The following is a 144,179-nucleotide window of genomic DNA, read 5'->3' as shown; positions in this document are numbered from 1 at the left end:
GAAGAGACAGACTCAAGAAATGGACAAGAAGGGGAAATAAAGAAGCTGAGGGAAGAGAAAAGCCAGAGGGAAACAAAATATGAGGTGCTGAGGGATTTCCCCTAGAGGAGCCTGCTCAGATCTGTTCAGTTGGAAAGGCTTGAGGACCTAAAAATAAATGGGAACTCATTCTACTTTTGCCTAGTAGAGTTTTTCTGGGATCATCATTTTATTGTTAAAATTTAATTAGGAAAACAGAAACAACTCAGTACTCAGCACTGAGGAAATTTAATTTTAACAGAATTGGTTATATAGAAGGAAGAGAAACTGAAAAGCCAAGTGAGCTAATGGCACAGTCTAGAGGTTAACAGTACTAAGAAGCCACTATCATCCCTAAGCAAGAAGGAAAATGGGAAGAGGTGGTGTTATTAAAACCAGAGGCTAAGATCTCCAAGGAAAGCTAAAACTACAACAAGTCTCTTCAAAGAGAGTAGATACAGAGGACATTTGGGGAATGGTGATGATGTAAAGAAATAGGGAAGAACACCCTGGCCCCTCCTTTCTGTAGATTCCAACCACTCACAACGGTGTCATAAGGCACCAACCTCAGCTGGAAATCTTGCTGACATGAGTCAGCCACTGGGCAGCAGAGTCAGGAGAAACTGAGGTCGGAGTCAGGGCCAACACAGATGTGGGAGCAGAATGTTTGCAAGGGTGATCTGAGACAATGGACCTAAGATTGCCTCACAGGGTCACCACACTCTAGCATGACCTGAGAGGTCCTAAGTTACACCGACAGGACAAGGGAGCCTAAAGATTTGAAAGGACCCTGGAGTTGGGATGAAGAAGACAGATCAGGGATCGACCTAGGCCAGACACTAAAGACCATGCATGGGCCCTCTGATATTTCAGTGAATTCCAGCCTTAGGCAGAAAACAGAATTGAGGAGAGCAGACATGAACCCCCACATGATAGTCTGTTCTATGTAAGTGTTCCATATTATGCTTGGATAGCCTATCTCCAATTTCCTACCTGAGATCCAGAAGTGTCACTGTGGCTCAAAGTGGAAGACTTCTGACTTTGAGCAAAATTGCGCTTAGACAGAGCCCCAGCTCTAGGTCACACTCATGACCTACCAAAAAATAAAAACCCAAGGAATGCCAGAAAGTGATGTAGCTCAATAGATTCAGCCTTACACACTAATTACCAAACCCCAAATCTTGTCAACAGGAGAATGTCCAGCATATGGATCCTTCAGAGATGAATAATGACAATGCCTTCAGACCAAAGGCGGGGGAATTTATTTTTACCTGTTGATCTGCCCTGAAAATGTTTGTTTTTCCTGGTGAATTTCAACTTGCTTAGAGCTTTTACTATTAAAAAAATGTCTGAAGAATGATGAACTCTGGCAACGATATATTTATGCTTCTGCAAAATGCGCCTCTTTCCTTGCTACATAAAAAATGAGGGCATGGCATAGTATGTGTATGACCATATTAAATAATGCTCATTGAAATGAATTCCAAGAAATGGAAATACAGAGTTTTTGTGTTTGTTTTTTTTTTTGGGGGGGGGGGGCCAGTCCTGGGCCTTGGACTCAGGGCCTGAGCACCATCCCTGGCTTCTTCCCGCTCAAGGCACCTGAGCACTCTGCTACCTGAGCCACAGCGCCCCTTCTGGCCGTTTTCCATATATGTGGTGCTGGGGAATCGAACCGAGAGCTTCATGTGTAGGAGGCAAACGCTCTTGCCACTAGGCCATATTCCCAGCCCCAATACAGAGTTTTTTAGCACAATATTTGTAGTTATTTTTCCCCTCTAGTTTATTCCTTGTTGCCACTGTTTTTGATATCAGTACCCTTTGTCTTGTATGTAAGTTTACCTGATTTAGGGAGGGAAGGGGAAATCACAGAAATAGAGTGACATAGGGTAAACCAATGCACCAGTGACACTGACTAGACACTCCATGGAAATGAGCTTTATAACTTGGGAGAAAGGGAAGTCGAGATGGGGTGGGGTGGAGAAGTAGGTGAAAAGGAGGAGAGAGTAACAGTTCAAAAGAAATCTCATTATCTTACTTATGTTAGTGTAGCCCCTCTGTACATGACCTTCACAATAAAATGTTTAAAAAATGATAAAATGCAGAAAGTAAAATTTTTTTTAAAAGAGCAAAGAAAACCAACCCATGCAACCAAACCTCCAAATAGTAGTTTATTAAGCCATCCATTGTATCAGGTGTCAACTCAGGACTTCAGACATAAGGATGAAACTCAGAGCCTGAAACAGGAGACAGACCCTGCCCAGCACTTGCCCAGACCTCACCAAAAGATGCTTCTTTCACCTAGATTCCACATTTCCTAGGAGAAAGGCAGACCAGGAAGCTAAAATTGACATAGAGATGAGCACTTGAAGCCAGGTCTAGTGTCTCAGGCTTACACACCTAGCTACCCAGAAGACTGACATCTGAGGATCACGATTAGAAGCCAGCCCAGGAAGAAAAGTCCCAATGAGGCTCTTATCTCCAATTAACCACTCAAAAACCAGAAGTGGGGCTGTAACTCAAAATGGTAGAGTGCTAGCCTTGAGCTGAAGAGCTCAGAGATAGCACTCAGACCCTGAGTTCAAGCCCCACATCCAACAACAATAATAAAGATGAGCACATTGAATGCAAACACATGAGTGCAGCCCTCTCTGCTCCTTCCCTATCTCTCCAAGTCCCACACAACCAAGGGAGTTCAGAATGTCATTTCACTGAAAAGAACCCCTCCTGCAGCTCACATCAGGTACAGCTGAGGCTACCTGAAAAACTGCTTTCCTGTTGAGATCATCTCCACTGCAATTATGCTGCAGTATCTGGACTGAGAGAAGAGAGCACAGGGAAAAGAAAGGCTGTGGTGAGAGGATGAGGTATAGACTTTGTGGGTGCTGGTAGTTTTTAGCTCTCCTATGTGGAGCAGGATCCTTAGGTGCAGATAACAGACTGCAGGAATGGGGCTTGGCTAGGAGGGAGAGGCTTGGTCCTGGGTGGGTTCTGACTGGCTGTAGCTCACAAATCCTCAGTAGAGGCCTTACTAAAATTAAATGCTAGAGTCTAGTTTGGGGAGTGTGGCTTTGTCCTTGCAGAGCCTAAGGGAATACATTTCCACATTTCAGATAGGATCCTCACTTACAATATACCTTAGGGGCAGTTGAGGTGGGGTCCTTGAGCTTTTTAACTTCACGGGTGCCCACGAGCCACCGGCTCTGGCTGTCTTTGCCTGTCATGGTGCTTCTGTCCCTTAGCTGCACATTTCACCTGCTCAGCTGTGCACACCTCTGATCCTGGCAGGTTAATGCTTGCAGCATTTTTCTTGGAAAACCACCCTACCATCTCAGACCTGTGCCCTGGACCTTTGCCTCTTGACATCCCTTTGCTATCTACCCTAGCACTTCCTTGCTTACATTGTTCTCATGCACCCTGACCTTGTTTAGCCCCAAAGGGTCACTTGGAGAAGGCTAGTCTGCCTGGACCTGAATAGCATAGGAAACAGAATCCTCTCAGTTGTCTCTCCAGCCTTTCCCATGGAGAGGTTTTGGCTGGGACACAGAGCCTCTGCCCAACACCCACAACCCTTGCAACCCCAGTTTCCACTTCTCATTAACATAGTGCCTAAGAGCCTTCCTGCCCTAAAATGGGCTTCAGTCTCTGCCCACAAATCCCTTGTCCTCCTCATGGCGTTCATGCCTCAGCAGATCTGCCTGAATAGTGAAGGCCTTCTGGCTGATGGAGGTGAAAGGGGACATGAATGGGGCTCAGTTGGTTTGGCCTGCCTGCCTCCCTGCCTGGGAGACTCTTTTCCCTGCCCACAATGGATGAGGTGGTACCAACTTGGTACTTACAGCCTAAAAAATAATTAGTGAAGACTCTCCCTTGACAATAAATATACATTTACAATTTGGCAGCATGTTGGTATTAACTTTCTCTGAAAACTGGAAACAGTGTAATTTTTTTTTAAATTTTATTTTCTGGAAGCAGATTTACAATAGAGTTGTCACTCAAGAGAGCAGTTTATGAATACAGTGCCTCTTGACCAATGGCAACCCTTCTAACATTCTCACCCCCTCACAACCAACCCCATTCCCTTGCTTTTCTTAGTTTTTAGGGTATGTATTGAACTTTTTTGTCATTTAACAAAGCAATTTACACCTAAAATGCAGGAACAGGATGAGAACTTGAATTACACAATAGAAAAATAAACTTGTAATCTGAATGTGAAGATGATGCTGGCATCAAAGTCAAGGCCTTACAAATGCAAGTCCTCTCCCACAACCTGCAGACCATGCTAAAACTCATTTTTGCCCATCCCTGACTCAAATTGCTCTATGATACATGGTATTGCTTTGGAATATATTGTTTGTAAGACCTGAGGCCAGGGACTTGAAGGCAGAAAGAAACATTCAAACTAATTTAAATTACAAAGAAACCGAGGGTACAGAATTCCTAGGCAAGGTTGCTGTGGCTTGATACTTCAAGGCACTTTTGGAAAGCTCTTTAGACTGTTAGGTAACACCTGACACCCAGGTCTGTTCTGTTGCATTTCTTTTGTTTTCCTCTCTCTCTTTAACTACTGTGAAACAGTACCAAGTTGCATGTTTATGAATGAACAAATAAATTAAGTTATGAATTAACAAATTCACTCAATCTCTGAGTGAATTCACCAACTCTGAAGGCTTTCCGAGTATAGGCACCTTGCTGAGAAGTGAGGAAGGGGGCGGGGGCATCTTCTAGTTAAAACAACATGGATTGATTTGTAAGGTGTAGTTAGAGGTTGGCACTACCTATTTGACTGAAAAACAGAATCAGTTGTTTTCATCTCCTTTTTAACGCCTTGTGTATCCCTGGTACCGTCAGCATTTTGTAGTTCTTCTCTAAGCCTGCTCTATGTCCCTCTAATCCCACTTCTGACCAGCTTTCTCTGACTAGCTGCCTTTTGACCAGGCAATCCCACTCCTGGGCCTTTACCCCAAAGACCACAAGCCAGCTCACACTAATGCCACCAGCACCACCATGGAGAGACAGCTTGTACGGATGACAATGTATCTTACGTGGCCAATCATGCTTTTTTTCCCCCTAAAGGTTAACCTGTATCTTGTGTGGGTTTTTTTTTTTCTCATAGAAAGGGATCTCATTGCCCTCAGAATATGCAATTCCATTGGATCTCTCTTGCAGAACTTTTCAATTGCTTGCTCCTTGTCTCAAAGCCTGCTTGAGGAAGGAACCTGAGGGAAGATTCAAGTACATATACTATATGCCTCTTTGACCCAGTGCTTTGAGTAGTGATTAAATGTAAATCACCTGATTCCATTCTGAACTCAAACCAAAATGCTCTGCCCACAGATCTATGCTCTAGTCCGCATGCTTGAAGTGAATCACAAGGAATTGAACAGATAGGGACTGCTCGCTGTTAATGGAGGTGGAATCACCTTGCTTTTCCTTAAATTATTGTTTAGAACTCAGGATCTTGTACTTGAGGTGCTTGATATGTCAACCATCTGCTGCTTGAGCTCCTCCTCCCTCCCTGCTGTATGCTGATGATATTGGAGAAAGGACTTGTGCACTGGTTCTCTTGGAATATCAGTACTCCAAGGACTCAGTCCTCAGATTAGCTGGAACTATAGACAAGATTAGTGGCTCCATTACACTCCTGAACTAAAAAGGTCAGTAGTCATGGCAAAAGCGAAGGACACAAACTCAGAATATGTATAATCATCTCCCAGTAATAATTAGTTATTAAATTTGGTGAGAAACCATAGAATGACATTAGAAACAATGTCCAATGTGGGAAAGAAATAAAGTGCAAGAATATTTTCAATAATTCAAGTACCAGAGGGACACTTGTCCCCAGGCACATTCAGGCTGTATAGCACGTTTTCAAGGCACATACCATGGTGATGGATTTTCTGCCTCTCTACTTGAGCTATAGGAAGAAAGGAAAGTGAGAGACTGAATCACATAGGGCAACCCCTGACAGGTCAACTTCCCTTCCTTCTGTAACAATATCTATTTAGACACCTCTCTGTCAGCTGTTGATTCCTCCTGTCAATTAACTTCCCACCCTGCTCCCAGATAGGCAACTACAGATCAGGGGTGATGAGCTAAAAGGATTTCCTTCAAGTATGGATAAAACACAGGGCACATCTCAGTGCTGGCATACTTGTGGCCAGGTTATGAATGCTGTTCTCCACTCACAGAAGGAAGCACTTTCTTTGGGGTTCTCTTAATGAGGCAGACAGAAGCAGCACAGTTTTCTAAGGCAATTTCGAATATTCTTCCGAGTCACTTCTAAGCCCTGCTTCAGTCTTTTGTTGGATTGTATGCTTCTGCAGCTGCAGGACCCAGGGGAGGAGGGGTGTTGCTCTCCTTCTCTGCCTCTGTGCCCTTGGTGGATGTGTCTGCTGTTGTAGGCCCTGAGATCAGCTTGCTGCTCTCCTCTGTCTCTCCTGGGCCTTTCCACTTCTGGTCAGAAGCTTCATGACCTGGGCCAGCTGAGTTGATGTCCCTCTCCCTCCTCTGTGCCTCATGTCCACTTTTTATACATGATGTATGCAATAGAATCAGCGCCTCTTGCCCACCTGCCTCTCCTGCTCAGGGGCTGGGCAAGTCAGTTCACTGGGTTGGCCCATGGGAAGTGGCATTGCTGCTGATGCAGCAGCTGCTGGAACAGGTAGAGGCCGGCTGCCCTCAGTCTCCCCCTCTGTGACAGTTATGCTGGGGCTCCAGAGGAAGCAAGGGAGACTCATGGACCTAGTGCCCTTCCTGCCACCCTCCTCCCCATTCTGCTCAGCAGGCAGGCCAGCAGCAGGGTTGTGCACAAGAGTACTGGCTCGCTTGAAGGGCACATTTCAGAAGGATGGGTGCTTAGGTGAGGAGCAAGGCAGAGGCCCAGGAAGGGGACGCCTCACCATGCACATCAGGTCTTAGCCATAATCTTGCTGCACTTGCAGAGCCTGGGATGTTGCCGTGGCACTGTTAAAATTTCTTCGAGACAGGGCTGCCCACACCTCCCCTGTGTCGAGTGCTAGGTAAAAGCACATGTTCTGAATGATATTGGGGCCTATATCCTCCTTGACTGTCTGGCTGGGCCTTTGTGTGGCTGCTTCAGTTGCCTGAACCAGGAATGGCACAGCATTTGCCCCATTCAGGGTCTTCACTCAAGATCCATGGTCATAATTCAACCAAAAGGTCTCATAGCTCTGGAGAAAAACCTTTCCTTGTCTTAACCCTGCCCCCTTAGCACCAGTCTTTTCAGAATGTACCAAGACCTGCTTTAAAGCTTACATTGCCCATCAGTACCTCCTTGTTTCCAGGCTTTCTATGCTCTTTCCCACTCACAAAGAAAAACCATTTTGAGGGGACCTTCTCTGATGGAGGCATGCAACAGCCTTGCTCATCTGAAACAGTTGCCAATCCTCCTCTTCAGCCGCTTCCAGCCCCTGCCTTGCCGGTGTATTGGGGTGGTAACCAAACCAGTGCGTTGACCAGAAGGGAAAGAGGTTTCCACAGCTGCTAGAGCCCAGAGTCGAAGCATGCTTTTTCATCTCCACCTCTCTGTCAATGGTGGACCTTAGTGGTGTCAGGACTGGAGGCAGCTTGCCATTCTCTTTCTTCTCCTTTGTGCAACTCTAGTTGGATTTGAAACTTATGGAGAAGGGATAGAGCAGGAACTCTCTTCTTCCTCCTCTATGCCCCTGGAGAGGTGATTTCCTCTATTGCTATGTCTGGGGCATCTTGCTGCTCCTGGTATTATGGAGGATTCATGGAATATAGTCAGCCCTGCTGTCCTCCTGTCTCTCTTGTTCAGTGCTCTGGCAGGTCTGGTCACTGGTTAGGCCCAAGGGGAGTGAGATTGGTGCAGTAGCTGCTGGAGCAGGTGTAAGCATGTTGTGCTCAATCTCTCCTCTGTGCCCCTTAGGCACAGGCTGTAGATGAGGCAGTGAAAATACAGAGGTGGGGTGCATTTCCTGCCACTCCCCTTCTTTTGCTGCTTTGCAGGCAGGCAAGCAGAGACATGACAAGCAGGAGCACTATCTTTTGGGGAACATGGCAGGGACATGATGTTAAGCCACTGGCAAGGTAGAGGCCCAGGGGATATGCTCCTCACAAGTCAACTGAGGTCGCACACTTAGTCCTGTTGTTTTGGGAGCATCAAATGAGTTCCCATGCTGGCATTAAAAGTCTCGCAAGACAGGGCTTCCAGCAACTCCCCTGGGTCAAGTACCAAATTACAGCACGTTATGTGAAGGATGGAGGGGTCTGGCTGCTCCAAGACAGTCTGGCTGGGACTTTGTGATGCTGCTCTACTTTGCCTGAGCCAGGGCTGGTGCATCACTTGCCCCAGCAAGGATCTCTGCTCAGGATTGGCAGCCATTAAGGAGGCCAAAGGGCCTCATAGCCCCATGGAAATACATTTCCTTATGTTGGACCTGCCACAGAACCTGCCTGGCCTTTGTGAATATACAAGCTGCTCTTCTGTCTTAAAAGCACATTGGCCATTACCACATACTTATCTCCAGGCTGTCAATGCTCTTACTCACTCACAGGGAGGAACCATTTGCCTGGGTTTTCTTCTCTTGTCGAGGCATGCAACAGCGTTCTGAAACCGTTCTGTCTTCTGAAACGGTTGCCAATCCTCATCTTAAGGTGCTTCCAGTCCTTGCCCTGGTCATTTGTTGGGACTGTAGTCAACTACTTCCTGATGGGATGAGAGTTGTGTAGTTTTTAGACCAGAAGGAAGAGGAATGTTGCCTTCCATCTCCCCCTCTGTGCACATAGAGGACGTTTTTGCTGTTGCTGGGTCTGGAGGCAGCTTGCTGCTTTTTCTTCTCTGCGATCATCCAGTTGGGTTGGAAGGTCCTGGAATGGGGGCAGGTCAGGTATTCTCTTCTTCTTCCTCTGTGCCCATAGAGGGGTTTTCTTCTATCCCTGTGCCTAGGAACATCTAGATGCTCTAGATGCTCTCCTCTTCCTCCTCCTCCTCTGTGTCCATTGAGTTGGGTAATAAAGTTCTGGAGTTGGGACACACAAGCTGCTCTCCCTCTCCAGCTCAGTCCAACACATCCTGGTGTTATAGAGGATGCATGGGAGAAAATCAGCCCTACTGTCCTCCTGCCTCTCCTGCTCATTGCTCTGGCAGGTCTGATTACTGATTTGACCAAGGGGAGTGAGGCTGCATCTGCTGCTGCTGCTTGAGTAGGGGAAGGCTGGTTGCCCTCAATCTCTCCCCTGTCTTCATTATGCGTGGCTTCACAGGTGGCAAACAGGTGGAAAACACCCAGATGTGATGCATGTCCTGCTACCCTCTTCCTGCATCTCTTTAGCTGCAGATAAGCAGTGCTGTGATATGCAAGAGCACTGATTCTCTTTAGGGGGGAACATTGCAGGAGGAAGGGTGTGTACCTAAGGGGCAAGGTGGAGGCCCAGGAAGTAGGCATCTCACAAGGTTGCAGTCCTGTCCCTGGGGCTGCTGCCGCAAGAGCATCAGATAAGTTGCCTTGGTGAACTCAGACGTCCTCCCTGAAGGCTGCTGACTGCTTCCCAGGGTCTAATCCCAGGTAGAGCCCATTATGGCCAGGATGCCAGGGTCTAGATGTTCAGAACAATCTGCCTGGGCTTTGTGAGGCAACCTTGATTTGTCTGTACCGTGAGTGCCTTATTGCTTGCCCCAGCCAGGGCATCCGCTCATGATTAGCAGTTAGTAAATAAGCAAAATCCCCTCACAGCTCTGGGGAGAAGCACTTGCAAATCTTGAACCTGCTGCTACACATTTGCCTTTTCAAATTTTCTCCACAGGCCTCAGACTTCTCCACAGGCCTCAGGCTTCAGACTTCAGATTTCTCCACAGCTCAGCTCTGCTTCACTCCTCCTGCTGGCAGTGCCCACTTTCCCCTCTCTTCCCTCTCCTCTCCTTTTCCTCTGCACAGGCAGCCTATAAATACATGCTCTGGCTAGAGACGCTCCGCCCACCTCCAGCAATCGGGCCCACTTGTAAGTGCCACAGTGGCAATGACACCAGCATGGGGCCAGACATCTTAGGCTGCCCCTCCCCTACTCCTGACACCCGGCCCCTTCCAGCAGCCCAGACCACTGTCCAACCACCTATGGCCATTCCTTAATGCCACGCCCCCTCCTGCTGGTCCAATCCACATGGCAGTGACAATAGCCTGGGTGGGGACTTCCTGCTGGCTGGTTATTACACATTTCCCCTCTCTTCATTTATCTATCTCCTTACTCTAGACCTCCTACCCCCAATACCTCTTAATACGTTTGCTGGTCTTTGTTTTGTTGGACTCTGAGTTTGTTTTTCTAAGGAATTACACCATTTGAATTCTCCCCTGCAAGCACTATATTTCAATGGATACATTTATGTACACTTACATACAACCATCTATGTGTTTACTTGAACATTTATAAATTAGTTTTTGTAAGAGTTATTAAAATAGGTGATGATAGAGAATACCATGTGGTATACAGGCAGGAAAGAGAAGTTTATTCCTGAACTGCTGGCCTGTTGTCGAGGTAGTACACTGCCAGAGAGGTCTGAACCACTTCAGGCCATGCCTTATCTAGGGCAGGAGCTAAGAGGTGTGGCCAGGTGGATTCAATGTGACCTCAGAGAAGGGGGACTTAACTGCCTCCAGTTAACTAGGTAATGCAGGTACTGGGCAGAGAATTAAACAGAGTTGTGGGGGGAGGCATCTGCATGGAGCCCTCCCAGGGGGGGAACCTTACAGTTCTCACTTCCAAATCTGAGAGAAAACAGGTATCCTTTGTCTCTCTGGGCCTGGCACTTAGGGCCTGGGCACTGTCCCTTAGCTTTTACACACATAACTCTACCATAACTGGTGCTCTACCAGTGAAGACATGGCCCAAAGTCTATCTTCTTAGTGATTCATGAGAGATTATAGGCTCAAGGATTTCCAGTGCAGGTTGCCTGTGTATTGGCATTATCATGTCAGCCTCCTGTTTAGCTAGGATGGCAGGCCATAGCATTGGGCTTTCAAGACACTTTGAGGTAAACATAAGTGCAGTACAAGTTTTCTTCAATGGGTATGTAGAATGAGATTGAATATTTCTATCAATTGCAATCTAGTCAGAATGGGGATGCTCACTTCTATAATCCTCACTGTGGGATTAGAATTTGGAAGATAGTTTGAAGCCAGCCTGGGCAAAGTAGTTCATGAGAGTTCATGTTAATGGAAGAAACGTATCACGGTGCATGCCTCTCACCCAGCTAAGCTGACAAGTGAAAAATAAGATGGAATTCAGGGTCTTGCCTACAACAAAAGAAAGTCCCTTTCTTAAAAATCACCAGCACATATTTAAGTGGTTGGAGGCTACTCTCAGAGTCAGAAGATCACCCTAGGTCAAACACTTCACCAAACCCCACACCTGTCCTATTCTGCAATATGCATGTTGTTTCTTTCACATTGCCATTGTCATTAGAATGACCACAGAAGAGCTATTTTGAACACACTACCCTTTTCATTCACTTCAAATTGAGGTCAAACACATTTGATATGACATTTAGAACACACATTCATGCTCATTATGAAAATTTACCTATCTAGCTGACCCAAAGATGTCCTTCAGTACTTATTTCCTCATAAAAAATGGGAGGGGCTGGGCATTCGTGGCTCAAGCCAGTAATCCTAGATATTCAGCCAGGCTGACTGGAATGATCATCTCTGTTCCAAGGCAGCCCAAGCTAGAAAGGCCAAGAAACTCATCGCCAATTTCCCATCTGAGATCCAGACATGTCACTAAGGCTCAGAGTGGAAGGCTGCTGGCCTTGAGCAAAATTGCTTTAAGACAGAGCCCTGGTTCTGAGGTCAAGACCCATGATCTAACAACAACAAAAAACAAATAATAATAATAAAGGAAAGTTCAAGGAAGGCCAGATATATGTAGCTCAATAGATTCAGCCTTAAACATACTAAATCCCAAATCTTGTCAACAGTAAAGTGTCCAGAATATGGGTCTTGAAATGAGTGAATATTGTATGATGAATAAAAGCAAAGAAAAACAACAATGCATTCAGAAACAAAACCAGAGAAATTTATTTTTACCTATGGATGCAACCAGAAAAGGTGGGTTTTTCATGGTGAATTTCAGTTTGCTTAGAGCTTTTCCTGAGACAGGAAGAAAGAACAACTCTAGCAGAGGTATGACAATTAATGTTTCTGCAAACTGGGCCATTTTCTTGGCTAAAGAGGAAAAGCAACTCAGGCAACCATGACCATAAATAGTAGTGTATTATGACACACACTGCACAGGGTTGGCAACTTGTGTCTTCAGTTATAAGGATGAAACCCACGGCTTGAAATATGTGAGAGAGGCCCTGATCAACTGCTGATCAGACCTCACACTAAAATACTTTTTTATCCTGGATGCCACATTCCCTGTGAGGAAGGCAGGGCAAGAAGCTAGCACTAAGTTAAAGATGAGCACATTGAGTGCAGAGATACATGACTGCAGCCCTCTGTGCTCCTTCCCTGTCTCTCCAAGTTCCACACAACCAAGGGATCTCAGAATGTCAGTTAACTGAAAAGGACCCCTCCTGCAGCTCACATAAGGTGCAGCTGAGGCTACCTGAAAAACTGCTTTCCTGTTGAGATAGTCTCCACTGCTATTATGGTGCAGTATCTGGACTGAGAAAGAAGAGAGCACAGGGAAAGGGCTCTGGTGAGAAGATGAGGTTTAGATTTTGTGGGTGCTGGTAGTCTTTAGATCTCGTGTGTGGAGCAGGGTCCTTAGTTAGAATAGACTGCATGAATGGGGCTTCACTGGGAGGGAAAGGCTTGGTCCTGTATTTTTGACTGACCATAGCTCACAAATCCTCAGTAGAGACCTTACTAAAAATACATACTAGAACCTAGTATGGGGAGTGTGGTTTTCTTCTTGTAGAGCCTAAGATAATAGAATTTCTCTATTCCATACAGGATCCTTGCTTAGAATAGTCCTTAAGGACTGTTGGGGTGATTGAGCCCTGCAACTTAATGGGTACCCACAAGCCACCGGCTCTGGCTCTCTTCACCTGTCCTTGCGAGTCTTTCCTTTAGCTGTACATTTTCCTGTTCAGCTGTGCATACCACTGATCCCGGCGGGTTAATGCATGAAGCATTTTTCTTTGTAAACCTCCCATTAGCTGCTGCTTTAATCTCCTACCATCCCAGACCTAAGCCTGGGAACATTACATCTTCACATCACTTGGCTACTTACCCCAATCCTTTGCTGCTAACAATTTTTTCATATTTGTTCTCATGCAAGCTGAGCTTTTTTGCAAACTAGTCCCAAAGGGTCCCTTGGAGGCCTTCTACCCTGCCTGGATCCAAATCAGATAGGAAAGAGAATCCTCTCAGGTATCTCTCCTGCCTCTATCTGGAGGCATCTGGTGAAATTAAATTAAGAAACTCTTACCTCCAGTTAGTTAGCCAACATAAGAGGACTCTAGTGTTAGAGTGCCAGCCTTGAATGAAAAAGATCAAGGGTAGTGCTCAGGGCCCCCTATGTGTCCCACAATTTTACACCCAATATGACCAAGTAGTAGAAACAAAGAATCAAAGACAAAATGAAAAAAACAAAGATAAAATAAATATCTTCCAAACCTGTGGTTCGGTTTAACTGTCCTGTCTCCTTGTTCACCCAGGGGATGGTGCTGTGCTTTCTTTTCTGTAGCTCTCAGCCCCACTGCTCAAATTGCACTGAACTGCCCTGAGTGCCCACCTGGGAGTCTCGTCCCCTGCCTCTTCTTGTACTCAGTGGATCTGGGTAAGTAAAGGCCCTCCTGGAAATAGAAAAATGCAAAAGTGGCCCATAGTTGGTGATGGATTTTAGTGAGATGAAAGAAATTGTTCAACTTCCTGAACGCCTGAGGCACACAGCATGACTTTAAAGGAAATTATGAGTGGAGGTCAGAACCAGCATTCCTTATTCTCACCTTTTAACTTTGAACAGGGCCACCCTAAATGCGCCCTTGAGATTAACCAGTGTTCATTTCTCCCATGCTCCAGTGGCAACTTGGAAGTTGGTTGTCAAGTCTGGAATATCCTTCATAAATGTTTATTGCACAGGAAAATGCATGGAGATCATGGTTGTCCACAAGGGATAAGCACAATCACCTTGATCATGCCTGAAGTAGGAGCTTCCCTGTCCAAACCTGGATAAAAAGTGATGCTCACACCTCCCGCATAGTTAGTGAATATTGAGTTACCACCACTGCAGAAGAAAAGAGCACATTTCTTCCTTATTCTTTTCTTGGGACCTAATTCTGTAGTCATGACACTGGGAATTCTGTACATGAGACACTTGAAAAATTCTTAAATTTCAGGTCATAATTTATGAAAGCATAACTATGGTCCTTATTTTGTTTATTCTACCCTGTTCTCCCACACCCTTTACATCAACAAAACCTAGAAAATAATAATCAGTTCTCTGTTACCATCTAATCATACAACAGATAGACAGGAGTTGACAAAGTATACAATACATTAATGAGAAACCAGATCTAGTGAAAGAGGCACTTGACCAGTGCGATACTAAGTCTACATCCTTTCTTTTCCTTCTGTGGTAGTCTCATGTCTGATGTCCATTTGTTCTTAGGCTTTCTATAATGCTCCCTTCACTTGCTCTGTGCTGGTGCAGGTGGGCTGGTGGCCAGTAGTTCCAGTGTGCTCTCTGCTGTTTGCCATGCAGCAGTGGTGTCTGCATGGGCAGCAGCTGAACATACTCTCTCTAATCCAGTTTGACTGATCCCAGGCCCTGACTTGGTTCTAAGTAACATCTGCGCTTTGAGAATGGTTTTTTTTTTGTTTTGTTTTGTTTGAGTGAGAAGCTCCTGGCAGCAGTGGGGTTTTTTTTTTGTTTGTTTGTTTTGTTTTGTTTTGTTTTTACCTCTATGTGTTAAAGCAGCTGTTCTTGCCTGGTGTCTAAATCTGAGGCAGAACCCCAGCATCAGTTCAGCTCCTGCCTCTCCAGCGACCCTCACAGGAAAGAAAGTCCTTGATTCACTTAATTGCTCATCATTTTTCTCATTAGCTTTGTGCTATGGAGCACACAGTATTTTATACTTTCATAACTTGTTATTTTCTACTTCTCACTTTCTTCAAGGTAGAAATAGAGGCACTAAGAAAAAGATAGAGTTGCTATTAGATCTTTAATGCAAATGAAATTTTGAACAATCTCCAAGATCAGAAGGTCACTTGCAAACATTTACATGTGAACATTTGTCCTCCCACACTTGTGTTTTAAAGAAGATCCTGTGTTGTACTGATACTCAAGTCTCTCATGAGGTTGCTTTTCAACATAAGGAAATCTCAGAAAATAATTATAAATGATAGCATGTGGCAATATGTCCTTTTGTTGAACACTTCTAACAACTATCTCCAATGTAGCAGGACATTGGTTCTTACTTCTTTTCTTTTTCACTTCCTTCTTGATTCACTTATTTATTTAAGTAATATCATCTGAATTCCTATTAGGTGACTTTCCTGTGGTAGAGATATTCTCCTGAGAGTAGGAAAGAAGACTAGAAGACCGGAAGGGAGGGAGAAATGAAGGACAGAAAGCTGGTAAGCATTCAATAAAGAACCAATGAAACAATGGAAGAAAGAATGGAAAACAAACTAAGCTAGATGGAAATAAATTCTTTGGAAAAACTGAATTGATACATATATATATATACACATAGTCATAAATGTTAATATAGAATATATCAATGTGGGATATTCATCGATATACAAGTTATGTGTATATATATATATATATATATATATATATATATGTTCAGAGTCAGACAAAGCTTCCTGTGAGGACGTGGTAATGACTATAGAACATAGGCAATGAAAGAGAAAGTTCTGGAGTCTACAGTGTCCAGTGGAGGGCCCCTGCGGCAGGTGAGCCTTGTAGGCAGGTCCTTTTGGCTGGGGCAGAGTAATCAGAAATGATGAAAGGAAGCAGCAGGAATAAGCACCATCTAGAGGTCTCAGGAGCCTTGCAGGGGTATTTCAAGCAGTTCTATTAAATAGTGGATTGGTCCCTGTGGGTTAATCAGAATAACAGCAGCCCAGTGGGCCCAGGATCTTTGCTATGTCCTCTTCATCACTGTTGCACATGCTTTTGTTCCCCACCAAGTCAGACTCTGCTTACTATAGTCTTGCAGTGCCCCCTGCCAAGGCTGTAATACAGCAGGCATAATTCTCCATTCCCTACTTTCTTCTCACTGCAATGATAAAGCTGGCTTTTCCCAGTCATGTTTTAAGGAATGTACTCCTGAGTGCTAAAGAATAAAACTGTCAGTACCAGAACCAACAATCCAAAGATGAGTCTTAATATATATGCACAAAATCTATTTCTAGTTTATTCAGTAGGACAGGTTTGAAATGGTTTGTTCCTGCTGACTTAGTTCTCAATTAGTTACAAACTGAAACCCATCACCCCTACATCTAGTGAATACATGTAGAGAGTTGAGTTTTTTGTTTTGTTTTTTTAACATTCTGCAACATAGCAACTCTATCTCCAGCACAAGGAACACTGGACATTTATAACAAGAAATGGCCCCTATTGCATGACTCAGGAAGAACCCAGATCAGGCAATTCATGGACACAGACGTCATGGGCCACAGGTCATCAGGGCTGGGCAGAGGGCATGTGTGTCTGATGGGTGTGGAGCTTCCTTTTAGGATGAGGACAAGGACTAGAAAAGGATGGCTTTATGGTTATACACCACTGCATATGAATGAATTCCCTGAATTGTATACTTCAGTGGTACATATTGTGAGTGGATTCTGCCACAATAAAAAATATCTCCACAAAAGAAGCATCTTCACACAACTCAGATGAGCTCAGCACAAGGGGGACAGGGGAGATGGGAAGAGAGTTCCACTATGACACCAGGGGAAAGGGTAATGCTTAGTATGTGCATGACCCGTGTTCCAACCCCAAAAAAAGAAAAAAAGGAAAAATCCATAGGCCTATATGTGCTTATAGCTTGTCATAATGAAAAGATGTTTTACTTGTCATGCAATTTTTATTATAATTCATATAAAATAATTTAACTGATCATTAGGTGTACTGGCATCTTGATAAGAAAATTCTGGAAAAAATAACCTTGAGCTAAGAGTGCCAACCTTGAGCACTGGCAAATTAAGACTATGATCAGAGCTATTTAGAAAGATGATATCTGAGGGTCCCAGCTCAAGGCCACCCTGGGCAGGAGAGGTGGTAAGCATATTATCTCTAATTAACTATCAAAACCTGGAAGCAGAGTGTTGACTCAAATGGTGCATCATCCTCATTTGAGTAAAAAAGCTCAGGGAAAGTACCAGGCCTTGAGTTCAAGCTCCAGTACTGGCATGAACACATACACACACACACACACACACACACACACACACACACACACACACATCACACATATGTACATAGCAATCTTCATCTATAACCATCAGGAAGAGATTTAAGAGCTGTGCCACCAGCACTCACCTACCCTCACTAGTTAGAAAAACAATTTCAACAGGTTTCATTAAACTACTTTCAAATACAACAATAAAGTAAGTCAACTATAATTCTCATTATTAATCCCTGCCCCCTCCTCACTTTTACCTACCTCCCAACAGAGCATCTTCTCTTATCCACTCACTTTCAGTGTATATTAATTATAGAAAAGGAGTAAAGCATGGTAACAGTTGTCTCTTCAAACAGTCTGCTCTATATTAATTGAGAAAGACATGATCCGTCAGTGGGCAACAAAGAAATGCCAAGGCTCTGGGCACAGTGGGACTATTTGGGAGAAGGAGAAAGAGGGAGAGTAGGTTTCTATTGCCCCAAGGATAGAAACACAGATATGGAACCAAGAGGAACTGAAAGACCAAGAGAGGAAAGTGTGTTAATGTTTATGCCAATTGGGTTGATTTTATCGCTCCAGATTTATATGAGTATTGAAGCCTCACATTATACTCTAAATCTGTGTAGTTATGATTTGTCAACTAACAATATTAAAATATTTTGTAATGATGAACTGAAAGGACGACAGAGGAAGAGATAATAGACTCAGAATCCTCACCTCTAATAGTCAGGTAGAAGAGTGAGTAATATTCCCAGGAAAGAGTTTCCAGGTCCTACACCCTCCCCACTCCAAGAATGCTTCAGATGTCTTGAGGTATCTGAGCATTTCAGTGACCCTCTCCTCTTCCTGCTTCTGTGGCTTACTTACAGCTCCCATCTTGGTACCATCAGGTATGAGATTCCTCTGCTTATGAATAACCTGGCATCTGGAGATGTTTGCTCTCTGCAGTGTGGACCTAGAAGTGACTGAACTGCGCACGATGGAAGTTAGCAGGATTGATTCTCTAGCATGAATCCTTTGTAACACCTGGAAAGGAGGAACAGAGGGGAAGATGGAGAACAGCTGACCTGACCTGATTCCAGAGACTCAGAGCCCAACTAGTGGCACACACAGGATGGGAGCAGCTCAGCAAGCTGCCCTTAGGTCCAGAAATCTCCAGAAAATCAGGTCCAGAAAATCTCCTCTAAGGGCACAGAGGAGAAGGAGGAGGAGGAAGAGCAGCATTAGAAGAAGAAGGAGGAAGAGCAAGAGGAGGAGGAGGAAGAGGAGGAGGAGGAGGAGGAAGAGGAGGAGGAGGAGGAAGAGGAGGAGGAGGAGGAAGAGGAGGAGGAAGAGAAGGACCTCACCAGTTTCAGGTCCAAAGCCTCAGAATCTATGTGGAGGGGCACAGAGGAGAAGAAGGAGAGTAGCAAGCAAGCTGCCTCCAGTTGAACAGTAGCTGAAAAGGATTATAGGAACACAGAGGCTAAGATGGAGGGCACCACATCTTCTCCCTGAGATACAGCAACTGCAGAAACCTCAAAACCATCTGATCAGCTCACTGCATTGACTACAGACCCAATAAATGACCAAGCCATAGGTGGAACTGGTTTAAGAGGATTGATGGGCAAGTGTTTGAGAAGACTGGGATGTTGTTGCATGCCTCTACAAGAGAAGATCCACCCCCAAAGGGGTTTTTCTCACTGTATTTGAAAAAGAAAATATTGAAAGCCTGGAACAAATCTGTGGAGATTGGCACCATGCCTTCAACACAGGTGGGGTGGTAGGGAAGACATTCAAAATGAGAAAATGTGTTCCCAGAGTGTCATGAACTTTTGCTTACTTAATGACTACTGGCATGAGAAGTCACATATCTGGGGCAAGTGATGCTCCACCCGTGCCTCCAGCAAGGTCAGGCAGCTTCACAAAGTCCCTGCCACACTATCCTGGAGCAGCCAGACCCCACCCTCCTTTACATAATGTGCTGCAGTATCTTACTTGACCCAGGAGACCTGCAAGCAACCTTGTCTGGCAGGCCCTTTAATGCCACCAGGACAACCAACTTTCATGCTGCCACTCTAGCCACAGAACCAGAGACACAACCTCTCCTGCCTTGTGAGATTCTCCACACCAGGCCTCCACCATGTACCTGGCCTGCACACCCATCCTTCCACAGTGCTCCCCTAAAGAGAGAGAGCTATCCTGCTTGTAACTCTGATGCTGGCCTGTCTGTCAAGCAACAGAAGCAAGCATTTGACAGGAAATGCACCATGTCTGTGTGTCTCTCCTGCCTCTCATGGTTCTCCTGCCCAGGAGAGACATGAGATAAAGGGCAGCAAGCTTCCACCTGCTCCCAGAACAGCACCAGCAGCAGCAATCTCAATTCCCTTGGGCCAACCCAGTGGCCTGACTGAGCAGTAGAGGTAGAACAGGAACAGGTCAGATTCTCTCCCTGAAATTCTCTATAACGCCTGCTCATGAGGCTCAGACAGAGCAATAAGAGTGTAGGTCACCTGCCCCAGTTTCAGAAGCTTCAGAACCCAACTGAAGAGACATAGAGCAGGAGGAGGAGCCCAACAATTGCCCCTTAGCCCTGACTGTAGAGGATTTCACCTCTAGGGCCCCAGAGGAGGAGGAGGAAGATAGCACCTCACCTGGCTCAGTTCCAGATGCTTCAAAACCCCACTAGAAGGGCCCAGAGGAGAATAGCCTAAAGTGTCCCTTAGGTTCCTTGGGAACAATAGAAACCACCTATAGGGAACAAGGGAACAGGAGGAGAATCAACACCCAACTGGAGAGGCTCAGAGGAGAAGAATGGCAAGCTGCCTCCAGCCCTACTAGCAGCATTAGGGTCAACCATTGACACAGAGGTGCAGATGAAAAGCAGCATGCTTTCTCCCTGTGCTTCAGCAGCTGAATAAATCCCCATCCCATATCAACACAAGGGTTTGACCACTGCCCCAATACACCAGCAAGGCAGGAGCTGGAGGTGGCTGAAGAGGAGGATTGGCAACTCTTTCAAAAGATCTCAGGAAGCTGTTGCATGCCTCCACCAGAGAAGGTTCCCCAAAATGGTTCTTCCTTGGGAGAGGGAAAGAGACTTGACAGCCTGGAAACAAGGAGGTGGTCATGGGCCTTTAAAGAAGGTCTTGGCACATTCTGAAAACACAGGTGCTAGGGGGCAAGGTCAAGATAATGCAATGTTTTTCTCCAGACAGTGAGACTTTTGATTGACTTAATGGGCACGGATTCTGGCTGAAGGCCATCAATCGGGCAGGTGATACATCATCCTGGCTCAGGCAAACTGAGCAGTCTCCAAAAGCCCTGCCAAACCGTCAAGGAGCAGCAAGCCCCTGGCATCCTGGACATAATGAGATGCTACCTGGCATTTGACTCAGACGAGGTGTGGCCAACCTTGTCTAGCAGGAACTTAAATGGCACCATGGAAACTTGCAGGATTCTACAGGAGCACCAAAAACCAGAGCTTTAAAAAAAAAAAGACAGTTTTAGTTATCAAGTCACAGTATGAAAATGTTTTATTCCCAGAAACCAGAGGCATTTTAGCCTATCTAATGATGGCTGATCCTAAGAGACCCTCATTGTGGCAAATGATGTGCTACCCCTGGGTAAGGCAGAGTGAGACAGCCTCACCAAGCCCCAGCCAGACTGTTCTGTACCAACCAGTGCGGTGCGCCCCTACTCTACTACATGGTAATGGGCGACCCGTCCTATAAAGGCATGTCATGGGTAAAACTCAAAAGACAGGAATTAGCAAGAATTTTCAAAGTCTGCCAAAGTTTCTCCCCTGAGCTTCTAGGGCTTTCTAGGGCCAATCCTAATCAGTTTTGCAAGTAATGCACCACCCCTGGTTCAGAAAAAGTGAGGCAGCATCACCAAGTCCCAGCCTGACAGTTCAGAAGCAGCTAGACCCAGCCATCCTGCAGATAATGACCTCATACGGCAATGTCAGTCCCCATGGGCCAAATCAGTGAACTGACCTGCCCAGCCCCTGAGCAGGAGATTCAGGTACACACTGCAAGCCTGATTCTCTCCCATACATCCTATATCATACATGGACATGAAGCACTGAAAAAGAAACATCACCTTTTCTGCCCAAGGTCACAAAGCATCTGATTTGAACTGGAATTGCTCAGGGAAGACAGAGGTGAGCAGCAAGCCAATCTCAGCACCAACAACAGCAGAATTGTCCATCAGGGGCACAGAGGTAAAGTTGAAGAGCAGTAACCTTGCTCCCCTGGGTCCTGCAGCTACTGAAACTTCCATAACAAAAGACAGAGGCCGGGGTTAAGACACTCAAGAAGAATCTCAGCAATTGTTTTAGAAAACTGTGCTGTTGCACCTGTGTAGCTAATGGAACTCTCTCCAGCATGGATTCTTTCATGACTCTGAAGCTAAGCTAATTGAATGAAGGCTTTCCTACAGACAAAAAAAGAATGAAGAAGAAAGACACAGAAAGAAAGACAAGAAAGAAAAAGGACAGATACAATGAAGCAAAGGAACAAAGGAAAGAAAGTAAGTTAGATGGTAATAAATTCTATTGAAAATACTGAACTTACATAAAACCATGTAGAACATATCGACATAAGATATGTATTTTTAAGGGTCAAAAAAATTCGTGTGAGGCAGTGGTAATGAGTGTTGAGTATAGGCAATGAAGGAGACAGTTCCAAACTCTTCAGTGGCCAGTGCAGGGCCCCTGAGGCAGGTGTGCCTGGCAGCCAGGACCCATGGCTGGAGCAGAGTAACCATGAGTGATGGTCAGCAAAGGAAGCAGGAGTCATGAGCAGAATCCCTTCTAGCGGGCATTGCAGCACGTTCTTCTGAAGGGAAGATGGGTTCCTGTGGGTTTGTCAGAATAATGACAGCCCAGTGTGCCCAAATCTTTGCTGCGTACACAACATCATTGTTCCCATGAGCTTTGTTTCCCCACCATGTCAGCCTCTCTTCACCATTTTCTTGCCATTACCCTGCCCAGCCTGGAATCCAGCAGGTGTCACTCTCCCTTCCCTACTTTCTTCTCACTCCAAAGATAAGGCTGGCCCCTTCCAGTCATGTTTTAAAGAATGTGCTCCTGATGACGCCTAACAGGAGAAATGCCTGGGACGCCTTCCTCAAATAAATCATCAAAAAGCCAGAACTGGAGGTGTGACTCAAGGGATAGAGTACCAGCCTTAAGCAAAGAAGCTGAGCAAGTTCTTGAGCCCCTGACTTCAAGCCACAAGACCGGCAAAAGAAGATGAAAAGTCCACAGAAAACATGTTAAGCAAAGTAAGAAAGACTCAAAGAACACAGGCTGCATGGATCCCTTCATTTGTAATAGTTAGGATATGTCTATAAATCTACAATTAATCCAGTGTATAGTAAAAGACAAATAATTATACTTAGATATGATTAATTAAACAGTACACTAAGTATTCTTTCCTAAGAACAAAGAAGGAAATCCTTAGAAGAGAATCACAATGGCTCAATATAAAATGATATTATCGAAATGGACTCTAAGAAATTGAAATAAGAGTTGTTTTATTGTATAGTCTACAGTTATGTTTTTGCTTTTTTCCCCTTTTTTCCCCAATGTAACTTTTTTTTTATTTCTGTACTCTTTACCTTGTATATAAGTGGATATGATTTGGGGAAGGGATGGGGAATCTCAGAAACTGTGGGACAAAGGGTGAACCAATTCAACAGTGATACTCACTAGACACTATGCCAGAAATGAACTATACAACTTGAGTGGAGGGGTTAGGAGAGGAAAAAGTGGGAGAAAATGACAGAGGGAGTAACATTACTCATAAAGAAATGTATTCATTTCCCTACTTAGGTAACTGTCACCTGTACATCACTTTTACAAGAAAATTTAAAGAATAAATTTCAAATATTCCAGAGAATCAATATTGAAGCCTGGAGCACTGGCTTAAGCCTGTACCTTACTTAGGAAACAGAAACCTGGAAATTTATGTTCAAAACAAACCTAGGCCATAAATAAATATATAGTTTTAAAAAGTTGAAAAGACTCCATGGAGGCCAATACCTGGGTGAAGTGCAGCACAGTAGTTGAATGTGCTGGTGTGTGCCTGTCATCCCAGTAAAACAGAGTCCAGGCTTGCCTGAGAATAAGGCAAGAAACACAGAAGGACACTGGCTAGATGTCTCAAGTGGTAATCTCTCCTAGCAAGAACAAGGCCTCAGTTTAAAACCCAGTACCACAAAAAAAAATTAATGTCCAAGAATGTTCTATTATAAAATGCATGGGAAAACTCATTGAACCATGGCCCCCCTTTCTCTCCATGTATATATATGGAGAGAAAGATATGCATATATATTGAACCTCAATATAAAGAATATTAGATCATAGATGGTGCTTGCTAGACAAACATGAGGCCCTGGGTTGTATGCCTAGCACTAGGAAGAAAATATACATATATAACACACTCTTTCTCTGTCTCTGTCTCTGTCTCTGTCTCTTTCTCTCCCTTTCTCTCCCTTCCCCTGGCTCTCTCTCTCTCTCTCTCTCTCTCTCTCTCTCTCTCTCTCTCTCTCTCTCTCTCTCTCTCTCTCTCTCTCTCTCTCACACACACACACACACACACACACACACACACACACACACACCAAGATTGCTAAAACTAGTATCTTATGATTCTTGGGTCAATAAATAGAACAATTTTGTTAGGTAGATCACATTTGTTATGACTTGTAGAATGAGGCAAATTCTTTATTTCATAATATGATTTGCTTGTGTCTATTTTCCCCATGTATGTTAATAGTGTTATTTCTCATTTTTGATTACTTTGCATGTACATCATTTTCAGCATATATTAGACTCTGGATAGTACACATTTTCCCTTTAGTGTATTTTGGACCAAATTCAAGTGAAATCCATAGTAGTATTGATGTTTTATAAGGCTGGCACCAAGGAGCATTCAATGTTTCAAATGTCTGTTGTTAGGAAACAAATACCCTAACCCAAAATTTAGCAGTATATATTATTTATTGTTTTAGAAAATAAGTTCAAATGGTGGTGGTGTTTTTTTAAAGTGGGGAAAGGAGGTATAGAAAGGGAGGAAAGGAGGATGAGCAAACCCATTATAGGATTCAGTACATTGTATTTGGACCATGAATTGTGTAACTTGAGGGAGGGATCAGAGAGAGAAACTACGGGAAAGTAAAAGAACCGGTGACATTGTGCTAAATAGAAAGGTACTCATGACCTGAACTGTAAACATCTGCATATATACAATACCTGCATAAGAACAATGAAGTTATATTTTTAAAATATAAGTTTAAAATTTCTTAAATGAACTGGGTCCTGGGATGTAGCCCAGATTCCTTCCCTACAAGTCTAAGGCTCTAAATTAAATCCTCAGCACTATAGATAATAGGTGCATGCATATACACCCATAGGTACTTGCAGACAAGATCATGTCATCTCTCACAGTTTCTATATACCAGGACAAGGAAGGGTTTACCTGGGCAGGTATTCCTCTCTCCTCACAATTCATCAGTTCAATATGATAAATATACATCCAATATGTAACTAAGAACGTATGAATTATTAACAAGCACATTGAGAATAACTGATCAGGTTGAAACGGATCAGGTTGAAAGTGATCAGGTATGAAACTACTTAGGTATTCTAAAACTTTAGCATTTTTATGTACTGTGAAAAACTACAAATCAATTACTAAATATACTTTCAGAGTCCAGAGCACTTAGAATCTCACTCTCACCCACCCACCCCCCATGAAAAAGCACTTTAAAAAATTCTTTGTGCCAGTCCAGGATCTTTAACTCAGTGCCTAATCTCTGTCTCTGAGATTTTGCTCAAGGCTAGCACTCTACCAGTTAAGAAAGAGCACCACTTCTGGTTCGTTTGGTGGAGGCTTGTGGCAGTCATTAAATGGAGATGAGAGTCGTGTGGACTTTCCTGCCTACATTGGCTTCATAGCCTCAAATCCCAGCCTCCTGAGTAGCTAGGATTGAACATATGACCGCTGGCACACAGCTTAGAAAACACACTTCTAGAAGCCCCACAAATATAAATGAAACCAAGAATTTCCCAGATGTAGCATGTGAAAGGATGCTGTAGGCATGTATAGGAAAGGATATAGCATAGGGCTTGGGTTGAAGGGAGTCGACTATGTTGGGGTTCCTATGAAATCTGACTATATTTGGAAATCCCAGATAGTGACTTCAGCCTGTCATCGGAGGGCTTCTTCTCTAACCCTGCTGTCCTTCTGCCCTAGTGTCACTCTCTGTACCCGAAGTCCACATGCCTTCTTCTTCACCCGTTCTCATAGCAATTTCTCCATTTTTGAGCTCTTGAAAGCTCTTCTGAGTGTTTAACCTCACAATTACTGTGCTGATGTCAACACTTAATTCTTTTTGAGTTAATAGTCTATTGGATATAGACAGTCATGCAATCAACACACAAGTAGAAAGATATGCTGTGAAAACTAGTGGAGCCCAGTAGGGGACTGGAGGACTGGTGTTGCTGCTGTAGGTCGAGTATCAAGGAAGGTGATATTTGAAAGACATAAATTGGCCTTAGTACCTCATTAGTAAGACACAGCCTGGACCCAGAACTTGGTCTTCTGATGGCCTACTCATGCACTCTTTCCATTACCTCACCTCTGGGTCTCTAAAACAGTGATGTGATAAACATTAGTCTTTGTTTAGACCCAATCGATAATCCTATTTAGCTATTGCTCACAAATATGATGATTCAATAAAAAATTGCATGTAGGTTTCTCCTTTTATATATATGCAGATATGCTAAAATGCATAACCCAATAATTGATTCTGTGTGTGTGTGTGTGTGTGTGTGTGTGTGTGTGTGTGTGTGATGCATAGAGTTTGAACTGTGGGCCTGAGCACTTTGGCTGAGCTCTTCAGCTCAAGGCTACCACTCTACTATTTGAACCACCGTGCCACTTCCAGTTTTCTAGTGGTTAGAGATAAGAGTCTCATGGACATTCCTGGCCGGGATGGCTTTGAACCTTGATCCTCAGATCTCAGCCTTGTGAGTAGCTAAGATTATAGGCTTGCTCCACCATCTCCCAGCTTCCCATAATTGATTCTTAACACCTCCTTTACCTTCTGTCAGGTATGTTAATTTCCTACTACATATCATAGCTAAATTTTATGAAGATTTTATCGAAACGGCTACATGGAAACTTATTTTGGGTATTAATCACAAGACTAGGAGATAACAAATAGATTATTTGTCTAAATAAATACAACCATACTGTTTCTCTTATCTGAGAGACGTACTGCTGTGCCACACAACTCCAAAACAGCAATCATTCATTTGCTCATAATTCTTCTGCCTTGGTTGGGTGCAGCCAAGATGCTGGTCTCACTTGGGTCCCTCCTGCAGATCAGGTGTAGCTCTTGCTGGAATACACATGTGTCACATCAGCCTGAGTGACAGTGACAGGTCCCTGGTTGTCACATTTTCCCCACAGTGTCACAGCATGGTAGCCATGCTGCATCCCTGCCCCCCCCCCCCCGTCACCTCCCCTTTCCCCATTCCTTCACCACCCCCACCATGAGTTGTACAGCTGGTTTATACCATAGAGTTTTGTAAGTATTGTTGCTGCATTGGTTTGTCTTTTTATCCTTTGTCCTTCAATTTTGATATTCCTTTTCGCTTCCCTAGTTCCAATACATGTATATACAATATCCAGGTTACCAAAATCAGTTACAGTGATATCAGAGGTAAAACCACAGAAGAGAAAGACAAAAGAAAAAGGGCATAATTTCACTTGATATGTTGAAAATAACAATAATAAACCACTTGTTTCCATAACTTGAAGTTCATTTTGCTTAGCATCATCTTATGTGTTCATATGGGTGTAGCTATTGAGATATTGTGATCTTCTGCTGGGACTATCTTAGATGTGAACTAATTATTCCCAATAAGGGAAACCATAGAGTCTATGTTTCTTTGGCTCTGGCTCACTTAGTATGGTATTTTTTTTTCAAGTCCTTCCAACAGTAAGAGAGTAGAGTGAGTAAGGTTACCAGAAGAGTGGTCTCCAAGTTACCTGGTCCTACACCCTCCCCACTCCAAGACTGCTCCATATGTCTTGTGGTATCTGAACCCTTCACTGACTGTCTTCTCTTCTGCTTTTGTGTCTTATTTATACCTCCTGTCTTGGTGCCATGGAGTATGAGATTATTCTGCTTATAAATAACCTGGCATAGACCAAAAAACATAGACTCTACAGTTTCCTCATTGGTAATAATTAGTGTATGTTTAGCATAGCCCTAGCAGATGAACAGAATAGCCCAATAGCTATGTACATATGATCACATAAGAGGATGCTACGTGAAAGAAATCCAAGATATGGAAATAATCAGTTTATCATTGTTGTTGGAATTTTTAACCTGCTATGTGGAATTATTTCTATTTATTTTGTTTATCTTACCTATGTTTTAGCCCTGTTGTCACTATATTTGATTTTAGTACTCTGGGTATTGTGTTTATCTGATTTAGGAAATGGAAGGAGAAAATAAAAATGGTGAGATGAAGGGTAAAGAGAGAACCAACACAACAGCAATACTTTCAAGACAATATGTTGCAAACTAACTGTACAACTGGCAGGGGGAGATTGGGGAGGAGAGAGAGTAGAGAAATATGAGGAAGTAACAAGTTTGACAAGAAATGTACTCACCACCTTACCTATGTAACTGTAAATCCTCTGTACATCAAGTTGACAATAAAATTTGATTTAAAAAAATTTCCTCATCAAAAAGGGAGGAACTGGGCATCCCTCACTCAAGCCTGTAATCCTAGCTAGTCAGGAGACTGACTGTCTGATAACCTTTCTTCTAATGCAGCCCAAGCAGGAAAGGGCAGGAGATTCTTATGTCTAATTTACCACCAAAGAACCAGAAGTGTCACTTGTGGCTCAAAGTGGAAGACTTCTGGCCTTGAGCAAAATTGCTCTAAGACATAGCTCTGGCTGTAGGTCAAGAAACATGATCTAACTAAAAAAAAAAAAAATCCAAGGGAAGCCAGAGAGAGATGTAGCTCATTCGATTCAGCGTTAAACACACTAATTACCAAACTCCAAATCTTATTAACAGTACAGTATCTACCATATATTTCCCAAAATGAATAATGTATAATGAAAAGAATAATGACAATGCATTCAGACACAAAGAAAAATGAATTTATATTCACCTATCTATACTGCAAAAATAGATTTTTCATGGTGAATTTCAGTTTCCTTAGAGTATTTCCTGAGTGACAGGAAGAAAGAAGAACTCACACAGAGGTATGGTAATGTTTCTGCAAAATGGGCCTCTTTTCCTTTGATACAGAGAAAATCAAATCAAACAACCATAACCATAAATAGTAATATATTATGACACACACTGCGTTCAGTTGGCAGCTTGTGTCTTCAGTCATAAGGAAACTCAGGGCATGAAACATGTGAGACAGGCCCTGATCAACCGCTGATCAGACCTCACACTAAAATACTTTTTCATCCTGGATGCCACATTCCCTATGAGGCAGGAAGGGCAAGAAGTTGACACTAAGTTAAAGATGAGCACATTGAGTGCAGAGACACATGACTGCAGCCCTCTCTGCTCCTTCCCTGTCTCTCCAAGTTCCACACAACCATGGGATCTCAGAATGTCAGTTAACTGAAAAGAACCCCTCCTGCAGCTCATATCAGGAGCAGCTGAGACTATCAGACCAACTGCTTTCCTGTTGAGATAGTCTCCACTGCTATTATGGTGAAGTATCTAGACTGAGAGAAGAGAGCACAGGGAAAAGAAGGGCTGTGGTGAGAGGATGAGGTTTAGACTTTGTGGCTATTATGGTGAAGTATCTAGACTGAGAGAAGAGAGCACAGGGAAAAGAAGGGCTGTGGTGAGAGGATGAGGTTTAGACTTTGTGGGTGCTGGTAGTTTTTAGCTCTCCTATGTGGAGCAGGGTCCTTAGTTACAGAAAACAGACTGCAGGAATGGGGCTTGGCTAGGAGGGAGAGGCTTGGTCCTGGGTGGGTTCTGACTGGTTGTAGCTCACAAATCCTCAAAAAAGACCTTACTAAACCTACATGCTAGGGCCTAGTTTGAAGAGTGTTATTTTGTCCTTGTAGAGCCTAAGATAGTACCATTTCTCTATTTCAGACAGGATACTTGCTTAGAATAGACCTTAGGGACACTTGGCGGTGGATTGAACCCTGAAACCACATGGGTACCCACAAGCCACCAGCACTTGCTCTTTGCGTGTCCCTGTGGGTCTGCACCTTAGCTGCACATTTCACATGCTCAGCTGTGAATACCGCTAATCCCGGCAGGCTAATGCCTGCAGCATTTTTCTTTGTAAACCTCCCATTTGTAGCTGTTTTAACCTCTCTACCATCCCAGACTTATGCCTGCGAATTTTACTGTTGATATCCCTTTGCTATCTACCTCAGCACTTTGCTGCTTACATTTTTTTTCATACTTGTCCTCATGTACCCTGAGGTTTTTGGCAAACTAGACCCAAGTTCCCTTGGAGGCCTTCTACCCTGCCTGAATCCAAATAGCAAACAATCCTCTCAGGTGTTTCTCCAGCAGCTATCTCCAGGCCACTGATGCAATTAAACTAAAAAAACTCTTATCTCCAGTTTGACAACAAAAATCAGAGGCCTTGAGTGTTTGAGTGTTTGAGCTTTGAGTGAAAAAGCTCAAAGACAGTGTCCAGCACTCAATTTCAAGGACTAGGAAAAATAACCCCAAGAGAATAAAAAGAAATATCTTGCAAACCTGTGGTGCAGGTTTAACTGTCCTGTCTCCTTGTTCATCCAGGGGATGGTGCTGTGCTCTCCTTTCTCCAGCTTTCAGCCCCACTGCTCAAGATTGCATTGAACTGCCCTGAGCCTGAGCACCCAGCTGGGGTCTCATCCCTGACTCTTGTTGTATTCAGTGGATCTGGGTAAGTAAAGCCCCTCCTAGGAATAGAAAAAGGGGAAATAGTCCATAGTTGGTGATGGATTTTAGTAGGATGAAAGAAATCGTTCACCTTTCCTGATGCCTGACCCATACAGCATTATTTGAAAGGAAAGGTTAAGAGGGGAGGCCAGAACCAGCACTCCTTATTCTGGCCTTTTAACTTGGGTCATGCCCAGCCTAACTGATAGCTTGAGATTAATCAGCATTGATTTTTCCTATGCCTCAGTGGCAACTTGGAAGTTGGTTGTCAAGTCTGGAATATCCTTCATAAATGTTCATTGCACAGGAAAATGCATGGAGATCATAGTTGTCCACAAGGGATAAGGACAATTACCCTGATCATGGAAGCCTGAAGTAGGAGCTTCTCTGTCCAAACCTGGATAAAAATGACCCTCACACCTTCCCACGAAGTCAGTGACTATTGAGTTAACAACACTGCAGAAGAAAAGAGCACATTTCTTTCTTACTCATTTCTTGGGACTTAATTCTGTTGTCATGACATTGTGCATTCTGTACATTAAGAAACTTTAAAAATTATTCTTAAATTTAAGGTAATAATTTATGAAATCACAATCCATGGTCTATATTTTGTTTATCCTATCTTGTTTTCCCATACCCTTTACATCTACAACACCTGGAAAACAATAATCAATTCTCAGTGATCATCAGATCATATAAGAGACAGAGATGAGTTGACAAAAAGTGGATAAACATTAAAGGAGAACCAGATCCAAGGAAACAGGCACCCAAGAAGTAAGTTGTATAGAGCATAGGCAATTAAGGAGAAAGTTCTGGACTCTCCAGTGGTAAGAGCAGGGCCTCTGAGACAGGTGTGCCTGGCAGCCAGCTCCCTTTGGCTGGGGCAGAGTAACCATGAGTGATGGCCAGCAAAGGAACAACAGGGACCTAGGGGACATGAGCAGGGGCCTAGGGGACACAGGAGCCCTGCAGGGGCATTGTAAGTGGTCTGTTAAAGTGAAGATCAGTTCCTTTGAGTTGGTCAGAATAGAAGCAGCCGAGTGTGCCCAGTATCTTTGCTGTGCCCACTTCATCATTGTTGCACAGGCTTCCGTTCTCCACCAAGGCAGCCTCTCTTCACTGTTGTCTTTCAGTTTTCCCTGTCTGGGCTGGAATGCAGCAGGCCTCCCTCTCCCTTCCCTTGCTTTCTTCTCACTCCAGAGATAAAGCTGACCTAGTCATGTTTTAAGGAATGTGCTCTTAAGTGCTAAAGAATAAAACTGTCAGTATCAGAACCAACAATCCAAAGGGAGATCTTAATATATTTGCACAAAATCTGCTTCTAGTGTATATAGTAGGACAGAAGTTAAGTGGTTTGCTATTGCTGCCTCTGAACTTGGCCAGGTGAAAATCAAAACCCATCAGGCTGACACCTAATGAACCCATGTTGAGGTTTTATCCTTCCTCAGCACAGCAGCTGTACTCTGAAACACTGGGAACCCTGGACAGATATGTCAAGAAATGGGGCTAGGAATGTGGCTCAGTGATAGAGTGCTCCTTCAGCATGCATGAAACCCTGGGTTTGATTCCTCAGCACCACATGTACAGAAAAGGCCAAAGAGGTGGGTGTAGTGGCTCAATTGATAGAGAGCTAGCCTTGTGCAAAAAGAAGCCAGGGACAGTGCTCAGGCTCTGAGTCCAAGCCGTAGGACTAGCAGGTAAAGGAAAGAAAGAAGGAAGGAAGGAAAGAAGGAAGGAAGGAAGGAAGGAAGGAAGGAAGGAAGGAAGGAAGGAAGGAAGGAAATGGCCCCTATTGCATGAATGAACACACAGGGAAGACCTAGATTAGGCAATTTATGGACAAAAAGGTCATGAGCCAGAGGTCAACAGGGCTGGGCAGAAAGGCATGGGCAGCACCTGTCTAATGCATGTGGAGCTTCTGTTTAGGGTGAGGAGGAGGACTGGCAAGGATGTCATTATGGTTCCACAGTTCTGCATATAAATGACTCCCCTGATTGTATACTTCAGTGGTGCATTTTGGAATTGGATTCTGCCACAATAAAAATATCTCCACAATAGAAGCATCTTCACACAACTCAGATGAGATAAGGGTGAGGGGGTAGGTGGGAAGGGGTGGGGAGAGTGGGATATGACACTGTGAGAGAGGGGAATGCTTAGTATGTGCAAGACCCTGCGTTCAAACCCCAGAAAAAAAGAAAAAGGTTGATATTTCTTTGTGTCTTATACCAATAAAAAGATATTTTATTTGTAATAACAATTTTGTGATAATTGATATCCAGTAATCTTAACTGTTCATTTGGCTTATTGGTATCTTGATGTTGGTATTATAAAACTTGGGAAATAATAACCTTGAGCTAACTAGGCACTGGTAGCTTATGCCTATTATCTAAATTACTTAAGATGCTCAGATCTGACACTCCCAGCTCAAAGGCAGCCTGGGCATGAAACTTGTTGAGATTCCTATCTCTAATTAACCATCAAGCTGGAAGGAGAGCAGTGGCTCAAATGGTGGAGCATCACCCTTGAGTAAAATAGCTCAGAGAGAGTGCCCTGGCCTTGAGTTCAAGGCACAGTACTGTCATGACCACACACACACACACACACACACACACACAGAGAGAGAGAGAGAGAGAGAGAGAGAGAGAGAGAGAGAGAGAGAGAGAGTCATCTTTAGCTATAACCATCAGGAAAAGAATTACCGGCTGAGCCACCAGCACTCAGTTACCCTCCCTAATTAAAAAAGAAACTTCAACAGGTTTGATTAAACTACTTTCATACATACCAAGAAAGTAGTTCAACCATAATTCCTGTTATTCACTCCTGCCCCTCCTCACTTTTACCCTACCTCTCAACAGAGCATCTTCTGTTATCCACTCACTTTCAGTTTATATTAATTGTAGAAAGGGAGTGAACCATGATTGCAGTTGTCTCTTCAGTCTGCTCTATACTCATTGGGAAACACATGATTTAGTCAGTTGGCAACAAAGGGATGGGATGACTTTAGGCACAGACAAAATATTTGGAAGTAGGAGCAAGAGGGAGAATAGGTCTCTATTGCCCCAAGGCTAGAATCAAACTTCTAGCACTGAGAGGCACTTAAAGACCAAGAGAGATGACTGTGTTAAATATTATGCTGATTGAACTGAGTTCATCACTCCAGAAGTATATGAACATTGAAGCCTTGCATTAAACTCTGTAAATTTGTGAAGTAACTATTTGTCAATTAACAATAGTAGCTAAAACAATTTTATACTGAGCAACTGAAGGGACAATGACATAGAAAGAGATAATAGACTCAGAGTCCTCACCTCGAAAAGCAACAGAGAATAGTGAGTAATGTTCCCAGGACAGAGTTACCATGTCCTACACCCTCCCCACTCCAAGACTGCTTCAGATGTCTTGAGGTATCTGAACACTTCGGTGACCCTCTCCTCTTCCTGCTTCTGTGTCTTACTTACAGTTCCTATCTTGGTGCCATGGGGTATGAGATTCCTCTGCTTATAAATAACCCACCATCTAGAGATGCTGGCCCTCTGAAATGTGGACCTAGAAAGAATATCTTCTCTCTCTCTTCCTCTCTCTCTCTCTCTCTCTCTCTCTTCTCTCTCTCTCTCTCTCTCTCTCTCTCTCTCTCTCTCTCTCTCTCCTCTCTCTCTCTCTCTCTCTCTGCCACAGGGTCCTCCTTTTTACCAAGAAGACCGAACAAATGTCCAAATATCCTTCATCTCATTTGCAAGGAAAAAATGCCCCTTTCAAATGCTCCACACTTCTCTCTCATTTCTTTCCCAGTGGTCACAACATTTGAGCTAAAGCCAGCTTCACTCTTCAGGCTACTCCCTCCAGCCAACTTGGACCCACCCTCTTCCACCTCATGAATGTGGATGCCATTGCCATAGCCATCGTTGGATTTTCAGTGACATCTTCATGTGAAGACTTGCAAATAAACATGGCTACCAGATGTATGGCAACCAGGTAAAAATCATCTATCTTGTGTTAGTATACATGGTGTCATTCTGCTACAATAAATATGTTCTGCTATGGAGGACAGATGAACTAGATTTACATGTCTTGATAGAAAAAAAAAGCTTTGTGTCAGAGATGAATATTTAAAGCATGAATTCATTCCAAAGTATAAGTTGTGTTACTTATGAGCACCAGATAATGCAAACTCTGAGGAGTGGAGTCCTCCCTCCCTCACCTCAGGATCAGGAGTCCACCTAGCACTGTGAGGTTTGTGAAGTGAAGTGCATGGCTTCCATACCCCTAGAGATGGCTTTTATATTTAGAGAAAACATGGTCGACTCTTCAAATATGTCTCCAGAACTATATTTGCTCCCTAGGAAGACCTAGGTCTGTTCTTAAACCTTAAGTCTGTGATTCATCAGTCAAATTCCAGAGTATTCTCTTTGGAGCCCTTTTTTTGTTTTGTTTTGTTATAAAACATAGCCACAAATAAGATATTTGATCCAAACAGGACAAGCAATATAATCATAACCTGGCTGTTTCACTGCGCTGTGAATTTCTAAGGAGAAATCTTAGGCTTAGCATTTTTCTAAATTCAGTAATCACTAGAAATCCCCAGTATATGAGGGTGCTGCTCCCAGGAAGATATGGGTATGTGTTTTGTTCAAAGATCACAGTACTTATAAAGCAAAATCTCTCTTAAAACAAGAGAATTATTTTTCCCATTTGCTGCATTCTTTTTTGTTTTAAACCATTACTCAGGTAGGGAAACATAAATTTAGGAACTAGGTTTTGGGTAGGAATCAAAGCACTTCAACACAATGACCACTAGTTTTTTTTCTCCCACCATAAAACATGCCCTAGTTTTTAGCTGGAGCTCGCACTAAAGAATTTCTTGTATGAGAAACATTAATAAGGAGACAGCTCGTACTGACAAGCATGTTTCTTAAGTGGCCAGTCATTTTTGTTTCCTAAAGGTTAACCTATAATTTCTGTGTTGTTTTTTTCTCTTGGAAAAGGAACTCATTGCCCTAGGACTGTGCATTTCCATTGGATGTCTCTTCCAGATCTTTTCATTTTCTTGTTCCTTGTCTCAAAGCCTAATTGAGGAGGGATCCTGAGGGAAGATTCAAGTATGTATACAATATTCCTATTTCTCCAGTGGTTTGGGTAGTGATTAAAAGTAAAACTCTTGATTCCATTCTGAACTCAAACCAAAATGCTCTGCCTGCAGATACATGCTCCAGTCAACTGTGATGTAGAGAAAAGCATGATTGGTTGAAGTGAATCACAGGAACTGAACTGATTGGAGCTGCTTGCTGTTAATGGAGTTGGAATCACCTTGCCTTTCCTTAAATTATTGTTTAGAACTCAAGATCTAGCACTTGCTGTGCTTAATAGATCAACCATCTACTGCTTGAGCTCCTTCTCCCTCCTTGCTATATGCTGATAATATTGGAGGAAGGACTTGTTGTCTGGTTCTCTTGGAAGGTCATTCCTCCAAGGACTCAGTCCTCTAAATAGCTAGGACCACAGGCAAGACTAGTGGCTCCATTACACCCCTGAACTAACTCCCAATGGTTAGTAGTCGTGGCAAAAATGGCCAGAAACTCAGAATATACGTGATCATCTCCCAGAAATATCCATTTATTAAATGTGGTGAGAAACCTTACAAATGATGTTAGAAACCATGTGCAGTATGGAAAAGAAAAAACAGGTGCATGAACATTTTCAGGATAGGAGAATAGCGTCCAGATGGACGCTATTCTCAGGCATGCTCAGGCTGCATAGCATGACTTAAAGGCAAGTGGCATAGTAATGGTTTTTCTGCCTCTCTACTTGAGCTGCAGGAAGAAGGGAAACTCAGGGACTGAATTACACAGGACAAGTCCTAACAGGTCAAGATCCCTTCCTTCTGAAACTCTATCTCTTTAAATACCCCTCTTCCTCCTCCTGTCCCCTCCTGTGTCTTTTAGCCTCCCCACTCCACTCCCAGGCAGGCAAGCACAGATCAGGGGTGATGAGCTAAAAAGATTTCCTTGAAACAGATAAACACAGAGCACAGCTCAGGGTCCACCTACTTGTTTCCAAGCTGTCAGTGCTGTTCTTCACTTACAAAAGGAAGCACTTTCTTTGGGGTTCTATTGATGAGACAGGCAGCAGCAGCACAGTTTTCTAAAACAATTTCCAAGATTCTTCTTGAGTCTTGTCCAACCGTGCCTCTGTCATTTGTTGTGGATGTTTCTCCATCTCTGCCTCTGTGTCACAGGTAGATGTTTCTCCTGCTGTTCTGAGGTCAGATGGCTGCTCTTCTCTGTCTCCCCTGAGCTCTTCCAGTTCAGATGAAATGCTTCTGAACCTAGGGCAGCCCAGCTGATGTGCCTCTCCCCCACTGGGCCCCATGCCAATGTATTATACAGTACGCATACACTAGAATCAGTTCTGTTGCCCATCTGCTTCTCCAGCTCAAGGGCTGGGCAGGTCAGTTCCCTGGGTTGGCCCATGGGACATGACATTGCTGCTGATGATGCTGGAGCAGATGAAGGCTGGCTGTCCTCAGTCTTTTCCTCTGTGACAGTTATGCTGGGACTCCAGGGGAGGCAGGGGAGACTCACAGACCTGGTGCCCTTCCTGCCACCCTCCTCCCCTGCTGTTCAGCTGGCAGGCCAGTAGCAGGGTGGCACATAGGAGCACTGGCTCTTCTGAAGAGCACATTTTGACAGTATATGTGTGGATGCAAAGGGCAAGGCGGAAGCCCAGGAAGCAGGCAGCTCAGTGGGCTGATCAGGTCTAGTCCCTGGTCTTGCTACTCCTAGAGATCCTGGCATGTTGCCATGGCACAATTAAAAGTCCTACTGCACCTATCCTGGGTCAAATCCAATTATCTCTAGGATTGCATGGTCTGGATAACTCTGAACAATCTAGCTTGGGGTTTGGGGAGGCTGCCTCAGTTTTACTGAGCCAGGGGTGGTGGACCACTTGCCACACTGAGGGTCTCTTCTTAAGGTCAGCCATCATTAGATAGGCTCAGATGCCCCTGATCTGGGGCAAAGCATTTTTGTATTTTGACTTGCCACCTAAGAGTGCTTTAAAACAAAAACAAAGCAAAACAACAACAAAAAAAAACCCAAACCAACAAAACCCTGATCTTGTTGCTCCTGGAGAATCCAGTCTGTTCTCATGGCAGCATCAAATATCCTCCAAACAGGAATGCCAGCACCTCTGCTGGGACAAATTTCAGGTAGCAGCCCATTATGTTCAGGATGCCAGGGCCTGGCTGCTGCTTGGCCATCTGGCTGGGGCTTTGTGAGGCTTCTCAGTTTGCCTGAGCCAGGGATGGCACATCGCTTGACCCATGGACGGTCTCCACTCCGTTCTGTGGCCTTTAAGTCATTCAAAAGTCTCAGCGTCTGGAGAAAAACATTTCATTACCTTTCCCCACCCACTAGCACCTGTAGTTCTAGTATGTACCAAAACCTCCTTTGAAGGGTTCATCACCCATCACCGCTTTCTTGTTTCCAGGCTGTCAATTCTCTTCTCCCTCACAAGGAAAACCCATTTGGGGAACCTTCTCTGGTAGAGGCATGCAACAGCCTCAGTCTTCTGAAACAGTTGCCAATCCTCCTCTTCAGCCACTCCCAGCCCCTGCCTTGCTGGTGTGTTGGGGTGGTAACCAAAACAAGTGTGTTGACCAGAAGGGAAGGAGGTTTCTACAGCTGCTGGAGCCCAGGGAGGAAGCATGCTGCTTTTCTTCCACCTCTCTGTCAATGGTGGATGCTAATGCTGCTGTTGGAGCTGCAGGCAGCTTTCCATTCTCCTCCTCCTCCGCTGTGTAAGCTTATTGAAAGGGGCCATATCAGGAGCTCCCTTCCTCCTCCTCTTTGCCTCTGAGGTGGTTTCCTTTATTGCTCTGCCTGGGGCATCTTGCTGCTCTCCTCTTCCTCTGTGCCCCTCCAATTGGCTTATGAACTTCTGGAACTGGGGCAGACAAGATTCTGTCCATCTTCCACTCACTGCCCCATAGTATGTTGCTGTATAGAGGGTGCATGAGAGATGGACCTGCTGTCCTCCTGCCTCTCCTCTTTCAGTGTTCTGGCCTTTCGGACCACTGGTTTGACCCAAGGGGAGTGACATGCTGCTGTTTAGTCTGGAGCTGCTGTTGGAACTAGGGTAGTCTTGTTGCTCTCAGTCTCCACCTCGGTTCTCCTTATGCAGGGGCTCCAGAGGAGGTAGGGAAATACATGGGTGGGGTGCATTTCCTCCCACTCTTCTGCTTCTGCTGCTCTGCAGGTGAGCAAGCACCAGAGTGACAAGCTGGAGCACTGTCTCTCTTTGGGGGAACACAAGAGCACGGAGTATAGGCCAGGGAGTATAGGCAGAGGCCCAGGCGGCAGGATCCTCACGAGTCAGGTGAGGTTGAACCCCCAGTCCTTCTGCTCCAGATGCATCAGATACGTTGTCATGGGGATATTAAATGTTCTTCCAGGCAGTGGTACCGAAACCTCGGTCAAATCACTGGTGGCAGCCTATTATATCTAGGATGTTAGAGTCTGGCTCTTCCAGGACAGTCTGACTGGTCGCAGTAAGGCTGCCTCAGTTTGCCTGAGTATGGCGAGGTACATCACTTGCCCCAGCAACAGCCTCTGCTCAGGATTGACAGCCATTAACTAGACCAAAAGGCACAATAGCCCTGGGGGAGAACATTTCCTTAGCTTCACCCTGTCCTCTAGCACCTGTCTTCTGAAGATGTATCCAGTCTTCCCCCTTAAGGACATGTCACACATTGACACCTACTTGTATCCAGGCTGTCAGTGTTCTTCGCCACTCACAAGGGGGGGGAACCACCTTGTTCTAGGATCTTGTCTTGTGGCAGCATGCAAAGGTATCAGAACCTGTCAAACCCTTGGCAATGTTCTTTAGGTTCTTCCAGTCCCTGCCTTGCTCATTTGTTGAGATTATAGTCTACCCAGTGAGTTGACCAGATGGGAAGAGATTTGTGCTGTGTTTAGGCCAGAGGGAAGAGAAATGCTGCTCTCCATCATCCCCTCTGTGCCCCTAGAGGATGTTGTTGCTGCTGCTGGGATCGGAGGTAGCTTGCTGCTCTCCTCCTTCTCACAGGCCTCGAGGGGTTTCTACTGTTCCTGGACTTAAGAGCAGCTTTATGCTATTCTTCTCCTCCTCCTTGCCTGTCTAGTGGTGTGCTAAAGCTTCTGGAACTAAGGCAGGTGAGGTGCTCTCCTCCTCCTCCTCCTCCTCCTCTGGGCCCCTAGAGGTGATTTCCTCTATTGCCAGGTGTGAGGGCCACTTCCTGGGCTGCTCCTTCTCTTCTGTGTCTCTTCAGCTGTATTCTGAAGCTTCTGAAAGTGGGGTAGATGAGCTGCACTCTATCTCTCTGTGCCTCATGTCAAAGTGTTATGGAGAATTTCGGGGAGAGAATCTGCCCTGTTCCCATTTTGCTTCTCCTGCTCAGTGGGGCCTCAGGTCAGATCACTGGGTTGGCCCAAAGGAAGTGAGATTGCTGCTGCTGCTGCTGGTCTGGGAACAGGTGGAAGCTTGCTGCTCTCTGTCTCCCCTGTCTTTCTCTTGCAGGAGTTCCACAGAAGGCAGGGGAGACACATGGACATGGTGCATTTCCTGCCACCCTTCTGCTTCTTCTGCTTAGCAGGCAGGCAAGCATCAAAGTGATAAGCAGGATCACTGTCTCTCTTTAGGGGAGCATTGTGTAAGGACAGGGGTGCAGGCCAGGTGCATGGTGGAGGTGCAGCGTGTGGAATCTCACAAGGCAGGAGAGGTTTTGTCCCTGGTCCTGTGGCTAGAGCAGAACCAGATAAGTTGCCATGGGGGTATTTAAAGGCTTGCCAGGCCTAGCTGCCTGTACCTCTCCTGCATCAAGTACCAGGTTGCAGTACATTATGTAAAGGGTGGTGGGATCTAACTGGTTCCAGAACCGTCTGGCGGGGGCTCAGTTTGCCTCAGCCAAGGGTAGCACATCATTGGCCCCAGTGATGTGACTTCTTAGGTCCACATTCATTAAATTAGCGAAAGTCTATGCAGCTTCGGGAACACATTTTCTTACTTTGAACTTACCCTCTACCACCTGATCTGCTTTAAAGGGCATGCTGCCAATCACCACCTTTGGTTTCTAGATTTTCAATGCTTTTTCTACTTACAAAGAGGGAAACACTTTGTTGGGGCATCTTCTCTTCAGGACATGTAACAACATCAGTCTTCTCAGACATTTGCCAATCAATTCTCTTGTTTAGCCACTTCCAGGCCCTGCCTTGGTCATTGCCATGAGGTGATCAGAGAGTACAGAATTTAGTGTAGTTGCTGGCCCTCAGCAGGGAGGTGCTGCAGTCCACATAGCCTCTGTGTTCCTACAGTGCATTTCTGCTACCATTGGGATTGGAGACAGTTTGCTACTCTCCTCCTTTTCCTCGGTACCCCTCCAGTTGGGTTCTGTAGCTTCTGGATCTGGCACAGTGAGGGTCTTGTTCTGCTGGCCCTGTGGGCAGCTTGCTGTGCTCCTCCTCTGTGTCCCTAGAGTAGATTTCTGCTATTGCTGGGCCTGAAGGAATGTTACTGAGCCCCTCCCCTTCCATGTGTCTCTCTAGTTGGGTCACAACTTTTGGTACTTGGGTAGGTGAGCTGTTCTCCATTTTCTCCTTGTGCCTCCTTTGCAAGCAAATAGAGAATGCATGTCAGAGAATCAGCCCTGCAGCCCTCTGGCCTCTTCTGCTCAGTTTGCCAGCAGGTCAGATCATGGGGTTGTCCCAAGGGGAGTGCTATTGCTTCTGCTCTGGCTGGAATAGAGGGAGCCTTGCTGCTTGCTGCAGTCATTCTTTAGGGGTCCCCTATGCAGTGGAGACACATAGACAAATGTGGCACATTTCCTGGCACCCTCTTCCTTGTGTTACTCAGTTGGAAGGCAAACTGCAGGTTGTCATGCAGTAGCACTGACTGTCTTTAGGGGAGCATTGTAGGAGGCCAGGTGTGCAGGCATATATATGCCAAAATACAGGCTCAGGAAACAAGACACCTTATGAGGCAGATGAGATCATGGCTTTCCTGCTGCTGCTGGAGTAGCATCAGCTATATTGCCATGGTGACATTAAGGGCCCTGCCAGACTGGGTTGTTTGCACCTCTCCAGTAGCAGCTCATTAGGTCCAGGATACCCGGATCTGGCTGTTCCAGGACAGTTTGGCTTGGTCTTTGTGAGGCTACCTCCATTTCCCTGAGCTAGTGGTGGCACTCACTTGCCCCATAGATATATCTGCTCAGGTCAGCAGTCACTAGGTAAGCAAAAAGTCCTTGTAGCTCTAGAGAGAAGCATTTGCATATATTTAAGATGCCCCCCCCCCCGCACTGCCAGCACTTGGTGTAGGGCACTGTCTAGCAGCTTTAAGAGGTGGTCCTAGCAGGTCTGCCTCTTCTCCAGCCCTGGGGCTGCGTGGCTGCTAGCCCCGCCTGCCTTCTCTGGGTTGGGAACCAGAAAGGCGGCTCTAACCTGCCCCACATCCCGCCTCAGACCACATGTGCGCCAAGATGGCCACAGGTGATGAACCCAGAGGTGGTCCTGGGGGCAATGACGACCACCCTTAGGGGAAGTCCCATGATGTCACTTTGGTGGACAAACCTAACCAGCCTATCACCATGCCTAGCTATCTGCTCCAAATCCCTCCCCTTCCTGTTGCCATTACTGTTATATAAATCCAATCCCAGAATAAAGGCCTCGGATGAATGCTTGACTTCTCCCCAGATTGCCTGCGTGTCTTTTCTGGGCTGCAAGCGGGTGGTACGCTGCTCTTCTACCTCTTCTCAACTTGACCCCATGGGTTATGCTCAGTGCTTCTCCTGCCAGTGGGGGAAGCACATGGGCTGAGAATCCCAACATATTGACACCCAACATGGGGCTAACGAACGCACGGCAAACGAACGTGGGGCTTAGAAGCTCTACCAGCGAGCCGAGTAATCTTTCCTGGAGGTGAGAGTATCCTTGTTGAAACAAATGAGGCAAACTCAAAGTCAGTGGAGCAATCCAACCTTCACGGTTTTAAGATTCATGCTCCAAAATACCAGATTGGGCATTTCAGACTTCCAAGCCAAAAAGGCCTGGAAGACCTTAAAATATACTGCACCCTGGGTGGAGGCTGCCGGCCTTTTCAGCCTGGCTGCTCAGGAGAGGGGCAGCCTTCCCGCTGCCCAGGAGGAGAGGGGGCTCAATGCCCCACTCCGATGGGCCCGCAGAGGCGTCCAGGCCATGTCCCCAGGTCCCGAGTTGAATGCTGTGGTCCCGAGACACGCGGCGGAGGAGAGGGGCCAGGAGCAGCAGCAGCAGCGCATGGAGCGCCAGCGCAGAGCGCATCATGTCCGAGCTGCCGGTGCAGAGCAGGTGCTGCAGGTTCCGCACATCCGAGCTGCGGGCGGGAGGCCTGGCAAGGGGGCTCCGGCGGCGGAGGCACCTGCCGCTTTACGCTCTGCGGTGCGGGGGCTTCCCACTGTCATTTGCAGACCCGCCATGGGGACAGCAAAGGACCCTTTTACTCTCACTCTTCCCACTTCTGAAGCCTGGGAAGCATTTGCTGGGCTTGTTTACTTAACATCTGTTGTTGGCTAATCTGCTTTGAGAGAGACAAAAAAAGGCTTTCGGTTCTTATTGATGTTTGCTAAGTTGGAGATTCAGTTAAATTCTGGTTGTTGTTGGCTAAATCCTAAGCTTTCAGAAGACAATAGAATGGGTCTAGCAAGTGCCTCCCACCCACGCCCCAGGTGATGGGCGCACCAAATTCCTCAAGACTGGGCAGGGGCTCGAAGGTGTCTTACTGTGAGCTTGCTAAAGCTCTGACTAGTTCCACCACCCTTAAGCTGTGCCACCTGTCTGTTCTGTTCACGTCTTATCCCCTATCCCCTGGACCTTCTCTGGTCATAGCATACCATTTCAGCTCCCCATTGGAGCTGAACTGGTTTATCAAAATGTGGCTTCTTCATTTCCTTGCCAGATGATCTGTGAAAGTTTTTGTTTCCTACGAAAAGTGTTTTTTTTTTTTTTAATTTCTAACTGACCATGTGGTTCTAAAATATGGGCAAAATAATATCATTTTGCCACTGGAATTCCAGAAGATTTACATGGCCAATTCAGAAAAAGAAAATTTTTTCTAAGCGCCCCCAAAGCTTGTGCACAACTGTCTGTATGTCTGTCTGTCTGCCCGCCTGTTTGTCTGTGGGTAAAACATGCAAAATCTAGCATCATGGGCTGGGGATATAGCCTAGTGGCAAGAGTGCCTGCCTCGGATACACGAGGCCCTAGGTTCGATTCCCCAGCACCACATATACAGAAAACGGCCAGAAGCGGCGCTATGGCTCAAGAGGCAGAGTGCTAGCCTTGAGCGGGAAGAAGCCAGGGACAGTGCTCAGGCCCTGAGTCCAAGGCCCAGGACTGGCCAAAAAAAAAAAAAAATCTAGCATCATAGTTTAAAAATTACTTGCCTATTTAACTACATTTTAACTTGTTTAAGTTTTATGTTAAACGGATCCTTGCAGCCTGTAGGTGGAGTCACAGTAGGCAGCCTAGAGGCATCCTGACTTATTGCCAGACTCCAAGAAGAAGAAAAAAAAAAAACCCAGGCTTTAAACCCAAACTGATTATGTTTGGGTGCAAGCAAATGTGTCTAACAAAAACTCCAAAAGATTCAAAGATGCAGCATGTGGTATACAGTAATGTAAAACCAGTGCGTTATTTTTTGTGTCTGTCTATGCTAAAAATCAAATGTACATCTGATCCTGATAATTCTTTGGTATAGATTAAGATTTTTGTTTTCCATTTTTCTCTCCTGTGCTCACATAAACTTTAAGATCAAGGGATCAGAGTCATTTTATACAAATGTGACTACTAACCTAGATTTTCCTGACCCAAAATTAATATTTTGCTTCATAGGATACAGGTCAACATGTGTGCTAGCTGTGTGGACTGTGGCGGTTCATGAAGCTGCTTCCACAGTCTGCTCCCAAACTGCCTGGTTTCACTGATTCCTTCTTCTCTCTCTCATTCATGGAAAACTGCTCAGGGAATTTCGGAGTCCTGTAAAGATTTTGAGAGGTCCAGAGTGCTCCTGCTCTGGCTCTTCCGCCTCCCCTCCCAAAATTAGAATTGGGTTCATAACAGTCCTATCATAACAGAGTTACTCCAGGTTAAAAACATCAGAGTTATGTTTGGTGGCCACAGGGTTGCCTTGGTGTAGCATTGGTCTTCCCCCTCCATGTCTCAGAAACTGTCGTGGCTGCTGCAGAGAGCAGACTTTGTTGGCCTTTGGTCTTTGTGGATTTTGTGACTAGGAAAATCCTTTTAAAGTTGTCACCCTGCTTAAACAAGTAGGGCATCAGCCTACAAAAGCCAGAGTACTCAGAGTAAGCAACCAGGGAATACTGGGAGATTTAAAATGTCTTTAACCAATCGGTGTAGAATTTTGCAGGCAACCCAGCAAGAGGTGTGACAATCTATCCAGAGGATTCTGAGAGATGCCACTACAGCCTTGCCCAGATCCAACCCATCTCTGCTGCCTGCCTCTATCACACATGACTAATGAAGCCTGCAGATCCAGGATGGAAGACACAGTCACTGCTGAAGCTGAGACTTTTACATTGTCCTGACCCTTTGCCCTCTTTTATTCATTTGTGTTCTCTTCCACCATCCAGTAAGGTTAAATGATATGATTTGATGGCACATGGATCTCATTCAGTCTGCTGTTCTCTAAGTGTTATGGCAGAGCTCTGACAAGTATTTGTTGGTCAATTCTCAACAAGTTACAGGTAAAGCTCTATTCCTAGGGCTCTCCTTGTTGCTTTAATTAGAAACAAAAAGGGCTTTTATGGCTAAAACTCCTCAGATTTCAGTTTGAAGCCAGCTTGGGCAGAGGGAAAAAAAAAAGAAACTCCCTCTAAAACTCCATCTCCCAACTAACCAGCAAAGAGCCAGGCTGGAAGCTTGGCTCAAGAGACCCAGTGAAATGCTGAAAGCGGCACCATGGCTCAAGTGGTAGAGCACTAGCCTCGAGCAGAAGTGCTCAGGGACAGTGCCCAGGCCCTGAGTTCAAACCCTGTGAATGCCAATTGGGGCAAGCCATCCCAGAAACAGGCACCTAGACCCTGGGACTCAGCCAGTTCAGGGATTATGGAGAGGAGTAAGAGAATAATGTCACATCCTAAATGGAGTCACCTTATCTAGCCCTTTCAAAATTAATCAGAGCCCTTTCAAAATTAATCAGAGCCAGGAGAGCAAGAGGAACAGTTGTTTACCCACCCAATGCCCATACCTGTCCATTTTTCTTTTCCTGCTATTTGTATATATGTATATATATTTATTTTAGCCTCTGACTGGTTACTCCCAACCAATCCACTATCTCTAAACACTTCCTTCCTGCCCCCAGTCCAGTCATTCCTCCTTCCTTGTAATGGGCCACAACTGGGTTTATGTTCCAAATGGAACTTTTCTGGCTTATGCCCAGGGTATGTTCTCCCATGTTGTTCATGTTAACTGGTCCTGTGAATTTGTCAGCCTTTTGCCTGACCTTTTCAAAAGTCTCTTTTAACAGGATAACATCCCTCACTGAGGTCACCACCTGGGAACTTTCAGTTCAAGGCCATCCTCTTACTACACTGCTGTGCCCAGCACAGATCTGGACCCTGAAGACCCCAACCCCAGGGACTCCTTGACGTGTCCAAGCTGCAGGAGGTAGCCAGAGGAGACCATGACACCCTTTGGCCCTGATAACCATTCTCATGGAAATGATGAGGACTTTTACCAACCAAACTGGACAGTACCAGGCCAAATGAAGAATCAGGGACCCCTGACTACTTCACCCCTTCTCAGCAGGAAGTAGTCTCAGAAGAGACAAGCTCCACCCATACTCCCAGCCTGGTGCTCCTCCTCTGTTATTAATTAAAACAAAAGGGGGGAGCAGCCCCCATGACCAGTTAAGGACCTCTATGTTTACATTAAATATTTTAAATCTCTCCAAAGACCATCCTCTGTCGGCCTTTCAGAGGCATTGGTCAAACCAGACACCTTATTTAAAGGTGGAAGTCCTTTGGAAGGACCCCCTCACTGGAGCATGGCGAGGTCCGAACCCACTTATCAGCGTGGGAAGGGGCTTTGCATGTGTCTTCCCGATTGGAGAACCAAGCCCAATTTGGAAACCAGCTAGAGACTTAAAGTATTGTTCATCAGAACAACCACCCAAGAGCACTCACTCTTGAGAAATGTCTTTTCCTTGTTCCCTCTAGGAAAAAACAAAGACCATGGTGATTTCCTCCTGCTCCTCCATGGAAATACGGGAAGCCTACCTGCATGCATCAGTGGTGGACGACATTGGAGGCAGCCAGCCTCCCTTCCTCCCAGTGCCCGGCCCTGCTTGCTTCCTGGACTCTGCCTTGGCATCTTTTGTGGCACAGTGTTTTGCTGTGGCAATATTGCCTGCAGCTTTACACAAGAACTGGAATGGAGTATTGCACTGTTGTTTCCCTTTTGCCTTTTCCCTGCTGCTGAGCTTAGGGGTTCCCATTGGAGGGAAATAGGCATTGAGGGTTTGGCACCTTTATTCAATGTTTATGATAAAATGTTTACTAACCACATGCATTAAGTTACCAGCACCTTGGCTGCCGTGGACCTCCAGAGTTGCCAGAGCCTGAACCTGCTTCTACCTCACTGCCAGAGAAGGGGAATGCTGCCTGCATTACCTTGAGTGGCACAGAAATGGACTAAAAACTCCCATTTTTCCCTGGACTGAGCCAGATGGGTGGCTCCTTCACCTACTCCCCTTTGTGGGAGAGGCCCCCCATTTGCCTTATGTTTACATCTGCCTTATGTTCACATTTGCTTTATGTCTACATTTGCCTTATGTTTACATCTGCCTTATGTTCACATTTGCCTTATGTCCACATTTGCCTTATGTCTACATTTGCCTTATGTTTACATCTGCCTTATGCTAGGACAAACAGGTCTCCCATATTTCTTAAGTGATAAGCTAGGGCTGTCCAGCCAATGGTGGTCTTTTGCTTTTAGCCATCTGGGAACCCTATGAGGTTGGTCACGTCACCCACCAGGGTGTGCAGCCTTCCGGGGTGTACAGACATGAGGCAGAAATAACAGGGCTTTCTCTTGAGTGCCAATTCCACTCTCCCCTAGTTCTTCCACAGTAGGGAGCTGGCAGTAAAGAAAGTTTATCCTGACCTCTGGCTGTGGTGTTATCTCAAGAAATGTGTTAAGATTTGGCTTAATTGACAGCCAGCACTTACCAAGATGTTTTACTGTGTCCATAGGAGCCCGGTTTATGTTAACCATTCAGCCTTGTCTTGTTTTACTGCCTCTTGTTATTTACCAACTTAAAAGCTTTCTTATTTTCTTAAACTTTAGTAACCCTATGCCATTCCCTGGTTCCCAAACTGCATATAAGCTGGAAGTTAAGAATAAATGCTGCTGCAGTCTTGAGCTACAAACTTGAGCTGCAGACCTCCCGAACCCCATCTTTTGTCTCTTGTCTTTTTCTCTTGTCTTGTATTTTTCTTTTTCTTTAATCCTCGCTCCCTCAATCAAGATTCCCTTTTGTTGACAGCTGGCTCCGGCAAATGGCACCCAAACAGGGATCTGAACACTTGGGACTAAGGCAGAAGACCCCACTGAGGTAAGAGGACGTCTGATCACTTGGGAAGGAGAGCGGGAGAGAGTAGGGAGAGAGTACAGAAAAATATCGTCAGGAGTGAAATATTATGGGACAAGGTGACAGCCACATGCTATACGTGCAGGCCCCCAAAGGGATGCTTCATGCCCAGGGAGTGAAAGGTGGCATTGAGGAAGCATGCCCCTAGTTCCCAGAGGAAGGAACCATTAACTTAGAAGTTTGGCAAAAAATTGGAAAAAGGATTCAGGAACATTATGATGCAAATGGCCCTGAGAAACCTCAGTGAACACTATTACTCTTTGTTATCTGGTCTGAGATTGTTTGGATCCTAGACATGAACAGATTAAATTCAATCAGTCGATCAGAGAAACTGGACAGGGGCTTGATGAGCATCGCTCAGCCCTGGGAACTTATGCAGCTGCCTGAGAAGAGCTAAGAAAATTAATAAAATCTGAACCCGAAGACCCAGATGGCTCAGATACTGAGGAAAAATATACAATGAACCTACTAAAGATAGATTGACCCATGTTGAGAATATTTTGGAGTCAGTTATAGCCCTGTTGTCACAGCTTCATCCAGAACAACAAACTCCTTTAAAGGTAGATACTGGTGAGGCCCCACTGACAGTCCTGGCAGACTTACAGCTCTCCTAGGTGCAGGCTGCTCACAGAGGGGAGGGACCTGAGTAAAATGCTAACACCACCGAGGTAACTTCTCCTGACCAAGTGCTCTACAATGGGAGGGACACAATCTAAAAGCTGCTCAAGTTTGAGCCCAATCTTACAAATTTGGAATATTTTATTTAACTTCTATGAGCGCTCAGGCAGACGAAGTTCTCTCTGTCTCTCTTTTTCTGCCTCTTAATAAACTCTGCCTGCCTGTGTGCCTGCCTGCCTGCCTGCCTGCTTGATTCCAAAGGTACCAATGTTTGTTTGACATCTGCTTTGAAAGAGACAAAGTTTTTCTATTCTTGTTATTGGTGTTTGTTAAGTTTGGAGATTCAGTTAAATTCTGCTTGTTTAGCTAAATCCTAAGTTTTCTCTAGCATTCAGCACATGGTGGACAATAGAATTGGTTAGAGGTGGAAGTCCACCCATCCCCCAGGTAATGGGCATGCCAAATTCCTGGTGGCTGGGCTTGGATGTGGAGTCTCCAGCTCCCGGTAACCCTGCCCCCTGAACTCTAACTGTGGCCTTGCAATTCAAATGCTGGAAGGTAAAGGTGTCTTGCTGTGAGACTGCTAAGGCTCTGTCCAGCTCCTCCGCCATTATGCCTTGCCACATGTCTATGTTCTGTTCCTGTCTTGTCTCCCATCTCCTGGACCTTCTCTGGTCATAGCATCCCACTTCAGCTCCCCATTGGAGCTAAACTGGTTTCTCAAAATGTGGCTTCTCAGATAATTTGTGAAAATTTTTGTTTGCTGAAAAAGTTTTTTGTTTTCTAACCATGTGGTTCTAAAATATGAGCAAAATAATATCATTTTGCTGCTGGAATTCCAGAAAGCTTACATAGCCAATTAGAGAACAATTCTAAGCATGCCCCAAAGCTGGTGCACAACTGTCTGTCTGTCTGTCTGTTGGTAAAACTAAAAACAAAAACAAAAAAACAGGTTTTAAACCCATGTTTGGATGCAAGCAAATGTGTCTAAGAAAAACTCCAAAAGGTTCTAATATACAGTATGTGATATAAGTACAATAATGTAAAACCTGTGTTATTCTTTATGTCTATCTATGCTAAATGTCAAGTGTACATCTAATCCTGACAATTCTTTGGTATAGATTAAGATTATTCTTCTCCATTTTTTTTTCCTGTGCTCTCTTAAACTCTTTAAGATCAAGGGACCAGAATCATTTTGGAATGAGTGTGCAAATGTAGCTGCTAACCTAGATTTTTCTGACCCAGGGTTAATATTTTGCTTTATAGGATGCAGGTCGACATGTGTGCTAGCTGCGTGGACCATGGCAGTCTGTTGCTACAGGAAGCTGCCTCCACAGTCTGCTCCCAAACTGCCTGGTTTCACTAATAATGATTCCTTATTCTCTCTCTCTTGCATGGGAAACTGCTCAGGAAATCTAGGAATCCTGTGATTTTGACAGGCCCAGAGTGTTACTGCCCCAGCTCTGCCTGCCCCAAGATTAGAGTTGGGTTTATAGAAGGCCTATCATGACAGAGTTGCAACCGAGGCTTACTCCAAAGTTAAAAGCTTCAGAGTTGTGTTTGGTGGCCACAGGGTTGCATTGGGGAAGCTTTGGTGTCTTCCCCCTCCATGTCTCAGAAACTGTCGTGGCTGCTCCAGAGGGCAGACTTTGTTGGCCTTTGGTCTTTGTGGATTTTGTGACTAAGAAGATGGTTAAAGGTCCAAGCATTCTAAAATCTTTTAAAGTTATCACCCTGCTTAAACCAGTAGGACACCAGCCTACAAAAGCCAGAGTACTCAGAATAAGCAACCAGGGAATACTGGAAGGTTTCAAATGTCTTTAACCAGTCTGTGTGGAAATTTGCAGGAAACACAGCAGGAGATATGACAATATATCCAGGGGACTCTGAGAGATGCCACTACAGCCTTGCCCAGATCCAACCCATCTCTCCTGCTGGCCTACTGATTTGGGATGTAAGACATAAGCCACTTCGGATCCACTGAAGCTGAGACTTTTACATTGTCCTGACCCTTTGCCCTCTTGATTGTTATTCATTTGTGTTCTCTGCAACCTGCTGGTAAGGTAAGGTTAAATAATATGATTTGATTTAATGGCACATGCGTCTCATTCAGTCTGCTGTTCTCTAAGTGTTACAGCAGAACTCTGGCAAGTATTTGTTGGTCATATTTTAGGTCCTTATTATTTTACTAGTCAAAAATTGCAGATTAAAACTTCTCATTTGCATTCTTTGCATGATTTTCAAAAATTTCTGGGAGACATTAATTGACTTTGCCCTTATCTTAAATTATCCACTGCAGGGGTCCCTGCACCCCAGGTGCTCTCCCGACCAGCGGGAGAGGTGAGGAAGCACACCCCGCCAAGGGTGAACCCAGAATAGGTAATGAGCCGCGAGTCGCTCGCAGGCAGCCCAACCCAACCTTTCTGCCGCGGTTAGTCAGTCGACTCGGGAAAAGTTCAAGACTGCTCTCCGTTTATTGGTGCGGGCCCAATCTTAAGTATGGGCAATGGCAGCAGGAAGAGGAGGGTGTAACATACCTAGCCAGGGGCTATGATTGGCAGTCGGAGCTGTCAGTCAAAGGCAGAAGGCCATGGGAGCCTCCCTAAGGGGCGGCCTAAGTCTACATCACTCCTAGCAGGACCACCCCCAGGTTACTGCCAGCCACCATCTTGCTGCATGTGGTCTTAAGGCTGGGAGGCGCAGCCATCTAGAGATGCCTTTCCAGTTCCGGACCAAGAAGGCAGATGGGGCTAGCCGGAATCTCTCTTCCAGGAGGCGGTGCAAATGAGCATGCCCTCAGGGACTGAGGCAGGCAGGGCTCTTCAGGGCCTTACTCCCGGGAGGCAGCACAACAGCCACACACCTCCGGGGCGCAAACAGGTGGGGCCAGTCGGTGTGCCCAACATCTCCCCCTTTTTCGTTTTTTTAATGAGCAGGTGGATGTCCTACTCGAGAATGCGCCTGTCTTAGGTTGTTCCCCCCTTGAGGAATCTTACCCGTCTTTGGCTGACCATCCTAGCTCTTCGGGCCATCCTACCTGAGAGGCTTGCTAGCCCCAGCAAAGGAACTCTGGGGGGAGAGCGGGTCTGGGCCCTGCTATTTCTGCCTCACACCTGTACACTCCAGTAGACTGCACATCCTGGTAGGAGCCATGACGAACCTCACAGCATTCCCAAGTGGCTAAAAGCAGCATAATGCTGCCAGACCACCATTGACTGGACAGCTCTGGCTCATTGCTTAAAAACTAGGGGAAGCCTATTTGCCCTAGCATGGGTCAGGTGTAAATACAGAGGCAATATAAGTGCAGATGCAAATGTGAATACAAAGGTCATGGGGGGTCTCTCCCACAAGGGGGAGAGGGTAAGGGAGCCACCCATCTGGCTCAGTCCAGGGAAGGTTGGAATTGAGTCCATCCCTGCGCTGCTCAAGGTGGGCAGGCAGCACCATCCCCCATCTCTGACGGTGAGGTAGAAACAGGCCCAGGCCTTGGTGGTTCTGGAGGTCCACAGTAGCCAAGGTGCTAGTGATCCATTCCAGTTCTTGGGCAAAGCTGTAGGCAATATTGCCACAGAGAAACATTGCGCCACAAAAGACGCTGAGAAACAAGCAGCAGGCAGGGCTGGGCACTGGTAGGAAGGGAGGCTGGCTGTCGCCGCTGTCATCCACTGCTGACACACGCAGATAGGCCTCCCGTGGTTCCAGGGAGAAGCAGGAAGAGATCCATCTCGGTCTTTTTCTTTATTCCTGGGGAGAACAAAGATTGTACCTGAAGAGAGAGAGCTCTTGGGTTCTGGTGAACAATATCTTAGGTCTCTAGCAGGTATCCAAATTGGGCTTGGTTCCCCAATCGGGAAAACACATCCGAAGCCCCTTCCCATGCTAATAAGTGGGTCAGTACCTTGCCATGACCCAGTAAGGGGGTCCTTCCATCGGACTTGCACCTTTAAATAAGGTGTCTGATCTGACCAATGCCTCTGAAAGGCTGTCAGAGGTTGGTCTTTGGAGAAATTTAAAATATTTAATGTAAGCATGGCTGTCCTTAATTGGTCATGAGGGCTGCCCCCTTTCTGTTTTAATAATTGGTCCTTTAGGGTCTTGTTATGCCTCTCAATTATGGCTTGACCCCTTGGATTGTACGGTATTCCAGTGGTGTGTTTAATATTCCACATTTGAAAAAATTTCTGTAATGGTTTGCTTATAAAGCAAGGTCCATTATCAGTCTTTACCTGTAAGGGCAGCCCTAGGATAGCAAAACATTGTAGAAAATGATTTTCAGCATGCCGTGCTCTTTCACCTGTGTGGGCAGTTGCCCAGCAGGCATGTGAATGGGTGTCTATGGACATAAATATATATTTTAATTTTCCAAAGGGAGCATAGTGGGTTACATCAGTCTGCCATATAACATTAGGCTTGAGACACCTGGTGTTAACTTCGGGGGATTGCAGAGGCGGGAGCTGCAGAAATGGCATACATGATCTGCATGTCCTTACGATCTTTTTTAAGTCCTTTATAGGAACCAGGGGGAATCTTTGATGTAACCCTCTCCAGTTTAAATGTGTATGCTCATGGAGTCCTTGAGCCATTTGAAAATTTTCAGGCTGTACAGTGGCTGTAGCTATAATAGTCCCATTAGTAGCCAGGTGATCAGCCACTTGGTTACCATGTGCCAGGTTTCCAGGTAGATTTTGATGTCCTCGGAAATGCTGCAAGAAGACAGGCTCAGCCCTTGCTTTTGGTAAGGACCGGACTTGGATCATTAAAGGAGTAATTGGGTTTTTATCTAGTTTAATGTATGATGACACTAGGGTTGGTGATAAATTAACTACATACAAGCAGTCAGAGAACAGGTTCATCGGCTGCTGAACCTGGGTTAGTGCCAGGGTAACTGCATACAGTACCATAAACTGTGCAGACCCTGTAACTGGCTCAAAGTAGCAGGTTCTTTTCTCCTTACTGGCAGGGGAGGAGGTGGAGTATATCACCACAGCAAAGCCCGCTTTTCCTCCATCAGTAAAAACATTCACAGCTTTAATAAGGGGTTTGGTGGAAAAAAGTATGGGGGAAGTCCACTGTAACCTCAAAAATGAGGTCACCCATTTTGACATGCCATAATGGCAGTCCAGCTTCCCCATGAAACCTTCTAAGGCACTAGACACCTGGTTATGGTTTCTTCAAACCCACTCAAAATCTGACAGCTGATAGGGAACAACTAGCACATCAGGATCCTGCCCATAATGTCTCAGGGAAGTATCCCTGCCCTTAATTACCAGGTCAGCTAGCTAGTCTAGCTGGAAATAAACCCTGAGAGCCCCTCCTACCGATGCATGCACCCATTGGAGAGGCTCACCTGCCTGAGTAATGGAAGCTGAGGAAATCTCTGAGCCAGGAATGATCCAGAGACAAAGGGGCATTCAGGCCTATAGCAAGCCAATTGTGCCATATTTAAGGCTGTCTGAATTTTTTGAAATACCACTTGAAGTGATGGAGTTATTGTAACAATATCAGTGGGAGCTTTATCCTTTAAAGAGTCAAAGAGCGGAAGCAAATCTTCTTTAGGCAGGTGAAGCCAAGACTTTAGCCAATTAACTTCACCCAAAAACTTTTGCAACTCCATCAAGGTATAGGATGACTGAAAGGATAATTGAGGCTTGAGGGGGCAAACATAGTGTAGTCTAAGGTCTGTCCCAAAAATCTTAAAGGGAAGTAAGGTCTGAAGCTTATCTTTAGATATGTGCAATTCTCCCTTCTGTAGAAGCGTCCGAAGCTTCCTATAGGCAGCATCCAATACTTGGGCGTCTGCTGCCCCAATTATATCATCATCCACATAAACATATAAGTAATATCTGACTGGCTCTGAAGGGGTTGTAAGATTTGTGACACATAATGTTGGCAGAAGGCTGGGCTGTTAGCCATGCCCTGAGGTAGCACTACCCATTCATATCTTTGGTCTGGCCCCTGGTAGTTAACTGAGAGGATGGAGAAAGCAAACTTCCCACAGTCCTGTGGGTTAAGAGGAATGGAAAACAATCCTTTATGTCTATTGTAATAAGATTCAGATCTCAAAGAATGGAGGGGGGATCCATGGCAGCCCTCATAAGGGGATGCCTGCAGGAATCATCCGCTCATTAATTTTTCTTAGGTCCTGTAACATCCTCCATTTACCTGAGGCGTTTTGCATAACACATACAGGGCTGTTCCTTGGACTTAACGAAGGTCTGATATGTCCTAAGGTCAACTGCTCTAATACTATTTCTTTTAATTTTTCTAGTTTGTCTAGGGAGAGAGGCTACTGTTCCACCCACACCGGGGGCCTGGGAGCCATCGGATGGCAGGGATGGCAGGAACAGTGGCCTTTAGGATTGGGGGTAAGGCCTCGTGAGGGGAACGGAAGCCTCCTGCCCCGAGGCCTCAGAAGAAGGCCCTCCCCGATAGCTATCAAGATAACCTAACAGGCCATGACCTGTAGTAATAGAGGCCTCAGCTTCCCCCAAAATATCCTGTCCTAGCAGATTAGCCATTAGGCCAGACATCACTAAGGGGTGCACTTTTCCCTGATTACCATCAACATCCCTCCAGGTAAGCCAGTCCCTGGTTTTCTCAGGCCTAGCCTCATCCCCCACCCCCTTCATCAGAGGCCCAGGGGTCAGCTCCCATTGTGGGGGAACCTCCTCTTTTCTTAATATGGTCCAGTCTGCTCTGGTGTCAATCAAGCATTGGAACCTTTTCTCTGCTATAAAGATGTCCATCTCTGGCCTAACTCCAGGGACTATGGGGACTGTCCAGTGGACCCTAGGCTGGTCACTAGATTGGTCGCCTCCTTTGGGTGACGGGGCTGGAGGGCACCCCACCATCATTTTAAAGGCTTTCCCTCAACATAAAATCTGGACTTACAATCCCTTCACTAGTGAAATCCCTTCCTGCATTGGGGGCAAGGTGTCCTAGGTAGCGCCTTAGCCTGCCTTGAGGGTTGTTCTTGTGAGGCACCAGGTCTTATGAGGCTTGTAGAACACTCCCTCTTAAAGTGGCCCTGGCAGCCACACAAATAACAGACCCCTTTGTTTGCCCCGCTGGTAGAGGCAAGGGCAGATGCCTCGGCAAGTGAGGTGGTCAGCGACTGTGTCCGGTGGGCCTGAGCACTGACATCCTTGCTGGCAATTATCCAGCTGTCCATAGATCTATACTTCATCCCTATACAGGCTAGTTTGTGGTCTGTGATCATTCTGTCCCACACCAGGGCCCTGACAAGCTGGTCCTGCGGGGGTCCAGGAGGGACCTTACCCTGGAGGCTCCTCTCCACCCTGTCGATAAAGGTGGCAAGGTCCTCCGTAGCCCTTTGAGTAATTCCTCATATAGGGGGATTCCAAGGAGCCCTCCCCTAACATTCTCCATGCTGCCAATCCCAGGGCCCACGCCTGCTCTTGATAAGTGGCAGGAAGAGCAGCCTGTTGGAGGCTTGTAGAGTACTGGTTAGTGGACCCCAACAACATTTCAAAAGTTATGGGAACTGGGGGATCGGCAGCTTGATTTCTCTCAGCCTGAGCATAGCACTCATCTCTAAAAAAGGCACACCAGTTTATGTACAGTGGTCTAGGAAGAATGGTCTGAGCTAAGCTCCTCCAATCTTGTGTGGTGCAAAGTCGATGAGCCAGGCCACGGAGGAGGGTCTCGGCCCAGGGAGAACTAGGTCCCTCCTCAGTAACTACCTTTCTAAGTTATCTGAAGTCCTGGGCTTCCCAGGAATGCCACCAGATCGGAATGCGTCCCAGATCACCATCTGCTGGGGGGCCCATGCAAGGTGAGCGCGAACCAAGGCTGCGGGCCAGCGGCTCGCAGGGCCTTCTCAGGGCTGCACAAAGTGGAGGGGAGCGTCCGGTAGGGGAAGGGTGACGAGACAGCGGAGGCCATCCCCCACCTTGCTCATCCGTCACGTGTCTCAGGATCGAGGCGCTTAACTCGGGACCCAGGGGACCAGCCTGATCCGCGCCTGTGGGCTCCTCGAGGTGGGGCATTGAGCCCCTCTCCTCATGAGCAGCGGGGGAGCTGTCTCTCTCCCAGGCCTAGACGTCCTTCTTTACTGTGCCTGGGGCAAAGCAGTCCTTAAAGGCCTGAAAGATTGGGAAAAAAAACATGAGAGGGAGCTCGTCTCCCAGGTCAAGTTCCCTGCTTTCCACTTCCTGCTCTAACTGATCCCACATCTCCCAGGAGAGCAGATTAGCTTCTGCCAGCCAAGGGACAACATGTGTTAATTTCTCCCAAATCTTTACAGCCTGGGAGTCTGAGATATCCTGTCCAGCATTTTGGAGCATGAATCTCAGCACCCGGAAGGCTGGATTACACAGCTGGCTTGGAGTTTGCCCCATTCTTCCTGGGGAGACTCTTACCTATGGAGACTCGCTTCACCGAGCTCACCGATAGTTCCTGTGTCCAGTGCTCCACGTTCAGGCACCAGCTGCAGGGGTTCCTGCACCCCGGGTGCTCTCCCAACCAGCGGGAGAGGTGAGGAAGCACACCCTGCCGAGGGTGAACCCAGAATAGGTAATGAGACACAAGTCACTTGCAGGTAGCCCAACCCAACCTTTCTGCCGTGGTTAATCAGTCGACTTGGGAGAAGTTCAAGACTGCTCCCGTTTATTGGTGTGGACCCGATCTTAAGTATGGGCAATGACGGCAAGAAGAGGAGGGTGTAACATACCTAGCCAGGGGCTATGATTGGCGGTCCGAGCTGTCAGTCAAGGGCAGAGGGCCATGGGACCTCCCTAAGGGGTGGCGTAAGTCTACGTCACTACTAGCAGGACCGCCCCCAGGTTACTGCCGGCTGCCATCTTGCTGCACCTGATGATGGGTAAGGCAGGCAAGGTGACGCACCCAACCTAAGACTGGCGGGTTCGCTTCTTTAAACAAATACGGGGGAGATGTAGGGAGCTGGCAGTAAAGTTTATCCTGACCTCTGGCTGTGGTGTTATCTCAAGAAATGTGTTAAGATTTGGCTTAATTGACAGCCAGCACTTACCAAGATGTTTTACTGTGTCCATAGGAGCCCAGTTTATGTTAACCATTCAGCCTTGTCTTGTGTTACTGCCTCTTGTTATTTACCAACTTAAAAGCTTTCTTATTTTCTTAAACTTTAGTAACCCTATGCCATTCCCTGGCTCCCAAACTGCATGTAAGCTGAGAGTTAAGAATAAATGCTGCTGCAGTCTTGAGCTACAAACTTGAGCTGCAGAACTCCTGAACCTCATCTTTCGTCTCTTGTCTTTTTCTCTTGTCTTGTATTTTTCTTTTTCTTTAATCCTTGCCCCCTTAATCAGGATTCCCTTTTGTTGCCGGCTGGCTCCAGCATTCCACTGGGCTGGCAGACCCTGCATGTATGTTTGCCTGAAGAGCTAGGGTGTCAGCCAATGACAGGTATGACCTCCCATGTGGGGGCAACCTAAGACAGGCACATTCTCGAGTAAGGTGCCTCCTGCTATTTAAAAACAGAAGGGGGAGATGTAGGGCACTGGCTTGCAGCTTTAAGAGGCGGTCCTAGCAGGCCCACTTCTTCTCCAGCCCTGGGGCCACTAGCCCCGCCTGCCTTCTCCGGGTCTGGAACCAGAAAGGCAGCTCTAACCAGCCCCGCCTCCCACCTCGGACCACATGTGCGCCAAGATGGCTGCGGGTGATGAACTCAGAGGCAGTCCTGGGGGCTGTGACAACTGCCCTTAGCGGAAGTCCCATGATGTCACTCTTGGTGGACAAGCCTAACCAGCCTATCACCATGCCTAGCTAGCTGCTCCAAATCCCTCTCCTTCCTGCCACCATTACTGCTATATAAATCCAATCCCAGAATAAAGGCCTTGGATGAATGCTTGACTTCTCCCCAGATCGCCTGCGTGTCTTCTCTGGGCTGCAAGCAGGCGGTAGGCTGCTCTTCTACCTCTTCTCAGCTCAACCCCATGGGATATGCTCAGTGCTTCTCCTGCTGGCGGGGGAAACAAATGGGCCAAGAATCCCAACAACTTAGCACTTGTTTCCCTCTTCCCTCTTAAGGGTGCGTGGTCCATCACCACCTACTTTTATCTTGCCTGCCAATGCTCTTTCACACTGACAGAGGAGGAACCACTCTGCTTGGGATTCTCCTATTGTCGAGGCATGGGACAGCATCAGTCTTCTAAAGTAGTCCTTTCCTTAAATTGCTTATAGCCCCTGCCTTGGTCATTTGTTAGGTCTCTAGTAAGAGGAGTTAGTCAGTCAGATTTTACAGACATTTCTGCAGCTGCTGAGCCCCAGGGAGGAGGAGGTATGCTGCTCGCCATCTTACCCTGTGTCTCTGCAGGACCTTTCTGCTGCTGTTGGAACTATAGGCAGCTTGCTGCTCTCCACCTTACCCTCTATGGTCCTCCTGTTTGGTTTTGAAGTGTCTGGATCTTGGGTAGGTGAGGTGCTGGTCTCTTCCTCCTCCTCATTTCTCCTAGAGGTGGTTTCCTATATTATTTTGATTGGATGTGGCTTTTTGCATATCCCCTAGCCTCAGCCAGCTACACAGAGTGGACACACAAAACATCAGAAGCCTTCTAGTAAGATACTGTTCTTCTTGGCACACATTCTCCTTTGTTCTACGCTTCAGTTTTTGAACTCATGAGACAGAGTCCTAAGAAGCCTCTTGTGTCAGACTCACAGCAGAGCTACAGCACTAGCAGGATCTGCCTATGGCTGAGCGCCAACACAGAGCAGGCACATCTGCTGCTGAGCTACAACACAAAGCAGGTGTTGACTAATACAGGGCTGCAGCAGTAGGGGCATCTCTGCTGGCTATGGAGCCAGAAGGAACATGACATCAGAAGGAAGACATGCACATGCAACTTTAGCAAGGTTACATACACAAGACACATCTGTATCCATTTAAATTTATCCCCTCCATCATATTTAATAGTTTTCACAAACTATGCTGATGTTGGTTTTGTTTCATTAAATCCTATGTAAAAATTTCCATTTTAAAGCTTATAAACATACCTTAAGGGAGCTAGTGCAGCCCGGTGGCCGAGCGGAGGTTTTTTAGAAGCGCTGGGGTCCTATCTCCCGTTCGCCAAACCCGAGGAGGAGCCGGGTTTCCTCAAACCAGCCCTACTGTCCGCTGCTCCCTCGCTGGGCTGCCGCAAGCTACCGGGGTTTAGCTGGCCCGAACAAGGCTGCCCGCGTTCCCTCTCCTTTTTTCCACGCGGATGTTTTTGGCTGCAATTGCATGAAATCCCAATGGTGTAGACCAGTGGTGATGGATCTAGGAGTTTACCAACTGAGACATTTTTCAATCTCTTGTCATCTTTGCTGGGAACTGAAAACGCCTCTGTGAGACTTGACAATAGCCCCTCTGGTGCAAGTGTGGTAGCTATGGACAGCAAAATCGAACAAGCTATGGATCTGGTGAAAAGCCATTTGATGTACGCAGTTACAGAGGAAGTGGAGGTTCTGAAAGAGCAAATCAAAGAACGACTAGAGAAAATTTCCCAGCTGGAGCAAGAAAACAATCTGCTTAAGACACTGGCCAGTCAGACTGGCTCCCCTCCTGCTACCACGCAGCCACAGGGGACCACACAGCCCCCGGTCCAGCCAGCGTCCCAGGGCTCAGGACCAACCGCATAGCCTCCTATGCCCCGCAGAATGCAGAACTGGCTGCTGCTGTCTGAACTGAACAGACCAAGAAGATGTGCTAGGGAAAATCTGCCTCCACAGTCACCCATTTCATTGTTCGCTGCAAAAGGGACGTTGACATTATCTCTTCTTTCCAGTATTAAAACACTCATATGCTTTTGGCTTGAAGAAATGTGCTAGTTGGGTGAATTAAAGGTTAATCAGAATTAGAATGGATGTTTCCTGTGCACCTTGGCAGATATCTGAGGAATGGTTTCATTGACACTGAGGAGCTGTGTGCCTTTCCATCCCTTCCTGCTGCCTACCCCCTTCCAAGAGTCCTCTCTCCTGCCTGCACCTTGTGTGGGGTTCCTCAAGGACTTTGGGCCCTATGTTCTCTTCTCCTCCCCCATGAGGAACTAAAGAGAGGCCAGAGACAAACTAAAATGAGGGTGGATACAGTCATTATACAAGTTGGCGACTGTCACCAAAGTCCATAAGAACACACACACACACAATAGTACTGTGCCTCTTTTCTGAAACATTGGATGACACAAAACTATTAATGACAAAACGGTGACAGGTAGCTGGGACCTAGGCTATCTTGCTATGAAGGCTGTTTTGCTTATTGTATATTTGTGTATGTAGTGTAACTATTTTGTACAATAGAGGACTGTAACTATTTAGGTTGTACAGATTGAAATTTAGATGTTTCATTGGCTGTATGAAGAGGTGTGGATTGTCCTTTCTAGAGAGATCAACATAAAAACTGCAATATGACAAAAATCACACCTGAAGAAATTTTAAGAATTTGGCACAGTTTAGTCACTTTGTGTACTTTGAAATGTAGCTGCTGAATATCCTGAAGTGAATCCCTGTTCACTGAAGTCTTTCCAATGAGCTGGTTGAATACTTGGAATAATGGTCAGTCCTAGCTAATGAGTGGATTTCCCAGTAGGAGTTTCTGCATATTACCTGTATAGTAGTTATATGCATATGTTTCTGTGCATGTTCTCTACACAGTTGTAAGGTGTCACTGTATTTAACTGTTGTACTTGTCAACTTTCAATAAAGCATATAAAATGTTGATAAAAAATACCTTAAAATTTTCCCATTAAATTTCTTATTAAGGACTGGGAATATGGCCTAGTGGCAAGAGTACTTGCCTTGTATACATGAAGCCCTAGGTTCAACTCCTCAGCACCATATATGCAGAAAAAGCTGGAAGTGGTGCTGTGGCTCAAGTGCTAGAGTGCTAGCCTTGAGCAAAGAGAAGCCAGGGACAGTGCTCAGACCCTGAGTTCAAGCCCCATGAATGGTAAAAAAACAAAACAACAAAAAAAAAGAAAACAATTCTTATTAATATTAGACTTGTTTTGGTAAATGTACCAAAAGGATATTGTTTAAATATTGGCCTTGTATATGTCATATTGCTAAATTCTTTTACTAAATATAGTATGCACTGCTTCCTTAAAGAAGTTGTCTTTAGATTTGAATGCCTTTTTTCTTACCTCCCTATTGCACTAGTTATAATTTCAGTATGATGTTCGATAGAAGTCATGGAAACAGACATGCCTGACTTTGTCACTAACACTAGAGGTCAATACATTTTTTTTCTGCATTAAATAGGATGTCAGCTGTAAATGAAATGCCATCAGGCAAATCTCATAAAAATTTAGTTGGCTGTGTCATACTACGTTCACTTTTTATTCTAGCTTGGCTACAAATTTATTAATATATTATTATTGTAATGAAGAAAAGCAAGGAGAATGAAAAAAAACAAAACCAACATCAATGTATTGCTTGGCACTGGTGGCTCACACATGTAATCCTAGATATTCAGAAGGCTGAGACCTGAGATTCATGGTTCAAAACTAGACAAGCAATTATGTCTGTGACACTCTTCAATTAAGCACACACACAAAGAAAGCCAGAAGTAGAGCTGTGTTCAAAGTGGTAGAGTGTTAACCTTGAGCAACAATGCACAGGGACAGTTCCCAGGCCCTGAGTTCAAGCCCTAGATTGGCACACACAAAAATTATTTTTTCTATGAATATCTTACAAAATTAGAAGAGGGAAGGAGAAAAGGGGTGGATTGAGTGGATGGGTGAAAATGTTCAAATGGGGAGAGATTCATCAACTATGCTAAATGGCAACTCCTTTGTACAACTATTTAAGATAATAAAAAATTTTTTAAAAATATTGTTAGCTGTTCACTGGGGGCTTATGCTTGTAATCCTAGCTACTCCAGAGGTTGAGATCTGAGGATCCTGGTTTAAAGCCAGCCCAGGCAGGAAAGTCTGTGAATCTCTTGTCTCTGATTATCTACCAAAACAGCCAAAAGTCAAGCTGTGGCTCAAACAGAGAAAGCTAGCTTTCAGCACAAAAGCTCAACAATTGAGTTCACGCCCCAGGACTACCATACAAATAAAACAAAGAAAAACATATTGCTAAGCATATATTGTATCTATTAAAAGATTTCTCTTGCATCTTTTGAAATGATAAGGTTTTTCCTTTTTAGGCCCATTTATGGTATTCCTGTTTCCAGTTTAAATTCTCTGTATGCATCTTCACTTGAGCTGAAGGAAGAAAGGAAAGTCAGGAACTAAATCAGACAGTACTACCCCTGACAGATGAACATCCCTTCCTTCTGAAATTCATCCCTTTACCCATCCTTATATCTCACTCTGCCCCCTCCTTTCTTTAAACCTTGACACTGTAATACCAACAGGAAACCATGAATTAGGGGATGATGAGCTAAAATGATCTCATTGAATCAAATGAAACAGAGCACAGGACCCACCTCCTTGTAGTCAGCCTGTCACTGCTGCTCTCCATTCAAAGGATAAAAAGCTTTTTTAGAGTTCTCGACCAGGAAGACAGCAGCAGCACATTTTTCTGCAACGTTTGGCAACCTTCTTCAGCCTTTTCCAAAGCCTGCCTCTGAGCCCCATCACTGCCTCTGTGCCCCTGCTGGGTGTTTCTGCTACAGTTGTTTCTGAGGCTATCTCACTTCTTTCTTCTGTCTCCCCTGGGTCCTTGCACTCTTGAACAGAAGGTTCCAGATGTGGGGCAGCCGAGCTGATATCCCTCTCCCCCTCTGTGTTCCATGTCCACAAATTGTATAAGATGTTGGGGAGAGAACCAGCCCTTTTGCCCATCTGCTGCTGCTTCTCAGGGGCTGGGCAGGTCAGTTCCCTGGGTTGGCCTGTGGGGATGGACTTTGCTGCTGCTGCTGGAGCAGGGGTAGACTGGCTGCCCTCAGTCTTCCCATCTGTTACAGATGTGCTAGGGCTCCAGAGGATATAGGGGAGGCAGACAGACCTGGTGCCCTTCCTGCCACCCTCCTCCTCCTGCTGCTCATCAGGCAGGCCAGCAGCAGGGTGGCGCACAGGAGCACTGGCTCGCTTGAAGGGCAGGTTTCGGCAGGATGAGTCCACAGGGGAGGGACAAGGTGGAGGCCCAGGAAGGGGGTGCCGCACTAGACAGGTCAATTCTTGGCCCTGCTCTTGTTGGTCTTGCAGAATCTTGAAAGTGGCGCTGGCAGCATTGAAAATCCTGCCAGAGAGGGCTGCCTGCACCTCCTCTGGGGGAATCCCTAAGTAGGAGTTCATTAGCTGCAAAATGGTGGGGTCTGGCTGCTTCTCAACGGTCTCAATGAGACTTGGTGGTTCTTCCTCAATTTCTCCAAACCAGGAGTGGGACATTACTTGCCAGACAGATGGTCTTAACTTAGGGTTGGCCGTCATCATGTATGACAAAACCCCTAGGAACTCAGGGGAGAGACCTTTTCGAATTTTAAATATTCCGGCTGGCACTTGCTCTTTCAGCACTACCCACGACCTGCCTTTAAAGGGCAGTTCTCCCATCACAATATAGTAGAGTAGCACACCCAGGCTCCAGACGTCCATCTTGGGGCCCTGGTATTTCTGATGCTTGAAAATCTCAGGCGGCCAGTAGGTCATTGTCCCGCACACTCTCTGTAGCTCTTGCCGGGGCAGGAACCGTGTACTCAATCCAAAGTCAGATATCTTGGCTATGCCTCTGCTGTTCAGCAGGACATTTTCTGCCTTGAGGTCCCTGTGAGCAATGCAATGGTCATGGCAATATTTGACCCCTCCCAAGATCTGCCAAAATATTGGTCTGGCCAGCTCCTCCTCCATCCTGCCCACCATTTGCACATAGTCCGCTAGGTCTCCATCTAGGTACTCCATAACTAAATACATCCGCTCCTCTGTCTCTACCACCTCGAATAGCTTGACGATGTTCTGGTGCTCCACAGACTTTAGGATGTCCACTTCTGTCATAAAGAACTCACTGTCAATCTTGTTCAGGATTTTCACGGCCACCAGGGAGTCTGTGAGCAGGTGCCTGGCCAACTTGATGGGGGCAAAGGCCCCCCGAGCGATGGTTCTCAGCACCTCATAATGAGCCCCACGTAGCTCTTTGGTTGTGGAAATGACCTGAGGGTCCCACAGGAACCTCACCTGTCTACGCTTTCTAATCATCCTACACAGCACCCTAGTGACGCTGTCTAGGGAGAAACTAAATGAACAAATAAGGACAACGAAACCAAAAGTAATCAAATATAACAAAAAGTAAAATACAAGGAAATGGAATGCAATAGGCCAAAATACACAGAAATAAAATACAATGAAATGGTATATAATAAAATATATAATAGGTGATAAAGGACTAAAATCTCTACAAAGCCTATGATAACTAATGAATACTAAAATGTAAATATACAATGAATGAATAAAATGTAACTACTATCTAATAAACACCTAAGACCTAAAATGTAAATGTAGAAGAAATAGATGAATAATAATAGTAATAAAATGAACAAGAGACCTAAATGCTATCTAATTCTGAACAAGGAAAGTAAAAAAAAAATTAAGTCAAAATATAAGTATAATGAAAGTAAAACTAAAATAATAAAAGTGAAATAAGTAAAGCAAAAACTAGGGGAAAAGGTAATATAAAGAAAATAAAGCTAAAACAACAAACAGGAAAACAAAAAAGGCAAAAAAACAAACCAAAACCAAAGTCCACAAGTCAAAGCCAAATCACGATCCAAATCCAAAAACCCTAAAATCCAACCAAATCACAAAACCGAATCCACAAACCAACAAATCACCACGTAACCAACCAACCACCTTACCTCCAACCACCCAACTACCTACGAGAATCCACCTGTCACCGTCCAGTATATATACAGTCATGGTTATTGTTACCTCACAATGGCATCAGTGATGTCAGGGCCACCCCAGGGCCCCAGCCTATCTGGGCATCGCCCGCTGTGCTCATCTTAGTTCCTGACCTTCAGGACACTTCTTTCATGTGTGTGTTGGACACAGCCTGGCACACAGGACCTGAACACTATCCCTTAGCTTTTATACTCAAAGCTGGTGCTCTACCATTTGGGCCAAGGCCTAAATTCTATCTCCTTGGTTATTCATGCAAGATTATAGGTCCAGGGATTTCCAGTGCCTTTGTATGGTTACCCTCACATGTCAGCCTCCTTCTTAGCTAGGATGACAAGCCTTAGCCTTGGGCTTGTAAGATACTTTGAATTATCATGAGTGGAGTACAATTTTCCTAGGTGGTTATGTAGATTGACCTTGGATATTTCTGTAGCAACCTGGCCAACCAGGTGGGACTCAAACCCACAGTAGTAAAGTCACCAGTACACAATCAGGCTAGGAGCCTTTATTAAGCTGCATGCAGTGTCTGTCCCTTACCATCAGGATGGTGAAGAGCAGCCTGGGACTTCAGTAGGGCTGGGTTTTTAAAGACATAAATGACATGACCACACATAGGTGCTCAGGCAAATTCTGTTTAAGTACAAGCAGACATACAGAAGAATTGGCAGCTAGTGATTACAAATAGCAATGACAATTCCAGTAAATGAAGCAATCAAGGCAATGTCTTAGGTAAGCAAAGTACTCTTTTCAATTCTTGGTCCTGAGTGTGACTTGTATTTACCTATTTAATTTCTTAATTTACCTTAAATTTCTCTACCTCTGAAATTTTAGGCTGGTCACCATTGATTTCTTTTACAAAGGTCAAGTAGCTCTATTTCAACCTTTCAGTTTACTCAGCCTCTTCAACTAGGACTAAAGGTGAATTTCTTATCTGGGTGTCTTAATTTCTATCAGTTGCAATCTAGTCAGATGTGTATACTGACATCTATAATCCCAGCTGATTGTGAGGTTAGAATTGTGAAGATAGCAGTTTGAAGCCAGCCTGGGCAAAATAGTCCATAAGAATTTATGTCAAGAGAAGAAGCTGGCATTGCGGTGCATGCCTCTCATCCCAGCTAAGCTGACAAGTGAAAAATAAGATGGGGTTCAGGCTCTTGTCTGCAACAAAAGCAAGTCCCTTTCTCAAAAATCACCAAAAAAAAAGCTGGGCACCAGTTGATCATGCCTGTAACCCTAGCTACTCAGGGTGCTGAAATCTGAGGTTCAGGATTCAAAGCCAGCCCTGGCCAAAAAATAACCATGAGACTTTTATCTCCAATTAACTACCAGAAAATCGGAATTGGCACTGTGGCTCAAGTAGCAGAGTGCTAGCCTTGAGCTGAAGAGCTCAATGCTCAGGCCCAGAATTAAAGCCCCAAGATGCGGGGTGTGTGTGTATGTGTGTGTGTGTGTGTGTGTGGTGGGGGGGGGGGAACACAGATATAAATGGCTGGAGGCTAGATTCAGTGTCAAAGGTCAGCCTAAGGTCAAACCCACACCTGTCCTATTCTGCAAAATGCATATCATTTCTGCTTTCACATTGCCATTGTTATTAGAATGACCGCAGGAGAGCTACCCTGAACAGACTACTCTTTTCATTCAGTTCAAGTGGAGGTCAAACGTGTTTGATATGACATTTAGAACATACAGTCAGGTTCATTATGAACATTTATCTACCTAGCTGATCCAAAGATGTCCTTCAGGATTCTTTATTATTAATTTCCTCATAAGAAAGAGAGGGGCATCCATTGCTCAAGCCTGTAATCCTAGCTAATCAGGAGGCAGGCTGACTGATAATCTTTCTTCTAATGTAGTCCAAGTAGTAAAGGCCAGCAGAATCTTATCCCCAATTTCACATCTGAGAACCAGAAGGGTCACAGTGGCTCAGAGTGGAAGACTGCTGGCCTTGTGGAAAATTGCTCTAAGACAGAGCCCTGGCTCTGAGGTCAAGACCCGTGATCTAACAAACAAAAACCCGCTCAAGGAAGGCCAGGAAGATGTAGCTCAAGAGATTTAACGTAAAACATCATACTAATTGCTGTATTCTGAGAGCAGGAATAATTCATCAAGGCACAACTTAAGGTGAGAAGGGGTTTTATTTACAAAGGGACTTTATTTACAACCTAAAATCCAGAACAGAGCAGCCCTCCATCTCCAAATGCTAGCCTGTGACTACCTTGTCCTCGACTGGCTACCCAGAACCCAGACCTGAGACCTGTCCTGACCTGAACTCCAAACCTCCACACCTTAATCTTCAACCACCTCAGCCTCCAAACCTCCAAACAAACCTCCAGAGGAGCAAAGTTCATTCCTGCAGGCCTCACCTCTCCTCAGGTTTTATGCCTCAAGCCACCCCACAGGCTTTAGGCTTCTTTGCAGGCCTCAGGCTGCAGACTGTCCCTTAAGGCTGGCCAGGCTTGGTTCACCGCTCCATTCCTCCAGCTGGCCATGTTTGTCCCCTCACTACCCCTTCTGCCAGTCTGGTTCAGCTCTGCTCCACTTCACTCACCTCCTCTCTCTCCTCCTACTCTTCTCCTCTCTCTCCACCTTTCCCCCTCCTCCTACCCAGGCAGGCAGCCTATATATACACTCGGGGCTCTCAAGCCTCTATCTGGAGGCCTCTGCTGCAATTAAACTAAGCAACTCTTATCTCCAGTTAGCAAAAATCAGAGGATTCTCAAAACAAAAATCATTGTTAGAGCTTCAGCGTTGAGTGAAAAATCTCAAAGACAGTGCCCAGGACCCAATGTTTCCCACTATTAAGCACACAATGGGCCTCAGTAATAATTTTTTAAAGGATAAAATGAAATAAATATTGTGCAAACCTGTGATGGGGTATTAACTGTCCTGTCTTTTTGTTCATCCATGGATGGCGCTGTGCTCTCCCTTCTCCAGCTCTCAATCTGTGCTCAAGATTGCACTGAACTGCCCTGACACCCACCTGGGGGTCTCCTCCCCTGTCCCTTGTTATACTCAGTGGATTTGGGTAAGTAAAGTCCTTCCTCATAATAGCAAAATGGAACAGTGGAATAGTTGATGATGGATTTTAGTGGAATGAAAGAAATTCACCTTTCCAGATGCCTGACCCACACAGTATTACTTTAAAGGAAAGTATAAGAGGGGAGGCCAGAAAAAGTGCTCCTTATTCTGCCCTTTTAACTTGGGTCATGGCCAATTTAATTGATCCCTCGAGATTAACCAGTATTAATTTCTCCTAAGCTTCAGTGGCAACTTGGAAGTTGGTTGTCAAGTCTGGAATATCCTTGATAACTATCCACTGGACAGAAAAATGCCTGGAGATCATGGTTGTCCACAAAAGATAAGGACAATCACCTTGATCATACCTGAAGTAGGAGCTTCCCTTTCCAAACCTGGATAAGTGACCCTCATACCTTCCCACGTAGTCAGGTAACTATTGAATTACCAACAATGGGGGGAAAAAAAGTACATTTCTTCCTTACTCCCTTCTTGGGACCTAATTCTGTTGTCATTACATTGAGAATTCTGTACCGGAAGACATTGAAATTATTCTTTTATTTAAGGTCATAATTTATGGAAGCATAATCTAGGGCCCTTATTTTGTTTATCTCCTGAGTTCTCCCACAGCCTTTACATCAACAAAACCAGTTCTCTGTGATCATCAGATCATACGAGACACCGACATGAGTTGACAAAAAAGGGAAGAAACACTAAAGAGGAATCAGATCCCATGAAGGAGGCACCTGAGAAGTAGGGTACTAAATATTTATTTCCTTTTTTTGTTCTCTCTGGTGGTCTCATGTCTGCTGTCAGTTTGTTCTTAGGCTTTCTTTAGTTTTTTTTTTAAACAAGAGGTTTATTTAAACAACAAGATGCTTGACTTGAAGGGAAAACTATCTAGGATTCCTTTTTTTTTAAGAGTAATTTACCCCTACTTAAAGACAGATTGCCCTACATGTAACAGCTGTGTACAAAGAAGTTATAAAATTGTCCTTGGTTTTACAATGATAAATGAAAACATACAAATTCCCCAATCAAACAAGGTATGCAAGGATATTTGTTGTTGTTTTTTTCTTTTTTTGTTAAAACAGTGAGAGCAAAATAACTTACTGAAATATAAAGATAAAAGCTGAATGAGCATGCCACTAGTGGAGAAGGGGGATATCTTCACAGGGCCAGTTTTTTTTCCCAATCCCATCTCCATTTGATGTCAATCAAAATATACCATTGACCATTTAGGTTTGTTGTTTTTTCTTGTTTTTTGTTTTTTGTTTTAAAAAAGGAAAAGAAAAAAAAAGAAAAGCAATATGCTTGTGCACATACACCAGTTACTTTATGTACAATAAAGGAATGGGGAAGGGGAAAATGAAAGAATAGAGAAAACTTATACTGTAGTAGTCAGGATGTGGTGGAACCAAATTGCAGTTTTCTAATTAAGAATGTATTCTTGATCTATAAGAACAAAGTTCTAGAGCAAAGTAGCAGGTTCCCTTTCTTAGTAGACACCTCCTGTCTGCTGCTGGAACACATCAATTGTATCTTCATCCTCCATTTCCAACTGTGCAGGTGTATCTGTTTCATTGATTGGCTGCCCATCAAATCAGAATCTGATCTGCCTCATCGATAAACCCTGTCGTTCACAATAGGCTTGCATTAGTTTACTAAGTGGTGTATGCCTCTTAATCTTTTTTTTTTTTTTTTTTTTTTTTGCCAGTCCTGGGCCTTGGACTCAGGGCCTGAGCACTGTCCCTGGCTTCCTTTTGCTCAAGGCTAGCACTCTGCCACTTGAGCCACAGCGCCACTTCTGGCCATTTTCTGTATATGTGGTGCTGGGGAATCGAACCCAGGGCCTCATGTATACGAGGCAAGCTCTCTTGCCACTAGGCCATATCCCCAGCCCCATGCCTCTTAATCTTAAACTGCACCCTCTGCTTCTGCTACTCAGCACACAGGCAACAATCAGGATGACAAGCAGCAGTACTGACTCTCTTTAGGGAAATATTGCAAGAGGATAGTGTGTAGGCCAGGATCAAGGCAGAGGGGGACAGGGTCCTCACAAGTCAGGTGAGGTCCTGGTCCTGCTGTTCAAGGAGCATCTGATAGGTTGCCATGCAACATTAAAGATCCTGCCACACAAGGATGCCTGTACCTGCCCTAGGTCAAATCCAGGTAGCAGCCCATTATGCACAGGATGGAGGACTCTGGCTATTTCATGAAAGTCACTCTAGGGCTTTGTGAAGCTGCCTCAGTTTGCCTGAGCTAAGGGTAGTGCATCACTTGTCCCGGTGAGGGTCTCTTCTTAGGTTCTGCGGCCATTAAGTAGGCCAAAGGCCTCATATCTCTGTGGAAAAACACTTTGTTATCTTGAACCTACCCCCTAGCAACTGTCTTTTCAGAATACACCAGCTCCTGCCTCCAAAGGGCACGTCATCCATCACCATCTACTTATATCCAGGCTGTCAGTGTTCTTCCCCACTCACAAGGGGGAGCCACTCTGTTTGGAGACCATCACTTGTTGACCGTATCAGAGTCTTCTCAGACACTTGCCAATCCTCTTCTTTAGATGTTTCCAACCCCTGCCTTGGTCATTTGTTGAGGCTGTAGTCAAACCAGGGAGTTGACCAGATGGGACAAGATTTGTGCAGATTTTGGACCAGAGAAAATATGAATGCTGTACTCCATTTCCCCCTCTGTGCCCCTAGAGGATGTTTCTGCTGCTCCTGGGCCTGGAGGCAGTTTGCCACTATACTCTTCTCCTCTCTGCCCCTCCAGTTGGGTTCTGAAGCTTCTGGAACTGGAGCGGATGAGGTGCTCTCCATCTCTCCATCTGTGGCTCATGTCCAGGTGTTACAGAGAATGCATAAAAGACAATCAGCCCTGCTCACCTTCTGCCTCTCCTGCTCAGTGCATGGGTAGTCAGACCACTGGATTGGCCCAAAAGGAGTAAGAGCATTGCTGTTGCTGCTGCTGCAGCTGCTCCTGCTGCTCCTGAAGTAGGTGAACTCTTGCTGCTCTCCATCTTCTCCATCTCTACTGTGCAGGGGCTGGGAGGATACACAGAAGTGGTGCATTTCCTTCCACCTCATCTGCTGTGCAGCATGCAGACAAACATCAGGGTGACAAGCAGGGGCGTTGTCTTTCTTTACAGGAACATTGGGGAAGGATGGGTGCACAGGCTAGGGGCAAAGTGCAGGCTTAGGGTGGAGGCAGCAGAAAGTCCTGGTCCTCTTGCTCCTGGACCATGAAATATGTTGCCATGCATTAAAGGTCCTGACAGATGGGCCTACCCGCATCACCCAGAGTCAAATCCCAGGTAGGAGCCCATTATGTCCAGGATGGAGGGCTCTGGCTGTACCAGGACAGTCTGCTTGGGGCTTTGTGAAGCTGTCTCAGTTTGCCTGAGGCAGAGGTGTCATATCACTTGCCTTAGCAAGGATCTCTGCTCAGGATCAGTGGCCATTAACTAGGCCAAAAGGCCTCATAGCTCTGTGGAAAAACACTTCATCTTGAACCTACCCTTTAGCACCTGTCTTTTCAGAATATACCAGCTCCTGCCTCTAAAGGGCACATCACTCATCACCACCTACACTCCTTAGATTCAGGCTGTCTATATTCTTCCCCACTCACAAGGAGGACCCACTTTGGTTGGGGGGGGGGGGTCCTCTTGTCCAGGCATGCAACTACATCAGTCTTCTGAAACAGTTGCCAATCCTCTTCTTCAGCTGCTTCCACACCCTGCCTTGGTCATATATTGGGGCTGTAGTTGAACCAGATGAAACAGGGGTTTCTGCAGCCACTGGACCTGAGGAATGAAGTGTGCTTCCCTCCTTCTCTTGTTATGTACCTCTAAAGGAGATCTGTGCAGCTACTGGCCGTGAGGGCTGCTTGCTTCTCTCCTACTCTTCTCTTGTGCCTCTCCAGTTGAGTTCTGAACCTTCTGGACCTGAGGCATGAGAAGTGCTCTCCTCCTCCTCCTCTTCTTGTTCCATGCACGTAGAGGCAGTTTCTGCTGTTGCTGGTCCCAGACTAGCTTGTTTCTCTCCTCCATCTCCTCCATGCCCTTCCACTTGGCTCTTGAAGCATTTTGACCTGGGGCAGGAGAGGAGGTCTATTCCTCCTCATTGGGCTCCTAGAGGTGATTTCCTCTATTTCTGGGCTTGGGAGAGCTTGTTGCTGTCCTCATCATCAGTGTCTCCCCAATTGGGTTCTGAAGTTGGGGTAGGTGAGCTGTTCTCAGCCTTCCCCTCTGTACCTCAGGTCCCGATGTTATAGAGGCTTCACGGGAGAGGATCAGCGCTGCTGCCCTCCTGCCTCTCCTGCTCAGTGGGTCGACAGGGCATATCACTGAGTTGGCCCAGAGGGAGTGAGATTGCTGCCACTGTTGCTGCTGTTGCTGAGGCTTGAGGGGAGGTGGGGGGGTTCCCCATATGCAGAGGCTCAAGAAGAGGCAGGGGAGACATGTAGACATGATGCATTTCCTGCTAGCTTTCTCCTACTGCTGTTCTCCAGGCAACTAAATTGCGGGGTGCTGCCCAAAAAACTATGAGACCCAAAAGGATTGGGAGTCTTTTTTTTTTTTTTTTTTTTTTTTTTTGGCCAGCTTTCTCCTACTGCTGTTCTCCAGGCAACTAAATTGCGGGGTGCTGCCCAAAAAACTATGAGACCCAAAAGGATTGGGAGTCTTTTTTTTTTTTTTTTTTTTTTTTTTTGGCCAGTCCTGGGCCTTGGACTCAGGGCCTGAGCACTGTCCCTGGCCTCTTCCCGCTCAAGGCTAGCACTCTGCCACTTGAGCCACAGTGCCACTTCTGGCCGTTTTCTGTATATGTGGTGCTGGGGAATCGAACCTAGGGCCTCGTGTATCCGAGGCAGGCACTCTTGCCACTAGGCTATATCCCCAGCCCCGGATTGGGAGTCTTGAAAGCTGTTTTCCCAACATAACTCTCAGAATGCTGAGGGTTCGCTAGAGAGGTCAATCATCCTGACTTAACAGGAATTCAGATTTGTATCCTGAGTGTAGGCTAAGTCCATAATAACTGCCTGAGAGCTTGGAGGTAGACTACGGCTTAGGCAAATTGTGAGCTATTTACTGTTTAGCTCTAGTCTCCTAGCTATGGAAGTGCTCTATCACTTATATACAAAGTATTGTCACATGTTGGTGTTTATACCTTACTTTCTGCACATGCTTCCCTACATGAAACACAATGAAAACCTTGGTGAATAGGAGTATCAGATAAATTACCATGGTGGCATTAAAGGGCCCACCAGACAGGGTCAAGTACCAGACTGTAACACATTATGTCCAAGATGCCAGGGTCTAGCTGTTCCAGGACAGTCTCACTGGGGCTCTATGACATCACTGCCCCCAGTGATGAGTTTGCTCAGGTCAGTTGAAGCTCTGGGGAAAACATTTCCTTATCATGAACCTGTCTCCTAACACCTGTCTTCTGAGAATATACCAGCTCCTGCCTCCAAAGGGCATGTCATCCATCACTACCTATAGGTGTTCATGCTGTCAATACTCTTCCCCACTTACAAGGTGGAGCCATTTTGTTTGGGGATCTTCTCTTGTGGAGACATGCAATAGCATCAGTCTTCTGAAACAGAAGCCAATCTTCCCCATCAGCCACTTCCAGCCCCTGCCTTGGTCATTTATTGGAGCTGTAGTCACACCAATAGCTTGACCAAATGGGACAGAGGTTTCTGCAGCTGACTGCTGCCTCTCTGTCCCTGGTGGACCTTTCTGTTTCTGTTGTAACTAGAGGTTGCTTGCTGCTCTCCTCCTTTTCCTCTGTGCTCCTACAGTTGAGTTCTGAAGATTCTGGAATGGGGGCAAGGTGAGGCACTCTCTTCTCCTCCTCTGTGACCCTAGAGGTGATTTCCTCTATTGCTGAGCCTGGGGGCATCTTGCTGCTCTCCTTCTCCTCCTCTGTGTCCCTCCAGTTGGCTCATGAACTTCTGGAATTGGGGTAGACAGGATTCTCCCCATCTCCAACTCAATGCTCCATGTCCTGGTGTTATAGAGGATGCATGGGAGATAAGCAGCCCTGCTGTCCTCCTGCCTCTCCGGCTCAGTGCTCTGGCAGGTCAGATCACTGATTTGGCACAAGGGGAGTGAGGTTGCTGCATTGCTGCTGCTCCTGCTGCTGGAGCAGGGGAAAGCTTGTTGCCCAGTCTCCCCTGGCTCACTTATACAAGGATTCCAGAGGAAGCAAGGGACTCTCACAGATATGTTGTGTTTCCTGTCATCTCCTTGCTTCTATTGCTTAGTGGGCAGACAAGCAGCAGGGTGACAAGGAGCATGGTCTCTCTTTAGGACCATAACAAGACAGTGTGCAGGCCAGGAACAAGGCAGAGGCACCAGAAGCAGTATCCTCACAAGGCCGGTGAGGTCACATCACTAGTTCTGCTGCTCCAGGAGCATCTGATAGGTTGCCATGCCACATCAAAGGTCCTGCGACACAAGGATGCCTGTACCTGCCCTAGGTCAAATCCCAGGTAACAGCACATTATGTCCAGGATGGTGGGCTTTGGTTGTTCCACAAAAGTCACTCTGGAGCTTTGTGAAGCTGCCTCAGTTTGCCTAAACCAGGGGTGATACATCATTTGCCCCAGAGATGATCTCTGCTCAGGATCAGTGGCCATTAATGAAGCCAAAAGGTCTCATAGCTCTGGAGTAAAACATTTCCTTTTGTTGAACCTGCCCCTACCTGTCTTTTGAGAATATACCAGCTCCTGCTTTGAAAGGATACATCACCCAACACTGCCTCCTTGTACCCGGGATGTCGATGCTTTTCCCCACTCCCTACCTTGTTTGGGGATCTCATCTTGTTGAGGCATGCAACCACATCAGAGTATTCCAAACAGTTGTCAATCCCCTTTTTCCGGTGCTTCCAGCCCCTGCCTTGGTCAGTTGTTGGGGCTGTAATAAAATGGTCCCAGGTGGGATAAGATTAGTGCAGATGTTGGACCAGAGAAAAGAGGAATGTTGCCTTTCATCTTCTTCTCTGTGCCCCGGGAGGATACTTTTGCTGCTACTGGGCCTGGAGTCTGCTTGCTGCTCTCCTCCTCCTCCTCTGTGCTCCTACAGTTCAGTTCTGAACCTTCTGGACCTTGAGCAGTAGAGGTGCTGTCCTCCTCCTCCCCCTCCACTCTTTCCTCTCTCCTCCTCCTCCTCCTCCTCCTCCTCCTCCTCCTCCTCCTCCTCCTCCTCCTCCCACTCCTCCACCTCTTCCTTCTTCTTCTGTTGGTATTTGAACTTCTGGGTTGCAGGGAGTGGGGGCAAGCTGCTCTCCATCTCCCACTCAGTGCCCTGTGTCCTGGTGTTGCAGAGGATGCATGCGAATCAGCCCTGTTGCCTTCCTTCCTCTCCTGCTCAGCATACCAACAGGTCAGGTCATTGGGTTGGTCCAAGAGGAGTGAGAATAATGACAGCATTTTTAGACACAAAAAATAAGGAATTTATTTTTACCTACAGATTGTAATAATCAGTGGGGTGCGAAGTCCGGCCCCATGCCGGTGTCATTGCAACCGATGCCACAGGAGGGGACATGGCATTACAGATTTATATCCATGTGTTCAGGAAGAAAGACAAAAAACTTAGTAGATACGGAGTGAGAAACAAAATGCCATGAAATTTGACAATCACTAGATATACTTGTGGATCAATTTATTCTGAATTCACAAGTAAAATCACATAATTAAGAAGTACTCAAAAAATCACCAAAAAGGCACTTTGAACTTTGAGTATCAGTTTCCCTATCTTTCACCAAATCGGATGCAAGATGTAGAAAAACATGCATGGCACTTGAAGTAGACCAAATTTGTCCCAAAAATGACAGAAATAGGAGGATCAGTTCTTAGAAATCTAACTCTTATCATATATGACTTAAGACCCTTTTAAATAAAATTATATTCTTTAGCTTAAAAAAGCCCTTATGTTCTTACAGTGCTGTCAATCTCAGTATCCACAAATGCTACAAGTAATGAAAATAACTAGATCAATTGGTAACATTTTAAAAAATGTTTACTCTGGGGCTGGGAATATGGCCTAGTGGCAAGAGAGCTTGCCTCAAATACATGAATCACTGGGTTCGATTCCCCAGCACCACATATATAGAAAACGGCCAGAAGTGGCGCTGTAGCTCAAGTGGCAGAGTGCTAGCCTTGAGCAAAAGGAAGCCAAGGACAGTGCTCAGGCCCTGAGTCCAAGGCCCAGGACTGGCAAAAAAAAAAAAAGAAAAAAAAAAAAAGTTTACTCTGGCTATTCTGTCTCCTGTCATTGAAGATTTGATCCTTAAGCATTTGCTGTCACACAGAGGATGGTCCTTACAAGTACTTGTCAAACTTAACTTTTCAAACTTAGTAGATTCCAGGCAAGCCTTGATTAGGAGCTGTTACTACTAATTTCCCTGTTGCTTAAATTTGGCCCAAAAGTATCCTACTTGGAAAAACTGCACAGCATGTCACCTCTGCCAACATGAGATCAGACCAACTGAGTCATTTCATTCCAGCAAGGAGATACCTACTGGGACAAAGCTTATCCTGGCAATGAAGAACCATAAAGAAACAGGGAAAAAAACTTGAGATACCAGGGTGTTTTATCAGATTCCAAATGGAGACAACTTGTTCTCAACTTTTCAGATGTAACTAAGGCAAAGAAGTTAAGAGAAAACAGTTTCTAAGCATGGTTACTTGATGCCCATGCCTTAGACAGTTTCTCATATTGATCTAGGAAAAGCCCTAATGCCTCTGGTTCAGGTTTCTTAAACACATTTTCTCCTCTGACACAATGTATACCTAATAAAATATGACATTAAAGTTATTGACCTATGAGAGCAGGCAGGTTCCTCTGAGGGTGACAATCACTTTTGTCTTTGTAAGTTCTAATGGGTTGACATGGATCTTTCCTTCCATTTGCTTCCTTTTGCTGTAATTGTCTTGTTAAATTTGTTTCCTCTTGCTTAGAGTTCATCAATTTCCAATGATGCTGTGACTAGTACCACAAACTCTTATCTGCCAGGGCCTTGAGCCAGACCTCTGTGAAGATACCCTAAATGCCATTCCCCTACCATTAACCCTTTCCAGCTTGAAGAAGTTAGAGTGGTCGTCATCCATTTCCCTAATGGCAGTTCAGATGACTTCTAAGGAAAGAGATGAAAAAGTAAACAAGAACTCAGGGCCCCTGAGTCCCATCTTGACCTAGCAAGCAGAAACCAGATAGAAAAGAGAAATTGTTAGAAGACATCTTGCTTTTTCCCCTCCATAGCCTCTTCTAGTACAGATAAAAGAAGAGGATTTCTAGAATGGACTCAACTAGAATGCTGTGGGACCTGACCAATAAAGTGTCAACTTCTGAAACACCTCATTATGAAAATAGCAACAAAATAGAGCATATTCCAGGGTAAAATGTCCCCTGGGTTCAGCCACTGAGACACAGAGTGGACACAGAACATCTGAGGCCTTCTAGTAAGATACTTTCCTTTGCACTCACTCTCCTTTGTCCTGGACTTCCGTTTTTGAACTGCCAAGACAAGAACCTGAGAAGACTCCAGTGTCTGAGGCTCCCAGTGGAGCTACAGCACTGGCAGGATCTGCCTATGGCTGAGCTGCACCACAGAGCAGGCATGTCTGCTGCTGAGATGCAACACAACGCAGGTGTTGCCTGCTACAGGGTTGCAGCAGTAGGGGCATCTTTGCTGGCCCTGGAGCCAGAAGGAACATGACATCAGAAGGAAGACATGCACATGCAACTTTAGCAAGGTTACATACACAAGACACATCTGTATCCATTTAAATTTATTCCCTCCATCATATTTCATAGTTTTCACAAACTATGCAGATGGTGGTCATGTTTTGTTAAATTTCTATATAAGAGTTTCAGTTTTTTTAACTTTATAAACATACTTCAATTGTTTTGCTATTAAAATCTTAAAGTTTAAATTGCTTATTATAAATGTATCAAAAGGAAATTGCCTGGGCTGGGGATATAGCCTAGTGGCAAGAGTGCCTGCCTCGGATACATGAGGCCCTAGGTTCGATTCCCCAGCACCACATATACAGAAAACGGCGGCGCTGTGGCTCAAGTGGAGGAGTGCTAGCCTTGAGCGGGAAGAAGCCAGGGACAGTGCTCAGCCCCGGAATCCAAGGCCCACGACTGGCCAAAAAAAAAAAAACGAAATTGCCGAAATACTGGCCTTGTATATGTAATATTGCTAAATTCTTTTATTAAATACAGTATGCTATGCTTCCTGAAAGTAGAATTAGTCTTTTGATTTGCATGCCTTTTCTCTTTTCCATTGCTTATTGTACTAGCTATAATTTTAGTATGATGCTCAATAGAAGCCATGAAAGCAGACATCTTCAACTTTGTAATAACACTAGAGGTAAATTTAGTTTTTCTATGTTAAGTATTAAGTATAATATCTGTAAATGAAGTGTCAGCAGACAAATCTAAATAAAAATTTTAATTGGCTCTGTCATACTAAGTTCCCTTGTTATTCTTGCTTGGTTGTGAATTTATTAAAATATTAATATTGTAATGAAGAGAAGCAAGGATAATGAAGTGAAAAAAATCCCAAGGTATTGCTGGACACTGATGGCTCCTACCTGCAAATCTACCTATTCAGAAAGCTAAGTTCTGGGGGTCACAGTTGAAAACCAGCCCAAGCCAAGTCTGTGAGACTATTCAATTATACACACACACACACACACACACACACACACACACACACACACACACCAGAAGTAAAGCTGTGTCTCAAGTGGTAGAATGTTAGCCTGGAGAAAAAATGCACAAGGCCCTGAGTTCACCCCCCAGACTGGCACACACAAAATATTTTTTCAATGTATATCCTACAAAATTAAGAAAAGTGAGGGAAAGGAAAAGGAGTTGGTTGGGAGGGATGGATGAAAATGCTGAAAGAGGAGACATTGATCAAGATGAATTTTACTCATCAACTACTTTATTGAATGGCAACTCCTTTGCACAACTATTGAAAAACAACAAAAATATTTTTTAAAAAGTTCTTAACTAGACACTAGTGGCTTATGTTTATAATCTTAGCTAGTCAAGAGGTTGAGATCTGAAAATCCTGGTTCAAAACCAGCCCAGGTAAGGAAAGTCTGTGAAAGTCTTATCTCCAATTAATTACCAAAGAAGCCAAAATTGGAGCTGTGGCTCAAGTAGTAGAGAGCTAGCCTTGAGCATAAAAGCTCAACAGCAGTGCCCAAGCCCTGAGTTCAAGTCCCAGGACTAGCATAAAAGTAAAACAAAGCAAAACATATTGCTAATAATAGCATTGTTTTTATTAAAAGATTCCTTTTTCATCTATTGAAATGATAAATCCATTTATAGAGTGAATTGCACAGGTTGATTTCCTATTGATAAAAAGGATTCATGTGTCCAGTTTAAATTCTTTGTATGGTGTATCAACTTTGGACACATCTTGCCAGATCCAATTTGTCAAGGCTTCATTAAAGTCTTATCTCTGATGAATATTTGCCTGTAGTTTGGTAAGCTATAGTTTTTTTTTTAATTCACTTAGTGTTTTTATTCTTAGTGAGCTATTATTTGAAATCAGATCTTGGCAGCTTTTCAAGTTATGGGCTTAAGTAACCCACTTGCTTCAGCTTCCCACAAAGGTTTATTAAAGGCATGGATTACCAAGCTTTAAGATTATTTTTATGGTAAAAATTAGAAATATATAGTCTATATATTTTATGCTTTTCAGCAGTAATGGAGTTAGAACTCAGGGCTTTCTGATTCCCAAACAGATGACCTACCCTGGAGCCACGCTGCTTGCATCCATGGTTTTTCTCTCTAGCGTGACTTCTTTCATGACTCAGAAGGTGATGTAGTTGAGTGAAGGCTTTATCACAAGCTTATAGCTTATAGCGAAGCCATGGGCAGAGAGGCCAGACTGAGCATATCTGCAATTTGCCTACTGACAGCACTCCCGCGGCCAGAGGAAGACCATCCACCTCCAGCGGCTTTACTCAGAGTAAACCATCCGCTACGAGGGGGCGTGTCGGCGGGCGGGGCCGGGGCGGAGCTGTCTTCCAGAGGCGGCACAGCGGCAGGAAGCTCCCGAGCTTCCCACGGAGTCAGCGTCCCCGGAGAAAGGTCCAGGGACTGGGCCGGCCGAGTGGCAGGACTCAGCGTTCTGAGGCCGGCGACTTCCGGGCGGCGGAGCTCTGCCCCTCCTTTCTTTTCTCTAGGTCAGGTCTCCTTCTGGCTGCGCTGGACCTGCGCACGCGGGGGACTTCCGCATCGGGCCCTCCAGCCTCCCGCAGCGTCCCGCAGCGCCCTGGCGGGCAGCAGCCTGGGTGGTAGCGGCGCGCCTGGTGCTCGGCGCCAGCAACCTGCTACTGCCATCTACAGGCTGAGGCGGGGCCCGCGGCGAGGCGGCCGGGGGCATCGGCTGAGCCCCTCTGGATCTGCAGGTAAGGCGGGGGTTGGGGGGTGGGGGGGAAGGGGCCCTGCCTGGCAGGTGTATGGCAACTGACACCAAGGCCTCCCTGGCCAGGGCGGGCCCAGTGGCTCCTCTGTGCTCGCAGTGAAATCGGCGGGCGAGCGGGAGGAGGGCGGGGAGCCCCAGTGGAGAGGGCAATTGCCCCCTGAGAGAGTGGGCGGTCCTGAGCCACCTCCTGGCATCAAAAAATCGCCTCAAAGTCTTCTGCCTGCTTCAGGCGTCAAAGCAGAGGACTGCCAAAGGCCTGCTGATGGCCTCCTGCTTTAAAGCTTGCTGTGGGTCTTTGTGCTGTGGAAGGGATGCCGGGACTGTGGTGGGGACAGCGGGTGGCGGAGGGGGGGGGGGGGGCTAGAGCCAACGATGAAATTCTACTTGTGCCAGCATGGGGGCTGTTCTGCCTGCAGTTTATCCCGCCTGGGGGGGAGGGGGAGGGAGAGAGATGCTGGAAACTGGAACTATTGAGAGAGAGAGACAGAGAGAGACAAAGAGACAGAGACAGAGACTGAGAAGAGAGGGAATGAGGAGGAAGACCAGGAGGGGGAGGGGGAGGAGGGGGGAGAGGAAGGAGAGGAAGAGGAGGAGGAAGGGGAGGAGGAGGCTGGAAACTGGAACCTTGCCTGTGAGAGACACTGGATATAGGTCTGTTTACAAGGTTGTCTGCTGGATATGGGTCTGTTTAGAAGGTTTAAATCGTCATGGTTGAGTTTGAGGATATCATTTTTGCTAGGAAAGCATCCAATTCTTCCAGGTTCTCGATTTTGTTGGTGTCAAAGTTTGCAAAATAGTCCCTTATTGTGTTCTGGATTTTGATTGTTTCTGTGGTGATGTTACCTCTTTCATCTCTGATCTTGTTTATTTGGGTAGTGCTGCCTTTGTTTTTTGGTCAGATTTGCTAGGGTTCTGTCTATGTTGTTAATTTTTTCAAAAAATCAACTCTTCATTTTGTTGATTCTTTCGATGGTTTATTTTTACTCTAAGTCATTTAATTCTTATTTGGTTTTAGTTATTTGCTTCCATCTATTGGCTTGGTGTTTGGCTTGTTGTTCTCTTTCTGGGAGCTTAAGGTGATCCCTTAAGTTTTTGAGTTGCTATTTCTCCAGTTTGTTGATGTAGGTACTCAGAGATATAATTTTTCCTCTGAGTACTGCCTTTGCTGTGTTCCAAAGGAGCTGGTACTTTGTGTGCTCATCTTAGTTTAATCCCATAAACATTTGGATTTGTGTTCTAATTTCTTCAATGACCCACTTATGGTTCAGCAACGTGTTGCTTAGTCTCCATGAATTGTGGGATTTTCTGTGGTGACTGTTTGAGTTGAGCTCTAATTTTGTTCCATTGTGGTCTGAGAGAATGTAGGGAATGATTTCGATACTTCTGAGTTTGTACATATTTTCTTTGTGCCCTTTGTGTGATCTATTTTGGAGAAAGTTCCATGAGCTGCTGAAAAGAATGTGTATTCTGGTGTTGCTGGATGGAATATTCTGTAGATCTTGGTTAAGTCTAGTTGGTCTATGCAGTTGTTTAGTTCTGAGGTTTCTTTGCTTCGTTTTTGGTGTGTTGATCTGTCCAGATGTGACAGTGGAGTGTTAAAGTCTCCAACTATCAATATGTTTGGATCTATGAGTGTTTTTAGAGTCAGTAGTGTTTGTTTGATGAAGTTGGGTGCTCCTGTATTTGGGGTGTAGATATTTAGGATGGTTATATCCTCCTGTAGGAGAGATCCTTTTATTAGTATGTAGTAACCTTCTTTGTCTCTTCTTACCTTTTTTAATTTGAAGTCAATTTTATCTGATACGGGGATTGCAACTCCAGCCTGCCTATGGGGGCAGTTTGCCTGGTAGATTTTATTCCAGCCTTTCACTTTTAGAAGATATTTGCTTTTGCTTGATAGATGTGTCTCTTGGAGGCGGGTTCATTTCTCTATCTTTATTGTAATCTTGATTATTTTCCATGTGTAGTATATTTTCCATGTGTAGGACTTTCTGTAAAGCTGGTGTGATGGAAATATATTGTATCAGTTTTTCCTTACTGTGGAAGACTTTTATTTGACCATTTGACCTTCAGCTAAGAATGAGATTTTAGCTGGGTACAGTATTCTTGGTTGATAGTTTTTTTTGTTTTTTTTTTTGTTTTTAGGGTGTAGTATACCTCATTCCAGGCTCTCCTTGCTTTCATGGTCTCTGCTGAGAAGTCTGGGGTAATTCTGATTCATTTTCCTTTATATGTGATTATTTTCTTCTCCCTCGAAGCTTTAAGGATTCTTTCCTTGGACTGCATTGATCCTGTTTTGATCAAAATGTGTAGGTGGGATGTCCTATTCTGATGTGGTCTGGTCTGTTTGGGGTTCTAAATGCTTCTTGTATCTGGATAGGCCTATCATTCTGGATATTTGGGAAATTCTCAGCTAATATTCTGTAAATAAGTTGCCTATTCCATTGACTTCTTTCTCTAGGTTTTCCTTGATACCTATTAGCCTTAAATTGGGCTTCCTGATTGTATCTTGGAGCTCCTGGAGTGATCTGTTTTGCTGATTGGATTGGTTTTGTATAGTTTTTTGTTCTTTCTCCATAGATTGTAGGGAATCTTCAGTTCCTGAGATTCGATCCTCTGCTTTATCTAGTGTGCTCTGTAGGCTAGCTACTTGATTTTTAATCTCCCTTCCTCTTACTGGTCTTTCTTGATGGCTTCCAGGCCTTAAGTCCTGTATGGACTTCTTTACTTCATTAATTTGGTTCTAAGTGCTGTCTCTCAAATCTTTTAGCTGGGTAGCTCTCTTTTCATTGGACTCTTGAAGTTCATTTATCTTTCTATTTGTGTTGGCCATGAAATCCTCTATTACTTTATGGACGGATTGATGTATTAATCTTTGGTTCGCCTCCTCATGCTCTAGAATAGCTGTCTGAAGAGATTCAAACTTTTCATTAACATTTTTATCAGTAGAGTTTGTAGAGCATTTTGAGGGTTCTCTTCTAGGTCTTTGATTGATTGCTCTGCTTCCTTCTTGTTTGGAGTGGGAGATGAGATTCCCTTGTTTGTCATCTTTCTTGTGCTTCTTCTGCCCATTTTGGTTGGAAATGCCAATTTACAAGCACCAGTGAGCACCATTTAAGATCCAAAGCAGACCTTACCAAGCACTGTTGTATAAATCTTAGAAGTTCACAGTTATATACAGATATCTTCCCTCTCTTTTTTGTATATAAAAGCAAATTTGGTGTGCCAGAAGAATACAATTTTAATGTAACAACCAACCCCGAACCCTGTATTCAGTAGTTACTTATTTACCATTATAACCCTATGAGCAATTTTTATTCTCATATTTAGTTCTTTTTGGACTAGTGGGATTTCTCTATGAACCTCTTTGACTCACTCGTATTGAACAAGGATACCCTCTATCCTATAACCAGGGGTCAATGCAGTCTGGAGGTCCTAGAAGTAAATTTAGGAGGGTAAGTTAGGGGTATTGAAGAGAGTAGAGTAAAATGAATGGGGGATGATGATTTTGGTTTAGTTTCAGTGAAATGGAAAGGTGGAGAAGAGTAGAATCGGTAGAAAGAGCGAGGTTAAAATAATAGACAAAATGGAGAGTCAACAGAAAAGAGTAAAGGTATTAGTCAAAGGAAAGTAATTTTAAAGGGGGTGGATCTACTCTGACCCTCCTCCCCTAATAGTTAAATCCTGGGGCTCTGTGGTTAGCACAGCTTGCAGGTAGGACTTAGATGTCCTCTGTAGTTGGGGGAAGCTGAGCAATCTCCGGAACCGTAGCTCCTCCCATCTGCTGTGGGACTGCTGCCTTTAAAGTCTGGCTCTGAATAGGCTTGGACTCAGCCAGGTGGGGCGCCTGGGGCCTGGTTTATCTGGCTGAGAGCTGCTTGCAGTGGGGGAGGTTCCTCCCTCTTGGGCAGGGTGACCTCCTGGGCAGAGCTGGCTGTGGAATTCAGCTGTTTGCTGGTGAGACTTGGGCATTAGTAATGGAGCTGTTTATCTGTCTCAGGAACTGTTTACTCTCCTGTCTGTTTGCTCCTTCCTGCCAGTAGCTGCTTGCCACTTTGGGTTTGATTTTAGAAATTCCTGCTGCTGGAGAGTCGGCAGCCACCGAGTCAGCGGGGCACCACTGGCTGAGTTTACCTGAGTCTGTGAGTCTCAGCCCGAGGAGAGATACTCCCACGTGGGCAGAGGGATCGTCTTCTGAGCAGAGCTAGCTCTCACTGTTCAGTTACTCTTGCCATTTGCAAAGATGGTCCCTGTAATGGAGTCACCCCCCACAAGGGAGGGGATTCCTGGTTCCTGCTAGAGTCCACCACTCAGTCTCCAGCAAAAAAGATGATAAAAGGATGGATTTATTGGGGAAGTAAAAAGCAAACCGACTGGCCAGAGTCGCAGCCCATACTCGAGACCTGGAACTGTGACCATGTGTTGCCTTTCAGGCCTGGTTATATAGGCAAACATCACATAGTCAAACCTGCCACACGCAGGTGGCCAATGGTGTTACCACCCTTACAGAGCGTGCTATGTCATATGCAGGTGGCCAATGGAGTTACAGTCTGTCTCCCAGTATCTGTTTGAACCAACCTATTATTCTAGTTAGAATTGTATTTGGTGGGGCTCCCAGGATGCAGGTGAATACGCCTACTCATGGGAGGGCACAAGTTTAACCTTGAACATTCCTTGAACCTTCCACATCTCAAGAGGTCAAGTGCTTTACACAATCTTATCACAGCAAAGGGGAACTTCCCTGGATAGGGCGGGGAGATCTTAGTGAAGATGGAATGGGCTTCTGCTCTCTTTAACTAATCTTGAATGGAGTCAATCTGATACCCCTCCAACAGCCAATGATGGCGCTGGCCAGATCTGACCTCCCTATTACAGCTCTTTCATCCTTGCTTTCCCCAGGCCTGCTTTATTTCCAGTCTTCTCTGGCCAGGTCTATGCCAGAGGCAAAGATGGCACTTTGCTCTGGTGATGGGGGAAGGGCTGCCTTCTGTGGATGTGAGTGAGAATGTCTTTCATGGGGTATTCACACTTTCTCTGCTATTTTGGCCCATTTCATTGTGTATATGTACTACATTTTCTTGATCCACTCATCTACTGAGGGCCATTGGGTTGGTTTCATATTTTAGTTGCAGTGCTCAGCCTGCTATTGGCATCTGTCTGCCGCCGTCTGGAGGATTTCTTCCTGGTCCCCACTGTGTGCTTTAGGTGCGCGGGGTGTGGGGCGCTGTGCCAGCGCTAGTGTGGCGGCAGGACACCACCTGGAGCTCAAATCTGTGTTTTCAGGCCAGCAAAGTCGATATTTCCTTTCTGGCCAGAATCCCTGTACTGTTATAACTTACTTGGGCTGTCTTTCTAGGAGTAAAAGTTTCTCTGGGATGGGAAAACTGCGATGTCGGAGGGAGCTTAGCTAGGGCTCTGCTGCTCCTCAGCTGTCTTCCTGGAAGTCACTTTTGAGACCTTTACAGTTAAGTCTTTGAAAAATGTTTCTTAAATTCATGATTTTTTACTTTTAAAATTATGGGTGGAAGTAGTGTTGTGCCAAGTCGTGAAACCACCACCAAGAAGACCACCGAGACTCAGACATTCCGAAATGCAAAAGCAAGGCAAGGCTTTATTTAAGCGAGCTGCAACTTGGGCCTCATCCTACCCACCGACACAGCGGAGGTTAGGAGGAAGCCCCGAGCTGTGATTACACAGGGCTTATAAAGGGAAAGAACAGGGTTACAAGAATCAGGTGTTCAAGCAAGCAAGATTAGGACACAGGTACAAATCTGATTGGCTCAGGGTTCGATTCTAAAATGGGGTTCACGTTGTAAAATGGGGCCGGACTTCAAAGTCTGGCACTTCATTTCCCCCTTTTTCTTTTTGGTACCTTGGGAGCCAATCATGGCTCCATTCTGTCCATTTCAATGGCTTGCATGTCTAGGGGATGATATAGAGGTAAGTCATGGGCCAGTAGGGCCCAATGTAGTAACCAAAGGGCCTGTCACCATTTCTTACAAGTATAGTCTCTGTACCTCTGTTTTGCATGCCTCTAGTTTATCCTGCCTCATCTTCCCAAAAACAACTCTGGTCCCTCGGTTTTAAAGGGGTGCTGATGGGTGAAGATCATCCATCTTCTGTAACTCTTCAGGCTGACTCAGGGGCGTTGAACCTTACCTAGCCAGGAACATATAACCTTAACTTTACCTCTCTCTCTTAACTTTAACTCTCTCTCTCCCGTTCCTGTATAGGAGCAGACCAGACAACCCCGAATATAGAGTGGACTGGACGGGCGCCCGTTAGAAGGGCCTCCCGGTCCAGTCCTTCAGGTTCAGGGTGGTAGTGGGAAGCCTGAGCCCCCTGTGGAGGGCTTGAGGTGTTCTCCAAGTCCTCCAGGACTGCCCATATGAGCGTGTCCACTCCGGCTGGTCCTTCACTACCTACAGGTTCAGATTCAAGTGGCTGGCCTAAACAGAAAACAAAACTACAAATCACACAGACACAGACACACAGAATGAACAGCGCTATTTTCTTACCTTCGGAGTCTGGGGTCTCGGGGGTCTCTGGGGCTATCCCGGACGAAACCCCAAATGTTGTGCCAAGTCGCGAAACCACCACCAAGAAGACCACCAAGACTCAGACATTCTGAAATGCAAAAGCAAGGCAAGGCTTTATTTAAGCGAGCTGCATCTCGGACCTCGTCCTACCCACCGACACAGCGGAGGTTAGGAGGGAGCCTCAAGCTACAATTACACAGGGCTTCTAAAGGCAAAAAACAAAGTTACAACAATCAGGTGTTCAAGCAGGCAAGATTAGGACACAGGTACAAATCTGATTGGCTCAGGGTTCGAGGCACCCCAGGGGTGGTCAGAGTTAAGCATTCCCAGTGGTTAGAGTTCTAGACCGACTGGGCCCTAATGGGCTTATCCTGGGTCTGCTCACAGGGCCTGCTTATCTCAGGTTCACGTGGTAAAGTGGGGTTCACGTGGTAAAGTGGGGCCTGACTTCAAAGTCTGGCACTTCAGTAATACTGAAGGTACAGGAGTTCAGGGTGCTAGTTGATTATAATGATCCATGTGGTCACTAGTCTTATATGTAATCAGAAAGTATGGGCTTTGTGCTCATTGAGCTAGACCTGCATTCTGAGCTTAGCTGTCATAGATACTGGAACAAGTTCTTTTTTTTTCATTAATTTATTGTCAGAGTTATGTACAGAGGGGTTATAGTTTCATATGTGGCGCAGTGCATACATTTCTTATCCAACTTGTTACCTCGTCCCTCATTTCCCCCCCACTTCTACCCTCTCTGTTTCCCTCTCCCCCTTGAGTTGTGCAGTTGGTTTATACCAGATAATTTTGTAGGTATTGCTGTTGCCTTGGTTTGTCTTTTTATCCTTTGTCTCTTGATTTTGCTATTCCCTTTCCCTTCCCTAGTTCCAATACACATATATGCAATATCCAGGGCACCAAAATCACAGTGACATCAGAGGTTAAACCACAGGAAAGAAAGACAAAAGAAAAAGGGCATATTTTCAAATGGTATGTTGAAAATAACAACAGTGTTAAACTACTTGTTTCCATAATTCGGAGTTTCTTTCACTTAGCATCATTTTATGTGTTCATATGTACATAGCTATTGAGCTATTGTGCTCTTCTGCTAGGATAGTCCTAGACGTGTAGTAATTATTCCTGATAAGGGAAACCATAAAGTCTGTGTTTCTTTGGGTCTAGCTCACTTCACTTTGTATGATTTTTTTCCATGTCCTTCCATTTCCTTATGAATGTGGCAGTGTCATTCTTTCTGACAGAGGCATAGAATACCACTGTGTATATGAACCACATTTTCTTGATCCACTCATCTACTGAGGGGCATCTGGCTTGGTTCCATATTTTAGCCATTACAAATTGTGCTATGATGAGCATAATTGTGCTGGTGGCTTTAGTGTGATCTTGTAATCTTTTGAGTAGATGCCCAAAAGTGGGGCTTCTTGGTCTTAGGGGAGCTCTATGTTTACCCATACTGCTTCCCAGAGTGGTTGAACAAGTTTACACCCCCACTCACAGTATAGTAGGGTTCCCTTTTGGCCACATCCTCTCCAGCATCTGTTATTATTAGTTTTCTTGATAATGGCCATTCTTATTGGAGTGAGGTGGAATCTCAATGTTGTTTTGATTTGCATTTATTTTATGGCCAGTGATTTTGAGCACTTCTTCATGTGTCTCTTGGCCATTCTGGTTTCCTCTTCAGAGAAGTCTCTTTTTATGTCTTTAGCCCATTTGCTGAGGGGGCAGTTGGTTCTTTGAGAATTTGTTTTGGAGGAATTTAATTTTTTTGAGTTGTACATAGATATGAGGCCTTCCTCTGTTTGTTGTATGGCCAGTAAAGATCTCCCAATCTGTGGACTTTCTATGTATCTTGCAAGCTATAGCCTTTGCCATGCAGAAGCCCTGCAGTTTGATGCAATCCCATTTGTCCAACCTTTGTTTGATTTGTTGTGTTTCTGGGTCTTTGTTAAGAAACTTTCATCCTGTACCAAGGAGCCCAGGTGTTTCTCCTATTCCTTCTTGTAAAGTTTTCAGGGTATCTGATTATTACCTTAAGGTCTTTGATCCATTTGGAATTGATTCTGGTGCAGGGTGGTATATAAGGATCTAGCTTTAGTTTGTTACAGATGTTGAACCAGTTTTGCCAGCACCGTTTGTTGAAGAGGCTGTCTTTCTTCCATCCTATTTTTTTTTTAGCTCCTTTATCAAAGATTAAGTAGGCATAGGTCTGTGGGTTAATTTCTGGGTCTTCAGTTCTGTTCCATTGGTCCTCAGACCTGTTCTTGTGCCAATACCAAGCTGTTTTTATTACTATAGCTTTGTAATACAGCTTGAAGTTTGGTACTGAAATTCCTCCAGCACTGTTCTTTCTGCTTAAAATTCTTTTTGCTATTCAGGGTCTTATTTGGAACAAGTTCTTATCTGTATAATTGGAATCATGATAATACTTCATAAAACTGATATGGGGATTAATTCACCAGCTCTTAGTAAGTGCTCAATTAATAGTATATCTTGTCTGGATACTTGATATGTAGCAAAGTACTCTTTTGTGATACTGCTGAATTGGGTAGGATTATTGACAGAAGTTGTCAGAAGTTAAAAGGAATGTCTCAGGAGTAAGAAAACCTTGACTATCTGGAAGTAAGAAAAGATACCAATGTTTAAATAAATCTGCTAAAGAATAAGAACAGAAAACCAAGAGTCATACTTAGTTTTCAGTCCAGTAAGAATACAGATATGACATTTTGATTTTTTTTTCCATTAATAAGCTCTCCTTTAAATTTATCACGGGCTCTTTTACTGTCAAGGTCCCTTCTTCTCCTCAAACCTATTTACAGTTATCAGGAAAAGAGGTTGATATGAACCCAGAAGTCAATGTTCAGGAAGTGGCTGAAGATGATAAAGATGATGGTGTAACAATTATTGGTAAGGAGGCTGCATTTTCCCTTGTATGGACTTGCTACTGTTGGTTTATAAGTAGAAATATGGTATAGTTCACTTCAGTCATAGTCCTTTTGTTCTTTTTCATTCTCACATTTAATGTTGACAATTATCATAGCATGATATAGACAATTAGTTTGAAAAGACCTGCATAGATTATTTTAGAACCCTCCTTCCTGCTATCCTAGATAAAACTGATTTGAAAAATTGTCTGGAATGGCTGCTTTCTAATTCTTGGACTTAACAGGCAACATGTGATGCAAGATTAAAGATAATGTTACATGATTAAATAGAATTTTATTGAACTTATTGGTTTGCTTTTTTAGTACAGCAAACTCTCAGTCCAAAAAGATTCATGTATTTTCCATTACATCCAGCTACACAGATTGTTAATACTATTTTTTTCTTATAGATACAATGTTTTAATAAGCACTATAGTAAATGCTGGTGGATTTTCTATTAAATTCTCACAGAATGGCATCAAGAACACTGAAATTACTCTGTAGGAAGATGCTTATTACTTCATAATTATTATGAAGCTCCTTAAACTACTTGTTTTTATTTATTTGTTATGTCTTGCTGGTTCTGACCAACAAACTCTGCATAAAGAAATGCTCATGCAATAATCTATCATATTTACTATCTCAGTATCAAATAATTAATATTCCAACACCACCTGAGGTGAGAAATGGGTTTATTGACAAGTATTGTTAGTCTGAAGATCTCTTCCCAACCTCTGCTTTTATAGGCTCATTGTGGCCCAGGGCTTTTTAAAGAGATACATTCTAAGAGATAGATAGCAAGCAATCAGAAATATGAAGATAAGTACCTTCAGGGCTTTATACCTGTCTTTTGACAGGATTACTGCAAAAGGTCAAACACTCAGACAGTATCATTCAAACACCAGCCAGATCTGCAGTCAATTACAGTCTCCATAGTGTTCTAGAGTTTCCACAGGGTCCTGTGCTTGGACCCTTATTTTCTAAACCAGGAAGGGCCAAATTAAAAAGAGGTCTTTTGTACTCAGTGTACTCAGTGTAGCAATCAAGGTTACAGTTGGATATTGTACTTCATGCCTAGGATTTCAGCTACATGGGAGACAGAAATAGGAGGCTCACAGTTCAAGCCAAATCCATAATACTAGCCTAAATCTGGCCTGAACAAAAGCAGGAAACCCTATCTTAAACACAAGCTAAAACTAAAAGATTCCGCTGGGGGTGGGAGGAGAGACATGGCTCAAGTAAGTATAAGACCCCAAGTTCAATTCCTAGTGCTATCAAAAAGAAGGGAAAAATAGATACTGATTAGCAGAGTCTTAGAGTTCTGGAGGGCACTCTGCACAGCTGGACCCCTGGTAGCTCTGGGCATTGTCTCTGAGAGGTATATTAAGGGGTTAGTGTGGAGGGTGCTCATATGAAGAGGCAGCAGTCTTTCTTAGAGCAACTCGTATTTTCTTTTCATCTTTAAAATATTTGGTCCCCAAAAGGCCTCAAGCCTTTATTTATCATGTAGATGAAATAATTGAAGCAACTCAGAAAATCAGAGCAGTTTGGTTTCCCCCACCACCATAAGATTTCCACTCTGAAACTTAATTTTAGAAATAATGAGCAGCTTTATATGTGACTTGTTATAAGCAGCTGAGCTCAGCTCATCTGGGCCTTCCTCAGAGAGCCTTTGAGGCAGAGAAGCGGAAAGACTACCCTCTGTGCTATGAGGTTTGCATTTTTTCTGTAGCATGACTTCTACTGGGTAATTTCTACAAGAAGCCAGGCCAGTAAAATTTAGTCCTCTAGGCTCAGGCTTCCCACAGGATTTTTATGTACCACGCTGTAATTTTATTTATTTATTTAGGCCAGTCCTGGGCCTTAAACTCAAGGCCTGAGCACTGTCCCTGGCTTCTTTTTGCTCAAGGCTAGCACTCTACCACTTGAGCTACAGCGCCACCTCTGGCCGTTTTCTATATATGTGGTACTGAGGAATAGAACCCAGGGCTTCATGTATTTGAGGCAAGCACTCTTGCCACTAGGCCATATTCCCAGCCCCTGTAATTTCATTTCATTTTATTTCCTGTTCCATGGTTTCCTTTGCTGTTGCTGTCACTGATAAATAGCTCTCAGCTGTATAATTCTTAGAGTGATTTGTGTGTATAATATGCTGTTCTGAGGTCAAAGGAAAGCCCAGGACTTCTCAGGCTAAGATATTTACTTACCAAAATACTAAAACTGCTGAACTTTAGAGGACATTCTTTGAGCTTCCCTCCTGGAATAGCAATGGTTAGAATTAGTCAGTGGCAAAGTAATCCCTAATACATGTTTTTTAAGTAGGTAGAATTTGAAAATAGAGAACCACCTGCTAAAGACACACTGACATGCACTGGTCTTAACCCAGAGTCCTCCCATCCCTGTTGGAATCAGAGATGAACTTCAAGGGAGACCCATAAACTTCGTGAAAGCCCATTAGTTTTGTCAGAGGATGTTCTGACTCTTAAGAATTGTTCATGACTGAACAGTTAAAAGTACTGTCTTGGTCTCTCTTAGGAGGAAGAAAGAGAATATACAGATATCAGAAAGAAGTATATCTAACTTGTAAATGAAGCTGTTTTGAAATCAGAAAGGCTTTCCTGGGAAGTTGGTTTGAATGACAAGACTGTACTAAAAACAAAATGAGTGAGTGGCTTTTTTTAAAATTTAGAATGAATAAGGAGATTCTTGCTTTACTACTGAGACTGTAAATTACACTGATTATTAATTGTAAAGAAATTGACCCAATTGATGTGGAGCAGTCCTTACAATATACTTGAAGTTATGCTTATGCTACATAGCCATAGGAGTTCAGGTAGGCCAATGAAACTAGGAAAAGCAGTGCTGGTTTTAAATGCAATTTAATTTTAATTAGGCTTTAAAGAAAGATAACCAAAGCACTGTGAATTTGGTGTCTTGGTTTGAGCTGCTGAAATCTTGTTAGGAATATTAATGTAAGATGAGAGACAGAGACAGAGACAGAGAGAGAGAGCAAAACAAAATATGTCCTTAACTTAGTAACTTCTTTTTTTTGGCCAGTCCTGGGGCTTGGACTCAGGGCCTGAGCACTGTCCCTGGCTTGTTTTTGCTCAAGGCTAACACTCTGCCACTTGAGCCACAGCGCCACTTCTGGACATTTTCTGTATATGTGGTGCTGGGGAATTAAACCCAGGGCCTCATGAATACGAGGCAGGCACTCTAGCCACTAGGCCATATCCCCAGCCCATAGTAACTTCTTAAACCAAAGGAAAATAACAAAGTTTAAGTGACTTTTTGAATTATTTATAATGTGCTCATATGAAACATGGAAACTTAAATAATAATGTAAATAAAAATAGTTGCTGTATACTAATTTCTAGTTCTGATCCTCTAATCCCTGTGTGCACACTTGGTAAACAAGTATCCTCTTTTAGAGAAATACTTACTCTCAAGTGTGAAAATGAGGTTAAAAACAAATAAGATGCCACATTCTGTTAATTTTTTAAATCTTCAGTATTTTAACTCTTAAAATGTTAGGATTTTGAAATACAACATTATATAAAAAGAATAAACCTCTATCTTTTGCTTTCTCCATATTCTTATTGATATTTCTTCTTTTAATTCTGTGGAGTTGAGATTACTACAGCTCTTAAAGTTCGTTTTTTGTGGTTGTTGCAAGATTTCTGTCCACAGCTTTTACTGAAGCATAATAACAAGTATTGGGAGATTTGAAGAATAAAACATTGGTGTCATCAGTACCAAGTGAGAAAGACGCTGTTCGGGGCATTAGAACTCCTGGCATGCCACCTCTGCCTTCCTAACCTTTTAAATCCATGGTTTGTGATGCCTCAAACTCAATGCCTTCCTCTGAAGTTGGTTAGGAAGTAGATCATAGAATTCAGTTCTTTCCATACATGGCTTCATAGGATTATTGTTAAGTTTTATTTTGTTTAAGAAGATACTAAGTTATTTAAGGGAATATTATATTCTTTTGTTTCTTTCTGAAATCTTTCATTAAGAGCCCAAGGGAGATTTCAGCAGCTCATACCAAGAGTAAAAGTCCTTCTGCTTCTGGCTTTTGCTGCTCTGCTGGTCCAGAAAGATATTCTTGGGTTCTTCTTTCTAATACCCGCCTGCTCCATCTGCCTCCCAAATAGCAAAGCTCTGCACGTGTGCACGCGCGTGCGCACACACGCACACACACACACACAGAGCAGCAGTTCACAGTTGTTCATAACTTAATACTGCTGGTATTGACTGTAGTACTATAGTTAGTGACAGTGATCTGGACCTACAGGAAAGGAATTTTTGTTTTTTAAGCATAGAAACCTACATAGCTGTGTTTGCATACATGTACTTTGAAAAGTATTGAGAAACTAAAAAATATATATAGGAATTGAATCTTCTCATCTGAAACATCTCATTTTCTTGCCCCAACTACCTTCCTTCTTCCATCCTCTCTCCATACTTGCCTTGCTCTTCCCATTTCTTTCCACACAACTTAACAAAACACATTTTCTTCCGTGCTTCCTTGGGGGCTGGTTTAGCTCATGCCTACTTAATTTAATCCATATGATGCTTGGATCGTGCTATATATTTTATACTTCAAAAATGTTCATTCTTGGGGCTGGGGATATAGCCTAGTGGCAAGAGTGCCTGCCTCGGATACACGAGGCCCTAGGTTTGATTCCCCAGCACCACATATACAGAAAACGGCCAGAAGCGGCGCTGTGGCTCAAGTGGCAGAGTGCTAGCCTTGAGCGGGAAGAAGCCAGGGACAGTGCTCAGGCCCTGAGTCCAAGGCCCAGGACTGGCCAAAAAAAAAAAAAGTATAAAAAAAATTAAAAAAAAAATGTTCATTCTTACTATCAATTTTTTCCAGTAGACCAAAAGAACCAGCCTTCAGGGAATGACCAAGGATTCTTTCTCTGAACACTTTAGGGGTTACAGCATCAGGTCACTTCACATCTCTACCTTCACCTTGTCCAATCGGGTTACCTTCTTAGCCTCTAATGGAGTTAAGAGAGGAGTGACAGAGGAAGAGCTGGAAATAAGATGCAAGGGACAGAGTCAACTTTGGACACCTGCTTGATTATCCAAGAGAAGATGCTCAAAGTACATGGGCCACTGGGAAAAGGATGTAAAACCACAAAGGTCACTATAGAAGAGAGATTCTCTTGCTTTGACTCAAAATGTTGGCTTTAATTAGGCAAGCATACAAAATGACCCTTCGTAACTGACTACTTCTGCATATTACAAATACCGCAGCCATACGCTGTTTTCTTTGAAAACAGTTCTCTAGGTTTATCCTATTCAGCTGCATACTTACATGGAGATGTGACTACAGTATTCCATCTTAAGGATCCGGAGCTATCTGCAGCCTATCTGAAGGTCCTGAAGGGTTTGGTAAGTAAGCAAGACACAACCAGATATCCAAAATGTGCAGATAATGGCATTTTGCCAATAACATCTCTATCTCCGTGTCAGTAATCTGAACACAGAACCAAAATAAGTACTGGTTATTCAGACAACTCTATTCCACTGAAGAACATTGACTTAGTCATTTTAGGATACTATGATTAAAAAAAAAGTACAATAGATTAAATGGCTTAAACAATATACATTGATTTTTCACAGTTATGAAGCATGGGAGATGCAAAATGAAGGTCAAAATCAAGGTGAAAATCCTCCTCTTCAGGTGTCTGCCTCTCTCCACACTCTCCAATGGCAGAGAGAGAGACCTCTAGTCGCTTCCTCTTCTTATAGAACCCCATTTGAGGGCTCTGTTCTCATGGCCTCTCCTAAACCCATTCACTGCTCACCTCCTCATACTGTCACAAGGGAAATTAGAGTTTCAAAGTGTGAATTTGTGAGGAATGTAAGCACAACCATAACAAACAGAATCAGGAAACCTGTGCATTTTCTTTCACTCGGGTTATTACAAGGTGGGCCAAGTATTGGCTTAACTTGATTGCCAGACGAGGTCAGAATAGTAAAAAGATTTGCCTCAAAGGACCCCAGTGGAATACATTTTTATTGAAGAGTCTCAAGTTTGAATGGAAAACTGAACCAAGTTTCTTTAGTAATACCTATCACATCAATATGGCAACTTACAAAATATATTATAAAGAGGTAAATTACCTTTCAACTTAAAATCTACTCTCAAGTTTCATCAGTTTTGAAATAAGTTTGAGGACATGATATGTGATCAAACTAAAAGTAGACAACCTTTAAAGATCAAAATATACATCCCAACAGGACAACACTCTGGTAAGAAAGGTCTGGGCATCTCTGGTGGATGTATATAAGAAAGGACAAGGGAGTGAGTCAGATGTCTGGAGGCAGGCAAAGGAAGATGAGCAGAAGCCACAAAGACGATCAGAGTTCTGCTCAGAGAAAATCTGCCAAATATATTCCAACATCTTGCAAGTTTGCCTAGATGTCCAACAGGGGTAATTCAACCTCAATTCTTAGTTTATTTCACTCACGAGGTCTAGCTTTTGAGTTTATTGTGAAACTGAGACTTGCTATAGAATAAACTAGATTACTCTCACAAAGGAATTTTCCTTCCACCTGAATTTAATATTTTATGTTTGAACAGTAAAAAAAAATATGCCATGAGATTTGGCTTTTTTAACATAAAATTAAGAGAATTATGCAGGAAAGGCCTTTGGCTTGAAATGTACACTTTGCAAGTTGGGAAAAGGGATGCTGTCATTGTCTAAGCATTCCATGTTTCCTGAGCACAGTGCTCAGAACCAAGGTTTATTACTGACACTGATTCTCACAAAACTGTCTTCAGACATTATTTCTATATTATATGGTTCTCCAAAGATCTGATGTCATTGAGAGAAGATAAAAGCCCTCGGTATTGTTGAGGAAAGGAAGGCCAGTGGGAGTAGGGTGAGAGAAAGTCCAGGGCAGGTGGAGTTCACAGTGGTAGTGAAAGGGAGGCCATTTTGTGCAGATGGAAAATCACTGTTAATGTTTTAGGGATTTATGAACTGAGAACCTGGAACTGGAACTAGAGAGAGCTGGCTATTTTTCTGTCTAGTCCTGTTGGTAGATGGACCTTAAGGAATGTATATTTTGTAGTTTGACAAGGTCCTAGTTCTAATGTCAGCCCCTTTGGGAGAGGATATTGTTCCTCCCAAAACAATTCCCTTTGATTCTCTGAGAATTTTTTTTTTTTTGGTCCAGTCCTGGGCCTTGAAATCAGAGCCTGAGCACTGTCCCTGGCTTCTTTTTGCCCAAGGCTAGCCCTCTGCCACTTGAGTTACAGCGACACTTCTGGCCATTTTCTATATATGTGGTGCTGAGGAATTGAACCCAGGGCTTCATGCATACAAGGCAAGCACTCTTGTCACTAGGCCATATTCCCAGCCCAAATTTTTGGTTTTGTGTTTGTTTTATGGGCTTTGTTTTGAGATAGAGTCTTGCAATATATCTCAGGCTGGCCTCAAACTTCCTATCCTCCTGCCTCAGCCTCTCAAGTTCTGGAATCAGCAATGTATGCTGCCGGATGGCTCCCTATAGTATGCCACTATTTATATTTTAAATGAAGTGATTTCCTATAGTAGAAGTAACATAAGCATATTACTCAAAATTGACAAAAACTAGCAAAGTGGAAACAATTACAAATCCATGACCATAACATAACACATAACTACAACATTCAGTAACTATTTTTTACTTTCTTTCCTCTCTCTCTCTCTCTCTCTCTCCTCCTTTCTTTCATTTTTGAAAGTAGGGATTGCACATGTGTCTTGTGTTGTTAAGCAGGTGCTCGAATGCTTTAGCCATTTTGCCAGCGCCCCAACACCCTCCCTGCTTTGTGTTACCTCTGAGCAATTTTGCCCATGGGGTATAAACCCCATGGTGGGATGCTTTTGCATCCCTTAGCTACAGTGCTAGTGAAGCATGTTCTCATCCAGTCATGGCAGCTTTCCTAAGACTCTGGGGGACTGGTGGTCAGTAAAATCTGAAGCTTCTGTTCTTATTGCGTGTGTCTAAATTATAAAAATGCAATTCCTGGCCTGTTTCAGCTTCATCTCCCTAAAGGATATATTAGAGAAATATTTTGCTATTGCTGTTCAAGGATTTATTTATTTATTTATTTATTTTTCTCAACTATTAATTTCATTCTAGTCATTAACTCCTACTTCGAATCACTGTCATATGGATCAAAGGTGATAGCAGGGCCTAGTATGCTGCCAAGGCCTTAGAACTTGGCCTCAACAACAGTCCCCCATCCCCTTTGAGCTACATCTGCTTTATTTGGCATTTTAGGATTGGCTAAGATGAGGTTTTACTATTATTGAATGGCTAGAGGTAAGGTAGCTTCAGGGAAAAGAGGTCCAAGAGATAAATAAGATGTTCATTTTTAAAAAATCACTGTGGGGTTTTGGGAAGCCTGGCATAGAATGGTGAGGCAGACGTGAACTTTTTTTATGGTAGAGTGTTTCCAGTGTATAACACATGCTTCACAAGTGCAAGGCTCTGAGTTCAAACTCCAGTATGACCAGAAGTTCAGTCCCTGCCCCAGCACTTCCTAGGCTTAGGACTTGGAGGCTGTCTCTAGTCTGCTAAATTTGTCCATTTTCAAGATTCCAAAATTTTGTTGGAGAAGTGGCGCTGTGGCTCAAGTGCCAGAGTGCTAGCCTTGAGCAAAAGAAGCCAGGGACAGTGCTCAGGCCCTGAGTCCAAGCCCCAGGACTGGCAAAAAAAAAAAAAAAAATCCAAAATGTTGTTGGTTTGGGGCTGGGAATGTGGCTTAGTGGTAGAGTGCTTGCCTAGCATGCAGGAAGCCCTGGGTTCTATTCCTCAGCACCACATAAACAGAAAAAACTGGAAGTGGTGCTGTAGCTCAAGAGGTAGAGTACCAGCCTTGGGCAAAAAGAAGCCAGGGACAGTGCTCAGGCCCTGAGTCTAAGCCCCAGGACTGGCAAAAAAGAAAAGAAAAGAAAAAATTGTTGCTATTGATCCTCCTCTTGTTTTTCTTATCCATGGGAGTTCTTACACTTCTTCGGAATTTCCGTAGGCCACAGGATCTCATTACATAAAGTAGTGTTTGCATCCATCTCAAAAGATTACTGTGTAGATTATATGAAATAATACATTGATATTGTTCCTAACATAGACTCTATAGCACTCTATATTTTTTTCTACTGGACACAGTATTATTTTAGACAAATATTAACTATTATTCAGATCTCTGTAGAACTCTAACAGTAACTATTAATAACTTGTTCTTACGGGACAAATGGTTTTTGTTCTTTAAACTCAAGTCATCTTTTTCTGACCACAACAGCCCACAGTGGTTATGCTTTCCCTCTGATCTCATGCAGATCTTGTCTTTTTCAACTGATTCAGCACTCACTTACTTAACTCATTCCTGAATTGTGACTAACTTTGTGTGGAAATGTGTCTTTCCTGGCAACAAAATGATGTCAAGACATAGGTCCCTGTCACTGGAGATAAACAAGCCTAAGGGGCACCTGGAGTGGTATAAACAGAAATCCACTGTTGAGTGACTGGAATCAATGGTTTTGATCCCAGCTCAGAGGTTCAATAGGCAAGTCCCTTGTGGTATTGTCTGGAACTCTGATAGCTTGGATTGTGATCCCAAGCACACAGTAAATTCTCAAGAAATACTAGGTAGTCTGCTGACTCCTGTAGAAGTATCTTCCAGAAAACTAAGGATTCTAATTTACTAATACAAGAATTCTTGTTACAAGGAATAGGATATTATTGTTTTCTGTCTAGAAGTGTTATGGAATCTTTCTTCTACCCAGGGCCATTTGGATATTTATAACATCAGTTGAGAGTCATACAAAATCATCAGTACAGGCAGATGGCTGTAGACAGCTAACAAGAAGCATATGTACCTAATGATTTCACAGGTATTATAGGGACTGTCTTCCTCCCTCCTGATAGAGTTTTAGGAGACAGAATTCAAGAAAGAATATTTAGACTTTGCAAATAACTTGCTGAAAGATGGCCAGCCTTAATGGGAGATGCACGCCCTTCAGAGTTTGAGAACCCTCCTAAGTGGCATTTACCAATGTCTTCAATTGAATCCATTCTGCTTTGCGACTTTTAAAAAGCTCTATTATTCTTTGAAGCTGAATTTCTCAGCAAGTTTAATGTTTTTTATTGTGGCACTGGGTGGGGGGAGGTGGGCTCAGGGGTTTGTGCTTGCTAGGCTGTGCTTCACCACTTAAACCGTGTCCTCTGTCCTTTTTGCTTAAGTTGTTTTTGGTACAGCATCATACATTTTTGCCCGAACTCAATCCTCCTGTTTTCTGATATAGCTGGACTATAGGCTCATGTTGCCACACCCATCTTATTAGTTGAGATTGGCAGGGGTCTCACAAAGGTTTTTGCCCAGGCTCAAACCTCAATCTTCCTGATGTGTGCCTTCTAAGTAGCTAGGATTTAAGGAATGAGTCAACCACCCTGAATGACATAACTTCTTAAAAGATTATAATGTTATGGCTATATACACGAGAACATTCTCCTCCATGGGAAATCTGAGGCACAAAAAATTGGTCCAAGGTTTAGGCTAGATCACTGACAAACCTTGAGAGCTGAAGCCAGAACTTTTCCTCTTACAATTCATGTTTTTCTTTAGAGATGTTTAAGCCATATTAAATAGTTAAGTCTGCAGGCACATCTCCACATAATCACTTATGAAATCCCATCTTTCCCCCAACAGATAAAATAATATGCACTTCCAGTGCCAGAACTGCAGAATCACTCCTGTATCAAGGCCACTGCTTTTCTCTTGTGGGAAAATGCTTCACTAAGCGTCTTCCAGGTCAGTCTTTTACAGTGAAGACAGGGAGAAAATGAAAAACTTATCAAGTTTGGCTCCCTTCAGTGTGCCAGCCAACTTTGCTGTGGGGTTAATAAAGAAAAATTTCACAACATTGAGTAAAATATTTCTTTGTGTCTCCCAAGCTGAGTCATATGGTGGAAGATTAAATGACTACTCCCAACATTGGGTATGTAGAGGAGACGGAATTCCACTCACATTTGCTGATCATCACAATAATGTACTTCTGATTTAAACTACCTTGACATATGGCCACTCCTAATCCCAAAAAAGCTGACCCTATGCATGACAACATCTCTTGGCTCTTTGCCTCCTTGAGGCAAAGTTGCTTTTTCTTCTTTTGTTTTTTAATACTTCTGGGAAAATATTCTGCTCTCAGGAATCAATTTCTCCAAGGAAGACTGTTTTCGCTTGCCTCAAAGGCTAGTAATGCATGCCACAATTTAACTTAAAAGCTAAATTCAAAGTTATAGTTTCTTGGATTTCACATGTCCATGAGATTTAAAAGTACACTCTACCAAACATGGCCTTGCTCCTGTTAGGTATCAAAAGCAGGTGGGGGTGGTCATGGGTTGGGCACCAAAATCAAACTCTGGAAAGCCTGAAGGACAGGTCCTGCTGGAAAATTTCTGCATTTCCACTCTCCCTGCCCAGAGGCCTTCTAGGCTAAGCATGGCTGAGCGGAAGCCCAGCCTCAGAGATGCACCCTACTTTTCAGTAGGAAAAGAGTTCCCAGAGGAAAAGGAGAAAAGTCAAGGCCCAGGGCAAATAGCTTCAAAGATACTCAGTGACTTTTTTTTCATAATGATATGTGGTGATTGGGGAAGAAGATTGGGCTTCAAATCAGCTCAAATGGGGATTATAATTCTGCCATGCAGCAGAAATATATTTCAAATCCCTATTGCTCTCCATTTTTTATCTTTCTCACATTCTACTTGTATTATAGATATTTATGTGACTTTTGTCTCTTGCATTGTAGTTTTGAGGGTGGAATCCGTGTCTCAATTTATCTTTGTAGCCACAGTCCCTAGCCTGCAGATTAGTTTGAGATAGGTGTCCAAAGGGACTGGGAAATGCTGCTTAGCCGATGGTCCTCAGAATGCAGAGTCGAGGCCTTCTACCCTTCAGTAACTGTCAGAGGCAGTGTACAGCATCATTTATGAGCAAGATCTTAGAGGATGTGGGCCTGAACTCAAGGTCTGCCACTAGAAGTTTTGCATTTCTGGAAAAGTTATCCAGCTTCTCTATGTCCTAGTATTCTCTGCAATCTGAGACTAGCATGATACCTTAACATGGTACGCCAGAGCAGGGTGCCAGTGGCACACAGTTGAAATCCTAGCTACTCAGAAGAGAGAGATCTGAGGATTGTGGTTTGAAGCCAGCCCAGGCAGATCAATTCAAGAGACATTCTTATCTCTAATTAACAAGCAAGAAGCCAGAAGTAGAGGTGTGCTTCAAGTGGTAGAGTGCTAGTGTAAGGGCTAACCTGACAACTTGAGTGACTATATATGTGTTAGTGTTAAAATTATAAGAGTTTCTAAACCCTGGTGATGACTCCATGCTAGACGGCTGCACCCCCACCCGTGAGACTAGTTTGTTGTAGTTTGACATTTACAAATATAGGGAGCCCTTGTTCCCCTCTGTACCTAGGTAGCAACCATGGTAATGGACAGTAAAAATTGATCATAGTCATAGACTATAGAAATAACCATAATAGTAGTAGAAATGCCATGGTAGCTGTTGGGTTGGTTTACTTATGATTGAGTACTGGATTGTTTTAGCCCACTCAAGCTTGCTTAGTGGTAATGGGAAAACATGGTAGCAATTGTTAAAATAAAGTTGGTACTAGGTCAGCCTAACTACAGAATTCTGCTTCTGTAAACGGCTTGCTTAACCCGTTTGTGACTTAGCCCCCTGCATCAGTACTAAGGGACCACCTGCTGTCAGTTCCTGGTACCAAGGCCAGTTCCCATGATCAAAACCAAAATAGATAGCTGAAAGGGTAGGTAGCCAATAGAAACAGGGCAAGACTTGCTTGCTTGCTTGCCATCCAAGCAAGTATATGCCTCGTTGGAAATAGCTTGTCCCTGTTGTAATTGCAATAAAAACCCTGCCTATCTGAGGGTCGCGTCGGTGACAGTGATGGTTGAGAGTCCAGACTCGAGCTTGCCATAAAGAATCTCATGAGTTTGCATCGGAATCAGCTCCGTGGTGGTCTTCGGGGACCCGAAATCTGGGCATAACACTAGTTATGAGCAAAATAGCTAAGCCAAGAGCAGAAGGCTCATAGTTCAAGATATACCAGAACTCGGCTGTAAAACCAGATAGTTAAAATATGGATAAATACTTCCACTTAATATAAAGGGGCAGCTAAAAAGTAATTTTTAAGCTTCTCTGAGTAAAAACATAGATGCCCAGAACCCATCTTTTTCCTTTGGATAAAGCTTTGTGTAAATGCATGTTTAACTTTTAATTACAGTAGGTAAGTCATAGTTTACCCTGGAAGAGTCTTCTGATTTATCTCTTAATAAGTTACATCCAGGGCTGGGGAATATGGCCTAGTCCCAGAGTGTTTGCCTCCTACACATGAAGCTCTCGGTTTGATTGCCCAGCACCACATATATGGAAAACTGCCAGAAGGGGCGCTGTGGCTCAGGTGGCAGAGTGCTAGCCTTGAGCTGGAAGAAGCCAGGGACAGTGCTCAGGCCCTGAGTCCAAGGCCCAGGACTGGCCAAAAAATAAATAAATAAAAAATAAGTTACATCCATTTAAATGTTTATCATTTCTATTATGGAGTTATAATCTTGTCCAATATAAAAGCTCCTAATTCTTTCTAGGGGTTCTAAAGCAAAATACTTTTTCTCTTTAACTCTTCACACTAGTAGGTAGATTCCTTAGAATCCTACTAGCACCTTAGTACTCACAGATTAAAACTGGGGAAGGGAGTTGACATTGTTTACCACACACCTTTTAAGAATAGTTCCTAATTGTGTTACACTTTCTCTTTATGTATTATTGCATTGTCCTGATACAGTTGAGATATAGAAAAAACTATTTGGAGCTGGGTGCCAGTGGCTCACATCTGTAATCCTAGCTACTCAAGAGGCTGAGATCTGGAGGACTGGATTCAAAGCCAACCCCAGCAGAAAAGTGTGCAAAACTCTAACTGCAAAATAGCCAGCAAAAAGCAGGGACTTGAACTCAGGGGCTCACTGCTGTCCCATGGCTTCTTCAGCATTGAGCTTTACCACTAGAGAAAGACCACAGCTGAAGACCGCTGGAGATGGGTAAAGATGTACTGAAATGCTGTCTTCCCCTTGTTACCATTGTTCTTCACCACTTCTCTTTGGTATATGGGGCAAGTGTCTATACCTAATATGGGATTCCTGGACTTTGAGCCTGACATCAAACAAGCCATTTTTCTTTCACAAGAATGTCCAGATCAGGAAAACAGAATGCAAACAAACAAACAAAACTCCTGTAGTGATTAAAATGAGAAATCCTTGGTTCAAATCTCCACCCTGTAAAGGGCCATTTCTGTGATTTTTTCATATTTACAAAATCTCTCAGTGTCTCAGTGTCCTCTTCTGTAAAAATAGACATAGTAATAGATTCCATCTCTTGGGGCCATTGTGAGGATGTCATAGGTAATCTATGACAAACACTTGGAAACAATGGTTAGGCTAGAGCATGGATTGATAATAGTATTTAGTTGATGCAGAGATAGGACCACCATCTATTCAAAGGATACACAAAAGTAAATATAAGCTCAGTTCTTGTGTTTAAAAACTGGGTAAGGAGGATGTAGCCAGAATCTATTTGAAAAACTGAATTGAAAAATCCAGTAGGTCTAGCAGAACCTTGAAAGACAAATGAAGCCATGTCTCATGGTGCTGTAAACACTGGTTTAGGAGTGTAAGTTCCCGGAGTCCCTTGTCTTGCCCTCATTTAGAATGCAAAGAAATGGACTTTTCCTTCTTTACCAAATCCTTTGAAGTATACATTTTACTCTAATCTTTAGCAGAGCTTCAGGGCCTTTGTAATTCATCTGCCCCTTTTATTATGCCACAGTATTTGTGATCAAACAGACTTTGAGAAGACAGAATCTATCCTGTCAAACAGTAAACAAAGGAACTCTTATAATAGCCCAGTGTTCTCACAGGGTTTCAGGCCTTCAGTGTCCTGAAATGCTCTCAATCTGTAAAAAGGAACTCAACTGTCCTGAATGTAAAACGGGAGAGTACAGGTCATTTTGGTGCTAGAGGTATTCGTACCTTTGAGAAGTATGAATATGTTAATAAAATATAAATTGTTGGTCATATTGACATCTTAGTTGTAAAGCTTAGGAGACAAGTCAGCAATCTATTTCTGGAAATAATAAGTATTTTAGACTATCGGGTCATTGTTTTTCTGTCTCAACTGTTCAATTATTCCATTACAGGGAAAACTGGCCTTGGACAATTTCGGTGAATGGGTGTGACTGTGTTCCTATGACAAGTTATTTAGAATAGGTCTGGGCACAAGGGCTAATTTGTCAAACACTAGCCTGTGGTCATACTTCTCAAACTTTTGTCATGTCCTTAGCCCCTTCATGGTTTCTACAAAATCTATGCACTTATAAAATGATATTTTTATGAAATTATTAAAGTTTATTTTTCAATAAATGGATTCAACTTAAAACTAATAATAAAAGGAATATTAATTATAGGAAAAAAGCTAGCCTTAAAAGTACCATTCAATTCCAGGCAGCAATGGTTCACTCCTGCAATCCTAGCTACTCAGGAGGCTGAGACCTGTGGATCATGATTCAAAGTCAGCCAGGGCAGGAAAGTCTGTGAGATTCTTCTCTCCAATAAAATATTCGAGAAACCTTAAGTGGTGCTGTGGCTCAATTGGTAGAGCACTAGCCTTGAGCACCGAGAGGCTCAGGGACAGAGCCCAGGCCCTGAGTTCAAGCCCCAGGACTGGGAAAAAAAAAAAAAAAAGGATCATTGGAGCTCAAGAGTTTGAAGTTAACCTGGACAGAATAGTAAAGTCCTGTCTTACTGTGAGAATATATATATACATGTATAATTATATATGCATTATTTTAAAATAAACACACACTGGTAGCAGCTAGCTAGTCTTGATTGACAGCTGTCAGACTTTGCAATGTACCTACTTGCCTTAAGTGGGGATTGTCAACTTAATGACCTTCTTTGTTGATAGGCTGGACTGTCATCATGGCAGACTAGCTGCTTTGAACACTTTATAAGCAGGAAACCTCCACTCAAGCTGTGCAGACCACTGTGATTTTGGCTGAAGCTGAAAACATGATTCTTGCTTTAGGAGGTGTTGCTCCAGTCATGACTTTTCCAGACAGCTTGCATGCATGCCAGGTAACTTCACTGATAACATGACTAGTCTCAGCAATCACTAGATGGCTCTGAGTCTCAAACTATGAGCCTATGGGTGGTTTCAAAGCTCAGCCAATAAGCCTATAGAGTTCAGGGCTGCCATCACAAGAGAATTACTGTTTGCATTACATTACGCTCTATTATCTCTAAGAAAGACAGTGTAAATTTGAGTGTCACAATGGATATGAGTTCTTTTACTCTGTTTGAATAATAGAGCGAATCAGCTAGATGGAGAAAAAAATGGTAAATTACTAAACTGACGTAATTAATTGTATTTTTGTGAGACTATGAAGAAGCGTTATATAAAGAGAAGCCCGGAATCTTGAAAGATTTGTAAATATATTAAACATTTAAACATTTTAATCTTTTAAAAATGTTTAATGACTTTCAATAATCTGACAAACTTAATTATCTTTCTATTACATTTGCTAGCATTCACATTTCAATAATGAGTCCAATTTTCTGTTTTCTTTTTATGGAAGTCCAGTTGTTTGTCTTCAAATGTGCATTTAACTTAGGAAAGGAGTTTGACCTTAAGCATTTCTCTTTCATTTCCTGTCAGTTATTCACGGAGACATAAAAGCAGAACAAAAAGCAATTTAAGTTGTTATCTCAAGACTGTGGCAAAAATCCAAGATAATGATCCAATCTTGTGGTGGTCTTTCTTGGTTTGAAGATCATTAAACTTTGTCTTGCAGAATAAGTCTGCATTAGCACAAAAGTTTTTAGAGAAACCTTTTATCAAGATGCAATATGTTTACATAAAATATGTCTATATATCTATATCATCTCTAACTCTTTTTCTATCTATAACTTCTATATTTATATATCTGTATATATTATATCTGTATTTTTGTGTGCATGCATATGTATATATGTAACAGGAAAGAAGTTTTCTTGTCTTTTACTACACTTAGTAATATTTAACTATTAGTTGATAGTTAACTATTAACTTGGTTAGATTAACTAGGGGTTGAAAGTATATAGGTATCAGGTAGATGTATTAGAATGCACAAATAAGATAAAATGAAAATACTTAAAGGGATAAAGAATTACAAAGGATAAAGAATTATAAAAGGATAAGGAATTATAGCAACAAATATTTATAGCTAATATTAGTGCCATTTGTGAGATAATACTCACTTCAGCAGCACATATCCTAAATAAAAAGTACAGAAATGATACTGAAGAGTGATGACCTTACCACTAAATGGTGGTGGTCAAAGTAAATATCCATATAAGATAATGGTTTACCTTTTAGTTTGTATTTCAGTTCTGAATATGAGAAGTCAAACAGTCAAACTGATAACCCTAACCATGATGTGGGTAATATTAATGAGTTTGGTCTAAACAAATCTTTCTTTAGCAAGACATAAATATATTACCTATACAGGAAAGCTCAGATAAATCAAGCTACATTGACAATAAGAACTTCTTAGGTGAAAGTGTGTGCTTTGAATGCATACGGCATGCAATAAAAAAAAATTTTTAATGAAAAAAACTGGTAAAAAAATGAAACTTCTGTTCTTCAAAAGAAACACTTCAAAAAAGAGAACTACCTCCCAAGCTTAGAGGAAATTCTTTGAGAAACATTAAGATTTAGGGGCTGGGGATATGGCCTAGTGGCAAGAGTGCCTGCCTCATATACATGAGGCCCTGGGTTCGATTCCCCAGCACCACATATACAGAAAATGGCCAGAGGGGGCGCTGTGGCTCAAGTGGCAGAGTGCTAGCCTTGAGCAAAAAGAAGCCAGGGACAGTGCTCAGGCCCAGAGTCCAAGCCCCAGGACTGGCCAAAAAAAAAAGATTGGACTAGTCCTATGATAAGTATCTTTCTTCATCTATTCTCTTCTACTCTGTTCTATGTATATATTTTAGAGATAAAGTCTTGCTAATACAGTTCTCAAACTCATAATCCTCCTATCTCTGCATCCTGAGTTTCTTACTTTCCACTTATCATGTTTCAATGATACAAACTAATTCTGAGCAATTTGATGAATGATAACTTCCATTCAGAGTTAGGCTTTTCCTGGTTAATTTCCTATGACTAAAGTTTTCAATAGCAATTATATTCTGTAGTTTGCTTGGGGCATAAAAATAAAACTTCAATAAATCAAATGTTCAAATATTTAGACAGTCAAAGCCCGCAGAACTTATTTTAAGTCTTATTCTTTTCTGGACAGTATGTGAGTGTTTGTAGTCCTACAAAATTCATAACTCCAAAGGTGATGGTATTATCTGGCAAACCTTTTGGGAGATGATCAGATCATGAGAACATAACCTTCATTAGTGCCTCTAAAAGAGAGACCCCAGGGAACTGACCTGCTACTGACTGCTACTTGTACCACTTGAGAACATACCTGGAAGCTGTCTACACAGAAAGATGCCTTTTACTAGAGTCTGAATCATTGGTACATTTACCTTCCACTTCTCAACCTCCAAACACTCTAGGAAATGAATCTTCTCCGTAAAACCTTCCTGGTTTTATGGTATTAGGACAGCACAAGAAAAAGCAGTCAAATTATCACCAAATATAAATGCACTCCCAAGTTCATTACGGTGTGATTTGCAATAGCCAAGACATGGAAACAAAGCACAGGTTTTCATACACATTGTAAATTTACATTGCCTAGTTCCACAATCTATGCTATCCAGTAGCCCTATGGGAACAAGTTTAAGAATGTAGAGTTAAATATCTACCTTTTTCTCATTTTTCCCCATTTTCGATAGTTACCTTTATTTGAGTGACTTATAACATCTTAATAGAGATAGAACGAATTTGGAGTGGTATAGTCACTTTTCCAGGTATCATGGTGTGATGCATGCTAATGGGATTTTTAATCTTGGGCAGAGTCTATTTGTGACTGGGAAACTTTGTTGTCCTATCCTAAAAGGTATCATTATATTTTAGGGCAATACTGAAGATTGCATGCTTGCTAGCCAGATGCTCTACCAGTTGAGCCACAGCTCCATCCCCCTTTTGCCCTGGTTATTATCAAGGCAGAATTTTACTCTATGCCCACTGTGATCACCCAAACTCCACCTTCCAAATATCTACGATTACACGCTTGAGCTGCCTTCCATACCCAGCTCTTTTCATTTTGTTCTTGTTCCATTTATCATCATAATCTTAATTTGCCCTCACATATTTGCACATTTGGATGAGACTTTTAGAAAATTGTTTCCATACATATGAAATTGATTACCTGTCTACCCATCACTACAATCAAGACTTAAAAGACCTTCATTTTGCCCTCTGTGGTTAATTCCTTCTCCTGATTCCCATCTCTCTACGACCACTAATGTGCTTTTTGTCATTAGAGTTATTTCTTTTCTAAAATTTAGCAGCAATGAGGTCCCATTTTAGCACATTTTTATATCTCCCTTCCTCAAAGTAGTATGATTCTTTAGATATTTATTCATATGCATATGGATAGTTTAGTCCTTCTTATTGCTGATGAATGTCCCATTGTATTGGTATACAATAATTTATATGAGTTAATGGACACTTATGGACCATTATATATAATGTTATCATAAGCACATGTCTTTACAAGGACACATATTCTTATTTTCTCCTGAATTAAATACCTAAATGTAGAATGGAAGGATTGTAGAGTAGGTATCTATGTTTGTAAGAAAGGACTGCACAGTTTTCTATAGTGATGATAACACTTTATATTCCTAAATAGGACCTATGGGAGACCAGGTGTTCACTACCCTAACTACCACCATATATTAATTGTTCTATTGAGTATGAAGTAGTATCTTAATTGTGTTTCACATTTGTATTTACTTGCATCAAGCATGGTGAAGAATACACATCATAAGTAGAACTTTACTCTTCCAATAAATATTAGGTACACGCTTCTTTTTTTCTTTTTTTTTTTTTTTTTGCCAGTCCTGGGCCTTGGACTCAGGGCCTGAGCACTGTCCCTGGCTTCTTCCCGCTCAAGGCTAGCACTCTGCCACTTGAGCCACAGCGCAGCTTCTGGCCGTTTTCTGTATATGTGGTGCTGGGGAATCGAACCTAGGGCCTCGTGTATCCGAGGCAGGCACTCTTGCCACTAGGCTATATCCCTAGCCCAGGTACATGCTTATTAAGCTCTCTATGCCCAAGTTTTAAGTTGTAGTTAAAAATACTCCCAACATCATGGGATAGTCATGAGACTTAAATGAGATATGTAGGCAAAATGCTTAATATCACATCTGCAGTTTGATACGAGTTCAGCAAAGTTTAGCTATTTGTTGCTATTGTTATATTAGCTCACAAAAGAGATAACAAATTTGTAATCTTTACAAACCTATGAGGAGCATCACAAATGCTGTAGCATAAGGGAAGGGGATGTAATAAGTAACTATTTGGGATCGTGTCCATTTCTTCCACCCCCACATGCCCCAATGACAAATCCACTGGCAGGAAGCAAGGAGGGTTTCCATAAGGAGAACGGGTAGGGGCACTCAGTTATAGGTCCGTGGACACTAGCACTGTTGAGACAGAAGTAAAAGCTAAAAGAAACAGGGAATCAGGAGAAAGTCATTCCAGCATAGATGTTCCAAGGACAAGATGGTTAGGAAGAGCAAAGAGGTAGCAACAGGTAGCCAGTGTGGATAGGTATCTGAGTTGAGGCCTGTGGCTGCCTAAAGAGGCTTCGTTGACAGTTCAAATGAGTGGAAGACAGATCGAACAGAGAGGATAGGAACTGCGAGGTATGGACTCAACTAAGGTAAAGACTGAGTTAGTGTTGGAAAATCAAACCTGTTTTGAAAAACGGGGAACCTGCTGGTTGATGAATATATAAGCTTCTCCAAAATGAAAACTCTCAACTCCATCACACCCTCTCAAACTCCCAACTCCATCACGTTAGCAAACATTGTTATGAATAAAATAACCCAATCCACATGGTAGAGAAAAAAAGCCCATGCCATCAGTTCAGATCTCAGTCACTAACAAATACTTTCCCTCCCCAACACTTTCCATTCTAGTTACTACGCATTATTTCCTGAGTAACCTCAAGCGCCATGCCCACCCACTGTAACCACCCCTCTTCAGTCACTCTGCCTAGATCTGCTGCCCACTTATCTTCCTGTTCTCTCACCATGCCATGACTTTTGTAGTCAGTCATAGATTTATCTGCTCTTGGGCTGAAACTTGGATCCCTACTTTTTCCTCTTGTCTTGCCCTATCTCGTTCTTATCTCACCCATTCTTTGAAGGGCACAGGGCTATGCTTCTAGCCTCTGTATGTCTTGGATCATAAGAATGCTTTGAAAAACATCTACAGCACTGCCATGGCTACCTGTACTCATCGGTTTGCATGCTGAATTAAGAATTTGTCAGGCTCTACTGGAGAGTTGCCAATGGAAAGGGAGAGGGCTAATAAACTAAGTGAATGAAACAAATATGATTAGGGTGGTGTGTTTATAAGTATGTGAACAATATAACCCGTTGAAATTGTTTTAAGAAGGGACAGTGGAATAAGGGAGATTGACAGGAGTTAGGTTAATTGAGTTTATTATATACGTATGTAAAAATATCACAAGAAATCTTCCTTTGAACAACTAACGCATGTTAATTAAAGATATTTTTAAAAGAATAGGAAGGATGTTTGGTTTTATGTCAGACCCAGTTCCCTTATCTGTCTTCTCTCGAACTGTGCCTTTCTGATCTTAGACAAATTGGGGATTTTTCAAGCCAACTATAGTGGTACATGACTGTAATCTTCGTATTGAGAAGGCCTTTGCAAGAAGATGGAAGATCCTGTATCAAACGAGATCCTGTATCAAAAGCAAAAAAAAAAAATACCTTTTTCTCCTTTCCTGGAGGCAGATAGATGTTTTATTTCACAATAGATTTTTGAGGCCTCATTAAGGTCTCCGGAAGTGTTTGAAATCCTGCTTGGTTTTCAGGATTTTTGTTAACATGCTGTGTATTTGTTGTCTTCATGCAGCTGGTGACCAGTTTTCCTGTCTGGGCTTTAGAAACAAGTTTCTGGCTGAAGCGAAACTACAGTGTAACCCACTGGCTGTCATTTCACGTGGACCCATGGAGCAAGAAGTCGTTGGTATTGCATTCTGCTTTGGGTTTCAAAGTGCTTCACATTTGATCTTTCCCTGTTCTGATTCCCCCAGTTTTGGGATATCACATGGGAGACTCAACGATTAGTTTATCCAACAGTGAGTTCTGTAGTATAAGAACTAGCTGCAAGAAATTTCCTGCCAGGTTATTTGGCTGAGTGAAATTGTCTGCTACTTTATATTTGCAAACATGCATTTGAAAGGACAAACGTAGCTCAAAATACATCACACAGTCCAAATTGGGGGCAGGACACTAGGGGAGCAAATGATGCCACCAGGATTTGTCTGTACAATTTTCAACCTAACTAAAGCAAAAGAAGACACTGCACATGTGCAGAGAGCACGAGACACTGCTTTAGAGTCAGAATCAAGTGTCTAGGTCACATACAGAGCAGTGCATGATAGGCAGCCCACTTCTGAAGAATGATGGTGTAGGCAAGAAGTTGAGATTGGCAAGTCCAAAACGCAACCTTTTGACTTCTGCTCCATTTTATCCTTTCCCATGTGACTTCCCAGAAAAAAAAAAAAAAACAAAGAAATAAATCTTGCCATAACCTTGAGCTTGCTGGATATAATTTTACAGGAAAAGAAAAAAAAAGGAAAATTGAAAATTGTAAACAACAGTTAAATCAGACCAGATCCCATTTTAAGTATTAGCAGAGGAGGCTCCTCGATTGATTGAAACTTGATAAAATGCCTCAAATGGAATGAAAAGGAATACAGCATGATAGAGAACACAGAGAAGCTCCCTTCCAACATTCCACGAGCAGTTTTTTTAAAAATTTTATTTTTTTATTTAAAATTTTTGTTTTAATATTTGGTGTTTCTTTGTGTTTCTCTTCTCTGTGCTTAATTTTTCTGAGCATTCAAGTGAAACCCAGGGAAATCATCACTTTGTCTTAACTCAATTTCAAGTCACTCATTTTCACACTATTTCAAGGGAGACTGTTTTATTGGGTCTGTCAATAGCTCCCTGTGCTTCCAATTCTGTAGCCTAAACCAAGAGAATCTTGTAGCCCCCAGCCCTCTTTCAATCACAGTAACCATCAAACACAGATCCAGAGATGGGATAAGGGATGTATCTCTCTCTCTTTCTCTCTCTCTCTCTCTCTCTCTCACACACACACACACACACACACACACACACACACACACACACACAGCAGTTGCAGGGAGCAGGAAGATCCTCTGAGAAGCCGCTCAAGGGAAGAAGCCAAAGTGAGCAGATCACCAGAAAAGCTTTAGTTGGAGGTGACAGAGAAATTGATCCAAGCATGGAGTTTACTTGACACCGTAGAGCATCAGCCATCCGAGGACATTTTAAGTAGAAGGCTGATTTAACTCCTGGGCCTCTTGCTGAAAGCCATGTTATCTTAGCTATGGTAGCGTAACTTGTCTTAGCCTCAGTTTCCTCATCATGGATATAACAGGTTCCACCTCAATCATAACAAATATGAACTATGATGATGCATAAAAACTGGATAGAATCCCTGGTATAAAGGAGAGGCTCCTTACATTTGATGTCTAGACATTACTACCACTATGGTTATTATCACTATTTACCTATAATGAAGGGGACAGGCACAGAACTTAGTAGGTAGTATTTTGAACAAATGCAAGGTAGGCAGCACAAAGTGACACCCAACTTCTCTATCCTTATCAAAATGAAGAAATTAGGGAGAAACGAGATGAAATAAGGTGTCTGGTGCCACAAAGACAAGAGCAACACAGATGAAATTCAAATTGAAGCATTTAACTTTGTCTTGATAACTTAGCAGTTAGTCCATCTGATCTGAGAGTTTCTTAGATTTATCTAATCTCCCCACATTTCCCAGATTGTGACACCTTCCCTTTTAGTTTCTGTCCGGAATATTGTTGCTCTCTTCTCAGACTCATCACCTTCTATCACCCCAAGAGCTACAGATCAAAGATTTATCAACTGAGTCCTTGTAAGCCCTCTGCCAAGACCACCAGAAAAGTGAGTTTTCCTTTCCCTTCCTTGGGTTCACATTGACAGGTGAATGATTTCCATTTTGATCAAAGCTACTGTCTACTCCTTTACATCTGACCTCTTAACTGTGTGTACACAGAAGGCATCAAAGGGACAGCTGGAAATCAGACATGTCACTGTGTTAGTGTGTACCTATGTGAACATTATGGTTAACACACATACTCACAGAGATATACAAAGTCATAGATTTTGTTTGATTTTTCTAATTGACATATATATATAATAAGCTTTATGTTTCTTGTGAGTTTTTCTTGCACAAAGACATTGTAAACTCATCAGTGCTGTCATTTGTCAGAACAGTTATCCACTGGCAGGAGTAAATGAATGCATATCCTGCCATTATCTATCTATCTTGGTTAAGTATCTATCTTGGTTTTGCTTCAAGACTGGCTCAAGTTAGGAAATCCAAAGAAATGAATAGGAAGAAATATTATCTTTTGACTTTGCTCTCTGTTTTCTGTGAGAGAATACCAAAACCCCAGTGCTCTTTGCATGATCACATTCTTGCCACAGGAAACCAAATATATGAAAGTAGCATCATACATATTGGGTTCCAAAAGCATAATTGCACAGATTTACTCTTTCAAGAAAAGAAGACTAATTTCACATGGTATGTTGAACATAACAACAATGATAAACCACTTAAACCAGTTATTTCCATAACTTGGAGATCATTTTGCTTAGCCTCATCTTATGTGTTCATATATTCATAGCTATTAAGATATTGTGATCATCTGCTAGGCATATCCTAGACATATACTAATTATTACTAATGAGGGAAACTAGTGTATATTTCACAGATAAAAGTCGAACCAATGCAACAGCAATACTTAGAAGACAATATGCAGTATACCAACTGTACAACTGGGGGAAGGGAGTTTGGGAAAGGGAAGGTGGGACAAAAGTGAGGGAGGAGGTAATAAGTTTGATAAGAAATGTACTCCCTGCCTTATGTATGAAATTGTAACCACTCATTGCATCACTTTGACAATAAATAAAATCATTAATTAAAAAAAAAAGAGAAAGGGAGGCCAAAGTTGAAAAGGCAAATTCTATATCAAATCATGATCTGCCATGCCACACCAGCCTGGTTTTAAAACAGTAACAAGGTAACTTGTGAAAGTCATAAGCCATATTTTCTTTTCTTTTTTTTTTTTTGGCCAGTCCTGGGGCTTGGACTCAGGGCCTGAGCACTGTCCCTGGCTTCTTTTTGCTCAAAGCTAGCACTCTGCCACTTGAGCCATAGCGCCACTTCTGGCCATTTTCTGTATATGTAGTGCTGGGGAATCGAACCCAGGGCCTCATGTATACGAGGCAAGCACTCTTGCCACTAGGCCATATCCCCAGCCCCATAAGCCATATTTTCTAAACTGGGCACAAAGTACTACTGCTATCTGTTGATGTTATTACACAGATGCAAATGAAATTAGTGTCTCTATAAAATGAACTCACTTATCTATTCCATGATAGTTAACTTTAATAAATATTAGTTTGAAATAGTGATGAAGGAGCTGTTCACTTCCTTATGCTCCCAGGGGTTGCCTTGGAAAGTGAATTCCTAGTTAAGCAGTCCTTTATGAAGTTGCAGACCCATCCACATCTTCAGAATGCTGAAATATTCCTTCAGCAAATCAAACTCCTTGAGCACATGGTGAGTGATAGGAATCTGCTTTGTTCTCATAATTCCACGTTGCTCCCCTCTCAGTCCATTCTTTTTATGTATCCAAAGATCCTATATGAAGAACTTGTCCTTCCCCTCTAGAGCTATTCTATGTATCCAAAAATGGAATATGAAGGACTGACCCCCACCCTAGTAACCCAGGTGCATACAGACTCCAGGAAAAACCTCAGGTATATTCAGACTTGCTTTGATATGCAGGCAGGGCAATTCACCTAGGCCCAACCAAAAGCCCCCCAACTTCCTAGACCTAGTGGCGCTTTCATTAACCACTGCTTCCTTTCTCAGACCCCTTATAAGCCTGGTTCCAAATTCACCCCTTCACACAACTTCCAAACCTGTGGGAAGGTCTGTGCACCTTACTGTTCCTCAATAAGCAGTCCTCACCTCTTGATGATCTAGTCCAGCCTCTTCCTTTTCCATTCTCTGCCTATTGATGATTGAATGGAGCCTATTCCTTTTCAATTCTCCATTTTCCCAACAGTCAGCAAATAGAACACCTGTGGTGCTCAGGAGTGCATCTGAGAGTATCTCGGTTTTAGAGGAAGAAGTTTGTTTATGCAGTATGGTCTGGTCTATGGTCCCTTGTGTTCCTGCTTGATTCTTATAGGAAGACATTTACTACCAGAACCTTAGAATCTCTGTATCCTCAACATGTGTTCTCATGAAGTGAGAGCATTTGGAAGTCTCTTTTACAAATATATAACACACAAAGATGCAGAGTGGGGATGGGGAGAGAGAGCACAGATACAGTGAGACAAAGGATGAACTAAATTCAGCAGTGCTACTCAGTAGACACTATGTTGAAAATAAACTATATGGGCTGGGGATGTGGCCTAGTGGAAAGACTGTTTGCCTCGTATACATGAGGCCCTGGGTTCAATTCCCCAGCACCACATACACAGAAAATGGCCAGAAGTGGCGCTGTGGCTCAAGTGGCAGAGTGCTAGCCTTGAGCAAAACGAAGCCAAGGACAGTGCTCAGGCCCTGAGTCCAAGGCCCAGGACTGGCAAAAAAAAAAAAAAATGTTTACTCTGGCTATTCTGTCTCCTGTCATTGAAGATTTGATCCTTAAGCATTTGCTGTCACACAGAGGATGGTCCTTACAAGTACTTGTCAAACTTAACTTTTCAAACTTAGTAGATTCCAGGCAAGCCTTGATTAGGAGCTGTTACTACTAATTTCCCTGTTGCTTAAATTTGGCCCAAAAGTATCCTACTTGGAAAAACTGCACAGCATGTCACCTCTGCCAACATGAGATCAGACCAACTGAGTCATTTCATTCCAGCAAGGAGATACCTACTGGGACAAAGCTTATCCTGGCAATGAAGAACCATAAAGAAACAGGGAAAAAAACTTGAGATACCAGGGTGTTTTATCAGATTCCAAATGGAGACAACTTGTTCTCAACTTTTCAGATGTAACTAAGGCAAAGAAGTTAAGAGAAAACAGTTTCTAAGCATGGTTACTTGATGCCCATGCCTTAGACAGTTTCTCATATTGATCTAGGAAAAGCCCTAATGCCTCTGGTTCAGGTTTCTTTTTTTTTTTTTTTTTTTTTTTGGCCAGTCCTGGGCCTTGGACTCAGGGCCTGAGCACTGTCCCTGGCTTCTTCCCGCTCAAGGCTAGCACTCTGCCACTTGAGCCACAGCGCCGCTTCTGGCCGTTTTCTGTATATGTGGTGCTGGGGAATCGAACCTAGGGCCTCGTGTATATGAGGCAGGCACTCTTGCCACTAGGCTATATCCCCAGCCCTGGTTCAGGTTTCTTAAACACATTTTCTCCTCTGACACAATGTATACCTAATAAAATATGACATTAAAGTTATTGACCTATGAGAGCAGGCAGGTTCCTCTGAGGGTGACAATCACTTTTGTCTTTGTAAGTTCTAATGGGTTGACATGGATCTTTCCTTCCATTTGCTTCCTTTTGCTGTAATTGTCTTGTTAAATTTGTTTCCTCTTGCTTAGAGTTCATCAATTTCCAATGATGCTGTGACTACTACCACAAACTCTTATCTGCCAGGGCCTTGAGTCAGACCTCTGTGAAGATACCCTAAATGCCATTCCCCTACCATTAACCCTTTCCAGCTTGAAGAAATTAGAGTGGTCGTCATCCATTTCCCTAATGGCAGTTCAGATGACTTCTAAGGAAAGAGATGAAAAAGTAAACAAGAACTCAGGGCCCCTGAGTCCCATCTTGACCTAGCAAGTAGAAACCAGATAGAAAAGAGACATTGTTACAAGACATCTTGCTTTTTCCCCTCCATAGCCTCTTCTAGTACAGATAAAAGAAGAGGATTTCTAGAATGGACTCAACTAGAATGCTGTGGGACCTGACCAATAAAGTGTCAACTTCTGAAACACCTCATTATGAAAATGGCAACAAAATAGAGCATATTCCAGGGTAAAATGTCCCCTGGGTTCAGCCACTGAGACACAGAGTGGACACAGAACATCTGAGGCCTTCTAGTAAGATACTTTCCTTTGCACTCACTCTCCTTTGTCCTGGACTTCCGTTTTTGAACTGCCAAGACAAGAACCTGAGAAGACTCCAGTGTCTGAGGCTCACAGTGGAGCTACAGCACTGGCAGGATCTGCCTATGGCTGAGCTGCACCACAGAGCAGGCATGTCTGCTGCTGAGATGCAACACAACGCAGGTGTTGCCTGCTACAGGGTTGCAGCAGTAGGGGCATCTTTGCTGGCCCTGGAGCCAGAAGGAACATGACATCAGAAGGAAGACATGCACATGCAACTTTAGCAAGGTTACATACACAAGACACATCTGTATCCATTTAAATTTATTCCCTCCATCATATTTCATAGTTTTCACAAACTATGCAGATGGTGGTCATGTTTTGTTAAATTTCTATATAAGAGTTTCAGTTTTTTTAACTTTATAAACATACTTCAATTGTTTTGCTATTAAAATCTTAAAGTTTAAATTGCTTATTATAAATGTATCAAAAGGAAATTGCCTAAATACTGGCCTTGTATATGTAATATTGCTAAATTCTTTTATTAAATACAGTATGCTATGCTTCGTGAAAGTAGGATTAGTCTTTTGATTTGCATGCCTTTTCTCTTTTCCATTGCTTCTTGTACTAGCTATAATTTTAGTATGATGCTCAATAGAAGCCATGAAAGCAGACATCTTCAACTTTGTAATAACACTAGAGGTAAATTTAGTTTTTCTATGTTAAGTATAAAGTATAATATCTGTAAATGAAGTGTCAGCAGACAAATCTAAATAAAAATTTTAATTGGCTCTGTCATACTAAGTTCCCTTGTTATTCTTGCTTGGTTGTGAATTTATTAAAATATTAATATTGTAATGAAGAGAAGCAAGGATAATGAAGTGAAAAAAATCCCAAGGTATTGCTGGACACTGATGGCTCCTACCTGCAAATCTACCTATTCAGAAAGCTAAGTTCTGGGGGTCACAGTTGAAAACCAGCCCAAGACAAGTCTGTGAGACTATTCAATTATACACACACACACACACACACACACACACACACACACACACACACACACACACACACACACACCAGAAGTAAAGCTGTGTCTCAAGTGGTAGAATGTTAGCCTGGAGAAAAAATGCACAAGGCCCTGAGTTCACCCCCCAGACTGGCACACACAAAATAATATTTTTTCAATGTATATCCTACAAAATTAAGAAAAGTGAGGGAAAGGAAAAGGAGTTGGTTGGGAGGGATGGATGAAAATGCTGAAAGAGGAGACATTGATCAAGATGAATTTTACTCATCAACTACTTTATTGAATGGCAGCTCCTTTGTACAACTATTGAAAAACAACAAAAATATTTTTTAAAAAGTTCTTAACTAGACACTAGTGGCTTATGTTTATAATCTTAGCTAGTCAAGAGGTTGAGATCTGAAAATCCTGGTTCAAAACCAGCCCAGGTAAGGAAAGTCTGTGAAAGTCTTATCTCCAATTAATTACCAAGGAAGCCAAAATTGGAGCTGTGGCTCAAGTAGTAGAGAGCTAGCCTTGAACATAAAAGCTCAACAGCAGTGCCCAAGCCCTGAGTTCAAGTCCCAGGACTAGCATAAAAGTAAAACAAAGCAAAACATATTGCTAATAATAGCATTGTTTTTATTAAAAGATTCCTTTTTCATCTATTGAAATGATAAATCCATTTATAGAGTGAATTGCACAGGTTGATTTCCTATTGATAAAAAGGATTCATGTGTCCAGTTTAAATTCTTTGTATGGTGTATCAACTTTGGACACATCTTGCCAGATCCAATTTGTCAAGACTTCATTAAAGTCTTATCTCTGATGAATATTTGCCTGTAGTTTGGTAAGCTATAGTTTTTTGTTAATTCACTTAGTGTTTTATTCTTAGTGAGCTATTATTTGAAATCAGATCTTGGCAGCTTTTCAAGTTATGGGCTTAAGTAACCCACTTGCTTCAGCTTCCCACAAAGGTTTATTAAAGGCATGGATTACCAAGCTTTAAGATTACTTTTATGGTAAAAATTAGAAATATATAGTCTATATATTTTATGCTTTTCAACAGTAATGGAGTTAGAACTCAGGGCCTTCTGATTCCCAAACAGATGACCTACCCTGGAGCCATGCTGCTTGCATCCATGGTTTTTCTCTCTAGCGTGACTTCTTTCATGACTCAGAAGGTGATGTAGTTGAGTGAAGGCTTTATCACAAGCTTATAGCGAAGCCATGGGCAGAGAGGCCAGACTGAGCATATCTGCACTTTGCCCACTGACAGCACTCCTGCGGCCTGAGGAAGACCATCTGCCTCCTGAGGTTTTACTCAGAGTAAACCATCCGCTACGAGGGGGCGTGTCGGTGGGCGGGGCCGGGGCGGAGCTGTCTTCCAGCGGCGGTGCAGCGGCGGGAAGCTCCCGAGCTTCCCACGGAGTCAGCGTCCCCGGAGAAAGCTCCCGGGACTGGGCCGGCCGAGTGGCAGGACTCAGCGTTCTGAGCCCGGCGACTTCCGGGCGGCGGAGCTCTGCCCCTCCTTTCTTTTCTCTAGGTCAGGTCTCCTTCTGGCTGCGCTGGACCTGCGCACGCGGGGGACTTCCGCATCGGGCCCTCCAGCCTCCCGCAGCGTCCCGCAGCGCCCTGGCGGGCAGCAGCCTGAGTGGTAGCGGCGCGCCTGGTGCTCGGCGCCAGCACCTGCTACTGCCATCTACAGGCTGAGGCGGGGCCCGCGGCGAGGCGGCCGGGGGCATCGGCTGAGCCCCTCTGGATCTGCAGGTAAGGCGGGGGTTGGGGGGGGGGGCCTGCCCGGCAGGTGTAGGGCAACTGACACCAAGGCCTCCCTGGCCAGGGCGGGCCCAGTGGCTCCTCTGAGCTCGCAGTGAAACAGCAGCCCAGCGGGAGGAGGGCGGGGAGCTCCAGTGGAGAGGGCAATTGCCCCCTGAGAGAGTGGGCAGTCCTGAGCCACCTCCTGGCATCAAAAAGATGGCCCCAAAGTCTTCTGCCTGCTTCAGGCGTCAAAGCAGAGGACTGCCAAAGGCCTGCTGATGGCCTCCTGCTTTAAAGCTTGCTGTGGGTCTTTGTGCTGTGGAAGGGATGCCGGGACTGTGGTGGGGACAGCTGGTGGGAGGGGGTGGGGGGGGGGGGCTAGAGCCAAGGATGAAATTCTACTTGTGCCAGCATGGGGGCTGTTCTGCCTGTAGTTTATCCTGCCTGGGGGGGAGGGGGAGGGAGAGAGATGCTGGAAACTGGAACTATTGAGAGAGAGAGACAGAGAGAGACAAAGAGACAGAGACAGAGACTGAGAAGAGAGGGAAGGAGGAGGAAGAAGAGGAGGGGGAGGGGGAGGAGGGGGGAGAGGAAGGAGAGGAAGAGGAGGAGGAAGGGGAGGAGGAGGCTGGAAACTGGAACCTTGCCTGTGAGAGACACTGGATATAGGTCTGTTTACAAGGTTGTCTGCTGGATATGGGTCTGTTTAGAAGGTTTAAATCGTCATGGTTGAGTTTGAGGATATCAATTTTTGCTAGGAAAGCATCCAATTCTTCCAGGTTCTCGATTTTGTTGGTGTCAAAGTTTGCAAAATAGTCCCTTATTGTGTTCTGGATTTTGATTGTTTCTGTGGTGATGTTACCTGTTTCATCTCTGATCTTGTTTATTTGGGTAGTGCTGCCTTTGTTTTTTGGTCAGATTTGCTAGGGTTCTGTCTATGTTGTTAATTTTTTCAAAAAATCAACTCTTCATTTTGTTGATTCTTTCGATGGTTTATTTTTACTCTAAGTCATTTAATTCTTATTTGGTTTTAGTTATTTGCTTCCATCTATTGGCTTGGTGTTTGGCTTGTTGTTCTCTTTCTGGGAGCTTAAGGTGATCCCTTAAGTTTTTGAGTTGCTATTTCTCCAGTTTGTTGATGTAGGTACTCAGAGATATAATTTTTCCTCTGAGTACTGCCTTTGCTGTGTTCCAAAGGAGCTGGTACTTTGTGTGCTCATCTTAGTTTAATCCCATAAACATTTGGATTTGTGTTCTAATTTCTTCAATGACCCACTTATGGTTCAGCAACGTGTTGCTTAGTCTCCATGAATTGTGGGATTTTCTGTGGTGACTGTTTGAGTTGAGCTCTAATTTTATTCCATTGTGGTCTGAGAGAATGTAGGGAATGATTTCGATACTTCTGAGTTTGTACATATTTTCTTTGTGCCCTTTGTGTGATCTATTTTGGAGAAAGTTCCATGAGCTGCTGAAAAGAATGTGTATTCTGGTGTTGCTGGATGGAATATTCTGTAGATCTTGGTTAAGTCTAGTTGGTCCATGCAGTTGTTTAGTTCTGAGGTTTCTTTGCTTCGTTTTTGGTGTGTTGATCTGTCCAGATGTGACAGTGGAGTGTTAAAGTCTCCAACTATCAATGTGTTTGGATCTATGAGTGTTTTTAGAGTCAGTAGTGTTTGTTTGATGAAGTTGGGTGCTCCTGTATTTGGGGTGTAGATATTTAGGATGGTTATATCCTCCTGTAGGAGAGATCCTTTTATTAGTATGTAGTAACCTTCTTTGTCTCTTCTTACCTTTTTTAATTTGAAGTCAATTTTATCTGATACGGGGATTGCAATTCCAGCCTGCCTATGGGGGCAGTTTGCCTGGTAGATTTTATTCCAGCCTTTCACTTTTAGAAGATATTTGCTTTTGCTGGATAGATGTGTCTCTTGGAGGCGGGTTCATTTCTCTATCTTTATTGTAATCTTGATTATTTTCCATGTGTAGTATATTTTCCATGTGTAGGACTTTCTGTAAAGCTGGTGTGATGGAAATATATTGTTTCAGTTTTTCCTTACTGTGGAAGACTTTTATTTGACCATTTGACCTTCAGGTATGAATGAGATTTTAGCTGGGTACAGTATTCTTGGTTGATAGTTTTTTTGTTTTGTTTTGTTTTTAGGGTGTAGTATACCTCATTCCAGGCTCTCCTTGCTTTCATGGTCTCTGCTGAGAAGTCTGGGGTAATTCTGATTCATTTTCCTTTATATGTGATTATTTTCCTCTCCCTCGAAGCTTTAAGGATTCTTTCCTTGGACTGCATTGATCCTGTTTTGATCAAAATGTGTAGGTGGGATGTCCTATTCTGATGTGGTCTGGTCTGTTTGGGGTTCTAAATGCTTCTTGTATCTGGATAGGCCTATCATTCTGGATATTTGGGAAATTCTCAGCTAATATTCTGTTAAATAAGTTGCCTATTCCATTGACTTCTTTCTCTAGGTTTTCCTTGATACCTATTAGCCTTAAATTGGGCTTCCTGATTGTATCTTGGAGCTCCTGGAGTGATCTGTTTTGCTGATTGGATTGGTTTTGTATAGTTTTTTGTTCTTTCTCCATAGATTGTAGGGAATCTTCAGTTCCTGAGATTCGATCCTCTGCTTTATATAGTGTGCTCTGTAGGCTAGCTACTTGATTTTTAATCTCCCTTCCTCTTACTGGTCTTTCTTGATGGCTTCCAGGTCTTAAGTCCTGTATGGACTTCTTTACTTCATTAATTTGGTTCTAAGTGCTGTCTCTCAAATCTTTTAGCTGGGTAGCTCTCTTGGACTCTTGAAGTTCATTTATCTTTCTATTTGTGTTGGCCATGAAATCCTCTATTACTTTATGGACGGATTGATGTATTAATCTTTGGTTCGCCTCCTCATGCTCTAGAATAGCTGTCTGAAGAGATTCAAACTTTTCATTTAACATTTTTATCAGTAGAGTTTGTAGAGCATTTTGAGGGTTCTCTTCTAGGTCTTTGATTGATTGCTCTGCTTCCTTCTTGTTTGGAGTGGGAGATGAGATTCCCTTGTTTGCCATCTTTCTTGTGCTTCTTCTGCCCATTTTGGTTGGAAATGCCAATTTACAAGCACCAGTGAGCACCATTTAAGATCCAAAGCAGACCTTACCAAGCACTGTTGTATAAATCTTAGAAGTTCACAATTATATACAGATATCTTCCCTCTCTTTTTTGTATATAAAAGCAAATTTGGTGTGCCAGAAGAATACAATTTTTTTTTTTTTTTTTTTTTTTTTTGGCCAGTCCTGGGCCTTGGACTCAGGGCCTGAGCACTGTCCCTGGCTTCTTCCCGCTCAAGGCTAGCATTCTGCCACTTGAGCCACAGCGCCGCTTCTGGCCGTTTTCTGTATATGTGGTGCTGGGGAATCGAACCTAGGGCCTCGTGTATCCGAGGCAGGCACTCTTGCCACTAGGCTATATCCCCAGCCCCAGAAGAATACAATTTTAATGTAACAACCAACCCCGAACCCTGTATTCAGTAGTTACTTATTTACCATTATAACCCTATGAGCAATTTTTATTCTCATATTTAGTTCTTTTTGGACTAGTGGGATTTCTCTATGAACCTCTTTGACTCACTCGTATTGAACAAGGATACCCTCTATCCTATAACCAGGGGTCAATGGAGTCTGGAGGTCCTAGAAGTAAATTTAGGAGGGTAAGTTAGGGGTATTGAAGAGAGTAGAGTAAAATGAATGGGGGATGATGATTTTGGTTTAGTTTCAGTGAAATGGAAAGGTGGAGAAGAGTAGAATCGGTAGAAAGAGCGAGGTTAAAATAATAGACAAAATGGAGAGTCAACAGAAAAGAGTAAAGGGATTAGTCAAAGGAAAGTAATTTTAAAGGGGGTGGATCTACTCTGACCCTCCTCCCCTAATAGTTAAATCCTGGGGCTCTGTGGTTAGCACAGCTTGCAGGTAGGACTTAGATGTCCTCTGTAGTTGGGGGAAGCTGAGCAATCTCCAGAACCGTAGCTCCTCCCATCTGCTGTGGGACTGCTGCCTTTAAAGTCTGGCTCTGAATAGGCTTGGACTCAGCCAGGTGGGGTGCCTGGGTCCTGGTTTACCTGGCTGAGAGCTGCTTGCCCTAGGGGAGGTTCCTCCCTCTTGGGCAGGGTGACCTCCTGGGCAGAGCTGGCTGTGGAATTCAGCTGTTTGCTGGTGAGACTTGGGCTTTTGTAATGGAGCTGTTTATCTGTCTCAGGAACTGTTTACTCTCCTGTCTGTTTGCTCCTTCCTGCCAGTAGCTGCTTGCCACTTTGGGTTTGATTTTAGAAATTCCTGCTGCTGGAGAGTCGGCAGCCACCGAGTCAGCGGGGCACCACTGGCTGAGTTTACCTGAGTCTGTGCGTCTCAGCCTGAGGAGAGATACTCCCAGGTGGGCAGAGGGATTGTCTTCTGAACAGAGCTAGCTCTCACTGTTCAGTTACTCTTGCCCTTTGCAAAGATGGCCCCTGTAATGGAGTCACCCCCCACAAGGGAGGGGATTCCTGGTTCCTGCTAGAGTCCACCACTCAGTCTCCAGCAAAAAAGATGATAAAAGGATGGATTTATTGGGGAAGTAAAAAGCAAACCGACTGGCCAGAGTCGCAGCCCATACTCGAGACCTGGAACTGCGACCACGTGTTGCCTTTCAGGCCTGGTTATATAGGCAAACATCACATAGTCAAACCTGCCACACGCAGGTGGCCAATGGGGTTACCACCCTTACAGAGCGTGCTATGTCATATGCAGGTGGCCAATGGAGTTACAGTCTGTCTCCCAGTATCTGTTTGAACCAACCTATTATTCTAGTTAGAATTGTATTTGGTGGGGCTCCCAGGATGCAGGTGAATACGCCTACTCATGGGAGGGCACAGGTTTAACCTTGAACATTCCTTGAACCTTCCACATCTCAAGAGGTCAAGTGCTTTACACAATCTTATCACAGCAAAGGGGAACTTCCCTGGATAGGGTGGGGAGATCTTAGTGAAGATGGAATTGGCTTCTGCTCTCTTTAACTAATCTTGAATGGAGTCAATCTGATACCCCTCCAACAGCCAATGATGGCGCTGGCCAGATCTGACCTCCCTATTACAGCTCTTTCATCCTTGCTTTCCCCAGGCCTGCTTTATTTCCAGTCTGCTCTGGCCAGGTCTATGCCAGAGGCAAAGATGGCACTTTGCTCTGGTGATGGGGGAAGGGCTGCCTTCTGTGGATGTGAGTGAGAATGTCTTTCATGGGGTATTCACACTTTCTCTGCTATTTTGGCCCATTTCATTGTGTATATGTACTACATTTTCTTGATCCACTCATCTACTGAGGGGCATTGGGTTGGTTTCATATTTTAGTTGCAGTGCTCAGCCTGCTATTGGCATCTGTCTGCCGCCGTCTGGAGGATTTCTTCATGGTCGCCACTGTGTGCTTTAGGTGCGCGGGGTGTGGGGCGCTGTGCCAGCGCTAGTGTGGCGGCAGGACACCACCTGGAGCTCAAATCTGTGTTTTCAGGCCAGCAAAGTCGATATTTCCTTTCTGGCCAGAATCCCTGTACTGTTATAACTTACTTGGGCTGTCTTTCTAGGAGTAAAAGTTTCTCTGGGATGGGAAAACTGCGATGTCGGAGGGAGCTTAGCTAGGGCTCTGCTGCTCCTCAGCTGTCTTCCTGGAAGTCACTTTTGAGACCTTTACAGTTAAGTCTTTGAAAAATGTTTCTTAAATTCATGATTTTTTACTTTTAAAATTATGGGTGGAAGTAGTGTTGTGCCAAGTCGTGAAACCACCACCAAGAAGACCACCGAGACTCAGACATTCCGAAATGCAAAAGCAAGGCAAGGCTTTATTTAAGCGAGCTGCAACTTGGGCCTCGTCCTACCCACCGACACAGCGGAGGTTAGGAGGAAGCCCCGAGCTGTGATTACACAGGGCTTATAAAGGGAAAGAACAGGGTTACAAGAATCAGGTGTTCAAGCAAGCAAGATTAGGACACAGGTACAAATCTGATTGGCTCAGGGTTCGATTCTAAAATGGGGTTCACGTGGTAAAATGGGGCCGGACTTCAAAGTCTGGCACTTCATTTCCCCCTTTTTCTTTTTGGTACCTTGGGAGCCAATCATGGCTCCATTCTGTCCATTTCAATGGCTTGCATGTCTAGGGGATGATATAGAGGTAAGTCATGGGCCAGTAGGGCCCAATGTAGTAACCAAAGGGCCTGTCACCATTTCTTACAAGTATAGTCTCTGTACCTCTGTTTTGCATGCCTCTAGTTTATCCTGCCTCATCTTCCCAAAAACAACTCTGGTCCCTCGGTTTTAAAGGGGTGCTGATGGGTGAAGATCATCCATCTTCTGTAACTCTTCAGGCTGACTCAGGGGCGTTGAACCTTACCTACCTTAACTTTAACTCTCTCTCTCCCGTTCCTGTGTAGGAGCAGACCAGACAACCCCGCATATAGAGTGGACTGGACGGGCGCCCGTTAGAAGGGCCTCCCGGTCCAGTCCTTCAGGTTCAGGGTGGTAGTGGGAAGCCTGAGCCCCCTGTGGAGGGCTTGAGGTGTTCTCCAAGTCCTCCAGGACTGCCCATATGAGCGTGTCCACTCCGGCTGGTCCTTCACTACCTACAGGTTCAGATTCAAGTGGCTGGCCTAAACAGAAAACAAAACTACAAATCACACAGACACAGACACACAGAATGAACAGCGCTATTTTCTTACCTTCGGAGTCTGGGGTCTCGGGGGTCTCTGGGGCTATCCTGGACGAAACCCCAGATGTTGTGCCAAGTCGCGAAACCACCACCAAGAAGACCACCAAGACTCAGACATTCTGAAATGCAAAAGCAAGGCAAGGCTTTATTTAAGCGAGCTGCATCTCGGGCCTCGTCCTACCCACCGACACAGCGGAGGTTAGGAGGGAGCCTCAAGCTACAATTACACAGGGCTTCTAAAGGCAAAAAACAAAGTTACAACAATCAGGTGTTCAAGCAGGCAAGATTAGGACACAGGTACAAATCTGATTGGCTCAGGGTTCGAGGCACCCCAGGGGTGGTCAGAGTTAAGCATTCCCAGTGGTTAGAGTTCTAGACCGACTGGGCCCTAATGGGTCTGCTCACAGGGCCTGCTTATCTCAGGTTCACGTGGTAAAGTGGGGTTCACGTGGTAAAGTGGGGCCTGACTTCAAAGTCTGGCACTTCAGTAATACTGAAGGTACAGGAGCTCAGGGTGCTAGTTGATTATAATGATCCATGTGGTCACTAGTCTTATATGTAATCAGAAAGTATGGGCTTTGTGCTCATTGAGCTAGACCTGCATTCTGAGCTTAGCTGTCATAGATACTGGAACAAGTTCTTTTTTTTTTCATTAATGTATTGTCAGAGTTATGTACAGAGGGGTTATAGTTTCATATGTGGCGCAGTGCGTACATTTCTTATCCAACTTGTTACCTCCTCCCTCATTTCCCCCCCACTTCTACCCTCCCTGTTTCCCTCTCCCCCTTGAGTTGTGCAGTTGGTTTATACCAGATAATTTTGTAGGTATTGCTGTTGCCTTGGTTTGTCTTTTTATCCTTTGTCTCTCGATTTTGCTATTCCCTTTCCCTTCCCTAGTTCCAATACACATATATGCAATATCCAGGGCACCAAAATCACAGTGACATCAGAGGTTAAACCACAGGAAAGAAAGACAAAAGAAAAAGGGCATATTTTCAAATGGTATGTTGAAAATCACAACAGTGTTAAACCACTTGTTTCCATAACTCGGAGTTTATTTCACTTAGCATCATTTTATGTGTTCATATGTACGTAGCTATTGAGCTATTGTGCTCTTCTGTTAGGATAGTCCTAGACGTGTAGTAATTATTCCTGATAAGGGAAACCATAAAGTCTGTGTTTCTTTGGGTCTAGCTCACTTCACTTTGTATGATTTTTTTCCATGTCCTTCCATTTCCTTATGAATGTGGCAGTGTCATTCTTTCTGACAGAGGCATAGAATACCACTGTGTATATGAACCACATTTTCTTGATCCACTCATCTACTGAGGGGCATCTGGCTTGGTTCCATATTTTAGCCATTACAAATTGTGCTATGATGAGCATAATTGTGCTGGTGGCTTTAGTGTGATCTTGTAATCTTTTGAGTAGATGCCCAAAAGTGGGGCTTCTTGGTCTTAGGGGAGCTCTATGTTTACCCATACTGCTTCCCAGAGTGGTTGAACAAGTTTACACCCCCACTCACAGTATAGTAGGGTTCCCTTTTGGCCACATCCTCTCCAGCATCTGTTATTATTAGTTTTCTTGATAATGGCCATTCTTATTGGAGTGAGGTGGAATCTCAATGTTGTTTTGATTTGCATTTATTTTATGGCCAGTGATTTTGAGCACTTCTTCATGTGTCTCTTGGCCATTCTGGTTTCCTCTTCAGAGAAGTCTCTTTTTATGTCTTTAGCCCATTTGCTGAGGGGGCAGTTGGTTCTTTGAGAATTTGTTTTGGAGGAATTTAATTTTTTTGAGTTGTACATAGATATGAGGCCTTCCTCTGTTTGTTGTATGGCCAGTAAAGATCTCCCAATCTGTGGACTTTCTATGTATCTTGCAAGCTATAGCCTTTGCCATGCAGAAGCCCTGCAGTTTGATGCAATCCCATTTGTCCAACCTTTGTTTGATTTGTTGTGTTTCTGGGTCTTTGTTAAGTAACTTTCATCCTGTACCAAGGAGCCCAGGTGTTTCTCCTATTCCTTCTTGTAAAGTTTTCAGGGTATCTGATTATTACCTTAAGGTCTTTGATCCATTTGGAATTGATTCTGGTGCAGGGTGGTATATAAGGATCTAGCTTTAGTTTGTTACAGATGTTGAACCAGTTTTGCCAGCACCGTTTGTTGAAGAGGCTGTCTTTCTTCCATCCTATTTTTTTTTTAGCTCCTTTATCAAAGATTAAGTAGGCATAGGTCTGTGGGTTAATTTCTGGGTCTTCAGTTCTGTTCCATTGGTCCTCAGACCTGTTCTTGTGCCAATACCAAGCTGTTTTTATTACTATAGCTTTGTAATACAGCTTGAGGTTTGGTACTGAAATTCCTCCAGCACTGTTCTTTCTGCTTAAAATTCTTTTTGCTATTCAGGGTCTTATTTGGAACAAGTTCTTATCTGTATAATTGGAATCATGATAATACTTCATAAAACTGATATGGGGATTAATTCACCAGCTCTTAGTAAGTGCTCAATTAATAGTATATCTTGTCTGGATACTTGATATGTAGCAAAGTACTCTTTTGTGATACTGCTGAACTGGGTAGGATTATTGACAGAAGTTGTCAGAAGTTAAAAGGAATGTCTCAGGAGTAAGAAAACCTTGACTATCTGGAAGTAAGAAAAGATACCGATGTTTAAATAAATCTGCTAAAGAATAAGAACAGAAAACCAAGAGTCATGCTTAGTTTTCAGTCCAGTAAGAATACAGATATGACATTTTGATTTTTTTTCCATTAATAAGCTCTCCTTTAAATTTATCACAGGCTCTGTTACTGTCAAGGTCCCATCTTCTCCTCAAACCTATTTACAGTTATCAGGAAAAGAGGTTGATATGAACCCAGAAGTCAATGTTCAGGAAGTGGCTGAAGATGATAAAGATGATGGTGTAACAATTATAGGTAAGGAGGCTGCATTTTCCCTTGTATGGACTTGCTACTGTTGGTTTATAAGTAGAAATATGGTATAGTTCACTTCGGTCATAGTCCTTTTGTTCTTTTTCATTCTCACATTTAATGTTGACAATTATCATAGCATGATATAGACAATTAGTTTGAAAAGACCTGCATAGATTATTTTAGAACCCTCCTTCCTGCTATCCTAGATAAAACTGATTTGAAAAATTGTCTGGAATGGCTGCTTTCTAATTCTTGGACTTAACAGGCAACATGTGATGCAAGATTAAAGATAATGTTACATGATTAAATAGAATTTTATTGAACTTATTGGTTTGCTTTTATAGTACAGCAAACTCTCAGTCCAAAAAGATTCATGTATTTTCCATTACATCCAGCTACACAGATTGTTAATACTATTTTTTTCTTATAGATACAATGTTTTAATAAGCACTATAGTAAATGCTGGTGGATTTTCTATTAAATTCTCACAGAATGGCATCAAGAACACTGAAATTACTCTGTAGGAAGATGCTTATTACTTCATAATTATTATGAAGCTCCTTAAACTACTTGTTTTTATTTATTTGTTATGTCTTGCTGGTTCTGACCAACAAACTCTGCATAAAGAAATGCTCATGCAATAATCTATCATATTTACTATCTCAGTATCAAATAATTAATATTCCAACACCACCTGAGGTGAGAAATGGGCTTATTGACAAGTATTGTTAGTCTGAAGATCTCTTCCCCAACCTCTGCTTTTATAGGCTCATTGTGGCCCAGGGCTTTTTAAAGAGATACATTCTAAGAGATAGATAGCAAGCAATCAGAAATATGAAGATAAGTACCTTCAGGGCTTTATACCTGTCTTTTGACAGGATTACTGCAAAAGGTCAAACACTCAGACAGTATCATTCAAACACCAGCCAGATCTGCAGTCAATTACAGTCTCCATAGTGTTCTAGAGTTTCCACAGGGTCCTGTGCTTGGACCCTTATTTTCTAAACCAGGAAGGGCCAAATTAAAAAGAGGTCTTTTGTACTCAGTGTACTCAGTGTAGCAATCAAGGTTACAGTTGGATATTGTACTTCATGCCTAGGATTTCAGCTACATGGGAGACAGAAATAGGAGGCTCACAGTTCAAGCCAAATCCATAATACTAGCCTAAATCTGGCCTGAACAAAAGCAGGAAACCCTATCTTAAACACAAGCTAAAACTAAAAGATTCCGCTGGGGGTGGGAGGAGAGACATGGCTCAAGTAAGTATAAGACCCCAAGTTCAATTCCCAGTGCTATCAAAAAGAAGGGAAAAATAGATACTGATTAGCAGAGTCTTAGAGTTCTGGAGGGCACTCTGCACAGCTGGACCCCTGGTAGCTCTGGGCATTGTCTCTGAGAGGTATATTAAGGGGTTAGTGTGGAGGGTGCTCATATGAAGAGGCAGCAGTCTTTCTTAGAGCAACTTGTATTTTCTTTTCATCTTTAAACTATTTGGTCCCCAAAAGGCCTCAAGCCTTTATTTATCATGTAGATGAAATAATTGAAGCAACTCAGAAAATCAGAGCAGTTTGGTTTCCCCCACCACCATAAGATTTCCACTCTGAAACTTAATTTTAGAAATAATGAGCAGCTTTATATGTGACTTGTTGTTATAAGCAGCTGAGCTCAGCTCATCTGGGCCTTCCTCAGAGAGCCTTTGAGGCAGAGAAGCGGAAAGACTACCCTCTGTGCTATGAGGTTTGCATTTTTTCTGTAGCATGACTTCTACTGGGTAATTTCTACAAGAAGCCAGGCCAGTAAAATTTAGTCCTCTAGGCTCAGGCTTCCCACAGGATTTTTATGTACCACGCTGTAATTTTATTTATTTATTTATTTATTTATTTATTTATTTATTTATTTATTTAGGCCAGTCCTGGGCCTTGAACTCAAGGCCTGAGCACTGTCCCTGGCTTCTTTTTGCTCAAGGCTAGCACTCTACCACTTGAGCTACAGCGCCACCTCTGGCCGTTTTCTATATATGTGGTACTGAGGAATAGAACCCAGGGCTTCATGTATTTGAGGCAAGCACTCTTGCCACTAGGCCATATTCCCAGCCCCTGTAATTTCATTTTATTTTATTTCCTGTTCCATGGTTTCCTTTGCTGTTGCTGTCACTGATAAATAGCTCTCAGCTGTATAATTCTTAGAGTGATTTGTGTGTATAATATGCTGTTCTGAGGTCAAAGGAAAGCCCAGGACTTCTCAGGCTAAGATATTTATTTACCAAAATACTAAAACTTATGCACCACATGTATTCTTTGGTAGTGTGTCCTCTGATTTTATTTTTTTCAGTACTGGGAATAGAACTCACGACCTTGTACTACAGCACTTTACCATTTGAGCCACACCCTGGTCCTTTTGCTTTCTATTTAGTTTGCTTTGCAGATAAACTCTCATGATTTTCTTGGCAGGCCTCAGATCCTGATCTTCCTATTTTCACCTCCAGAGCAGCTGGGACCATAGATATGAGCCACCATACCCAGCTTGTTTTTTATATAAGGTCTTTTTTCCAAGTTGGCCTTAAAATGCAGTGTTTTCTGAGTAACTGGAATAACAAGTGTGCACACTACATCCAGTTATATTCTCTTAATTTTTATTGAGAACTTTCTCAGTTTTGTATCCATATATGGGACATGTAATAGTCTGGGAATGGTTTAGATAGCATTTGTAATAAGTTGACTTCACTATTGGGTTTTAGACTTGGTTCATCAACTTAAATATGAAATTTGATTGTGGCATATCAAACCTCCAGCAGAAATGCATGTGGTACAAAGTCTTTCTCAACTTCACAATTTACATATTCAGAGTATTAGAGTTAAGTATTCTGCCAGTCAAAGGACTGGTGTTTGTCCCTATCAATTTAGAAGAGAAACTGGCACAACTGAGTTCACTTAATTTTAGTCCATTTGTAAATATGCAGCATCTAATAATTTATTTGTTATCAAACTAAAACAATGAGTTAGAATTCTCAGCTTATATTTGAACCAAAGAGTTATGTAAATAATACTTGGTGATTTATGTTTTGTGGTTTATAATGGTAAGTTGGTTTATGGGTTGGAGAAAAGGTTGAAATGGGGCAAGCTTATATGAGGCTATTTTTTAAATCTAGAGATAGTGTTTTTTCTAAATGAAAAAAAGTACAGTCTTGATATGGCTTTTAGAAACAATACTATTTTTTGAACACATTGAAACTTTGCTTTTATCTAAGCTTGTAGCACATTCATCAGCTAGGTAAATATACTCAGGAATCAGTTTTGCTTCTATTCATCCGTAGGCTTTCTCTGTAAAGGCCACTAGTGTTTATATGACATTCTTGAAAAGACAGAGAAAAACAGTGAAGTCCTCCCGGCAAGATGAAGTTAAACAGACTAAGTAACATCCTATCAGAAACAAATGACACCAAATTGAAGGATTTGACTCAGGTCCTCATGCTTGTGCTCTACCATTTGGCCACAGCCCCAGTCCTTTTCTTTTTGTTTTTCAGGTAGAGTCTCATGCTTTTGCTTTTGTAGTCTCATACAGTGATCATCCTCCCAAAGTATTTAGGATTGCCAAAATGTGTCACCAAGCCACCTTTTATTAAAACAAAGCAAAACAATTTTCAACACAATAGACATCAGACAATGAAAGAAAGTGATCACTGAAGAATGAAAAACAAATGAGAAGAGGTCTGCTGATAGTAGCCCTGCAGTTTACCACAACTAATTCAAGTCTCTGCCTTGATGGGAATTACCAGGCTACTATTCAAAGTAAAAGGAACTACTACAGAGCCTGGAAGATTCCTTGAGATGAGTCTATAGAGACAAAGTGCTAGAGACTAGAATGTCATGCTCATACAACTCTAGGAATAATGTCTATTCCACCCACCAGCATGGAAACAAAAGTCCTAACTCATGGGGCTTTGAGTAGAACACTTGAATAGTTGGAAGCAAATTGTCTTAAATTGGTCACTACTCCAGAAGTGGGTAACAGACCATAAAATCTGAGGTGAAATACTTGCCAGGTGCCAGTGGCTCATGCCTATAATCCTAGCTACTCAGGAGGCTGAGATCTGAGAATGGTGGTTCAGAGACAGCCTGGGCAGTAAAGTCCACGAGACTCTTATCTCCAATTAACCACCGGAAGTTGTGCTGTGGCTTCAAGTGGGAGAGTGCTAGCTTTGAGCAAAAGAACTCAGGGATAGCACCCAGGCCCTGAGTTCAAGCCCCATGACTGACAAAAAAAAAAAAAAAAAAAAGAAATACGTAAACTTTCTAAGTAACTTAACCGCATCCTCAATATGCTCAAGATTTATGAGACTACAGAACTATTTAGCACCCAACAAACAAATTCAAAATGTTTAACATCCAGTCAGAGATTAGATAGTCCAAGAAATAACGTGATCCATAATGAAATCAATAATCAATTGAAACCAACACAGAACTCACACAGATGTTAGAATTAGTAGAGAAGTAAATAAAATACTTATAAGTATATCCCATGTATTCCAAAAGTTAAGACATGAGAAATGATTTTAGGAAAAAACCAAAATTGCATTTTTTAAAACTGAAAGCTGAATTACTAGAATTGAAAATGCAATAGATGGGATTAGACATCATCAAAGAAAAGATTCGAAGAAGGGTGTGTACAATAATTTCTTAAGCAAAGCTTACTGATTAGATTCCTGCTCAATACCTAGATTACTGTTAACTTTGTTATTAGTATCCCATGTATTAGAGGAGAAATTTAGTGGATACTATTAAAACTAACTATATTTTGTCTAAGTAAAAGCTTCCTGTGAAAATGCCTTGAGTTGTGATTTTGTTGAAAGTAGTTAATATTGATAAAATGAAGTATTTATACTTTGGAGTGGAAATGGATAGGGCGTTAGAGGTTTTGTTTGTAAAGTGTATGTGTTAAATTAATAAACTTTCAGAGTAATTTTTTCATGTTTGTGCATAAGTGTATGGTTTATTTTTCTAGTCAGCTGCTAAGCTTTGTGAGGGAACCAACTTGTCTTTACATCTTTGACCTTCCCTGAAATACTTAATATGGTGCTTCTAACAGTGCAGGGTTTATGGTATTTCTAATGTGAAGGCGGGAACCCTGCAACCTTGAGGCTCTGAAGTATATAATAATCTAAACTGCAAATAAAGCAGCAGTGGAAGGTTTCTCTGTATTAGATGTATATTAACAAAGATTCTTACAGGGTTAGGAGTGGGAGTGGGGAGGGAAACAGGAAGAAGCTTATTACTTTATAGTCTATTTTTAAACAAGAGAATTAAATTTTGCAAATTACTCTCCAGAGTTCTTTTTGTACTACCTAATGCTGATTATATTAGGTGTGTTTAGGGCTAAGCAGACAGAACTTGGAGAGTATATTGGTTAGATCTGAAATAAGGATTTTGAAAGCAAATGTCAGAATTAAATGTCAGGAAACTTTTTGCCCACTTAGTGGAAGCCACACAGTAATAAAGTAACTATTGTCCCATTTCTTGGATAGGAAAAAGCTTCTCATTTTCACAGGCAGTGGGACGTCAATTAGGAACAAGGGTTTAGACCCTCCACAAGACTTTTTGTAGGGAAGATGTATTAATGAGTTAGAGTAGAGTGTTCACAGATCCAAGCCAAAGTGTCAAGATCTTTCAGTAAATTAGTTTTTGACAAGCTAGAGAAAGCTATTTTCAAGCAACCTAAATGGAATTTGATAAACTGTGTTGCTTCTTGAGTATTGTCACTGAGAAAACATCATTTATGTTTTCCTTCTGCCAAAAGTAGTAACACTGTGTTTAGTTTCTTCTGATGCAGAAGGAAATGGGTAGAAGATCTTGTCCATTAGTAAGATTTGCAAGATTGGGAAGTTGATGAGTGATATGTTACAGAAAAGAAACCTACATAGCTGTGTTTGCATACATGTACTTTGAAAAGTATTGAGAAACTAAAAAATGTATATAGGAATTGAATCTTCTCATCCGAAACATCTCATTTTCTTGCCCCAACTACCTTCCTTCTTCCATCCTCTCTCCATACTTGCCTTGCTCTTCCCATTTCTTTCCACACAACCTAACAAAACACATTTTCTTCCGTGCTTCCTTGGGGGCTGGTTTAGCTCATGCCTACTTAATTTAATCCATATGCTTGGATCATGCTATATATTTTATACTTCAAAAATGTTCATTCTTACTATCAATTTTTTCCAGTAGACCAAAAGAACCAGCCTTCAGGGAATGACCAAGGATTCTTTCTCTGAACACTTTAGGGGTTACAGCATCAGGTCACTTCACATCTCTACCTTCAGCTTGTCCAATCGGGTTACCTTCTTAACCTCTAATGGAGTTAAGAGAGGAGTGACAGAGGAAGAGCTGGAAATAAGATGCAAGGGACAGAGTCAACTTTGGACACCTGCTTGATTATCCAAGAGAAGATGCTCAAAGTACATGGGCCACTGGGAAAAGGATGTAAAACCACAAAGGTCACTATAGAAGAGAGATTCTCTTGCTTTGACTCAAAATGTTAGCTTTAATTAGGCAAGCATACAAAATGAACCTTCGTAACTGACTACTTCTGCATATTACAAATACTGCAGCCATACACTCTGTTTTCTTTGAAAACAGTTCTCTACGTTTTTCCTATTCAGCTGCATACTTACATGGAGATGTGACTACAGTATTCCATCTTAAGGATCCGGAGCTATCTGCAGCCTATCTGAAGGTCCTGAAGGGTTTGGTAAGTAAGCAAGACACAACCAGATATCCAAAATGTGCAGATAATGGCATTTTGCCAATAACATCTCTATCTCCGTGTCAGTAATCTGAACACAGAACCAAAATAAGTACTGGTTATTCAGACAACTCTATTCCACTGAAGAACATTGACTTAGTCATTTTAGGATACTATGATTTAAAAAAAAAGTACAATAGATTAAATGGCTTAAACAATATACATTGATTTTTCACAGTTATGAAGCATGGGAGATGCAAAATGAAGGTCAAAATCAAGGTGAAAATCCTCCTCTTCAGGTGTCTGCCTCTCTCCACACTCTCCAATGGCAGAGAGAGAGACCTCTAGTCGCTTCCTCTTCTTATAGAACCCCATTTGAGGGCTCTGTTCTCATGGCCTCTCCTAAACCCATTCACTGCTCACCTCCTCATACTGTCACAAGGGAAATTAGAGTTTCAAAGTGTGAATTTGTGAGGAATGTAAGCACAAACATAACAAACAGAATCAGGAAACCTGTGCATTTTCTTTCACTCGGGTTATTACAAGGTGGGCCAAGTATTGGCTTAACTTGATTGCCAGACGAGGTCAGAATAGTAAAAAGATTTGCCTCAAAGGACCCCAGTGGAATACATTTTTATTGAAGAGTCTCAAGTTTGAATGGAAAACTGAACCAAGTTTCTTTAGTAATACCTATCACATCAATATGGCAACTTACAAAATATATTATAAAGAGGTAAATTACCTTTCAACTTAAAATCTACTCTCAAGTTTCATCAGTTTTGAAATAAGTTTGAGGACATGATATGTGATCAAACTAAAAGTAGACAACCTTTAAAGATCAAAATATACATCCCAACAGGACAACACTCTGGTAAGAAAGGTCTGGGCATCTCTGGTGGATGTATATAAGAAAGGACAAGGGAGTGAGTCAGATGTCTGGAGGCAGGCAAAGGAAGATGAGCAGAAGCCACAATGACGATCAGAGTTCTGCTCAGAGAAAATCTGCCAAATATATTCCAACATCTTGCAAGTTTGCCTAGATGTCCAACAGGGGTAATTCAACCTCAATTCTTAGTTTATTTCACTCACGAGGTCTAGCTTTTGAGTTTATTGTGAAACTGAGACTTGCTATAGAATAAACTAGATTACTCTCACAAAGGAATTTTCCTTCCACCTGAATTTAATATTTTATGTTTGAACAGTAAAAAAAATATGCCATGAGATTTGGCTTTTTTAACATAAAATTAAGAGAATTATGCAGGAAAGACCTTTGGCTTGAAATGTACACTTTGCAAGTTGGGAAAAGGGATGCTGTCATTGTCTAAGCATTCCATGTTTCCTGAGCACAGTGCTCAGAACCAAGGTTTATTACTGACACTGATTCTCACAAAAATGTCTTCAGACATTATTTCTATATTATATGGTTCTCCAAAGATCTGATGTCATTGAGAGAAGATAAAAGCCCTCGGTATTGTTGAGGAAAGGAAGGCCAGTGGGAGTAGGGTGAGAGAAAGTCCAGGGCAGGTGGAGTTCACAGTGGTAGTGAAAGGGAGGCCATTTTGTACAGATGGAAAATCACTGTTAATGTTTTAGGGATTTATGAACTGAGAACCTGGAACTGGAACTAGAGAGAGCTGGCTATTTTTCTGTCTAGTCCTGTTGGTAGATGGACCTTAAGGGATGTATATTTTGTAGTTTGACAAGGTCCTAGTTCTAATGTCAGCCCCTTTGGGAGAGGATATTGTTCCTCCCAAAACAATTCCCTTTGATTCTCTGAGAATTTTTTTTTTTTTGGTCCAGTCCTGGGCCTTGAAATCAGAGCCTGAGCACTGTCTCTGGCTTCTTTTTGCCCAAGGCTAGCCCTCTGCCACTTGAGTTACAGCGACACTTCTGGCCATTTTCTATATATGTGGTGCTGAGGAATTGAACCCAGGGCTTCATGCATACAAGGCAAGCACTCTTGCCACTAGGCCATATTCCCAGCCCAAATTTTTGTTTTTGTTTTTGTTTTATAGGCTTTGTTTTGAGATAGAGTGTTGCAGTATATCTCAGGCTGGCCTCAAACTTCCTATCCTCCTGCCTCAGCCTCTCAAGTTCTGGAATCAGCAATGTATGCTGCCGGATGGCTTCCTATAGTATGCCACTATTTATATTTTAAATGAAGTGATTTCCTATAGTAGAAGTAACATAAGCATATTACTCAAAATTGACAAAAACTAGCCAAGTGGAAACAATTACAAATCCATGACCATAACATAACACGTAACTACAACATTCAGTAACTATTTTTTACTTTCTTTCCTCTCTCTCTCTCTCTCTCTCTCTCTCCTCCTTTCTTTCATTTTTGAAAGTAGGGATTGCACATGTGTCTTGTGTTGTTAAGCAGGTGCTCGAATGCTTTAGCCATTTTGCCAGCGCCCCAACACCCTCCCTGCTTTGTGTTACCTCTGAGCAATTTTGCCCATGGGGGTATAAACCCTATGGTGGGATGCTTTTCCAGTGCTAGTGAAGCATGTTCTCATCTAGTCATGGCAGCTTTCCTAAGACACTGGGGGACTGGTGGTCAGTAAAATCTGAAGCTTCTGTTCTTACTGCGTGTGTCTAAATTATAAAAATGCAATTCCTGGCCTGTTTCAGCTTCATCTCCCTAAAGGATATATTAGAGAAATATTTTGCTATTGCTGTTCAAGGATTTATTTATTTTTCTCAACTATTAATTTCATTCTAGTCATTAACTCCTACTTCGAATCACTGTCATATGGATCAAAGGTGATAGCAGGGCCTAGTATGCTGCCAAGGCCTTAGAACTTGGCCTCAGCAACAAAGTCCCCCATCCCCTTTGAGCTACATCTGCTTTATTTGGCATTTTAGGATTGGCTAAGATGAGGTTTTACTATTATTGAATGGCTAGAGGTAAGGTAGCTTCAGGGAAAAGAGGTCCAAGAGATAAATAAGATGTTCATTTTATAAAAAGCACTGTGGGGTTTTGGGAAGCCTGGCATAGAATGGTGAGGCAGACGTGAATTTTTTTATGGTAGAGTGTTTCCAGTGGATAACACATGCTTCACAAGTGCAAGGCTCTGAGTTCAAACTCCAGTATGACCAGAAGTTCAGTCCCTGCCCCAGCACTTCCTAGGCTTAGGACTTGGAGGCTGTCTCTAGTCTGCTAAATTTGTCCATTTTCAAGATTCCAAAATTTTGTTGGAGAAGTGGCGCTGTGGCTCAAGTGGCAGAGTGCTAGCCTTGAGCAAAAGAAGCCAGGACAGTCTTCAGGCCCTGAGTCCAAGCCCCAGGACTGGCAAAAAAAATCCAAAATGTTGTTGGTTTGGGGCTGGGAATGTGGCTTAGTGGTAGAGTGCTTGCCTAGCATGCAGGAAGCCCTGGGTTCTATTCCTCAGCACCACATAAACAGAAAAAACTGGAAGTAGTGCTGTAGCTCAAGAGGTAGAGTACCAGCCTTGAGCAAAAAGAAGCCAGGGACAGTGCTCAGGCCCTGAGTCTAAGCCCCAGGACTGGCAAAAAAGAAAAGAAAAGAAAAGAAAAGAAAAGAAAAGAAAACATTGTTGCTATTGATCATCCTCTTGTTTTTCTTATCCATGGGAGTCCTTACACTTCTTCAGTCTTGGGAGTGTTTCAATAGAGAAACCTGCCCAATTAACCAAAATCCCAAGATTTTTATTTATTCACCTGGAGCTATGTTTATAGGATGTTACAAGAAAAAAGTAGATTATATTGTACTTTACAAAGAATCATTTTTTTTTTCAGTACGGATTGAATTCAGGCTTTGAGATTGCTAGGGAGTTTTCTTCTACCACTTAAGTTATACCCACCCTACATCTTTTGTTTTGGAGGCAGGGTCAATTTTGTAGCTCAGGTTGGCCTCAAATTGACTATCCTCTTGCCTCAGCCTCCTAAGCACTAGGATTACAGGTGTGTGCCACCACATCCAATAATTGTATTTTTTTTAAGCAACATCCCTTAGCCACTTTGTACTTTTTTTTGTATGTAGGAAAATATTCTGGAAGAATAAGAATAAAATGCTAAAAAGTAATTGCACTTGGTTGCTGTTTGCCAGTGGAGTATTAACTCCTCTGAAAGCTGTTATTTGAGTCAAATTATTTTACACTAAATATGCAGGGTATATACAAGTGTCAAGAAAATGGTCACACACTCAAAAGTAGGGTAAAGATAATTGCATGAACTTTCATGTCATATTGGGGTCCTGTTTACTTGATTCACCTGAGGAAATGTACAGAGGGTTATACTTTTATTTCACATACTATTTTCTGATGATTAAGGCCCAAACTGAATAACTATTAATAAACTATTGATTAAGGCTAGAACATATTAATATAATTTTGTCCAGAAAAATTGTAAGTTATTTCTAGCTTGTAGAAAATGTAAGCCTAAGGCTATGGTTGTAATCTAACTTGAAAATTGTAATTTAATTCATTCTTCAATTCTTAACATACCAAGTTCATTTCAATGCTCTATGGACTGCCTGTCTTATTTTGCTGGTTCTCTGACTATTTAAATAAGTCATTGACACACGTTTATACTGTATGAGAATTATATTTTAACCTTAACAAATTCTATTGCAATATAAATGAAATGCTAAAGACATTCCCAACTTGGGAGTGGAAAAAAAAAAATCTGATCCCTGAGCCAATGCAAAGAAAACAAGTTCTATGATGAGTTTTGCCTCTGACTGCTGCCAGTCAGGGTACTTCCGCAGTGCTTCCCTTGCTGTGTCTGAGCCCTTTTGGTGCAGCCTACCTTGGGACAGCCTGCAATGTTGAGAGAAGAGAGCTGAGCACAGTAAAGGGCCACTGTTTTCATGTTATCTGTCATCTGGGCACAATGAGAGACATCCAGGTGCTCCAAGAACAGTGCATTTTTACAGAATCCCTGAAAGAAATTCCAAGATCAGAGGGCTTTCATGGTATTAGCCTTTATTCAAGTACAACATGCATCTGAAGCCCTTCTACTTATGAAGCTTTACCTACTATATATTTTGGTCCCTGAAATATAGATGGCAATATTGCCATCTTGCTGCCACAAACAAAATGAAACAGTAAAACACCACATCTAAGATCTCCTTCTAGCAAAAGTTATTTACACACCAATTTAACAGCTCACTGATATTCAAATTCCTGCTTAAAAATATGAGTATTTTTTTCTGAAACTATGTCTGATGAAATTTGGCTCAAATGTCAGTAATTGTTAGCGTCATGAATGGTAGAAAAGAAATGCAAATATGAAAATAGCTGACAAGCGGGCTGGGGATATAGCCTAGTGGCAAGAGTGCCTGCCTAGGATACATGAGGCCCTAGGTTCGATTCCCCAGCACCACATATACAGAAAGCGGCCAGAAGCGGCGCTGTGGCTCAAGTGGCAGAGTGCTAGCCTTGAGCGGGAAGAAGCCAGGGACAGTGCTCAGGCCCTGAGTCCAAGGCCCAGGACTGGCCAAAAAAAAAAAAAAAAAGAAAATAGCTGACAAGCACTCTGGAATGATATTTAGAGAAAAGGCAAATTCTTTTGAGTTTTCATTTTTGCCATTTATTACTTCTAAAACTTTAGCAAGACGATCTTCCTAAGCCTCAGTTTCCTTTTCTAGTTAGGGGAAATAATATCTACTCTCTAGAGTTATTTCAAAATGCCAAACTGTTCATCTAAAAAGCTTAAGGTTAGAGAAAAATGGGCCTAGAAGTCATTAGGAATTTTCCCCTTTATCTTGGAATTTCTAAATCTTCATTCTCACTTTTTTTAAAGAAAAAAGGAACTGTGTAATAAAAAGAAAGCTAGACACAACCCTATGCTATTCCCTGGTTCCAAAACTGCATATAAGCTGGAAGTTAAGAATAAACTGTTGCTGCAGTCTTGAGGTTCAACCTTACGGCTGTAGACCTCCCGTACCCCATCTTTGTCTCTTGTCTTTTTTCTCTTGCCTTATTTTTCCTTTTCCGTATCCCTGCCGCCCCTCAGTCAGGATTTCTGTTCCCCTGCCAGCTGGCCCGGCAGGTTTGGAGCCTGGAACAGGGACTTGAAGGCCTGGGGTCGACGGCAGGTGACCCCCGCTCAGGTAAGGATGTCCGAATGCTTGGGAAGGAGAGCGGGAGGAGAATGTATCGTCGGGAGTAATAAATTATGGGACAAGGTAATAGCCGCATGCTATACATGCAGGCCCCCAAAGGCATGCTTAATGCCCGGGCAATGAA

At 43.4% G+C, this 144,179-nt stretch overlaps 3 protein-coding genes and 1 long non-coding RNA gene across 4 annotated transcripts; 3 read left to right on the top strand and 1 right to left on the bottom strand.

Moving 5' to 3' along the window:
- Nucleotides 1-45,426: 45,426 nt before the first annotated feature.
- On the top strand, nucleotides 45,427-60,284 carry LOC125347092 (TSC22 domain family protein 1-like). Its single transcript, XM_048340158.1, has 3 exons — nucleotides 45,427-45,430; nucleotides 48,082-48,087; nucleotides 59,926-60,284. The coding sequence occupies exon 3, from the start codon at nucleotides 59,951-59,953 to the stop codon at nucleotides 60,200-60,202; it is 252 nt and encodes an 83-aa protein (XP_048196115.1). The 5' UTR covers nucleotides 45,427-45,430; nucleotides 48,082-48,087; nucleotides 59,926-59,950; the 3' UTR covers nucleotides 60,203-60,284.
- Nucleotides 60,285-63,048: 2,764 nt separating this feature from the next.
- Nucleotides 63,049-64,698, bottom strand: LOC125345648 (sperm motility kinase 4A-like). Its single transcript, XM_048337701.1, has one exon. It carries the CDS (start codon nucleotides 64,696-64,698, stop codon nucleotides 63,049-63,051), a length of 1,650 nt encoding a protein of 549 aa, XP_048193658.1.
- A 15,617-nt stretch (nucleotides 64,699-80,315) lies between these two features.
- Nucleotides 80,316-118,567, top strand: LOC125345637. Its single transcript, XM_048337697.1, has 5 exons — nucleotides 80,316-80,856; nucleotides 101,057-101,158; nucleotides 112,523-112,636; nucleotides 114,485-114,627; nucleotides 118,309-118,567. Exons 1-5 carry the CDS (start codon nucleotides 80,316-80,318, stop codon nucleotides 118,369-118,371), a joined length of 963 nt encoding a protein of 320 aa, XP_048193654.1. The 3' UTR covers nucleotides 118,372-118,567.
- Nucleotides 90,221-95,735, top strand: LOC125347091. The gene is made up of 3 exons (XR_007210103.1): nucleotides 90,221-90,325; nucleotides 92,878-93,006; nucleotides 95,634-95,735. It is a non-coding gene; the product is annotated as an uncharacterized LOC125347091 (long non-coding RNA).
- Nucleotides 118,568-144,179: the final 25,612 nt, after the last annotated feature.

The sequence above is a fragment of the Perognathus longimembris genome, chromosome 2 (assembly GCF_023159225.1).
Source record: "Perognathus longimembris pacificus isolate PPM17 chromosome 2, ASM2315922v1, whole genome shotgun sequence".
In the NCBI taxonomy this organism is placed as follows: domain Eukaryota; kingdom Metazoa; phylum Chordata; class Mammalia; order Rodentia; family Heteromyidae; genus Perognathus; species Perognathus longimembris.
Note: the sequence above shows the minus strand (reverse complement) of the source record. Positions and strands in the feature narration are given on the sequence as shown.

Bases quoted from the DNA above. Each gene is read 5' to 3' on its own strand.
- LOC125345637 (XM_048337697.1), top strand. From the start codon at position 80,316: ATGGGCAGAGAGGCCAGACTGAGCATATCTGCAATTTGCCTACTGACA. The intron at 101,159-112,522 runs GTCAGTCTTTTA...GTCTTCATGCAG, and splicing joins CTTCACTAAGCGTCTTCCAG to CTGGTGACCAGTTTTCCTGT. The intron at 114,628-118,308 runs GTGAGTTTTCCT...CCTCTTGCTTAG, and splicing joins CTGCCAAGACCACCAGAAAA to AGTTCATCAATTTCCAATGA.
- LOC125347092 (XM_048340158.1), top strand. From the start codon at position 59,951: ATGGACAGCAAAATCGAACAAGCTATGGATCTGGTGAAAAGCCATTTG.
- LOC125345648 (XM_048337701.1), bottom strand. From the start codon at position 64,698: ATGATTAGAAAGCGTAGACAGGTGAGGTTCCTGTGGGACCCTCAGGTC.